This window comes from Pseudorasbora parva, chromosome 15, assembly GCF_024679245.1.
Source record: "Pseudorasbora parva isolate DD20220531a chromosome 15, ASM2467924v1, whole genome shotgun sequence".
Taxonomy (NCBI): Eukaryota; Metazoa; Chordata; class Actinopteri; order Cypriniformes; family Gobionidae; genus Pseudorasbora; species Pseudorasbora parva.
In genome coordinates, this window is record NC_090186.1 from 40089314 (window position 1) to 40213479 (window position 124166).

At 40.6% G+C, this 124166-nt stretch overlaps 13 protein-coding genes across 14 annotated transcripts; 1 reads left to right on the forward strand and 12 right to left on the reverse strand.

Annotated features, from left to right (window-relative positions):
* Positions 1–8646: 8646 nt before the first annotated feature.
* LOC137042025 (trace amine-associated receptor 4-like) lies at positions 8647–9669 on the reverse strand. Its single transcript, XM_067418711.1, has one exon. It carries the CDS (start codon positions 9667–9669, stop codon positions 8647–8649), a length of 1023 nt encoding a protein of 340 aa, XP_067274812.1.
* Positions 9670–16045: 6376 nt separating this feature from the next.
* On the reverse strand, positions 16046–17071 carry LOC137042026 (trace amine-associated receptor 4-like). The gene has a single exon (XM_067418712.1). The coding sequence runs from the start codon at positions 17069–17071 to the stop codon at positions 16046–16048; it is 1026 nt and encodes a 341-aa protein (XP_067274813.1).
* A 3984-nt stretch (positions 17072–21055) lies between these two features.
* On the reverse strand, positions 21056–22081 carry LOC137042027 (trace amine-associated receptor 4-like). Its single transcript, XM_067418713.1, has one exon. The coding sequence runs from the start codon at positions 22079–22081 to the stop codon at positions 21056–21058; it is 1026 nt and encodes a 341-aa protein (XP_067274814.1).
* Positions 22082–27049: 4968 nt separating this feature from the next.
* Positions 27050–28069, reverse strand: LOC137042028 (trace amine-associated receptor 4-like). The gene has a single exon (XM_067418714.1). The coding sequence runs from the start codon at positions 28067–28069 to the stop codon at positions 27050–27052; it is 1020 nt and encodes a 339-aa protein (XP_067274815.1).
* A 3151-nt stretch (positions 28070–31220) lies between these two features.
* On the reverse strand, positions 31221–32243 carry LOC137042030 (trace amine-associated receptor 4-like). Its single transcript, XM_067418715.1, has one exon. The coding sequence runs from the start codon at positions 32241–32243 to the stop codon at positions 31221–31223; it is 1023 nt and encodes a 340-aa protein (XP_067274816.1).
* A 4524-nt stretch (positions 32244–36767) lies between these two features.
* Positions 36768–37796, reverse strand: LOC137042031 (trace amine-associated receptor 4-like). Its single transcript, XM_067418716.1, has one exon. The coding sequence runs from the start codon at positions 37794–37796 to the stop codon at positions 36768–36770; it is 1029 nt and encodes a 342-aa protein (XP_067274817.1).
* Positions 37797–45725: 7929 nt separating this feature from the next.
* taar1b (trace amine associated receptor 1b) lies at positions 45726–46724 on the reverse strand. Its single transcript, XM_067418717.1, has one exon. The coding sequence runs from the start codon at positions 46722–46724 to the stop codon at positions 45726–45728; it is 999 nt and encodes a 332-aa protein (XP_067274818.1).
* A 3092-nt stretch (positions 46725–49816) lies between these two features.
* On the forward strand, positions 49817–51131 carry taar11 (trace amine-associated receptor 11). The gene is made up of 2 exons (XM_067418719.1): positions 49817–49921; positions 50138–51131. Exon 2 carries the CDS (start codon positions 50157–50159, stop codon positions 51129–51131), a length of 975 nt encoding a protein of 324 aa, XP_067274820.1. The 5' UTR covers positions 49817–49921; positions 50138–50156.
* A 4106-nt stretch (positions 51132–55237) lies between these two features.
* LOC137042034 (trace amine-associated receptor 1-like) lies at positions 55238–56811 on the reverse strand. 2 transcript variants are annotated; one of them, XM_067418720.1, is made up of 2 exons: positions 56792–56811; positions 55238–56225 (listed from the first exon to the last, which is right to left on the reverse strand). In XM_067418720.1, the coding sequence occupies exons 1-2, from the start codon at positions 56809–56811 to the stop codon at positions 55238–55240; spliced, it is 1008 nt and encodes a 335-aa protein (XP_067274821.1). The 2 variants fall into 2 exon arrangements, with proteins under 2 accessions (XP_067274821.1, XP_067274822.1); XM_067418721.1 differs by lacking the exon at positions 56792–56811 and having other exon boundaries at positions 55238–56251.
* A 36207-nt stretch (positions 56812–93018) lies between these two features.
* Positions 93019–94029, reverse strand: LOC137042035 (trace amine-associated receptor 1-like). The gene has a single exon (XM_067418722.1). It carries the CDS (start codon positions 94027–94029, stop codon positions 93019–93021), a length of 1011 nt encoding a protein of 336 aa, XP_067274823.1.
* An 8682-nt stretch (positions 94030–102711) lies between these two features.
* Positions 102712–103725, reverse strand: LOC137042036 (trace amine-associated receptor 1-like). The gene has a single exon (XM_067418723.1). The coding sequence runs from the start codon at positions 103720–103722 to the stop codon at positions 102712–102714; it is 1011 nt and encodes a 336-aa protein (XP_067274824.1). The 5' UTR covers positions 103723–103725.
* Positions 103726–111407: 7682 nt separating this feature from the next.
* On the reverse strand, positions 111408–112421 carry LOC137042037 (trace amine-associated receptor 1-like). The gene has a single exon (XM_067418724.1). The coding sequence runs from the start codon at positions 112416–112418 to the stop codon at positions 111408–111410; it is 1011 nt and encodes a 336-aa protein (XP_067274825.1). The 5' UTR covers positions 112419–112421.
* Positions 112422–116821: 4400 nt separating this feature from the next.
* taar10 (trace amine-associated receptor 10) lies at positions 116822–119259 on the reverse strand. The gene is made up of 3 exons (XM_067416983.1): positions 119230–119259; positions 117541–117865; positions 116822–117468 (listed from the first exon to the last, which is right to left on the reverse strand). Exons 1-3 carry the CDS (start codon positions 119257–119259, stop codon positions 116822–116824), a joined length of 1002 nt encoding a protein of 333 aa, XP_067273084.1.
* Positions 119260–124166: the final 4907 nt, after the last annotated feature.

Consider the following 124166-nt stretch of genomic DNA (forward strand, 5'->3'; position numbering starts at 1 on the left):
TAAAGGTCCCATGGCATGGATTTTTTATTATTATTTTGTGTTTCCTGAGGTGTACTTATATTGTTGGTATGGTTTTTACTTCAATAAATGTCATAATTTAGAAATAAAAGGCATTTTTTCTATACTGGTATTAGCCCTCTGGCTTGAATGCTCTGTTTCAAGGGGTGTGTCTGCTGTGAGACTTCATTGAAAACACCCACTGTTGTGATTGGCTGACATCTTTGCATTTGAAATGAGATTATGTGTCGGAGGGGGCGTGGTTTAGTGAGGAGCAAGCAGCAGCTGCCAGTCCAGAGAGAGACGGAGAGCTGTAGTGATGGGAAGTTCGGTTCTTTTCCGCGAACCGGTTCTTTCGGACAGTTCGTTTCAATGATCCGGTTAAAAAAAACGGATCACCGATTCTTTTACGTCTTTACGTAATGACGTCATTTCTATCATCCCGGTGGATGAAAATACATTGAAACCAAGCGGCAACCTCCCGCGATCTCTCTTGAAGCCAATACGGAAGTAATGTAAACTGCAATTCCTCAACTGGCCACTAGGGACAGGCTCCAGAAGGGAGCAGAATCTCATTGAGCGCCATGTTAAAATTCTCAACTTTAAAGCAGAAAAAAACATGTTTACAGCCTGGGACACATTGTGGTTTTGGCTTATAAGGCTAATGTTGATCTTCATGACAACTCTGAGGGGGGTGAATTTTTTTATAACTCATTCGTTTACGTTATATAAAGCCTTAAGGTTCTACATAATTAAGGGCGTGGTTACAAGTGGATAGCCATTTATCCGCCGTCTATAGTTATTGCGTCACCTCAGCTCCGCGCACATCCCGCCTTTTTGCCCATTTTCTGTTATCCGGGAGTGACACGCGCTGACTCGCTCACAAGATGGCAACGCCCAGCTCGGCCATACTTTAAGCTTCAGAACGGCTTATCAGAATCCTATGGGTGACGTCACGGACACTACGTCCATATTTTTTTACAGTCTATGATTGAAACATCCATTTAAAGTGTTTGTAATCAAAACTTAGTATAGTAATAATTATTATTGAAATCATCATCATCTTGGATACATTTTTTCATTTATGTTTTGCAACAGCACTTAATACAGTTCACCAAATCGAACTGAATCGATTGTTACAACATCTACGTCAAGATATTAGTTTTATTTCTAGTTTGAGAGACTGTCACTGTCGTGCAAACACTGATGTTTTACATGGATTAAATAAATGTACATTGACATAGGCCTACTTAAACAAATCCTTAGTTCAGCCGGGCTCATGTATTATCAGCATCAGCTGTCCCAGTCCGAGAGAAACAGTTCGGTTACGACGCTATCACACATGCTCAGTATCTCAGCTCACCGGTTCTCAGAATCGAACATGTCCGAAAGATCGAACGTGTCCGATAGAAACGGTTCTCGATTCTGTACTGGTGATCCGTTGCAACCGGTCGATCTGACTCGAGAACCGCTGTATCAGTGTGTGTGTGCAACTTTAGCTGTTGTTTGGTCCGCACCAGAGTGCTGTATTCACACCAGCCCAAAAGAGCCGCACCAATGGGGGAAACAAACTTGAGTTTGATTCAATCAAACCAAACAAGTCAGGTAATATAACCTTATATCTTTGATGCACTGGCTCATATGAAATAAAGAATAAATTACCTCACGAAGAAAGCCTCACACTGCTGTTTGAAATGCTTCCGATGCGCGTACTTCTGCTGTTGGGTTGTTGTTGTTTTTTTCCATAAGTGCAGACTGAGCTATTGGCTAAATATTTGAACACCTGCAAAATAATTCACAAGAACTGAGACTGTTAGTCACACTCATCCAGTAACTTAGCAATAGGCTGGTTTGAGGTTAAACATAGCGAGAATATGGTGCAATTTCAGTGAACAGGTCAAAACCAAACTCTGCCGCCTTACTGTGGTAGACTGCTGAAGTGTGAAGTTGTTAGATGAGAGGTGAGAGCACAATTATTTCTGTCAAACTGATGTTTATAAAGATTAAAGAATGCTTGCTTACATCTGGAATCAGTTTGCATTGTGCATAATGATGGTTTAATTAATTATAAATCAAGGAAAATCTACTTGCAAAGCCTCAAATACAGACGTTACATTATTGTGGCAAACATGTAAATAAAGGTCCCATGGCATGGATTTTTTATTATTATTTTGTGTTTCCTGAGGTGTACTTATATTGTTGGTATGGTTTTTACTTCAATAAATGTCATAATTTAGAAATAAAAGGCATTTTTTCTATACTGGTATTAGCCCTCTGGCTTGAATGCTCTGTTTCAAGGGGTGTGTCTGCTGTGAGACTTCATTGAAAACACCCACTGTTGTGATTGGCTGACATCTTTGCATTTGAAATGAGATTATGTGTCGGAGGGGGCGTGGTTTAGTGAGGAGCAAGCAGCAGCTGCCAGTCCAGAGAGAGACGGAGAGCTGTAGTGATGGGAAGTTCGGTTCTTTTCCGCGAACCGGTTCTTTCGGACAGTTCGTTTCAATGATCCGGTTAAAAAAAACGGATCACCGATTCTTTTACGTCTTTACGTAATGACGTCATTTCTATCATCCCGGTGGATGAAAATACATTGAAACCAAGCGGCAACCTCCCGCGATCTCTCTTGAAGCCAATACGGAAGTAATGTAAACTGCAATTCCTCAACTGGCCACTAGGGACAGGCTCCAGAAGGGAGCAGAATCTCATTGAGCGCCATGTTAAAATTCTCAACTTTAAAGCAGAAAAAAACATGTTTACAGCCTGGGACACATTGTGGTTTTGGCTTATAAGGCTAATGTTGATCTTCATGACAACTCTGAGGGGGGTGAATTTTTTTATAACTCATTCGTTTACGTTATATAAAGCCTTAAGGTTCTACATAATTAAGGGCGTGGTTACAAGTGGATAGCCATTTATCCGCCGTCTATAGTAATTGCGTCACCTCAGCTCCGCGCACATCCCGCCTTTTTGCCCATTTTCTGTTATCCGGGAGTGACACGCGCTGACTCGCTCACAAGATGGCAACGCCCAGCTCGGCCATACTTTAAGCTTCAGAACGGCTTATCAGAATCCTATGGGTGACGTCACGGACACTACGTCCATATTTTTTTACAGTCTATGATTGAAACATCCATTTAAAGTGTTTGTAATCAAAACTTAGTATAGTAATAATTATTATTGAAATCATCATCATCTTGGATACATTTTTTCATTTATGTTTTGCAACAGCACTTAATACAGTTCACCAAATCGAACTGAATCGATTGTTACAACATCTACGTCAAGATATTAGTTTTATTTCTAGTTTGAGAGACTGTCACTGTCGTGCAAACACTGATGTTTTACATGGATTAAATAAATGTACATTGACATAGGCCTACTTAAACAAATCCTTAGTTCAGCCGGGCTCATGTATTATCAGCATCAGCTGTCCCAGTCCGAGAGAAACAGTTCGGTTACGACGCTATCACACATGCTCAGTATCTCAGCTCACCGGTTCTCAGAATCGAACATGTCCGAAAGATCGAACGTGTCCGATAGAAACGGTTCTCGATTCTGTACTGGTGATCCGTTGCAACCGGTCGATCTGACTCGAAAACCGCTGTATCAGTGTGTGTGTGTGTGTGTGCTGAGCACAGGGTGCTGAGCTGCGAACTGCTGCAAGCTGAATAAGTCTATATCAAACCTACTGTTTTGATTACATTTTAAAATGTGTATCGACTTAAATTTAATTAAATAAGAAAAAAGCTGTTCCTGAAAATATCATGCATTATTGATAAAACAAATAAATGTTTAATTTGACCGTTTTACAATCCATTGTTTCCAAACTTTAAAATAATACAGTGATGAGACAGCTTTGTTATGATGTTTCCAAACGTGATTAGTTTTATACACTTAACCAGCATTTCGTTCCTCTGAACAAATAACACGCATGCGCAGCTCATCTGGATCAGTTGTGTCCAGTTGCTAACAGTGCAGTTCAGTTGTTGTTTCACATGCAAAGCAGGAAAGGCTGTGCACTACATCATCATCTGTATGTCATCTGTCTGTATTCGTCATCTGTCAGCCTTGGTTTCAGTCCAGGGGGGTTGTCAAAAATCAATGTTGATACAGCTGATAAACATGATGCTTCTGAAGACAGACATCAGACAGGTCAAAAGCAAATTAGGTCAACATTTTTAGAAATAAAGTTCATGAAACAATCCTGTCTAAAACTTTGTCACTTGATTTCGCACAAAAATAGCTTTCGTTTGTTAGTAATATGAGTCTTTGAATCTGGAATTCTACCCAATAACAATCAGACACAAAGAATAAGTAGCGCAATAAGATTACAACAGTTTGGCTTAACATAGTGTTCCATAGTAGTTATTAAACTTTGCACAAACCAAGAAGTGAAGAAGTTCAGCCATGACAGGAAATATGCTCACTGCAGAACACGTGGTGCATACCTGCGGTGAGTTTAACGTTTCCTGTCAACAGTCATAACCCACTTTTTGCGATTGGGTAGTTGACAAATGACCAGGAAAAAGTACTTTTTTTGGAAAACATAACTTTTTAAGAAAAAATACATATATTTGTGGAGTATAAAAACTGCAGTTTCAGAAAATAGTAGTGGTCACTCATTTTGTCAATGACTTCACATTTTTTTTCACTTTTTCACTCAACAGTACTATAAATGTGTCCTATGGTGAGACATTTAAAAAGTACTAAGACATTATATTAAATAACAAAAAAAACAAAAAAATACTTGAGACAGAATTGTTCACATTATTAAAACATTATTTTCTTAAAGTGATATTAATTTTAAATGAAAGTACTAATTAGAATCATTTTCACCATGAATAGATAAGGTTGATAAACTTTTCCCTACGAATGTCAATAAAACGTTTTCGCCAAACTTACAAAACTGTTTGAAATTGTACCTATCTAAGAGGAGATATTATTGTAACTCCCCTAATGCCTAACTTGACTCTTTTTTTAAAAGATATTTTAAAATAAGTATATTTTTTTGTTGTTTTTTGTTTGTCACACCATAGGACAAAACGTCACACCAAAGGACAAAGATAGTCATTGCATAAAAAGAGTAAGAATATTTAGCGTTTATTGTAACAAATTACAAAGGAGGACATTTGTTTTTATTTTTCAACAATATAACGGTGCACAACATAGCACACCGAAAGTAACTGGAATATGAATATAGTATAATATGAAAGTAACCAGTAAGGAAACACTGATGCATATATTATCTTTGAGAAATTCAGAACATTTCAAAACAATACTGTGACACTGTCAAACTGCAAAATTCATCAATTAAAGCAGGGGTCCCCAGACTCGGTCCTGGAGGGCCACTGTCCTGCAGAGTTTAGCTCCAACCCCAATCAAACACACCTGAACCAGCTAATTGGTCTGGAAACGCACCATAGACAGCTCAATCCGAGGGGCGGGATAAACGGTTGTCTTTCAAACTCCCTCTGCACACAATTGGATAGCGCTACAACCAACCAGAGTAATGAAGGTGAAGTGGAGCTAGTTGACAGATTAAACATTCGCCGTATCCGGTCGGCAAAACTCCGAACACATCTTCCCTTCTTAAGAAGGACTTCAGTGCCGTTGTTTGTTCTTTTCTCAGAGAAAAGCTCAACTCCAAGTCTTCCAGAGTCGCGGTCAAAGCTGATTTGAAAGACCGCCGTTCGCCAGCTTCTGTGTTTACTAGCACGCAACCGCAACTCGGCCATCATTATGTTAAGCCCCGCCCACCGACTCTATACACGTTGTGATTGGCCCGACCAGAGTTTGTTTTTTACAGCTCAGAAGTTTATTGAGAGTTGCTAGACGACACTCGCGGCGGATTAGATTTGCTGCCGCTAGGGTGTGTCTAGATTTCTAGGCTAAAACTCTGCAGGACCGCGGCCCTCCAGGACCGAGTTTGGCGACCCCTGAGTTAAACAGTAACAGTGACAGTTTTTAGGTACTTTTGAAAAAACAACTTCAATTCATTTTAAAATATTACCAGTCATGTATGATATTTCTATTATAAAACAATTCCAGGAACTATATTTTTATCAGATGCTTAACAACATATTCAATGAGGTCATCTTAGCACGTGGCAGCATTCACCAATCAAGAATTGAACATCAACCAGTCAAGCACGGTGCATTGACTCCGGTTCAGATATGACCTCTTTCTGTTCTAAAAAAAAAAAAAGTTAAGTAGCATTATAAGTAGTTGCACTGTATTTATGTACTTTATATATTTGTAATAGTTTTTACATTATACATTATAGTTGCTTTGGTAACACTTCAGAACACTTTATGTAGTCTCCAAAATAGGCAATAAACATTAAAATGGAGTCATTATTGAATTTTAAATCATCAAAACTGGTCAAAAAAGAATGAAAAGTATATAAACTTTATCTATTTGCCTTAATAGCTTCTTAAGGAGTTTTTGTCCTATTGTGTGACATCTGTGTCCTATATTCCTGCTGTTAAAAATACAAATTTGAATTAAAAAATTAAATTTAGGGGTGTCACACCAAAGGACAAAAAAACGTAACAACTTCAGTGGTCTGAAAACATAGTTAAATATTTAAACAATTCTGAGAGAAATACTTACCATGTGCACTGCTCATGGCCTTCATAGGGGTCTTCAGTCTCATGACCTTGAATGGGGTTTTTCAACTAAATGTAGTTGTCCATGATATTGCCCAAATTAATATCAGGTTTTTGCATAACACCAAAGGACATTTTTTTCTGTTACAAACCTTATTAAAATTCCTACACTCTTAGAAATATATGTATAGGAAAAGTGATGGCCACTTAGTGAAATAGACACTTGCACAATTATGCCAGGAGTGTTCATTAAGATTATTTTCTTTATTTATAAAATGTAATATTTAGGAAATAATGTTTTCTACCATCACACCATAGGACAATTTTGAGATTTGGCTCAAAGTTGTAAAAAAACTAAAAATAGCTTGGGAATTAAAACAACAAATTCATGTAAAACAAGAACACGTTTAACCATTTACAGTATTCTAAATGATGAAAATGTGAAATAAATTATGTTTTATCTTCTGTGACAGTGAAAAAGCCACGTCACATTAACTACAAGATTACTAATGCAATTATTCAGCATGTGTGATGTTATTTAATGCTAGCTAGCTATAATGTAAATGTCACATATAGATATTTAATAAATATATATATTAATAATGTAATTATGTGTTAAATTAAGTGTTAAATGTCCAAATATTTCAGTTATAAATACAACTAATTACTGATGTTCAATTATTCACTTAATAGACTATTATTATTATTATTATTATTATTCAATGAACAATTAATCAAGTGTAATAATTCACGTTCAATCGATCTTATTATGCACTAATGCGTTTTCTTATGCATTATATAGTAAACTATGCTTTTTTAAAATAAATATCATTCATACTAAGGATAATCATTAACTGACAATTTGGGGAGACCCAATTTCAAGGAGGACCTGGTTTGTCATGCATTCTGGTCTATCAGCATGCAATTTATTTTGTAGCTTCTATATGTGAAAACCTTCTAAAATAAAAAACAAATAAAAAACATATGGACATAGTTTCATGGAGGCAGATGATTTTTGAAGCCTAAGGTACCTGCTGAGGTACCTGGTTGCTGAAACCACGCCTGCCTAGCTCGACCATAGTGGCAATCCACCTGTCACTCAAGTGGCCACTCCCTTAATTATACAGAACTTTAAGGCTTAACATAATTTAAATGAATGAGTTATATACAAAAAATCATTTCAGTGAATTTTTTTTAACTGCATAGACCAAAACTACTTTTTGTACCAAGCTGTAAACATGTTTTTTCTACTGTAAAGTTGGGCATTTTAACATGGGTGAGATACTGATTTGACTCCCTTTTGGAGCCTGTCTCTAGTGGCCAGTCGATTAATTGCAGTTTAAGTCACTTATGTGTTACAGCTTTAAGAGAGACTGTGGGAGGTTGTCGCTTGGTTTTCACAGAAACATTCAAAGTATTATATATTTTATGATCCACCAGATGGAGACAAAGAATGTTTTACATTTATAATTTGTAAACTGGGCGATGTACTCTGATCAGCCACAACATTAAATCCACTGACAGGTGGTGCAAATAACTTTGATTATAGGCCTATTATTACAATGGCACCTGTTGAAGGGTAAGACATATTAGGTAGACATATAAGTGTACAGTTAGTTCTTAAATTTGATATGTTAGAAGCAGGAAAAATTAGTGTGAAAAATCACTTTGACAAAGGCCAAATAGATATGGTTAAATGACTGGGTCAGAGCATTTCCAAAACAGCCTGTCTTGTGGCGAGTTCATGGTATGCAGTGGTGAGTAAAATTGGTGTAAGGAAGGACAACCAGTGGATTCAGGGTCATGAGTGCCCAAGGCTCATTGATACATGTGGGGATTAAAGACTAGCTACCTACTGATTAAATACAGTCTAACATTTGGGGTGGTTAACATGGAGAGGAAAATGCATGGCAGATCGAGTAATTTCTTACAGTAGCACTGCCTTTGTTTATATTTAATAAACAAAGTTATAATTATTTATTCATGGTTGGAGTATCATCCGTCAAAGATGCATAAAAGTTTATATGATAATATTTATTCAGGTATCAAGGTGTTTCGAGTCACTGAAGCCGCAGATATAAGTGTATATGAGAATCTTAAAGGCCTTCTGAAAGCGAGGGTAGAAAAAACCATAGATCAATGGGTTACAAGTGGAGTTAAAGTATCCAAACCAAACCAAAGCATCAAAAACATCAACAGGAGTCATGAAATTAAGGAACGGATCAACAGCAGTGGCGGTAAAAAAAGGCAGCCAGCAGAGATAAAAAACGCCCATGACAATGGCCAGAGTTTTTGCTGCTTTTCCTTCTCTTTGAGCAGAGCTTTGGCTCTTCATCCCTCCTGCTGTCACTCTTTCTGACATAACCTTTGCATGTTTTCTTGCAACATGGAAGATTTTCACATACAGAGAGCTCATAATTGTCACAGGGAGGAAGAATGTGAGAAGTGAACAAATAAGACCCCACTGTTTGTTAAAAAAAAGAACACAACTTCCCACACAGTAAATCTGCATGATAAATGACTCCAAGCCAATTGTGTTCACCCCTGAAAACACGACAGAAAAGCTGTAGAGAAATGAAAACAGCCATGCGAAGGAAGTAAATACAGTCACAGTGTTATTCGTGACCCTCATTTTGTACCTTAAAGGATCACAAATAGCCCAGTACCTGTCAACAGATATTAAACTGAGATGTATTTTAGAAGAGATACTGAAAGCCATGTCAAAACTTGAATGCACTTTACACACAAAATCTCCCAGATACCAGCAGCCTTCAACAGATCGCACCATGCTGTACGGCATGACCAAAGAGCCCAGCAGACAATCACAAGCTGCCAAACAGCGAACAATCAGATTAGTTGGCGACTGTAGATGTTTGAAGTGAGAGATGGCTATGACGATCAGCAGGTTCCCAAAAACTGTTATGAGGATCATCAGCACCATTAAAACATACATTGCCACTTTAAGGACAGTAAGACGCTGAGCTCTTGGACAGGAGTCCAGCCGGAGTGGATAGCAGAGAAGCACATTCTCAGAGTTAAGGTCAGTTTCATTTGAGGTCATTACTAAGATAAAAATGTATATGCAGGATCAAAACACAATAATTCCTTTGTAAATGTAAAAAAATAAAATCACAAAGATATTGTTGAAACTCTGAAGGGAATCAACCACAGTCAGATGGAGACCAAAAAACAAAGAAAATATACAGTACATGCACATAAGAAACTACACATAGTTTATGGATTCAGTAGCTCAGTCTGAGCTATAAATACTCACTCAGGTTCCCAAACAGGTAACACCCTGACCCTCATAAATATATTTGAATATGCTAACAATGGTGCAGTAACTAAGGCCCCGTCACACGGAGACGTTTTTAGCTGTATACATATACATTTTGTACCGTATCAGTGTTTCGTCCACACGGATATGGCGTTTTGGAAGCGTGAAACCGATATTTTCTGAAACCGGGTCCCAGAGTGGATAAATATGAAAACGACATTCTTACATTTTCATGTGTACAGCCAATCCGTATATTTTGTGTAACGGTGATGTCATCACACTACGTCCGGCGCGGTGAAAGAGTTAAGGGATACAACTATGGGCACTGGGCCTGCGCACATCAATATTGTGTCCTTTAATTACCGTATTTGCATTATTGTAAGGGTATAGGTTTAGGGTTGGGGTTAAAGGCACAATATGTAATGTTTCAGCATTAAAAATATAAAAGATCACTATATCTATGTTATATATTTTTTAAAGTTGTGTGTTTACATTATCCCGACAGTTCCAATTAACTTCTAAATCCAGAGAAATTAATATTTTAATTCGAAGACACGGACCGTGTCTTTATTTCCGTTATGTCGCCAGTCTTTCACGTCATATCCACGTTTGCGTCTTGCTTCCTGCAGAACTTCGGCGGAACCATAGATATCTATGGGCGGAACCGCCAAACTCAAAGAGGAGCACTGACAGACCGTATAAGGGGAACCCCCGTATAAAAAAGTCTGTATGATAATGGATCATGACTACTCTTTGCCTGTACGTTTTGCCAGCTCAACAAAGCGCAAACGTAAGGGTGAAAAAAATGACCCCAGAAGATTTTGGGACAGTAGAAGAAGCAAGAGACGTGTAAACCTTGGAGAAGCCTTTGAAAGATGACGAAATCTTCGTGACAAGCTCGGACTGCAGAGAGATGCTGATCTCGATTGCGTTTTAATAAACAGGTCATTTAAGTAACCATTCAGCTAACATAATAATCATATAATCATAACATGCTGTATGTTTGCATATTGCATAGCGATCTTGACCACATTGAGACGCGTTTAGCTGAATACGTAATGTTATACATTTTGTATCGGCTTTTCAAACAGGCGGATTCTCTGTTTTTGGAGACTGAAAGAGCTATTTTTTTAAAAACTGATTCAAAAGTATTTCTATCCGTATATTTGGTGACACGATGATGTCATGTGTAAAACGCAGATGGACTAGCTATTATTGGTTTTATATGTAGCTGGAGAAAGTAACGTTAGCTTCATAAGGTAATATGCCACTATCTTGGTCCATTAATATAAGGTGACCGTCACTTTTATCATATGTTAATACTAGCTACATATAATATTGATTTAATAATGATCTACTTATTCATATATCTCTGAGTTCCAAAATAAATGTTTATTAGAATGATTGATGAACGAGGGGAGCGACACAGCGCGTGTTCCAATGAACAACGTATTGCAGGTGCTGGTTCTCTCATTTACTGTTTTATGTTGGTAATGATAAACTAAATTGAAATTTATTTCCTTATTGAACAGTTGATATACAGAATGTTCGACAATCGCGGATGCCATGTCAATATATCTATAATTTGAGTAACTCAAATTATGATGCGCGGTTAATATGTCAACATAGCCTACCAACTTATAGGTATGTTGGCATAGCGACCGCCCGCACAACATTCTGTCTCGCACATTAGCTAACGTTACTGATAAGTTTGTTAAGTAACGGTAGCTCGCTGCTATTTCATTAGATTGACATTACATAAAGTGAAAAGCCGTAACTAAACTTAACAATAATAGAGATGTAATATAACAATCAATTACCTTGTCAGTGAACATGTTTTCTGCTGGAGATGCCAGATTCGCTGGTTGACTGGCAATAATGACAACAACTCCCATGAGCCCACGCACTTTCCCGACGTCACCAAAGTACGTCAGTTGTTATTATTTTGAATGAGTGACCCCTAGTGGCCAAAAGTTGCATACTGCACGTTTAAGTAGCAAATTTATTGTTATTTTATCATGAGATTTTGCCTCACCTCCTGCCACTGCTACACCCCTTCTAGCCACAACTCTTCTTCTCCTTTTTAGTGTATTTCTGGGGCAGAATTACAGCGCCACATACTGGCCTGGGATGTATACAAAATTGATTTGAGTCGTTTTTATTGCTCTCATATGTACGCAGATATTTCTTGAAACCAAGAGAAAAAAAAAAGATCGGATTGGGAAAGCTCTGGCTTTGTGTGGGCGGGGCCTAATCGTGGTACATGATGTGCCCCGAGGTGGAGACAATTTGAATGATCGATCACATGAAATGCTACATTCATAAGTGGTTTGAAATCCTATTCAAATCGCATTTCTGGATATTTCAGTCTGACTGCACAGATCAGATTTCACAAGGTTTATGTGACTCTCTCACTGCATGTAAAATGTAAAATGTCAGCTGTTGTTATAGGAAACATGATGTAAGTCGCTGTTTGGCTTGGTAATGGGCGTGACCATTTTGATATGTTTGGTCTTGGCAGAATAGATCTGCTACGCTGCTATGGGACTTTCTACTGCCAATACATACACAACACAGTGTACAGGTGACATGATATTTGAACAATACAAGACAAGTGTACTGTACGTCAGAAAATGCAAAAGGCAAGATGACAGTTCAGCCCACACTCCCCAGTAGATCTACCTAAAAACTGAAGAGCCATGGGAACCATGTGTATGCTATCTGTGTGCCTGGCCCTTTAGTTTTGAGTATGAGAAATGGCTTTACTAGATTTGCCTACACATTATTCCCCCAAGCAGACCAACGTTAGGCATGTGGGCTGCCAGGCGGTGCATATATATAAGGTGAATAAAACATTGTCATAATTGTCATTGTCAAAACCCTCTATACTTGTATTGGACAACGGATGAATAAAGAGCATGACTCTAACATGTGTTCAGCTGAACCCAGCCCGAAACACACACGGGTGCCTTCGCCCTTCAAAACATTAGCCTTGGAAAAGTGTTGCGGGAAGTTGAGCAAGTGAGTCACGGTTAAATGGCTACACATTTTCTCATGTTCTCTATGCCTAGTTGTAGTAGTCGGAGTAATTTAACGTAAATGGCTTGATGCTGCTGCATTAACGTCATGCGTATTGCTGCTGCTTTATGCTTGTATTTTACTCCTACATCAAATGCAAGACTGTAAACACTCTTATAAAAAATAAATAAACATAGTTTGAAGTTTCGTAGATTAAAATAAAAGGTTTATGTTTAGATGTGAATGTCCAGCCTTGTTCTGGAATCCTGAAATTTCCCAGAATTCACTGAGGGTGCTTTAATTCAGATGCTGTGTAAGCAACATCTCCATAAGAATAACAATGTATTGTGAAACATTCCGATTTAATGATATTTGGAAAGAACTCAAAATATTTTGAATCGATATTTCCATTATATATTGTCTGAATTACATTGCTAATGCCTTACAATGGTTATGTCAATCAATGCAATTTGACACTTCCTAAACTCTGCAACCAACTGTCCCGACAGCAGCATAAACATTTGTTAATGAAAACATGTAACTGCGAGTGCACACCAAAACCCAGGATCAACAAATATGTCCACGATTTGCCACACCGCCCACCTCTGCAAAACACAGCATATGGATATACCTGATGCTTCCAGAGCGCAAACCCTAACAGTGGTGCTCTGGCTTTCATTTGAGAAATACATGGAAACTTCCTTGACACACTCTAGGTAAGTTGAAATTATAATATTCTACGTGACAGCAGTGAATCTACTGATAAGATGACGATTAATTATCTGATGTAATTGCTGTTCATGTAACACATTCTCACACCCAACTCGTCTCATAAGCCCCTTTCACACTGCGATTCCGGCAAATACACGGATAATGCGACCCGGCATTTGTTCCCGGGCCGCTAGATTTGGTCCATTCACACTGCCAGCGAAATACCGTAATATGTGCGCTTTCACACACAACCCGTAACGGTCCCGGGTTAGAGTTGACACGTGACATCCTGATGTGACGTACAACGGCAAGCGATCTCAGCTTCTGCGCGGATAGTAAGGAGCTCCGTGTTCTCGACTTGTGTCAAGTTTGCACACATTTCTGCTTGTTTAATTTTAGTTTCTTTTGTATACGATCACTCTCTGCGTTTAAAACACAGACTAGCTCTTCTGGCACTGCAGGGTTGTATTATTGAAAAAACAAGCTCTAGGAGTCGCACGATAACTACGTACACGCTGCGGCATTAGTTTTGGCTTTTCTTCACACAGCGGGTCCAATTCGGTAATCAATTCCGGGACGTGGTTGCTTTCACACAGAAGGCGACCCGGTGTCATGACAAATCCTGTCCCCCTGTGAAATCGTGTCCGCAAGGACCCCCAGAGCGATTCTATTGGCTGAAACATTTTTTAATAGGTAATCTGTTCAGAGCCTGATTACAATTCTTACACAATCGCGTTTTGATTTTTGCTGTTTAAATTGTGTTAAAATAGTCTTTAATGTCTTACAAAGCATATGTTTCATATATTAGTAGTATATAACTGAAGCTATAAGTGCTTATATAAGTATATAATTCAGAACATGTTTTTACTCCCATTATAGCAATCAATTACATATTTCAAATAAATGTTTTGCGTGTGTACTTAGTGTGGCAATGAATTCATAGTTTATTAGTTTATTATTTAGTTATTTTAAAACAATTGATTGTCCAGAACCATGTATAACAACTTTTGATCAGGCATTTAAAACCGCTACCAGCGGACACGATTTCACAGGGGGACAGGATTTGTCATGACACCGGCAATGTTCCGGGAATATTGCGGGTCTGACGTGCAGTGTAAAAGGGGCTATATAGGGTTATAATTTTACCATTATGCCATTTAGACACGTTTGAACACGTAACCCAACTCTATCTGTAAACCCACCCATTTGTGTATTATATGATATAGAACACAGGATATAAAAGGCAGATACGACTGAAGGCACAATTTATTAAAAAAGTACAAATATTCCACGTGTTCCGAGGCCAAATGATTGGATTGTATGAAGAAGATCCACAAAAGCGAACAGTGTCTCCATCCGCCGAAGATCATGCACACATTCAAAAACAGAGATTCTTCACTATCAAAGATCAGTTTTGATAAATACCTCTGACTGTACTTTTATTTGCCTGTTAAAGTTTTATATTGTTTAGAAGTGGGTAGGAGTGGGGTTAGTTGCTCCAACATATAAAAGCCTATAAATATTTATAAAATCATGTCATCTTTAACAAATGCAAAGCATTAAATGCGTCTTGATCTGGCGCATTGGGCAAATAATTGAAATCAATCAAGTATCCTGCACATCAAAAAATTATGCTAAAGGGTACCCTGTGCGTTAAAAATTGACCCAGAGGAGTCCTGACCAAGTGTCAATATGTGACGAGTTGGAAGTGAGAATGTGTTGATTCATCCTGTAGTTAATCTATATGCCCAAAATAATTCTGCCGAATACAGCTGCTTGTGAACTTTGTTTGTAAATAATATTGAACACTTTTTGCATTTTAATTTATGATAAAGTTCACATTGCATAATCAGCTCATTACGTGACACATTCTTATCTCACTCAAATTAAAAAAACATGTATGTGGCAAGCTGCAAGGCGAGGGACCGTAAGACCGGGCCGGTGGCGAGTGTTAATGAGCGCCAGATGTGCGCCACACCGGTCTAAAATAATATGTATTCAGTTCAAATAAAAATCTTATACAGTATTACAGTTACTAGATCTGAAATGGTAATTGTGCTTTTATTTTGCTTGCGCACCTGTGCATAACTTATGTGTGCCCCTACATATTAATGAACAGTCAGTTCTTGAATTTCACATTTTAGAAGCAGGAAAAATGGGCATGTGAAAATAAAATGACTTTGACAAAAGCCAAATAGATATGACTAAATGACTGGGTCAGAGTATCTACAAAACAGCCTGTCTTGTGGGGAGTTCAATTTTAAGACGATACTGTCTAACATTTGGGATGGTTAGACTAGAGAAAAATGCATACCCAATAAAATAATCTCTTACAATAGCATTGACACATTTACATTAATAAACAATCTTACAATTATTTATTCATGAATGGAGTAGCAGGAAAAAAATATTAAAGTTAATATGATAATATTTATTCAGGTATCAAGGTGTTTGAGTGACTGAAGCCGCAGATATAAGTGTATATGAGAACCTTAAAGGCCTTCTGAAAACGAGGGTAGAAAAAACCATAGATCAATGGGTTACAAGTGGAGTTAAAGTATCCAAACCAAACCAAAGCATCGAAAACATCAACAGGAGTCACAAAATTGAGGAAAGGATCAACAGCAGTGGCGGTAAAAAAAGGCAGCCAGCAGAGATAAAAAACGCCCATGACAATGGCCAGAGTTTTTGCTGCTTTTCCTTCTCTTTGAGCAGAGCTTTGGCTCTTCATCCCTCCTGCTGTCACTCTTTCTGACATAACCTTTACATGTTTTCTTGCAACATGGAAGATTTTCATATACAGAGAGCTCATGATCGTCCCAGGGAGGAAGAATGTGAGAAGTGAACAAATAAGACCCCACTGTTTGTTAAAAAAAAGAACACAACTTCCCACACAGTAAATCTGCATGATAAATGACTCCAAGCCAATTGTGTTCACCCCTGAAAACACGACAGAAAAGCTGTAGAGAAATGAAAACAGCCATGCGAAGGTAGTAAATACAGTCACAGTGTTATTCGTGACCCTCATTTTGTACCTTAAAGGATCACAAATAGCCCAGTACCTGTCAACAGATATTAAACTGAGATGTATTAAAGAAGAAATGCTGAAGGTCATGTCCAAACTTGAATGCACTTTACACACAACATCTCCCAGATACCAGCAGCCTTCAACAGATCGCACCATGCTGTACGGCATGACCAAAGAGCCCAGCAGACAATCACAAGCTGCCAGCGACTGAACGATCATGTGAGTTGGAGACTGAAGATGTTTGAAGTGAGAGATGGAGATGATGATCAGTAGATTCCCAAAAACTGTAATGAGGATCATCAGCACCATTAAAACATACATTGCCACTTTAAGGACAGTAAGACGCTGAGCTCTTGGACAGGAGTCCAGCCGGAGTGGATAGCAGAGAAGCACATTCTCAGAGTAAAGGTCAGTTTCATTTGAGGTCATTACTAAGATAAAAATTAATATGCAGGATCAAAACACAATATTTCGTTTGTAAATGTAAAAAATAAAATCACAAAGATAACATTGAAACTCTGAAGGGAATCAACCACAGTCAGATGGAGACCAAAAAACAAAGAAAATATACAGTACATGCACATAAGAAACTACATATAGTTTATGGATTCAGCAGCTCAGTCTGAGCTATAAATACTCACAGGTAACACCCTGACCCTCATAAACATATTTGAATAACAATGGTGCAGTAACTGTAGTAATCATTGTACATGAGGCGCCCCCAGGTGGTGATAAAATGACTATCTATCCATCTATCTATCCATATAAATGTAATTCTAAATGCTGTACTATTCAGTGGGACTAAATTTTGGACTATATGTGTTTGAACTAGACTAATTCAGGTTTTTGATTCTTACATATTTTGTTCATCATTATAATCTTCACAAATTAACCCAACTTTTATTAGTTTTGAAGCCTAAATACAAAAGTTAAACATTGGGTATGAACAAACTACACTATGGTCACATGACTTAAACGTCACCACCACTAAGCTTCCAACAACTCTTCCAAATCCAATCTTTTGTTTCTTTTTCTTTTTTTAATATTTTCCCTTAAATTTAGTTTTTAATAGTTTGCAAGAGTACTATTATAAACACATGGAGGCTGCGGAAGCTCCTGTTTAACTGCTGATGTTTAATGTTCTTGACAACCTCTGACAACACTTTACATCAAAAAAGAAAAAAAAGAAAAAAAGTGAACGCTTAAAAGAAAAAAGAAAAGAAAAAAATCACAAGACGGTATTACTGATGTATCTTGTCATAGAATAAAAAATATATTGAGCTTGCTTTCGACTCAATTTGATTAGCCTACATAGGCTAGTATATTTCCTCGAGGAAAACAATATTTTTTAACACTTAAACAATCAAAATATAATAATAACTTTACTTATGCAATAATAATAATTGCATAATTATATTTGTACAATTATTTTTTTATGTATATAAAACATTTACATTTTCTGAGGTAAATGTCACATTAGCCTACGTGACATTGTTTACAAGCTGTTGAGGTCTTTCTTCGTTTGAAACACTATTTGAGCAATTACATGTGTCGTGATACGGATTTCGCCATTTCGGTAAGTTGTACTCTATCTTTTAACATACCTTAAGAAGTACGTTCGTGTTTATATTACGCTGTTAAAGCGGATGAGATGATCAGTTCACGTGGGCTCCATCCTGCTGCTTCTCTAACGAGGCGTTTAATGATAAAGAATAGAGATATCATAAGATATCAGATGAGATATCAGATATCATTTCTTTTTTTTTAAATTTCGTAATAAAATAGACTTTGTTTTCTATCAAAACCCCTAACAAAGCACAACGATTGATTTAGTGAACTTAAAACTGAAAAGACTTCTTGGTATTTAAGAATCAATATTGGTTCGTAAAAAAATAAATTAAAAATAAAATCGAGAAATGTATATATTTTTCAAGCATTTAACCATTGACTTCAGGATGAAGAACTGGAAGTGTTAAAATTTTAACTCGTTTCTATGTTTTGGCCTAAAACACACACATTATCACAGGCAAACTCTTTAACTTTATGTTTATAATACCAGCACAGACACTATACATTTTTTTTTTTTAAATTGCTTCAATCAAGATTTATTTTTCTGTCAATGTAGTTTATCTGAGTTAGTAGGCCTACGCTACTGTACTATTAAATATGGTATGTTTATATATAGATTAGGCACATAGCCTGTAGTTGTGCTGTTTTTAAACTTTTGTCACAGGCGACCCAAGTTCAAACCCTGCTCAAGCCTCAATCATTTGTATCAACACAACTATAACAAGTTGAAAATGTTTTCTCAGTTCAGTTAACTTCATTAAATGTTTTATAGAGACTTTCCATAAACCAGCAGAATGCAAGTCTAGGAACTGATTGTGTATTTGGTGCACCATGGTTTATTTTAAATTTAGACTATCTATATGAATGGATAATGAAAGTAAATTTTTCTCTCAAAATGAAAAGTAAGCATTCAACATAATCTCTCTAACAATTATGTCATGAAACTAGGAATTTTAAAATAATGTTTAGTATAGTGTTCACGCTGAAGAACACTTGTTGTGATACATCAACTGCCCATAAACAGTATGTAATGTATAAACACTGATCAGCCATAACATTATTTTACATTTACATTTACATTTAATCATTTAGCAGACGCTTTTATCCAAAGCGACTTACAAAAAAGGGTAGAGCAATAGAAGCAACGAAACAAACAAGGCCAACAACCTGTAAGAGCTGTAAGAAATCTCAATTAATTAGCACAATACACAACTTTTTTTTTGATTATTATTAAAATGTAAATGTTTTACATTATGACAGGTGAAGTGAATAACACTGATTGTCTCTTCATCAAGGCACCTGTTAGTGGGTGGGATATATTAGAGACAAGTGAACATTTTGTCCTCAAAGTTGATGTATTAGAAGCAGGAAAATGGGCAAGTGTAATGATTTGAGCAAGTTTGACAAGGGCCAAATTGTGATGGCTAGACGACTGTGTCAGAGCATCTCCAAAACTACAGCCTATGGGATGTGGCCTCTTTCAGCAGCATAATGAACCCTGCCACAAAGCAAAAATGGTTTAGGAATGATTTGAGGTTTTGACGTGGCCTCTAAATTCCCCAAATCTCAATCCAATCGAGCATCTGTTGAATGTGCTGAACAAGCAGGTCCAATCCATGGAGGCTCCACCTCACAACTTACAGGACTTAAAGGATCTGCTGCTGACATTTTGGTGCCAGATACCACAGCACACCTTCAGTGGAGTACATGCCTCAATGGGTCAGGGCTGTTTTGGCAGCAAAAGGGGAACCAACACAATATTAGATCATAATGTTATGCCTGATCGATGTATATATAGTATATACTACATAAATACATAAATGCGCATTACGTAAAGAACATTTATTTTGATTTTAACCTCTCTCCAAATGGTATAAACAGAATACTATGAAACACATCAACAATTTGAAAGCCATCATAAATTAAAAATCATTGATGTATGTTTATCTGAAATAGGCCTAGACTACTGCACTACTTAATATGGTTTTTAAATATGACTAAATGTAGACTGACTTCATAAAGCCACATAAGCTGCTGGTTTAAAACATTTGACAAAGGAGACACAAGTTAAAATTCCACTCAAGCCAAATTCAGTCAAATACTCAGACATTTGTAAATTAACAATTTGTAGCAATTCCAAGATCTTCCATAAATGTCACTGATTCATACTGTACACACACACACACACACACACACACACACACACACACACACACACACACACACACACACACACACACACACACACACACACACACACACACACACACACACGCACACACACACACACACACCTTAGTCATGATGCAATGTTTGTGCTTTGTCCACACAAGTACCCAGGAGACTTATTATCATTTCTCACTTTTAATGACAGTGTGAGTCTCAGAGGTGAAAAGTCGTTGAAAGTCTTCCAGTTTTTTTATGAAACAGGTTCCAGAGTCACAGTTTACGTCAAATCAACTCATTATACTTATAGATACAGATAAACCTTTACTAATCAGTAGCTTATTAATCTTATTCATAACATGACAAACCAAGAATGTTTTTTTTTTAATTTACAAATTTTACATTTCAGAAACTATGGTTGAGGTATTGGTCGATGTTCAATGACCTTGATTTACATCGAAATCATTACAAAAGACTAGGCCCCTTCAACAGGCTTATGCCAGGCTAAAAATATATATTTTGTTCAAGAAAACTTGAACTATAGTGGGTGATAAAACTACAATAAAATCTTAATTACGAAAGATGAAAATCACAATATTATTATTAAACCTCTACGTGTTCAAAATGTAATTATGTATTTATAATTAAATGTCTGGTAAAGTTAATATCTTTTCCCATTCATTCAAATGTCAAGGTTCGTGACTCGCTGAAGCCGCAGATATAAGTGTATATGAGAATCTTAAAGGCCTTCTGAAAGCGAGGGTAGAAAAAACCATAGATCAATGGGTTACAAGTGGAGTTAAAGTATCCAAACCAAACCAAAGCATCAAAAACATCAACAGGAGTCACAAAATTGAGGAAAGGATCAACAGCAGTGGCGGTAAAAAAAGGCAGCCAGCAGAGATAAAAAACGCCCATGACAATGGCCAGAGTTTTTGCTGCTTTTCCTTCTCTTTGAGCAGAGCTTTGGCTCTTCATCCCTCCTGCTGTCACTCTTTCTGACATAACCTTTACATGTTTTTTCACAACATTGAAAATGCTCAAGTACAGAGAGCTCATGATAGTTCCTGGAATTAGGAACACAAAAAGTGCACAAATTAAGCCCCATTCTTTGTTAAAAAACAGAACACAGCCACCAAAACAAGAAATCTGCAATATAAGTTCTTCCAAACCAATGTTGTTTACCCCTGTAAAAACAACAGAAAAGCTGTACACAAACGAAAACAGCCATGTTAAGATAATAAATACAGTCACAGTGTTATTTGTGACCCTCATTTTGTACCTTAAAGGATCGCAAATGGCCCAGTACCTGTCAATAGCTATTAAACTGAGATGCAATATGGAAGAGATACTGAAAGTCATGTCCAAACTTGAATGCACTTTACACACAACATCTCCCAGATACCAGCAGCCTTCAACAGATCGCACCATGCTGTACGGCATGACCAAAGAGCCCAGCAGACAATCACAAGCTGCCAGCGACTGAACGATCATGTGAGTTGGAGACTGAAGATGTTTGAAGTGAGAGATGGAGATGATGATCAGTAGATTCCCAAAAACTGTAATGAGGATCATCAGCACCATGAAAACATACATCGCCACTTTAAGGACAGTAAGACGCTGAGCTCTTGGACAGGAGTCCAGCCGGAGTGGATAGCAGAGAAGCACATTCTCAGAGTAAAGGTCAGTTTCATTTGGAATCATCACGGCTGCACCAGATAACGACTGATATGCAGGATTAAAACACAATACTTGTTTTGTAAATTTAAAAATATACAAAAATATTAACCCAATTGAGCCCAGACTTATTTCATAAATAATGATACGGTAAAGACAAATATCCAAAGAAAGGTGAATATAAACACAGTACATACCCACACAAATGGGCTAATTTGTTAAACAGACTCAGTCTCAGCTCAGTCTTGTATATATACTCTCAGATTTGAGGTAACCCCCCTTCATCTGTCAATGTAACCCATAGATACAAAAACAACATGAACTCAGGAGAGATTATTCTGTAATGGAGATTGAGGTTGCCCCTTATCGGCTGAAATATATTACTAAAGATATATACAAATCATAAATTATATTTTCAACTCATTTTCACTTTAAATAGTTGATACTTATTTAAGCATGTCACGAAAATGCATAAGACAAGACAGGCTTCGGACAATGATTCCACTGGTTTCACTTCAAAGTTGCGCAACTCTCTTTGATTTAGCGCTGCTATTTCTGTTGTTGTGTATGTTAAACTTTAAAAGGAATATTTTACCCTAAAATGAAAAATAAGTCTTAATTTACTTACCCTGGTGTTGCTCTAAAGCCTACAAACCCGATTCCAAAAAAGTTGCGACACTGTACAAATTGTGGATAAAAACAGAAAGTTTCAAACTTTAATATTTTATTCAGAATATAACATAGATGACATGTCAAATATTTAAACTGAGAAAATGTTGATTTTTAATTGCATGGGAAAAAATTGGGGACAAGGCCATGTTTACCACTGTATGGCATCGCTTTTTTTTAATAGTCTGCAAAGTCTGGGGACTGAGGAGGCAAGTTGCTCAAGTTTAGGAATAGGAATGTTGTCCGTTCTTGTCTAATACAGACTTTATAGTTGCTCAACTGTCTTTGGTCTTCTTTGTCGCATCCTCCTCTTTATGATGCACCAAATGTTTTCTATGGGTGAAAGATCTGGACTGCAGGCTGGCCATTTCAGTACTTTTGATGCAGTATGCAAGGTCTTCCCTGAAAGAGACAACGTTTGGATGGGAGCATATGTTGTTCTAGAAATTGGATATACCTTTTAGCATTGATGTGCCTTTCCAGATGTGTAAGCTGCCCATGCCACACACACTCATGCAACCCCATACCATCAGAGATGCAGGCTTCTGAACTGAGTGCTGATAACAGCTTGGGTTGTCCTTGCCCTCTTTAGTCCGGATGACATGTTGTCCCAGTTTTCCAAAAGAACTTCACATTTTGATTCGTCTGGCCACAGAACAGTTTTCCACTTTGCCACAATCCATATTAAATGGCCCTTGACCCAGAGAAAATGCCTGTGGATCATGTTTAGATATGGCTTCTTTTTTGACCTATAGTTTTAGCCAGCAACGGCGAATGGCGCAGTGGATTGTTTTCAACGACATTTCTACATTTCTGTAAGTGTTTATGTAAGTATTCCTGAGCACATGTTGTGATTTCCATTACAGTAGCATTCCTGTATGTGATGCAGTGCCGTCTAAGGGCCTGAAGATCATGGGCATCCAGTAAGGTTTTCCGACCTTGTTTCATGTTCTTATTTTGTTATGTTTCTCAGTTTATCATGTTCTCTGTCAGGTTTGCTGGTTGTCATGTGATTCCCATGCCCTCTTGTGTCTTGTGTGATGCTGTCATTGGTTCATTGTTTGACCCCTCTCTTCTACTTAGACTGCAGTCACACCTTTTCTATTAAGGGACAATATTTGCCACGTAATTTAACTTTTTTCCAGTGCATTTTTAAAAATCTTTATAAATACCTTTGCAACATTAATAATGTTTTAAATAAGAAAATGTTCAATAGGGAAGTACACATTTTTATTTAATTTTATTTTATTTTATTTCACACATTCCTAACAGCCTAACTCCGCCCACTGGCAATATTTGAAAAATGCTGCAAAAGTGGGCAGAGCCAAGCGGAGACAGAGGGGACGAGATGAGGGCGGGGCTGAGCGGGGGGGCGTGCACCTGAGACCCGTAGTGACAACTTGTTTGACAGTTGTCAGACTCACAAAGATGGATAGTGACTGGAGTGAGGACAGTAGCTTTGCAACAGAGCGGTCATCTAAAGAAGAGGACTTTTCTCCACCACCTTCACCGAAGGGGAGGAGGGTGAAATGTCTGTGGACACAGAGCCTTATCAATCGAGCCGCTGGCTCAAACTACCTTAACTCCCGATGCGGACGATGCTTTCATTCATTAATTCATGCTAGCGAAGCAGCAGCGCAAGAGAGAATGAGATCACTAACTAATCTATGAACACTGAACAGTCATATCCTTATACTGAATGCCACTAAAAAAGCGCAGGACCAATACGTTCAAACCTAATAGCCTATTACAACAGATTTCCTCAAATAAAAGTTAGACTACATACGCCAGCAGTCTAGCACGTTACGGATTTGTTGTTCATTACCACGGCAACCATTTGCGTGTCTGAAACATAGGCCGTAAAAAAATATGGACGACTCGACATCATCCGTTTCCGCTTGCCATATTTGAAGCTTTCAGGCGGCTTGCACGGCGCTGACATCTTGGGACCGAGTCTGCGCAGTAGAGCGCAGGAAGTACAGCTGCGATATCAAAAGCCCGCCCACACTCTCGCAGATGCAGAACAATTAATTATGTTGGTGTGAAATAAACAGTTATGGAAATGCAGAAATTAAAGCTAAAGCTCCAATCTGCTCCCAAAAATCCAGAAAAAAGTCCGTTAGTGCCTCAGTGACAACTTCACTGAGAGAAGACGTCGATCTCAGCTGTCAATCATGACGTCACACCCCCCGTTTTTATAGCATCAGATAAAGAACTAAAACTAAACTTATTTTAAAAACGAACACTTGAAATGAAATCATCGTGATGATAAATGCCTACAATGACATAAACTAACTTTGGGGAACAAATATTTGAAGTGGTATTTTATTGTTATTTTGCCTCGCGTCCATTAGAAAACACAGAGGGGCGGTTATACTGGGACCGGTCACCGGGGGGCGATAGAGGCACCAAAGCTTCAGTATCTGAGAGGGAGACTGCAGGCTTGGTCTGAAAGCGTCTGAAGTATGAGAATTATCTGTAGACATGACGGGTGGCAAAAATATCAGAAGAAAAGCTTAACATGTACTTACAACTGCATTATTTATCTGTATTTTCTTCATTAGGATGTTGAAAGCAAGTGACGAGAAAGTTTCATTCAGAATGTTTCTACTTCATGTAACATGAGCGCTCATACTGGACTGAAGCCGTTCTCATCATGTGATCAAGGAAAAACATTTCTTAGGGCGTGGTGAGCTCGTGCCAGGGGCGTGGATAGTGAGCCGTTGGAAGCAAGGGGGTAATCTAGCGCTCGGAAAGCGTTCCACCCCTAGGGGCTGCCATTGCTAACCAAGCCATCACCTCCTGTTAGCATCCCATTGACTCCCATTCATTTTTGAGTCACTTTGACAGTGAATAACTTTACATCTGAGACGTTTAAAGACTCCATTTGTCCATTGTTTATTTCTAAAGAAACACGACAATGTATAAAAGGCTCCATTACCTTGTATCTTACACTATCGCCCCGCAGAAGCTGTTTTTGTAAAAATAGGCTAACGATTGCGTCATAACCAACGCGACCCTGTCGCACAGTTGAGAAATTACCGTATAGACCTGAGGAGACGCTCGCAGGCAATCTTTTACTGTCTATGAAACAGTCGGGGGGACGTGGAGACATAAAGTCTGATAAAGTCAAGGGAGAAGAATGGGGAGAAGCCCATAGTGAGCCAAAAGCAACGGGAGAAAATATTTAAACAACGTGATTCAGCTTTCACTTTCCACAACTACTAGAAGACCTACAGCTGTCAGACAGGAGGCTCACGTCACATCTACGTCGTCAAGCTCAGTCTGAGCCTGCGCAGTTCGCTCAGCCATCAGGAAGTGAGTGCCCCTAGGTTGACTTCATTATTTTGCCGTTGACGTCAATGGGAACGCTCGGTCCATTTCTTTTACTGTCTATGGCTGGAAGCACCACAACGTCCAATAGGAAAATTCAACTGCAGTAGCCACCGTTCAACCTTAAGAGGGCAGCACTAAGACATTTTTACACCATATATTATAGAATTAAAACACTTTATACCCAAATGTCAAAACATTTAATCCTTGCCTCCTTGCAAATGCATACTAGACGGTCTTCAGAATCAGCGAGCGGTTGTTAATAACCGTCCGGGTTGTCAAAGAAGTACTTCAAAAAATGTTCGGTGTAACTGCCACAGTTCAGCTCGTCTGCGATTAACTTTTTAACTAACAGATTCTGCAAAAAAAAAAAAAAAATCAAAAATCACTTATTTTGGAGAAAAAAAACACTTCTCTTCACGTTCTTCATGCTAGTAAGTGCTAAATCTAAAGGTACATTGTCGAGAACGGCATCACTATAGCGCGATGTGCTAAAAATCCCCCTCTGTGCATGAAAATCTGTACATGTGGCCATGGTAATAGCCTTGAAATAAACATGTTTGATATGGATCGACTGATATATATTTTTTTAACTTAATATTCATTTGTCACAGGTTTCATTAGCCTAGATAAATAGTATGCAGAATATAGTATAGCAGAAAGTGTTTTTTATTGAGTCTTGATCTTAATCAGGCAATGTAAATCAAAGCAAAAATGTTTAAAAAAAAATAAAACAAAGGGAGTTTTTTATGTAATCCCCTTTAAAATGCTATCAAGAGAGATGAATAATGCAATTAAAATCGTCAATCAATTTAAAATGTTAATTTCACAAAAAAAGCAGGCTAAGTAGTATGTTTTATTATAAATGTACAAAGTTCATAAGAAACATTTGCATTTTCATAACAAACATTTGCAAAATGGCGTATGAATTAAAAAGAATGACACAAAAATGTAACTTTATTGTAATGCCTGAAATAAATGTGAGTGATGTGTTCATTCAAAAGTTAAAGTGTTTAAATCCTTGACGCCACAGATATAAGTGTATATAAGAATCTTAAATGCATTCTGAAAAGAAGGGTAAAAAAATCCATAAATCAAAGGGTTACAAGTGGAGTTAAAATATGCAAACCATATTACAACATCATAAACATCAGGTGGGGTTACATAATTGTAAAAAGGGTCAACAGCAGTAACAGTAAAAAAAGGCAGCCAGCAGAAATAAAAAACACCCATGACAATGGCCAGAGTTTTTGCTGCCTTTCTCTCTCTGTGTGCAGAGCTTTGGCTCTTCATCCCTCCTGCTGTCACTCTTTCTGACATAACCTTTGCATGTTTTCTTGCAACATGGAAGATTTTCATATACAGAGAGCTCATGATCATCCCGGGAAGGACGAATGTGAGAATTAGACATATAATACCCCACCGTTTGTTAAAAAACAGAACACAACTTCCCACACAGTAAACCTGCAATATAAGCATCTCTAGTCCAACTGCATTTATCCCTGAAAACACGACATAAAAGCTGTAGAGAAATGAAAACAGCCAAGTGAAGGTTATACTTAAAGTCACAGTGTTATTTGTGACCCTCCTGTTGTACCTCAAAGGGTCACAAATGGCCCAGTACCTGTCAACCGATATTAAACTGAGGTGCAGTAAGGAAGAGATACAGAAGGTCATGTCCAAACTAAAATGCACTTTACACACAAAATCTCCCAGATACCAGCAGCCTTCAACAGATCGCACCATGCTGTACGGCATGACCAAAGAGCCCAGCAGACAATCACAAGCTGCCAGCGACTGAACGATCATGTGAGTTGGAGACTGAAGATGTTTGAAGTGAGAGATGGAGATGATGATCAGCAGGTTCCCAAAAATTGTTGTGAGGATCATCAGCACCATTAAAACATACATTGCCACTTTAAGGACAGTAAGACGATGCAATTTAGGACAGGAGTCCGGCAGGAGTGGAAAGCAGAGAAGCACATTCTCAGAGTCAGTTCTGTTTGAAGTCATCACGTCTGCTCCAGATGCTGTGAAGATTTTCTTTGTAACCATAAAAAGGCAGACATTTATAAAACAAAATAAAAACAGAATAATTGAATAAATTATAGTTTGGAGAAGACCAATATCCAAAGAAAGGTATAGTACATGTCCATCTAGTTTAACTCACTATATGGACTCAGAGCAGTTCAGTCTTGTTTATAAATACTCTCAGATATTAGGTTAACCCCCCTACTTTTGTCAGTGTAACCCATAGTTACAAAAACAACATCTCAGGAGATTAAAACAAGAAAAAACTTCAACTATGTGTCCTTATTTAATGATCAGGGTGTCAGTGGCGGAACTAGAGTTTTTTACGTGGGGTGTCCAAGGCTGTAGAGGGCCAAAGAAATGTGTGTAGCCCTAACCTGGCATTAAAAAGCATGAATAAATCCTATAATTCTTCTCCTCCTTCTTCTTCTTATTTTACGGCAGTTGGCATCCAGCTTATTGGTGCATTACCGTCAGCATCTGCTCCAGAGTGTGGATCAGATAATAGATTTACAATCTACTTTTCCTTGCCATAGTTCCCCATTAATATATTTACCCATTCTAACATACCCATGGGTACAAAGCCCTATGATTGCTGGCAGGAAAATTTCTACCAATCCAAATCATTGAATTCAGGTGTTCCAATGATTTCCATGGCCACAGGTGTATTAAATCAAGCACCTAGGCATGCAGACGCTTCTACAAACATTTGTGAAAGAATGGGTCGCTCTCAGGAGCTCAGTGAACTCACACGTGGTACCGTAATAGTTTGCCACCTGTGCAATAAGACCATTTGTTACATTTCCTCACTATTAAATATTCCATGGTCATAGTGAAATTAACTCTTAATGCTTCAGCATACCAAGACATGTTGGACTATTTCATGCTTCCAGCTTTGTCGGAACAGTTGGCCTCTTGCACAAAGCAAGGTCCATAAAGACATGGATAAGTGAGTTTGGTGCGGAAGAATTTGACTGGCCTGCACAGAGTCCTGGCCTCAACCTGATAGAACACCTTTAGGATATATCAGAGCGGCACCTGTGAGAAAGAGCTTCATGGAATGGGTTTCGATGGCCGAGCATCTGTAGAGATGTTCTTTGGAGTGACAAATCACACTTGTCTGGCTATCCGATGGCTGAATCTGGGTTTACTTGACTGTCAACTTTACTTGACTGACTGCATTGTGCCAAGTGTAAAGTTTGGTGGAGGGTGGATTATGGTGTGTGTTTGTTGTTTTTTACGGGTTGGGTTTGGCCCTTTAGTTCCAGTGAAAGGAACTTCAGCATCTGTGCCTGTGTCTGACCTCACAAATGAGCTTCTAAAAAAATGGTTTTGAACAAAATCCTATAAACATACTCCTGAACCTTGTGGAAAGACTTCCCAGAAGAGTTGAAGCTGTTATAGCTGTAAAGGGTGGGCCAACTCCATATTAAGCCCTACATATTAAGAATGGGATGTCATTAAAGTACATGTGCATGTTCAGGCAGGTGTCCCAAAACTTTTGGCAATATAGTGTATGTCTGTTTCAATCCATTCAATGACAATCTTATGATACTATTCATAAAATAATGTTTACTTTGTGTTATCAGCCACGCTGCTAGCGCACTTGACCAATACAGTGCTACCGTTGTCAGCAAAGCTTTAAGCCTTGTTTGTACTCAACGCGTCCGCATGATTGCAAGGGTGTGTGAGGCAAAAATTACGTCAACGCGGAGTGAGCGGTCGTCCGCATTGGGTCCACAAAACCTCATTTCGCCTGGCGGTGTGCAGCGCATTTTTTGTAACAGTGCGCGCGGCTCCACATCCGAAGATGAATGAGTTTTTGGAGAATCTAGCCGAGCATAACGTTTCATCACACCGGCACCCAGTTTGCACATACAAATTAGGTGCTTATATTTACTAAATGACCATACAAAAAAAGAAATAATTTAGCAGAATAAAGATCCATGTTTAATCAAATAAATAAATAAATCACAACACTAAAATGTTTAGTGAAATTAGGAAATATTTAAGAGATCGTTAATTTAGTTGCATACATATATTTTGTTCTTGTGTCACAAGCAATAATATCAAGCCAATGTTTACTGAGTTTTACACGATTCTTTAGTAGTGTGGTTTTTGGTAAAATATACTAAAATAAATATCATCACCTCTGTACATTAGCCATAGACAGTAAACGAAATGGACACAGCATTCCCATACACTTAAACGGCAGAAAATGAAGTCAATTAGATCACTCACTTCCTGATGGCTGAGCGAACTGCGCAGGCTCAGACTGAGCTTGACGACGTAGATGTGACGTGAGCAACCTGTCTGACAGCTGTAGGTCTTCTAGTAGTTGTGGAAAGTGAAATCTGAATCCCGTTGTTTAAATGTTTTGTCCCGTTGCTTTTGGCTCACTATCGGTTTCTCCCATTTCTTCTCCCTTGACTTTATCAGACTTTATGTCTCAACGTCCCCCCGACTGTCTGATAGACAGTAAAAGATAGCTTCTGAGCGTCTCCTCCTGTCTATACGGTAATTTCTCAACTGTGTGACAGAGTCGCGTTGGTAATGACGCAATCGTTAGCCTATTTTTACAAAAACAATTTTTACTTCTGCGGGGCGATACTGTAAGATACAAGGTAATGGAGCCTTTTATGCATTGTCGTGTTTCTTTAGAAATAAACAATGGACAAATGGAGTCTTTAAACGCCTCAGATGTAAAGTTATTCACTGTCAAAGTGACTCAAAAATGAATGGGAGTCAATGGGATGCCAACAGCAGGTGATGGTTTGGTTAGCAATGGCCGCCCCTAGGGGTGGAACGCTTTCCGAGTGCTAGATTACCCCCTTGACATTAGCCCACTTCTTTTCAATGCTTTTTCCTGATGGTTTACAGAAGAATTACTCCGAGTCGCCCTCTGTCGTTTCAACGACAGAACATAGTACAAAATAATTTCTGGAGTTTCTCTGAAAATGTCAATAAAAAAAAAAAAAAATTGCAACATTGATTTTAGCGTCACATGTGTCATGTCCAAGATTACTAAAATTATTTAGGTCACTGCTTCCAGTAAATACATAAAGTTCATGAGAAAAAATATTTATTGTAATGCTTTTCAATTAGTGTGCCATATTCAATATGTGTGCCGTATTCATGCAAAAGTTGAGGTATTTAAATCCATGATGCCACAGATATAATTGGATATAAGAATCTTAAAGGCCTTCTGAAAACAAGGGTAGAAAAAACCATAAATCAAAGGGTTACAAGTGGAGTTAAAATATGCAAACCAAACTAAAGCATCAAAAACATCAGCTGGGGTTAAATAATTTAAAAAAGGGTCAACAGCAGTAACAGTAAAATAAGGCAGCCAGCAGAAATAAAAAACGCCCATGACAATGGCCAGAGTTTTCGCTGCCTTTCTCTCTCTGTGTGCAGAGCTTTGGCTCTTCAGCCCTCCTGCTGTCACTCTTTCTGACATAACCTTTGCATGTTTTCTTGCAACATGGAAGATTTTCATATACAGAGAGCTCATGATCGTCCCGGGAAGAAAGAATGTGAGGATTGGACATATAATACCCCACTCTTTGTTAAAAAACAGAACACAACTTCCCACACAGTAAACGTGCAATATAAGCATCTCTAGTCCAACTGCATTTATCCCTGAAAACACGACATAAAAGCTGTAAAGAAATGAAAACAGCCAAGTGAAGGTTATACTTAAAGTCACAGTGTTATTTGTGACCCTCATTTTGTACCTGAAAGGATCACAAATGGCCCAGTACCTGTCAACCGATATTAAACTGAGGTGCAGTAAGGAAGAGATACAGAAGGTCATGTCCAAACTTGAATGCACTTTACACACAACATCTCCCAGATACCAGCAGCCTTCAACAGATCGCACCATGCTGTACGGCATGACCAAAGAGCCCAGCAGACAATCACTGGCAGCCAGAGAGCGAACGATCAGATGAGTTGGAGACTGAAGATGTTTGAAGTGAGAGATGGAGATGATGATCAGCAGGTTCCCAAAAACTGTTGTGAGGATCATCAGCACCATTAAAACATACATTGCCACTTTAACCACAGCAAGACGTTGTACTTTCGGACAGGAGTCCAGTCGGAGTGGATAGCAGAGAAGCACATTCTCAGTGTTAGTTTCATTTGATGTCATCATGTCTGCTCCAGATGCTGAGAGGATTTTCTTAATTGTAAAAAAGCAAAGTATAAGCAAAATTATTTTGAAAGGATGGTAAAGGCTAATATCAAAAGAAAGGTGAACATTTATATACATGCTCATCTATAGTTTAACTCCCTAAATGGACTGTCAGTCTTGTCCATATATACTCTCAGATTTAAGGTATTTCACCCCCACCCCCCGCCCACACACACACACACACACACACACACACACACACACACACACACACACACACACACACACACACACACACACACACACACACACACACACACACACACACATACACTTCTGTCAGTGTAACGCATAGTTACAACAACATCATCATCTCAGGAGATTAAAATGATAAAATGAGTCCTAATTTGAAGATCAATGGATGGGTTGGAGACGCATTACACCATCATCATAATTAATTGTTGGTACACAGCAAAATTAATTAATGTGGCCCCACTTTATATTAGGTGGCCTTAAGAACTATGTACTTACATCAAAAAATAAGTACAATGTACTTACTGTGTTCAAATTGTATTGCAAAACACGTTTGCTGATATTGAGGTGGGATACGGGTAGAGTTAGGGACAGGTGTGGTGATAAGGGTCAGTTTAAGGGTAGAGTTAGGGACAGGTGTGGTGATAAGGGTCAGTTTAAGGGTAGGGTTAGGGGGTAAGGGAAGTGCCAATTTGTAATTACAAATGTAACTACAGAAATTAATTACAGACATAATTACATGCAGGTATTATTTAAAATGTACAATGTAAAAACATGTATGTACACAATAAGTGCATTGCATCAAATGTTTAATTAAAATGTTACTACATAGTAGTTAAGGCCACCTAATATAAAGTGGGTCCATTAATGTTGTTCACATAAAATCAGGGTTGTTATATTAAACTAAAAACAAAAAAACTTGGTAACACTTTACAATTGTAACGTATGCGTTAACAGCAGCATCAATACATGTTAGTACATGTTTGATAATTAATACATTCATTAACATGTATGGCTAAACTAAGGCCCCATCCACATGTTGACGCGTTTAGCTGAATGAAACAGTGCCTGCCCTACGAGGCCAATCCAAAAAGCCACCACTACTGAATCATTGGATCACTTTCCCATCCGGTTCATTTTCATAAAATCAGTTCAGTTAGAGAACAGACACTACAATTAAAAACTGTAACTCAAATCCTTACTCTTGTCCATTTTCCCATCAACTTCACTTGCTGCTTGATATATATCCCACCCATTAACACGCGGGTTAATGAAGATATAATCATTGTTATTCACTTCACCTGTCAGTGTTCATAATGTTATGCCTGATGGATGTATATGCATAGTTCCTCTCGTTGAAGGAAGCTGGACCAGCTAATGGTGTGTTTTGGGTCACCTAGGAAGAGATCCCCGGCCTCAAAGCAGATAATTTTTATGGTCTACGAGGTGCACAGTTTGCCTTTGCCTCTGCCAATTAGGTTGAATTCTGGCATCTCCGAAAGCCCTGCTACTGGTGGTTTCCCTTCACAAGGTCCCTGTGCACAAATCCATAAGATTTTACAGTCTGGATCTTCCTCTAGCACTGGGATCACAATTGTGCAAGTGCTCATAAGTTGTGCCTGGCCCTGGACAGCTTCACACCAAGGTAGGCATTAGTCAGTGTGGGGCAGTGGGTATTTGTTCCCCATAATGTCATCTTCGACGCAGCACAAGTTCCATCAAAAGAGAACATCTCTGTTTAGGACTGTAACCCTTGTTAGCCGAAAAGGGAAAAAGATACTGCATCACTTTTCCACACCTCCTGAATTGGTTCAGCCAACCACAAGCTAACACTGTAGTGTTCCAGGTGCCTTTATAGCACACCATCACATGCTACATTATGATGCAGCACCAATCAAGATTGGTCTAGTTTCTCATGTGAAAGACACTATGACATTCCCCACAGTGTCATCTTAAAACCAAAACAGTTTGAATTATAAGGTATCTAGAATTATTAATTGTGCTGATTAAAAAACAAATTTAACTCATCCTGTTTCTTAAAAATGGATTAAAGGTTGGAATGTTAATTTCATTGTTGTAAAACAGTTTGGTCAGTACTTAATTTGAACAAGTAATGCATGTTAGTAGATACCATTATGTATGTTGTAAGTCAAATTTTGGCATAGTTGTTAAGGCCGCGACCCCTCGAGGGCAGAGAAGGCGGAGGAGGCCACCGAACGGTCGCGGGAAGACACAGGGATCTCCCGGACCGCGTGCACTCCTCATGCATCTCGGGTGTGAAATGGCATTGGGGGCGGGGCCCGCAGCTGTCGGGTGCCACCTCCAAAAACCAATCGACCAACCACGAGCACTCGTGACAGGGCGGAGTTCCACACCAGCCCGAGGTGAGATAACATGGCTGTCAACTCTAGGTCAGATTCTACAGTGCTACCACACCCGGAGGCGGAGCATAGCCGAATCGTCATCCTCAAAGGACTCTAGCCCACCTTGAGATGCGGCAGTCGACCTCTCGCTGCTATCTGGAGTGTGAACAAAACAAACTGGGCGTCAGCAGACGGTTCCACCGCTTCAGTCCTTCAGTCCTCTCGGAGATGGTAGATCGGGGTGTGGCAGAGTGGACTCTCTCTCTTTACAGAGATCATTGAGTCTTGACCACAACATCGCGATGGTCATGTTCCCGCAGAGGGAACACAGCACATCCACAAACACTGTCCGAACGTGCTGGGCCTAAACACGTCGAGCAGTGAATGCGTCCCAAAGACAGCAACAGATATCGACCGCACCCGGAAGTGCGCGGGCAAACCGTCTTGAAAAAGACATGCCACACAAAAGCTCTTTTTGTGAGGGGAAGCTCTGCAGAGTGCCGAAGCGCTCAGGGAAAACACACACAGCTGTTGCAGATCACTGCACAGATCAGCAGGCAGGCAATGCGAGATCGCTGGAACGCGCCGTTACACCAACACCCTGGAGAACCGCTCGTCTCGAAGACTGAAGAGAGGACTTCAGAATTCAGGCTTGCAGGAGTGAAAAGATGCTCTTGACTCTGAAGCAGAAACATAATGCGATCATGCCAGCTACCTCCTTATATACCCATGTGGGTAGGCGGAGTTACGCATGCAAATCTTGCATGTCCATGGCATTGGCACTGCCATTGGGCGTTTTCTAAGATCTCGAAGATGATTGGCTTCTAGGCGAAACCCCCATTGGTCAGTAACTGACGTTACGTCTCCGTTCCCTCCTCAAGGAACGAGGGTTACATACGTAACCGAGACGTTTCTGCATCTTTTCATTAAGGATTTTGAATGTTAAAATACACTGTAAAAAATGATGTTCACTAAGTTATGACAACATGTTTTTACATTGTTTTAACGTATCAAAATAAGTTAGGAATGTTAAACTTTTTTTGTAAGTTATGCAAAATGCAACTAATTTTTTTAAGTCAGTTTAACATAATCTAAGCTGAAATAACTTTAACATCCAAGTTGATTGTACTTAAAAATGTCAGGCTGTGACTTTTTTTTTTTATAGTGTAGAGGTCTCATGGATAAAATGGGTTTGTTAGGTAAGAATGATGGCAAACCAGGGCGGGGTGCAATAAACCTATTAAAGTCTTTAATAGATAAAGGAAATTGTCCAAAATGAATAATTAGAATACAAATCACAGGCATCAACAAGAGCCAGAACAGAAACTGTGAGGTGGCTGGAGATTAACAACACAAACTCCCACGAGGATGGTGGCCAGGGACCCGGAGATGCTTAAGGCCCGGCGAGAACAGTAGTGGCAGCAGAGAGGGTGAACGGCCATGAGCAGGCGCTGGCCAGGTACTCTGCAAACAGGCACAGCTGGATAATTCACAGTATGAAGGCAGTAAACTCACAGTAGAATAAGTGGTCACACAAGATAACAGACGTTTTGCACATGAGGTCGACAACAAGACAGGGTGAGAAGAGGGAATAAAAAGCAATTAAGGGAAGAAAGGGAACAGGTGAGGAGATGGGAGAAAAAAGGGAAAACTGCTGTGCGAGATAGTGAGCGGAGGAGAAGATGTGAGTGTTACCACAAGAGGGAGACAGAGAAAAGGGGAAGATGCCCAGGATCATGACAGTACCCCTCTCTCAACAAGTGACCCCAGGCGCTCCTCCGGGCCCCCGGGCGAGACCGGAGGAAATCAGTGATGAGTGAAGGATCCAGGACATCCCAGGTGGGATGACTGGCTTGATCATGACAGGGTTGGTTAGGTTTAACCTGTCTGTTGCATTTATAACTACTAGTTATAAGGAATATTAAAGAATAATATCACAGCTTTAATACATTTAAGAGGTGTTTTAATTAGAACACCTCCTTGATTCATTTATTTCAATGATTCTAAAATCATATTTTTATTTTATCGTATTTTCAATGTCATAAAATGAATTACTTCAGCATGCTTAGTGTATGAAAACATAAAAGAAAGAAAATCTTTATTGAGAAGCATAACATGATTTTCTGATAAAAAAAAATGACTGACATATTCATTCGAATGTCAAGATGCTTGATTCACTGAAGCCGTAAATACAGGATGATATGAGAATCATAAAGGCCTTCTGAAAACGAGAGTAGAAAAAACCATATATCAATGGGTTACAAGTGGAGTTAAAGTATCCAAACCAAACCAAAGCATCGAAGATACTGGCTGGAGTCACAAAATTAAGAGAGGAGTCAATGATTGTAGCAATAAAAATAGGCAGCCAACAGAGATAAAAAACGCCCATGACAATGGCCAGAGTTTTTGCTGCTTTTCCTTCTCTGTGTGCAGAGCTTTGGCTCTTCATCCCTCCTGCTGCCGCCACAGTCACTCTTTCTGACATAACCTTTGCATGTTTTCTTGCAACATGGAAGATTTTCATATACAGAGAGCTCATGATCGTCCCAGGGAGGAAGAATGTGAGGACTGGACATATAATACCCCACTGTTTGTTAAAAAACAGAACACAACTTCCCACACAGTAAATTTGCATGATAAACGACTCTAAGCCAATTTTGTTCACCCCTGAAAACACGACAGAAAAACTGTAGAGAAATGAAAACAGCCAAGTGAAGGTAGTACTTATAGTCACAGTGTTATTTGTGACCCTCATTTTGTACCTTAAAGGATCACAAATGGCCCAGTACCTGTCAACCGATATTAAACTGAGGTGCAGTAAGGAAGAGATACAGAAGGTCATGTCCAAACTTGAATGCACTTTACACACAACATCTCCCAGATACCAGCAGCCTTCAACAGATCGCACCATGCTGTACGGCATGACCAAAGAGCCCAGCAGACAATCACTGGCAGCCAGAGAGCGAACGATCAGATGAGTTGGAGACTGAAGATGTTTGAAGTGAGAGATGGAGATGATGATCAGCAGGTTCCCAAAAACTGTTGTGAGGATCATCATCGCCAGGAAAACATACATTGCCACTTTAATTACAGCAAGACGTTGTACTTTTGGACAGGAGTCCAGTCGGAGTGGATAGCAGAGAAATATGTTCTCAGTGACATTTTCTTTTGAAGTCATTACATTTGTCTCAGATGCAGAGTTGATTTTCTCAGTAATCATATAAAGGTTGACAAATATAAACATAAGTATAAAAAGAACAATTTCATGAATTACAGTTTGGTAAAGACTGATATATACAAAGAAAGATATACAAATATACAGCACATGCCCATCCAATTCAACTTTATAAATTGACTCAGATTAGCTCTGTCATGTCCATATATACTCTCACATTCAAAGTAACCCTCCTACTCCAGTCACCTGTCAACCTGTGGTTACGAAAACTTCATGAACTCTAGAGATTATTAAAAAAATGTATGTACTAATGAAAATAATACACCTATATTACATTATTATACAATAATTTAAAATTTAAATATTGTAGCTAGGCCAACACCAGTAATATACACTTTATTGCCAGAAGTATTGGGACACCCCTCTAAATCATTGAATTCCAATCACTTCCAGGTATACCTAGGCATGCAGACGCTTCTACGAACATTTGTGAAAGAATGGGTCGTTCTCAGGAGCTCAGTGAATTTAAGCGTGGTACCGTGATAGGTTGTCTCCAGTGCAATAAGAAGTGTAAAAATGTTCTCACTACTAAACATTCCACACTCAACTGTTAGTAGCATTATGAGAAAGTATAAGCAATTGGGAACAACAGCAACAGCCACGTAAAAGCACAGAGCGGGGTCAAAGCATGCTAAGGCGCACAGTGTGCAGAAGACGCAAACTTTCTACAGCTACAGACCTCCAAACTTTGTGTGGCCTTTAGATTATCTTAACAACAGTGCATAAAGGGCTTTGTTGAATAGATTTCCATGGCCGAGCAGCTGCATCTTTGTCTGGCAATCCGATAGACAAGTCTGGGTTTGGCGGTTGCCAGGAGAACTGTATTTGCCAGACTGCAATCTGCCAAGTGTAAAGTTTTGTGGAGGGGTGATTATGTGGTGGGGTTGTTTTTTAGGATTTGGGCTTGGCCCTTTAGTTTGGCAATCTGATGGATGAGTCTGGGTTTGGCAGATGCCAGGAGAATTGTACTTACTTGACTGCATTGTCTCAAGTGTAAAGTTTGGTGGAGGGGGGGGGATTATGGTATGTGTTGTTTTTTTGTTGCCAAAAAAACAAGAGACAAAAGTTTGTCGTCTCTGGGCTTTTAGAAGAATGCTCAAAAATTCAGATAAACACACTCCTAAACCTTGTGGAAAGCCTTCCCAGAAGAGTATAGCTGCAAAGGTTTGGCCAACTCGATATTAAACGCTATAGATTAAGAATGGGAAGGCAACAATGTTCAGCTGCATGTAAAGATGGCTCATCTTCATGTAAATGTCCCAAAATGTTTGGCAATATTTCAACTTTAAAACTATTAAAAAAAAACACTAACAGATGGCGACCAATGCGGACAGTCACTAGATTATAAGCCACTTCTCAGAAATTCTACGACACAATAAATACAGATTTAACATGTTTAATCAGTGAAAACAAGCACTGACCAATGCCAAAAGATGCCAACAGTGGCAAGACACTTGATCAGACTAAACCCAATAATATGTCTGTGGTCATGGTGACTGTACAGTGAGAATTGGCATTCACAGTATAAGACAAGGTTATTTTTATATACAACAAACTATATAAGGCTTATGTAATAACTTCTGCACTTGACTCTCTCTTATCCTTTAGAAGAGGTTGTAAAGCTTTGTTTAACACGTTTATTATAGTTATATTTAAAACCATTCCAGAGATTTTTGCACATGCAGTAAATGTCTATTTGGCCTTCAAATCCACAGCTGCCAGTTACACACACCTCATTAATGATGCTTTGTGCTTTAGACCCATGAGACTTGTTATCAGTCCTCCATTTCACGAGTGATCCTCAAAGGAGTCTGACCAATCAAAGGTGTTAATACCAGCTCTCACCTGCTTAACACATGAAGCTTATTAGCTGTATCCTGTCACAATATTACCACAGTCAACTTGTTTATCCATAATGCCCTACAGAACTGAAGTTTTATCATTAGGGAGATAGACAGGACAAACAAACTTTTCTTTGTTCTTCAGTCTAATCACAACATCAGAGAAATAAACATTCTAAGTAAAACAGTAACAACAACAGCAACATTTTTAAAATTGGACATGTATAAATGATAAATGGACCGGATAAACATTAAAATGAGACATGTACTAGAAAACATTTGTGTTTATTTATTTGCTTGTTTGCTTAATTTTTTTTTTTACTCTGCCAATATTTTCACTGGCAGCACATTTATTAGTTTTAACAACATACTGACCTGTCACAGGTGAAGTGAATATCCTTGATTATCTGGGTATAGATTATAGATCGTCTGGGTATAGAGCGTTACATTTATTAATGATAAAAGACAAAGAGCAGCGCCGTTTGATGCTGGAACAACTTTTGGAGGAGCCAGAGGATGTGCTGCACTTTGATGATAAAATACTCGTAAATAAGTTACAGACTTCAACAACACATGATTTTGCAGTTGGTTGAGGAATTTCGACCAAAATTACAGGGGCCAACGAGCCTTCTTTTAGCCTTAGCCTAACAAATTTTAACTTTTAAGACTGTCTAATATTGATGTTGTTTTACAGCCTTCTTTTATGAGAGCTGCACTTATGAGGGAGTTCTATAAGACGGAGCATTACCGTTCATTCATTCTTCAAGTGACTAACACCTTACGTTTAGTTTTCTTTTGCATAAGGCAATTTATAAAACATTTATTAACTTTTCAATGGAGCTTATCAAAATATCAACCTCCGCTGCACAGAAATTAAAAGCATGCTGTTGTTTCTCCATGTTGATTTTAGTTTACCTCAGAAGCAGTTTGTGTGCTGTTGGTTGCTTGATAACAGACTGAACTGTTTTTTTTTTTTTTTTTTTTTACCAAACTCAATGGAGCAGACATTTCCTAACTACAGATAAGATGAGATTTTGTAAGATAGGATAAGAAACCTAAATCAAGTTAATGTTTGCATCTGTAATACGGAATTATGAAAAATCCTAAATAACTTATCACATCTATCATATCTTAAGTAATTTGTGTAATACACAGCCTGGCCTCCAAATTCCCCAGATCTCAATCCAATTGAGCATTTCTAGGATGTGCTGGACCAACAAGTTCAATCCACGGCAGCTACAATCTGCAACCTACAGGACATCAAGGATCTTGGTACTGGAGCCAGAGACCAGAACACCTTTAGGGATCTGGTAGAGTCCATGCCTTGGTGGGACAATGCTGTTTTGGCAGCACATGGAGCACTAACCACATAATAGGAAGTCATAATGTTTTGGCTCATCGGTGTATGTATGTGTATATATTGAATGTATGTATAATTCAGTAATAAATATATAATCACTGCATGAAATGTCTAAAACCGTCTTTCGGATGAGACGTTAAACCGAGGTCCCGACTCTGTGGCCGTTAAAAATGTCCCAGGATGTCCTTCGATAAAGAGTAGAGGTGTGACCCCGGCATCCTGGCCAAATTTGCCCAATGGCCCCTGTCCATCATGGTCTCCTAATAATCCCCATATAATCTCTCTCCTCTCCACCAATCAGCTGGTGTGTGGTGAGCGTTCTGGCGCAATATGGCTGCCGTCGCATCATCCAGGTGGATGCTGCACATTGGTGGTGGTTGAGGAGATTCCCCCCTTCAATGTAAAGCACTTTGAGTGCCTAGAAAAGCACTATATAAATGTAAAAAATTATTATTATTATTATTATTATTATTATTATTATTATTATTATTATTATGAAATGATAAAGATTTGACTTTTGATTTGAGCTTTTGTGTGATTTGGCAGAAGCACAATCAAATAAAATTTACCCCGTGAAAAGTAATTTTCATAGAAGCAGGGAGAGCACAAGGCCCAAAATATATTTTTTTCAAATTTTCAAAAGCATAATCTTGGGAACCTAAAAATATTTTATTTTTATTTTTCAAAGCTATTCAAAAGAGCATTAAAGTATGATTTAACTCTAAAAGAAATACAGTTTAGAATCAAAAGACGATGAGACTGTTCTACGTGAACCCACTTGATCCACTGAAGGATTCTTGTTTCTAATAAGAGATTTTTGCACAACATTTCATGATAACATTTTACATTTTAAGATTTCAAGATAATTAAAATAATTCACATTAAATTACATTTGCATTTGCTTTATGTCTATTATCACATAAACATGCATGCATAGGGACTAAGCAAACCTCCCATCAACACAAACACACTCCTCTGTAGTGATTTAATGTTTTCTGTTTGTTCTTTCCCATGAAAAAACACAAGTTCCCATGAGACTTACTACAACCATTTCATTTTAATGACTCTCAAACATGCCTCCAAATCCAAATGTGTGTGTGTAAATTCCCATCATTAACACCGTCAGTCATTAGGATGAATTCAACAACATCCTCCTCAGCACTAATAACCCATCAGGTGCAGTATGACATCAGCCTATTTACCCAAAAATCACCCACTGATCTTTATTCCAGGCATAATATGAAATGCCACTCAAGAGACAAACAGCACACACCAGCGCTTTGATCCAAACTTTCAAATCCAACAGCAGATTAAATGAGTAGAATGAAAGTGTTTAATATCTACAGAGAATTATCTAAAGCACACACACACACACACACACACACACACACACACACACACACACACACACACACACACACACACACGCACGCACAAAAACAAAAACAAAATCTGCATCAAATGGCCTTGGACTCTAATAACAACATAAACAGCAATAAATAACACTTCATATATTATTTATTAATATACACATTTAGTATTAAATCATACAGGAGTGCATATTATAATCAGCATGCAGTAAAAGCAGGTGGTGCTATCACTAACTAAACATTGGCATGTCGATGCCAGGACTCTAATAAAACGTGTGAAGTTCGGGGCAGATTGGAAATTTTATGCCAGAGTTACAACAACTTCCTTTTTCATTGGATCATCGAAACATCGAATTTTGTCAGGTCACCACAGACATGCCCTTAAGCGAAAATGCAAGATCTTCACAATTTAACGTCGCCAAGGCCTTTGGAGTAGACTGACCAAATATGATGTTTATCAAATAAAATCTCTAGGGGGAGTTAAAGTAAGACATCAGAAAATGGAAAATGGCTAAAAAAATAAAAAATACTAAAAATATATGTTTTGAATGTCATTTCATACTTGTATGAATGGTGCTTATGTAACTCCTCCTGTTCAAACTGCCCACTCCAAGCAAGGACTTTATCCCAAGTCCACAGACATGAGAGTCGGACGCTCTAACAAGGAGACTAAAGGCTGCCACCTCTAGTATCAGTCGCTAGAGCATCTCTTGAGGTCAGAGGAGTGAGGTTTACTTGCACGGTTACTACTAGCTGGCCACTGTTACACTTAATAAACATTTTGAAGGTGGTGCTATTGAGCCATTTTGCCACACCTAATTCTGAAACCCAAATCAGATGTACATTTTCACCACTTCTGATGCTTGTGAAATGTTTCATGAGTTTTCAAGCATGTCTAGGCCCTCAAAAATGCAATTCATTTTGGAGAAGAATAATAGACCAAGCAATTTTCAAATAGGGTCCTAATGAATTAAAATCCGAATTGAGATGGCTGATACATTCAACCACTGGAGAGAAATGAGATACAGTTAGGCCTTTTACACTGCAGGTCTTGATGCACAATTTACCCTTTGACGCAAGTTTGATTGACAGACGATCTGACAATCACATCACCAAATCTGACTGTTTTGTCCAATATTCAAGTACGTCTTTATCAAACAAACACAATTATTCATTTCTCATCCACCCCCGATTGCTTGGACTATTATTTTTGTATTACATCATGGCCCGCACGATCGCTCGATATAAGCATGTGCGTGCGCGCCCTTCAAATTTCAAGTCAATAGAGAGATAGCGCAGAAAAAAACGGAATATGATGAGATTTCAACCCGATCACACATAAATGCGTATAAATAGTACGAGTGTGCAATGTCGTGGAATGTATACTCCAAAACTCATTTTGGTGTGCATATGATATGCTGTTTTTCACGTGCATATGATACGCACTTTATGGCATATATATGACGCGCTCTCTTGGGTAGGTTTAGGGTGGTGGGGTGGGGGGTTCGTATGTATAATACGGCATAAAGTGCGTATCATATGCACGCAAAAAACAGCGTATCATATGCACGCCAAAATGAGTTTTGGCGTATACATTCCACTACATTACACACTCGTACTATTTATACGCATTTTTCGTGAGATCCGGCTGGAGATTCATCGGCCTGCCGACGGGCTTATGTTTTTGTAGCCTGACTGGAAAACATATAGCCCCAGGACATTGGGCTTTGCTTTAGCATGCTAAAGGTATATTCTGTTAGACACGTTCACATAATCAAAATTATCCATAACAATGCAATGCTATTACATATACAAAACACGTTTTACTCAAATAAGTGTGTTGCACTATTTCTCCTGTCGGATCCAATATAGAAGAAGTAGCATTGTGTTTTAATATTAAATGTCTGCAAATCCAGAGATTGGTCTACAAACGATTCCACAGTGAAATTAAGTGAACACCATGTCATCCCAACGAGGCGGTGTTTCGTCGCGCGATGATGTAAAGATGCGCACACGATCGTTTCCTCGGCCTGGTGTCTATAAAAGTTTTTCTTTGACTAACAAGGATGTTTTCAGATCTAAAACTTAGAGGATATTCTTATATTACCATAAACTTTTATATATCCAAAGCTCAAGGGAAAGGTGAATTCTCAATTTATCACCCCTTTAAAGTGACCCGTCTCTAATTTTTGCATGGTGAAAAAGCCAAGACGTTCTGACCTGGAAAATCTGATCTTTAAAGGTCAGCATTGCTCTCGTAAGGTGGAGAAAAGAGAGGAGAGCCCTTGTTGCTTGTGATTAAAGTTTATGTCCACCTGAGTTGACAGCAAACGCCTCCGTCTCTTTTTCAATGACGCACAACTCACATTAAATGAATATCTGATTTGAGCACTTACATGCCAGATGGAAATGCATGTATCCAAATCATATCGGATTTATTCCCACGAGTGAGGCCGGAGTTCATATGTCATATCCGATCTCTGCCACACGAGAGGGAAAAATCGTAATTCAGTCACTTGAGCCATGCAGTGTAAATGGGGCAATAGTGAACCAATGAACCAAGGGTCTACATGATTTTTACTTAATCTCGGATCAGTTTTATAATGTAGACATTTTAATGGTTGGCTACATTTGTATATATCGAAACAGGCGGAATATAGTCTCTTATTGGCCTGATTAGACAAGCCCTCCAGAAAATGGACAAAACAAGTCCTGCAAATTAATAAAAGAACACATATTACACAGACATTTCATATTTAATGGAATTATGGGATTGCATTCAATATATTAAACCTTCAAAAAAATTGCAATTGGTTTTCAAAAAGTATCTTAATGCAAGTTTGTGCGTAGTTGTTTTTATACAGTATTTTCCAAAAGGTGTTGCCATTTGCGAAGCAAATTGTTTGGCCCAAATTATTAAGAGTAAGAGTATGCAAGTAGGCTGTGCTATTCCGAATTAAGCTTGGAGCATACTCTGCAAGATCAAAGAAATTTGTTCATTTTCTCGAGGTGGCAAGAACAAAGTTCGCTATGGCCAGTACATTCCATACTTCACGAGAAAAGCAGGTGCCGATCATCTGTGTTTCTCTACATTAACCACGCCCACTTTAAATGTTTGACCAATCACACAATAGTTCTCGGACACCCGCAAGAAAAAAGTTCTGCTCAGGCGATGTGTCGAGAACAAGCTGCGAGAACTCCCAAACCTGGGCTGCGAGAACAAAATTACATAATTTTGTTCTCGCAGCCCTGGGAGCGAGAACATTTTTCTATGTTGTATGTTGTAGCCTTTAGGCCTTAGTCACAGGTATAACTGTTTTCTGCTGCTATTGTTTTGAAATATTTTGCCAGTTACAATAATCCTTGCAGCTTTTCTAAACCAAGTATACATAAACGCATAAATAAAAGGATTTAAGGTGGAATTAACATAGCCAAACCAAACAAGCACATCCATCAGCATTGGGGGTGTTGTGTAGCCAATAAAAGGATTCAGGATGTTACAAAGGAAAAAGGGAGTCCAGCAAATCAAGAAAGCTCCGACCACGATAGCAATCGTTATAGTTGCCTTCTGTGTCCGATGTTGCACGCTTCCCGATGGATAACGTCTCCTTAGTTGGTTCAGTTGATGATTAATAGATCTTGCTTGGTTTTGAGCCACAATGTAGATTCTAGAATAGATCCCAATAATGATGAGGCCAGGGATGTAGAAGGAAACCAGGGAGGTGACCAGTGCTGGACCATGACTAAAGAAGACGTGGCACCCTCCCACACAGCGCACATGTGTTTCGTAGAACTCCTTGCCACCCTGGAGGTTGAGCTCGAAGAAGGTAATCACGTAAGCGAATATGGAAGGGATTATCCAGCTGGTAGAGATCATTAACAGCACCGTTGTAAAACGGATGCGGGAATGATATGTTAATGGGCTGCACACGGCGCAACAACGCTCAGCAGACACACTCACAAGGTGGAAAATCGAAACAGTGCTGAGAGTAATGTCAATGCACGTGTGCAACTTACACAAGAAATCACCATAGTACCAACAGCCCTGAATGGAACGGGCGGCACTCAGCGGCATTACAAACAGCCCGAGCAGACAGTCACACAGAGCGAGAGACAGAGTCAGTTGGTTTGTTGGTGTGTGGAGTTGCTTGAAATGCCCAATGGAGATGATGACCAGTAAATTCCCAATGACAGTCACAAAGGTGATCAAGATCACGGTGATGGACATTGGAATGTGGACACTGTACGGTCGTACATACTTCCCACAGGATCCATTCAAAGCCTCGTAACAAAGATCCATTTTAGTGTTTGATAGTCCATTGAGCTTGAGCCGGTGATGAATCTTTTACATGAAGCAAAACCTCATTTAAACAAGCATTCTTGTGGAATATGATGGGAGGCTTTTAGTCTGTTTAATTCAATTAGTTCTGTTGGCATTGTAGAAACGGTTATAAATAACTCCATAAATTAAACTGCTTTAAAAAACAAACAAGCAAACAAAATGTCCTACGGGATTTTTCCTAAGGGAGAAATTAGTCTTCTTGAATTTTCCTTTTAAGGAAATGTAAAAGATGCTAACTATAGTCTCTCTAAGCAGCAACTTTTCTCATAAAATGTTATTAATAGAGATACTTCCTACAGAAAGAACTGAATGTGTCTGTCCAGCTTCTGTTAGCAAATAAAGCGCATTTTAAATTATTCCACCTGCTTTATACACGTATGGGCCAAAGTCCAACCAATCTGTCTATATTTATCCATGATGTAGATTATGTAAGAGTAGCAATTGTGCCTAAGTTTTTGCATTTGTTTGCATATTACAATAGCAAACAGCTGCACATGAAGAAATCAATACAGAAGCTCCATTCCCATCTCCATGAAAACAAAGGACAGATAAGGAATTCAAATGTGTTTTGACAAAATGGCTAATGAATGAATGAATGAGGCATTTATAAAGCATTTTCATATGTACTACTACTGTACAACTAAAGCGTTTTTACACTAGTGACGGGTCTCTCCTCAACAATCGCAGTGTGCAGCATCCACATGGGTGATGCGACGGCAGCCACAGGAACACGGTGCAAGTGATAGGTGGAGAGAAGAGAGGGATAGAACTAATTCATGAAACACAGCTCCAAGTAGAACGTCATGTGTTGTCAGGACATTTATTTATATGGAGATGATAAGGCGATGTGTACAAAAACCTACACTTTGAAACCCGTTTTAAAAAAGTGCTTCTCAACATAAACCCAACCGTGATGCAAGCGTTGGGGATCAATTATATGCACGCCCCCAACATTTGCATCTGTCCAAACATGTTCATTGTCAGGCGGAACTGACGTCACAGAGCCGAATCATTGAGACTGCAGGTAAAGACATTTTACCTAAAAAGCAAAATAGCAAAAACAGCTGCTCTCATGACACATATGTCATGTTTAGGCTGTGCAGGGGATGTGAGGATTTTTCATATGACAACAGTTATGGTTGAGCTTTATTATAATCGGATACCACAAAAAAATTGGTCGTTTGTTCGGCCCATTTCAAGCAAGCTTCGCTCAGCGTCTTAAACTGAAGAAAGGGGACACTGTATTCCTGCAAGCAGTAAGTAGTGATTTATCCACTTATTGACTAACGTTAGCTAATTTCTGATTAAATTGAAAGAGAGACCGCATTGTCTAAATGACACAAAATGCTAGTACAGTAACAATAGGAAACTCCAAGTACCATACAAAACTAAATAGTGTTGTATAGACAAAGGTTAATATTATTTTGTATGTTACAAAATGCAACCGTAGATACGCTGCTTAACGTCACCTTTTCCACCATATAAGTTAAAACGACAGTCATTTGACAAGGCTATTCATTTTGTAAAAATATAAGCTGCATATTTACATTTTTGAGAACTGAAGTAGGCCTATGATGTTTTTGCATGCTTGTATTAAGAGTACATCACAGTCACTGCGTAGCCTAAATTGTGACTAACGTTATATAAACATGCAATATCGTTGACAAAAAAATTACATGTCTAAAATGTAGGCTGAATACATCGCAAATGGAGATTGCTGAAATGCAGCTTACTTGTTTATTGGTGTTTTCAGATCATCCGCGCATGAGAGAGAGAGCCGCTTCGCTGAACTGCTGTGAGCTGTGAGCTGATGAAATAAGCCAATCAGAGCAGAGCTCTACATTAATATTTATTACCCTTCCAAATAAGGCAAAAACAGGGAATTACACCCTACACTGTCAGAAAAAAAGGTACAGTGCTGTCACTGGGGTGGTACCCTAAGGTACAAAAGTACATCTTTGTAACTTACTCACCCCTAAATGGTACATATCAGTACTTTAAGAGGGCAAAGTAGTACCTTAAAGGTACATAGTAGTACTTTAAAGGTACATATTAGTACCTTTTCGGTTTTGAACCTTAGGGTACCACCCATAGACTGTAAAAAAATATGGACGTAGTGTCCGTGACGTCACCCATAGGATTCTGATAAGCCGTTCTGAAGCTTAAAGTATGGCCGAGCTGGGCGTTGCCATCTTGTGAGCGAGTCAGCGCGTGTCACTCCCGGATAACAGAAAATGGGCAAAAAGGCGGGATGTGCGCGGAGCTGAGGTGACGCAATAACTATAGACGGCGGATAAATGGCTATCCACTTGTAACCACGCCCTTAATTATGTAGTACCTTAAGGCTTTATATAACATAAACGAATGAGTTATAAAAAAATTCACCCCCCTCAGAGTTGTCATGAAGATCAACATTAGCCTTATAAGCCAAAACCACAATGTGTCCCAGGCTGTAAACATGTTTTTTTCTGCTTTAAAGTTGAGAATTTTAACATGGCGCTCAATGAGATTCTGCTCCCTTCTGGAGCCTTCTAGTGGCCAGTTGAGGAATTGCAGTTTACATTTTTTCCGTATTGGCTTCAAGAGAGATCGCGGGAGGTTGCCGCTTGGTACCACCCCAGTGACAGCAATGTACCTTTTTTTCTAAGTGTGTAAGTTCTGTGTAGGGACAATTTATAGGGTTGTAAATGGACCTGGAAAACTGTATCTGGACAATTTTTGCCCTTAAATAAGCCACATACCCTCTATGTAGATATCAGAGAACAATTTAACATGTTGTTTCAAATCATTATAGGGCATCTTTAATATAATTACATATTTCCATATTCCTAAATAACTGGGAAAAAAGAGAAAAAAATATCACGGCAAATTTTGAATAGCCACCAATAGTAAAACAGGCTTTTTCCTCCAGATGGTGCAGTTACATTATCTACCAGCACAGGCTAGCTAGACAACCAGCCAAACTGACCAGTAGGAACAATTTGAGACAATCTTGAGACCCAAAGGCCAATCAGCAGAAATCCCTGGTAATCACATGACTAGATTAATCCTTTTTTATTGGTTCAGAGAAACACTCTCTCTGTGTAAACGTATTCAAAAAGGAAGAAAATACAGGTGTTCCATCATCTGCTCAGAACGCAGGAAGTCTTTCTGTGGTAAGATTACACACCCACAAACAACACACACACACACACACACACACACACACACACACACACACACACACACACACACACACACACACACACACACACACACACGACATTCATCAAATTCGTATTGCATGTAAAAAATAAAAATAAAAATGTAACGGATAAATAACAATTTCTGTTTACAATAGCAAAGAGGCCTAATCAAGTTTCTCCTTCTAGGTGTTAAAGGGCCTGTACAATGACTCAACTGTGGACAGCAGAGTCTTTCGGCCTCTGTTTTGAATCCCTGAACGACTCATGTGTAAAGACTGTCTATTCTCCTGTCATTCGTGTTCCTTTCTACCTCCTCTTTGCTATAACAATTATTGTGATTGTGTTCGGCAACCTGTGGGTCATCTGCACCATCTCATGTTTCCCGCAGCTCCACACACCCACCAACTATCTGATCGTCTCAATGGCCGCAGCCGACCTGCTCCTGGGCAGCTTTGTCATGCCCCCCAGTATGGTGCGCTCATTGGAGACGTGCTGGTACTTTGGAGACTTCTTTTGCAAGTTTCACTCCGGCACTGATTTTACACTGTGTAATGCATCTGTTTTACACCTCACTTTCATTTCAATTGATCGCTATTATGCAATTTGTCAACCACTGCAATATCACAGCAGAATTACCACACGTGTGAGTGTAGCCATGATCCTGGTCAGCTGGTGTTTCTCTGCCTTTTTTGGCTTTGGCATCATATTCTCAGAGCTAAAGATTGAAGTAAAAAGAACAGAGGAGCTGCATGTTGCCTGCAAGGGAGGGTGTTTAGCACTGCATGGAAGAGAAATCGGAGCAACATATTCAATTGTGTTTTACTTCCTCCCCATGTTTATAATTGTCAGTATTTACAGCAGGATTTTTGTTATAGCACAGAAACATGTTCGTGTTATTAATAACTGCTCTTCAACATCATCAGTTAGTAAAAAGGATCTGAAAGCCACTAAGACACTTGCTATTGTCATTGGAGTTTTTATGTCTTGCTGGACACCTTATTTCATGTGTAACATCATAGATCCTGTTGTTAACCACACAATACCAACACTATTATATGAGGTCCTGATGTGGGTGGCTTATTTGAATGCGGTATTTAACCCTTTGATTTATGCTTTCTTTTACAGCTGGTTCAGAGAAAAATCCAAACTTTTATACAAAAAACTATATAAATTATGCTAAAGAGCCTTTTATGAAATTTAGAAGCATGTCGTTAAATTTTTTAAATTCTAAATGTTTAATGCTTCTTTCATTAACCTGTCCTTTTCATTGCATGTGAACATAAAACATATGAATATATAACAATTTTGATAATTACTTTTCTGTTTTTATTGCTGCAAACATCCTACTGCCTTTCTTTATTAATGTTTTTTTTGTTGAATAATCTATGAAATGTAATGCTTCTTTAGCATCAAATCTGATTAAATATGTTAAAATAATGCAATACATAAAATTTCATTCCAAAAAAATCCACTGAGGCCTTTTGACTGATATAGCCTACAATCTTGTCCTTTTGTTCTTTATCACATGTTAGTTATAAACCCATCTGTGGTATTTGACACTTTCATTTTCATTGAGAGCACAGAATACTAAATCTCAGTAAAAAAAGATTAAAATTTAAATCCTCTCAAATCCTGAATCATATACCAGCCAGGGCTATCACTGTGTGTAAATGAACTCAGTACATAAAATGCTGATTATTTAAATCCCCCTTTATACAATGATTTTATTTAATAAAACTCATCTTTGATCATTAAAATGACATATTTAACATTTTGTGAAAATAATTTCTTCATGCCTTAAAATACACTATATTGGCAAAATAATAAGGGCCCCTCCAAATCATTGAATTCAGGTGTTCCAATCACTTCAATGGCCAAACATGTATTAAATCAAGCACGTAGGCATGCAGACGCTTCTACAAACATTTGTGAAAGAATGGGTCGCTCTCAGGAGCTCAGTGAACTCAAGTTTGGTACCGTGATAGGTTGCCACCTATGCAATAAGACCATTCATGAAATTTCCTCAGTACTAAATATTCGAAGCTCAACTGTTAGGGCTATTATAACAAAGTGGAAGCAATTGGGAAGAACAGCAATTCAGATGTAGTGGTGTGTAAAGCACGTCGCCACTGGACTTTAGAATCTTCCCAGAATCTCTGAAGTGACCAATCACGCTTCTCTGTCTGGCAATCCGATAGACAAGTCTGGGTTTGTCGCTTGCCAGGAGAACTGTACTTGCCAGACTGCATTCTGCCAAGTGTAAAGTTTGGTGGAGGGGTGATTATGTGGTGGGGTTGTTTTTTAGGGTTTGGCTTTGGCCCTTTAGTTCCAGTGAAAGGAACTCTTAAAGGAAATGTATAGCCCCGTTTCCACCAAAATTACCCGGAACAATTTGTACCAGGAACTTTTTTACAGGAACTTTTCTCCCCCCCAGACCTGCAGCTGTCTGCGTTTCGATCGCGATAAAGTTCCGAGAAGATTAGGCAAATTAGTTCGGTGATGTAGGACTGCACGCGACTGTTCCTCCAAGCCAGTGACGGACAAGGGCTGTCACTTTTCGATATGCATTCGAAGATGACGTGAAATATCCGTAATTGAACTATAAATAAACTATCCGGTTTTTAAAGTGCCATGTAGCGCAATTTTTTTTTTTACTGCCGGTGCGTTTACATGGAGCACTGTAATCAGTTTAAAAGTCCAATCTGAAGGAAAATGCTCCATATAAACACCTGATCAATCGTAATAAAAATGCCCAAACTGAATGAAATTGTAATCCTTTTGAGATGGGTGGATAAACCTTTTCATGAATCGATCAAACGAAACATTTCACCATGTAAATGACCTGACCGGATTACTTTTGAGTGTGCGTCCTTATGTGATGTTACACAGCGCGCGCCTTCACCACTGAAGAGCACACGTCGCGCTCATGCACCAAGCATGACAAGAGAGGAAATTACATTTTTCTGAGGGATAAACTTTTTATTTCATAAGACGTTCTGAAGATGTTGACATAATGACACTGTCCCTACGCCATGTAAGCAAGCAATCATTAACTACTTCAACTGCGCCTGACATTAGAATTGATTTTTTCTGAGATGAGCAATAATTTTGTCACATAAGCAGTTTGTCTGCCACATCAAAAATGTCAACGCTGTTTTCTCCAGCAGCTATGTGTTAACTGAAGCCATAGCAACTCTTAGCGGCCACCAGGACTAATACAGTATTATATTATAAGCTATTTATTTGTTTAAATAATCATCTGAGAAAAAAAAATAATCTTCTGTCAGGCGCAGTTAAAGTAAAAACTGCCTGTGGCAATATACGCTGTGTCATTACTCCAACATTATCTTCATAACTTACGAAATAAAAAGTTAACCCCTCAGAAAAATTAACTTTCCTCTCTTGTCAACATGAGCGCGGCGTATAAGACTGATTATTACTGAACGTAGACCGAACCTCGCAAAAGACTTTTAAAAATGCCGAGTTGAAATAAAATGCTGCGTCAGCTCAACCAATCAGCACGTTCAGCGCCCAAGTCCTGCCCTCGAAAGTTCCTGAACTTTGAAAAAGTACTACCTCGCGAGCAGGGCCGTTTGGAGGGGGAAATATTTACCCGGAACTTCATTTAGACCCTGGTTCCTGCGGTCTAAACACACGAAGTACCACCCAAAGTTCCTGGTTCCTGGGTAAAGTTCCTGTGGTGGAAACGGGGCTTATGTGTGATTGTGGCTAAAACTGGTACTGCAATCACTTTTAAATTACTGTAGAGGTATATCTCCCCCTACCCTCTGATTTGAGGTTGCAGATTGCCTGCAGGATCAGCAGGAACGTTTGTAGCTGCAGCTGTGGTACTAAGGCAGATCTGGCAACCCGGATGCCAACTCACTACTGACTTCGTGATCGGTAGATAGGTGGAGGGCGGAGCTTCAGGCCAAAACACAACATGTCAACATTAACATCAGTTGAGGGCTGCAACAACAACTTTTAGATGACAATATCCTGGCCGGACTACTGTTGTCAGTGATATAAGTATTTGAAATTAAAATGATTTCTTTATGTAGTGACATATCAGGGAAATTTTATGATTAACTGAAAAAAGATAAAGACTACAATCAAGGTATTTCAGGGAATTTAGAAACAATGTCTGATATATAGAAAAACTCTTCAATGCAAAGGAATGCAAGAAGTACTGCACAGGGTGTAAAGTCTCGGTGCTCTTTGGTTATGTGGGAAAATTACGTCTAAAAGCAAAAGTAGTCCAAGGCACTCGATGGGTGTATTGAGAAAGTTAAAAAGCCTTTATTTGTTCATGGCTTAAGCAATTAAAAATTGGTGACAGATACACCTATGCGTTGCGGCTTTACATGCCTTCGTCAGGGTCAAGGTCTGACGAAGGCATGTAAAGACGCAATGCGTAGGTGTATCTGTCACCAATTTTTAAATAAAGGCTTTTTAACTTTCTCAATACACCCATCGAGTGCCTTGGACTACTTTTGCATATAGAAAAACTTTCTTTGGAATGGACTTAGTGCTATGTAACTTTCCAGACCCTTTTCTTTTTCGTTTTCAAACAGCAACATTACACTCTAAAGAAAGGTGAATAGGAGATAATAGGGCCTTTAAGACTGAGCTTGTAAGTGTAGTATACACACACTGTATACACACACACACTGGCTAAAAATGACACGAATGACAAGAACGAACTCGCTTAAGGCTTTTTATTAAAACATGAGTTTGCTTATGTATATTCATTTCAGTTTGTGTGACTGTGAGGGATTGGATTAAGCACTAGGTCTCTGGTTTTTATCTGTCTTTATGTTTTTGTGTTAGATTCCAGGTAGTGTCTAAAATACTGTTAAACAAAATACATTTGAGAAAAAAAACTATGTATAAGATATTAAGACTTCTTAGAGAATTAATTGAAAATAAGTGTGTTTTGTCTTGTTTCAGTGGTATTTTTTCATTTCCATGTGAAATGATTCCATCTCAAAAACAAGTCTAAAAATCTTCAAAGTGTAGTTTCTTCATAAAGCTTTTTTTACTGAATAAAAATTCAAACAACACCCATTTTGAACTCAGTTTTTTTGCTGTGTTGGTGAGTTATGAATCAGGGGGTGATCAGGGAACATGGTAGATGGACTTTATTTCTGTATTGTTGAGGCAAAGTTCTGAGGCTCATCAGGTATCAAAATACAGCAATTTGACAGCTAAGACACTTGATGAACAAATACATAATGTCATGTTGTTTCATTAGGTTCCAATAAACACAGTTGGCTTGGATTTTATTTACAATAAAATTGTTCTTGAAGAATTGCTCTGAAATATTTTTCCAGACAAAATGACTCTGAATGCATGTCTGAACCAGCTGTAAAAGAAAGCGTAGACTATAGGATTACATGTGGAATTATAGTAGCCGACCCACAGGAACAAATCAAACAGCAGTGGAGGTACAGAATACCCAATAAAGGGGTCGATAAGATTACAAAGAAAAAAAGGTGTCCAGAAAGTCAGGAACGCCCCCATGACGATGGCTAAAGTCTTTGTGGCTTTTCCTTCTTTTTTTAATTCAGAATTAATGCTCTGAATGGCCTGCACCTGCCTTTTAGCCACATGTAAGATTTTCAGATATATGCAGAGCATGACAAAAGCGGGACCGTAAAAGCAGGCCAATGACATTACAGTAGCTGCCTCTCTGCTCTGAAACACCATGCATCTTCCATCACAGTCAAAGTTCTCATAGTAAAAATCTTCAATGCCTAGAATATTAAGCTCGATAAAGATCATGCCAAACCCCAGAGCAGCTGAAACAGTCCAGCAGATAATAATCATAACTAGTGTGGCCAGTGATGTCATTTTACTGTGATATTGAAAGGGGTGACATATGGCATAATATCTGTCTAAAGAAATGATACAGAGGTTTAAAATTGATGCGGTGCACAAAGTCACATCAAGACTGCTGTGTATTTTACAGAACAAATCTCCCAGATACCAGCATGTCTCGATGGAGCGCAGCATGCTGGGAGGCATCACAACTCCTCCGACAAGCAGATCGGCCACGGCCAGCGACAGGATGAGGTAGTTTGTTGGTGTGTGAAGCTGCTTGAAATGAATGACCGTTATGATCACCAACATGTTTCCTATGATTGTGACAATCGAAGAGACGCTAAAAAGGATGAAGAGTAATATTCGATTTTCCAAAGGATAGACGAACTTCTGACAAGATGTGTTACTAAACTCATAACAAAGAAAAGGCTTTTCCAGGATTCCATTTTGGCTGATGTTGATTCTCACATCCATTTACACAATTCACTGGAGGTTCTCTGTTTGAAACAAAGGAGTGAAGTCAATTAAAAATCTTTAAAAATGCCGCTACGCTCATGCATCTTTATGAATGAAATACATGTTGATTTTAAATGCAATATTTAAATATATAGGAGAATAAATCTTCACTGAAATCTTTTGAATAATACTCTCTCTAATCATGTTCATCTACATGGAAATTTCTGTTTCAATGTTTTCATCCATGTTCTTACCTTTCGTTCTATGATGAACCAAAAATATAGAGAGCGTACATTTATACTGTAACACAAGAGTTTCAGAACAGCCTACCTCCTGTTGAATCACACAACATTTGAGTTTCCAAGGTAACAATCTTCCCAAATGTCTACAACAAATCAGCAGAAAGTGCAACAAGGCCCTGTCATCTTAAGAATGGCTGAATTTGGAAATACATAAGACTATAGGGACAAATAATGATTTAACAACTAACGATTTAAAGGCTAATATTTAGTGTTCTCTGACAGGTAGCAATGAATTTGATGAGGCTGGACATTTCAAAACAAAAGTGTCAACAACATCATTTCCTAGATCTTATTTATGTGATGGGTTGAAGATGTTTGATAAATCTTGTCATTAAATGATTAATGTTAAAGGTTTAGTTTACCGAAAAATGAAAACTTTGTCATTAACCTCATGTCGTTCGAAACCCATAAGACCTTTGCTCATCTTCGGAACACAAATGAAGATATTTTTGTTGAACTCCGATGACTCAGAAAGGCCTCTATTTGCAACAAGGAGATTTCCTCTCTCAAGACCCATAAAAGGTACTAAAGACGTCTTTACAAAGTCCATCTCACTACATGGTTTTACAATAATTTTATGAAGAGACGAAAATAGTTTTTGTGCACAAAAAAACTAAATAACGACTTTTTAATCAAACAGGATATTATCTGACTTTGATAAGTCAGATATTTTAAATCAGCCTATCATCCAAAAATCACTTTCATTTGTCTGAAAATTCATCTAAGATGGGAGCATAACATCCATTGGCAGTTCCTGAGGATCTTTTGTGCATTATGAGATGCTTGCTCCTTCAAACTGAGCCCTCAGGAAATGGATGTTTATTCTCGCCACCTCATGCACTGCAGGACATATCAGTTTCCAGCAATTTCGCAGTGTCCACCTGAAGCAGATTATCTCAGCACATGGTTATGCCTTCCCAATATATCTGCATGGGCCCTGTAACTGTAGAAAAGGGGTACAGACTCCAGTTCAATTACCCTCCCCTGAAGTTCAACAGGGTGGTCTGGACTGCAGTGGTCCCAGGGCAGGTTCGGGTAATAGAACAGTTCACTCCCTGTTGGTAGGGAGGCCATAGAATATGTTCCTCTGCCAGACAGGGAGTCCAGGTACTACAGCCGGTATTTCATAGTTCCCAGGAAGAATGGGTGGTTGTGTCCAATTTTAGATCTGAGGTACTTGAATCGTTCTCTGAGGAGATTCAGATACAAGATGCTCACAATTCTAGACATCGTGAGTCAGATCCAGTTAAAGGACTGGTTCATCACGATAGATCTAAAAAACACATACTTCCCTGTATCCATACTTTCATGTGAGCAAAAAAAATGGATGACCACACAATGAATCCAAAAAAGACTGAAGTCTAGGAAAATACAAAATTTATTTTGTCAATTGTATGGTGCAATAAAGTGCAAAGTAGCATGGCCATATATTTCAGCAGATTGCTCACTGTTCAAAATGCAACAAATATTAATCCTCTTTCTAGAGAGACAAGCTATTCAAAGCCATCACCTTAATCCGCTATCCATACTTTCATGTCACGGGAAGTTCCTGAGGTTCACATTACATCAGGGTTAGAACCCACTAGGTTTCGGTGGGGAGCCCGCCTTTGGCCATGGGACGCTACAGTAGAACAGAAGTGTTCTGGCTTGATAAAACTGTCAATATCGAGAGGCAGCAAATTCTGAGGGGCTCAAAATGCCCCTCAGAATGAGCTACCACCTGTATTGCATTACAGTGAACTCCAACTATAGTAACTCTCTCCCACATATTCTGCTAGTGTGAAAACACCCTACTGGCCTCACTAAATAATCTTTCAATAACAATTGAGTTTTTTCCAAAAAGGTCTCACTTTCATGTAACTGCAATACAGGCCTGTGAGAAAACAACTAAGATTGGCCTACCTAACGCATCCTCTAAAAACAATTGAGTGTTTGAAAAAACTCTCTCCAGTTCACATTAAATCCAGGCTAGAACCCGCTAGGTATTGGTGGGGAGCCAGCCTTTGGACATGGGACGCCACAGTAGAACAGATGTGTTCTGGCTTGATAAAATGGTCTATATGGTGAGGCAGCAAATTCTGAGGGGCTCAAAATGCCCCTCAGAATGAGCTACCACCTGTATTGCATTACAGTGTACTCCAACTAAAGCAACTCTCTCCCACATATTCTGCGAGTGTGAAAACACCCTACTGGCCTCACTAAACAATCTTTCAATAAGATTTGAGTTTTTTCCAAAAAGGTCTCACTTTCATGTAACTGCAATACAGGCCTGTGAGAAAAAAACTAAGATTGGCCTACCTAACGCATCCTCTAATAACAATTGAGTGTTTGAAAAAACTCTTTCCAGATCACATTACATCCAGGCTAGAACCCGCTAGGTTTCGGTGGGGAGCCAGCCTTTGGCCATTGGACGCCACAGTAGAACAGATGTGTTCTGGCTTGATAAAATGGTCTATATGGTGAGGCAGCAAAATCTGAGGGGCTCAAAATGCCCCTCAGAATGAGCTACCACCTGTATTGCATTACAGTGTACTCCAACTAAAGCAACTCTCTCCCACATATTCTGCTAGTGTGAAAACACCCTACTGGCCTCACTAAATAATCTTTCAATAAGAATTGAGTTTTTTTCCAAAAAGGTCTCACTTTCATGTAACTGATATACAGGCCTGTTAGTAAACAACTAAGAGTGGCCTACCTAAAGCATCCTCTAATAACAATTTAGTGTTTGAAAAAACTCTCTCCAGTTCACATTACATCCAGGCTAGAACCCTCTAGGTATCGGTGGGGAGCCAGCCTTTGGACATGGGACGCCACAGTAGAACAGATGTGTCCTGGCTTGATAAAATGGTCTATATTGAGAGGCAGCAAATTCTGAGGGGCTCAAAATGCCCCTCAGAATGAGCTACCACCTGTATTGCATTACAGTGTACTCCAACTAAAGCAACTCTCTCCCACATATTCTGCTAGTGTGAAAACACCCTACTGGCCTCACTAAACAATCTTTCAATAAGATTTGAGTTTTTTCCAAAAAGGTCTCACTTTCATGTAACTGCAATACAGGCCTGTGAGAAAACAACTAAGATTGGCCTACCTAACGCATCCTCTAATAACCATTGAGTGTTTGAAAAAAACACTCTCCAGTTCACATTACATCCAGGCTAGAACCTGCTAGGTTTTGGTGGGGAGCCAGCCTTTGGCCATGGGACGCCACAGTAGAACAGATGTGTTCTGGCTTGATAAAATGGTCTATATGGTGAGGCAGCAAAATCTGAGGGGCTCAAAATGCCCCTCAGAATGAGCTACCACCTGTATTGCATTACAGTGTACTCCAACTAAAGCAACTCTCTCCCACATATTCTGCTAGTGTGAAAACACCCTACTGGCCTCACTAAATAATCTTTCAATAAGAATTGAGTTTTTGTCCAAAAAGGTCTCACTTTCATGTAACTGATATACAGGCCTGTTAGTAAACAACTAAGAGTGGCCTACCTAAAGCATCCTCTAATAACAATTTAGTGTTTGAAAAAACTCTCTCCAGTTCACATTACATCCAGGCTAGAACCCTCTAGGTATCGGTGGGGAGCCAGCCTTTGGACATGGGACGCCACAATAGAACAGATGTGTCCTGGCTTGATAAAATGGTCTATATTGAGAGGCAGCAAATTCTGAGGGGCTCAAAATGCCCCTCAGAATGAGCTACCACCTGTATTGCATTACAGTGTACTCCAACTAAAGCAACTCTCTCCCACATATTCTGCTAGTGTGAAAACACCCTACTGGCCTCACTAAACAATCTTTCAATAAGATTTGAGTTTTTTCCAAAAAGGTCTCACTTTCATGTAACTGCAATACAGGCCTGTGAGAGAACAACTAAGATTGGCCTACCTAACGCATCCTCTAATAACAATTGAGTGTTTGAAAAAAATACTCTCCAGTTCACATTACATGCAGGCTAGAACCCGCTAGGTTTCGGTGGGGAGCCCACCTTTGGACATGGGACGCTACTGTAGAAGAGCTGTGTTCTGGTTTGATAAAATGGTCTATATGGTGAGGCAGCAAATTCTGAGGGGCTCAAAATGCCCCTCAGAATGAGCTACCACCTGTATTGCATTACAGTGTACTCCAACTAAAGCAACTCTCTCCCACATATTCTGCTAGTATGAAAACACCCTACTGGCCTCACTAAATAATCTTTCAATAAGAATTGAGTTTTTTTCCAAAAAGGTCTCACTTTCATGTAACTGCAATACAGGCCTGTTTGTAAACAGCTAAGAGTGGCCTACCTAAAGCATCCTCTAAAAACAATTGAGTATTTGAAAAAACTCTCTCCAGTTCACATTACATCCAGGCTAGAACCCGCTAGGTTTCTGTGGGGAGCCAGCCTTTGGCCATGGGATGCTACAGTAGAACAGATGTGTTATGGTTTGATAAAATGGTCTATATTTAGAGGCAGCAAATTCTGAGGGGCTCTAAATGCCCCTCAGAATGAGCTACCACCTGTATTGCATTACAGTGTACTCCAACTAAAGCAACTCTCTCACACATATTCTGCTAGTGTGAAAACACCCTACTGGCCTCACTAAACAATCTTTCAATAAGATTTGAGTTTTTTCCAAAAAGGTCTCACTTTCATGTAACTGCAATACAGGCCTGTGAGAAAACAACTAAGATTGGCCTACCTAACGCATCCTCTAATAACAATTGAGTGTTTGAAAAAATACTCTCCAGTTCACATTACATGCAGGCTAGAACCTGCTAGGTTTCAGGGGGAGCAGGCCTTTGGCCATGGGACGCCACAGTAGAACAGATGCTTTCTGGCTTGATAAAATGGTCTATATTGAGAGGCAGCAAATTCTGAGGGGCTCAAAATGCCCCTCAGAATGAGCTACCACCTGTATTGCATTACAGTGTACTCCAACTAAAGCAACTCTCTCCCACATATTCTGCTAGTGTGGAAACACCCTACTGGCCTCACTAAACAATCTTTCAATAAGATTTGAGTTTTTTCCAAAAAGGTCTCACTTTCATGTAACTGCAATACAGGCCTGTGAGAAAACAACTAAGATTGGCCTACCTAACGCATCCTCTAATAACAATTGAGTGTTTGAAAAAACTCTTTCCAGTTCACATTACATCCAGGCTAGAACCCACTAGGTTTCGGTGGGGAGCCCACCTTTGGACATGGGACGCTACTGTAGAACAGATGTGTTCTGGCTTGATAAAATGGTCTATATGGTGAGGCAGCAAATTCTGAGGGGCTCAAAATGCCCCTCAGAATGAGCTACCACCTGTATTGCATTACAGTGTACTCCAACTAAAGCAACTCTCTCCCACATATTCTGCTAGTGTGAAAACACCCTACTGGTCTCACTAAACAATCATTCAATAAGATTTGAGTTTTTTCCAAAAAGGTCTCACTTTCATGTAACTGCAATACAGGCCTGTGAGAAAACAACTAAGATTGGCCTACCTAACGCATCCTCTAATAACAATTGAGTGTTTGAAAAAAACACTCTCCAGTTCTCTTTACATCCAGGCTAGAACCCGCTAGGTTTTGGTGGGGAGCCAGCCTTTGGCCATGGGACGCTACAGTACAACAGATGTGTTCTGGCTTGATAAAATGGTCTATATGGTGAGGCAGCAAATTCTGAGGGGCTCAAAATGCCCCTCAGAATGAGCTACCACCTGTATTGCATTACAGTGTACTCCAACTAAAGCAACTCTCTCCCACAAATTCTGCTAGTGTGAAAACACCCTACTGGCCTCACTAAACAATCTTTCAATAAGATTTGAGTTTTTTCCAAAAAGGTCTCACTTTCATGTAACTGCAATACAGGCCTGTGAGAAAACAACTAAGATTGGCCTACCTAACGCATCCTCTAAAAACAATTGAGTGTTTGAAAAAACTCTCTCCAGTTCACATTACATCCAGGCTACAACCTGCTAGGTTTCGGTGGGGAGCCAGCCTTTGGCCATGGGACGCTACTGTAGAAGAGATGTGTTCTAGCTTGATAAAATGGTCTATATTGAGAGGCAGCAAAATCTGAGGGGCTCAAAAGGCCCCTAAGAATGAGCTACCACCTGTATTGCATTACAGTGTACTCCAACTAAAGCAACTCTCTCACACATATTCTGCTAGTGTGAAAACACCCTACTGGCCTCACTAAATAATCTTTCAATAAGATTTGAGTTTTTTTCCAAAAAGGTCTCACTTTCATGTAACTGATATACAGGCCTGTTAGTAAACAACTAAGAGTGGCCTACCTAAAGCATCCTCTAATAACAATTTAGTGTTTGAAAAAACTCTCTCCAGTTCACATTACATCCAGGCTAGAACCCTCTAGGTATCGGTGGGGAGCCAGCCTTTGGACATGGGATGCCACAGTAGAACAGATGTGTCCTGGCTTGATAAAATGGTCTATATTGAGAGGCAGCAAATTCTGAGGGGCTCAAAATGCCCCTCAGAATGAGCTACCACCTGTATTGCATTACAGTGTACTCCAACTAAAGCAACTCTCTCCCACATATTCTGCTAGTGTGAAAACACCCTACTGGCCTCACTAAACAATCATTCAATAAGATTTGAGTTTTTTCCAAAAAGGTCTCACTTTCATGTAACTGCAATACAGGCCTGTGAGAAAACAACTAAGATTGGCCTACCTAACGCATCCTCTAATAACAATTGAGTGTTTGAAAAAAACACTCTCCAGTTCTCATTACATCCAGGCTAGAACCCGCTAGGTTTTGGTGGGGAGCCAGCCTTTGGCCATGGGACGCAACAGTAGAACAGATGTGTTCTGGCTTGATAAAATGGTCTATATGGTGAGGCAGCAAATTCTGAGGGGCTCAAAATTCCCCTCAGAATGAGCTACCACCTGTATTGCATTACAGTGTACTCCAACTAAAGCAACTCTCTCCCACATATTCTGCTAGTGTGAAAACACCCTACTGGCCTCACTAAACAATCATTCAATAAGATTTGAGTTTTTTCCAAAAAGGTCTCACTTTCATGTAACTGCAATACAGGCCTGTGAGAAAACAACTAAGATTGGCCTACCTAACGCATCCTCTAATAACAATTGAGTGTTTGAAAAAATACTCTCCAGTTCACATTACATGCAGGCTAGAACCCGCTAGGTTTCGGTGGGGAGCCCACCTTTGGACATGGGACGCTACTGTAGAAGAGCTGTGTTCTGGTTTGATAAAATGGTCTATATGGTGAGGCAGCAAATTCTGAGGGGCTCAAAATGCCCCTCAGAATGAGCTACCACCTGTATTGCATTACAGTGTACTCCAACTAAAGCAACTCTCTCCCACATATTCTGCTAGTATGAAAACACCCTACTGGCCTCACTAAATAATCTTTCAATAAGAATTGAGTTTTTTTCCAAAAAGGTCTCACTTTCATGTAACTGCAATACAGGCCTGTTTGTAAACAGCTAAGAGTGGCCTACCTAAAGCATCCTCTAAAAACAATTGAGTATTTGAAAAAACTCTCTCCAGTTCACATTACATCCAGGCTAGAACCCGCTAGGTTTCTGTGGGGAGCCAGCCTTTGGCCATGGGATGCTACAGTAGAACAGATGTGTTATGGTTTGATAAAATGGTCTATATGGAGAGGCAGCAAATTCTGAGGGGCTCAAAATGCCCCTCAGAATGATCTACCACCTGTATTGCATTACAGTGTACTCCAACTAAAGCAACTCTCTCCCACATATTCTGCTAGTGTGAAAACACCATACTGGCCTCACTAAACAATCTTTCAATAAGATTTGAGTTTTTTCCAAAAAGGTCTCACTTTCATGTAACTGCAATACAGGCCTGTGAGAAAACAACTAAGATTGGCCTACCTAACGCATCCTCTAAAAACAATTGAGTGTTTGAAAAAACTCTCTCCAGTTCACATTACATCCAGGCTACAACCTGCTAGGTTTCGGTGGGGAGCCAGCCTTTGGCCATGGGACGCTACTGTAGAAGAGATGTGTTCTAGCTTGATAAAATGGTCTATATTGAGAGGCAGCAAATTCTGAGGGGCTCAAAATGCCCCTCAGAATGAGCTACCACCTGTATTGCATTACAGTGTACTCCAACTAAAGCAACTCTCTCCCACATATTCTGCTAGTGTGGAAACACCCTACTGGCCTCACTAAACAATCTTTCAATAAGATTTGAGTTTTTTCCAAAAAGGTCTCACTTTCATGTAACTGCAATACAGGCCTGTGAGAAAACAACTAAGATTGGCCTACCTAACGCATCCTCTAATAACAATTGAGTGTTTGAAAAAACTCTTTCCAGTTCACATTACATCCAGGCTAGAACCCACTAGGTTTCGGTGGGGAGCCCACCTTTGGACATGGGACGCTACTGTAGAAGAGATGTGTTCTGGCTTGATAAAATGGTCTATATGGTGAGGCAGCAAATTCTGAGGGGCTCAAAATGCCCCTCAGAATGAGCTACCACCTGTATTGCATTACAGTGTACTCCAACTAAAGCAACTCTCTCCCACATATTCTGCTAGTGTGAAAACACCCTACTGGCCTCACTAAACAATCTTTCAAAAAGATTTGAGTTTTTTCCAAAAAGGTCTCACTTTCATGTAACTGCAATACAGGCCTGCGAGAAAACAACTAAGATTGGCCTACCTAACACATCCTCTAATAACGATTGAGTGTTTGAAAAAACTCTTTCCAGTTCACATTACATCCAGGCTAGAACCCACTAAGTTTCGGTGGGGAGCCGGTCTTTGGCCATGGGACGCCACAGTAGAAGAGATGTGTTCTGGCTTGATAAAATGGTCTATATTGAGAGGCAGCAAATTCTGAGGGGCTCAAAATGCCCCTCAGAATGAGCTACCACCTGTATTGCATTACAGTGTACTCCAACTAAAGCAACTCTCTCCCACATATTCTGCTAGTGTGAAAACACCCTACTGGCCTCACTAAACAATCTTTCAATAAGATTTGAGTTTTTTCCAAAAAGGTTTCACTTTCATGTAACTGCAATACAGGCCTGTGAGAAAACAACTAAGATTGGCCTACCTAACGCATCCTCTAAAAACAATTGAGTGTTTGAAAAAACTCTAACCAGTTCACATTACATCCAGGCTAGAACCTGCTAGGTTTCGGGGGGGAGCAGGCCTTTGGCCATGGGACGCCACAGTAGAACAGATGCGTTCTGGCTTGATAAAATGGTCTATGTCGAGAGGCAGCAAATTCTGAGGGGCTCAAAATGCCCCTCAGAATGAGCTACCACCTGTATTGCATTACAGTATACTCCAACTAAAGCAACTCTCTCCCACATATTCTGCTAGTGTCAAAACACCCTACTGGCCTCACTAAACAATCTTTCAAAAAGATTTGAGTTTTTTCCAAAAAGGTCTCACTTTCATGTAACTGCAATACAGGCCTGCGAGAAAACAACTAAGATTGGCCTACCTAACACATCCTCTAATAACGATTGAGTGTTTGAAAAAACTCTTTCCAGTTCACATTACATCCAGGCTAGAACCCACTAGGTTTCGGTGGGGAGCCGGCCTTTGGCCATGGGACGCCACAGTAGAAGAGATATGTTCTGGCTTGATAAAATGGTCTATATTGAGAGGCAGCAAATTCTGAGGGGCTCAAAATGCCCCTCAGAATGAGCTACCACCTGTATTGCATTACAGTGTACTCCAACTATAGCAACTCTCTCCCACATATTCTGCTAGTGTGAAAACACCCTACTGGCCTTACTAAATAATCTTTCAATAACAATTGAGTTTTTTCCAAAAATGTCTCACTTTCATCTTACTGCAATACAGGCCTGTGAGTAAACAACTAAAAGTGGCCTACCTAAAGAATCCTCTAATAACAATTGAGTGTTTGAAAAAACACTCTCCAGGTCACATCACATCCAGGCTAGAACCCGCTAGGTTTCTGGGGGTAGCAGGCCTTTGCCCATGGGACACAACAGTTGAACAGATGTGTTCTGGCTTGATAAAATGGTCTATATCGAGAGGCAGCAAATTCTGAGGGGCTCAAAATGCCCCTCAGAATGAGCTACCACCTGTATTGCATTACAGTGTACTCCAACTAAAGCAACTCTCTCCCACATATTCTGCTAGTGTGAAAACACCCTACTGGCCTCACTAAACAATCTTTCAATAAGATTTGAGTTTTTTCCAAAAAGGTCTCACTTTCATGTAACTGCAATACAGGCCTGTGAGAAAACAACTAAGATTGGCCTACCTAACGCATCCTCTAAAAACAATTGAGTGTTTGAAAAAACTCTCTCCAGTTCACATTACATCCAGGCTAGAACCCGCTAGGTTTCGGTGGGGAGCCAGCCTTTGGCCATGGGACACAACAGTAGAACAGATGTGTTCTGGCTTGATAAAATGGTCTATATTGAGAGGCAGCAAATTCTGAGGGGCTCAAAATGCCCCTCAGAATGAGCTACCACCTGTATTGCATTAGAGTGTACTCCAACTATAGCAACTCTCTCCCACATATTCTGCTAGTGTGAAAACACCCTACTGGCCTTACTAAATATCTTTCAATAACAATTGAGTTTTTTCCAAAAAGGTCTCACTTTCATGTTACTGCAATACAGGCCTTTGAGTAAACAACTAAAAGTGGCCTACCTAAAGAATCCTCTAATAACAATTGAGTGTTTTAAAAAAACACTCTCCAGGTCACATCACATCCAGGCTAGAGCCCGCTAGGTTTCTGGGGGTAGCAGGGCTTTGGCCATGGGACGCAACAGTAGAACAGATGTGTTCTGGCTTGATAAAATGGTCTATATCGAGAGGCAGCAAATTCTGAGGGGCTCAAAATGCCCCTCAGAATGAGCTACCACCTGTATTGCATTACAGTGTACTCCAACTAAAGCAACTCTCTCCCACATATTCTGCTAGTGTCAAAACACCCTACTGGCCTCACTAAACAATCTTTCAAAAAGATTTGAGTTTTTTCCAAAAAGGTCTCACTTTCATGTAACTGCAATACAGGCCTGTGAGAAAACAACTAAGATTGGCCTACCTAACGCATCCTCTAAAATCAATTGAGTGTTTGAAAAAACTCTAACCAGTTCACATTACATCCAGGCTAGAACCTGCTAGGTTTCGGGGGGGAGCAGGCCTTTGGCCATGGGACACCACAGTAGAACAGATGTGTTCTGGCTTGATAAAATGGTCTATATTGAGAGGCAGCAAATTCTGAGGGGCTCAAAATGCCCCTCAGAATGCGCTACCACTTGTATTGCATTAGAGTGTACTCCAACTATAGCAATTCTCTTCCACATATTCTGCTAGTGTGAAAACACCCTACTGGCCTTAGTAAATTATCTTTCAATAACAATTGAGTTTTTTCCAAAAAGGTATCACTTTCATGTAACTGCAATACAGGCCTGCGAGAAAACAACTAAGATTGGCCTACCTAACACATCCTCTAATAACGATTGAGTGTTTGAAAAAACTCTTTCCAGTTCACATTACATCCAGGCTAGAACACACTAGGTTTCGGTGGGGAGCCGGCCTTTGGCCATGGGACGCCACAGTAGAAGAGATGTGTTCTGGCTTGATAAAATGGTCTATATTGAGAGGCAGCAAATTCTGAGGGGCTCAAAATGGCCCTCAGAATGAGCTACCACCTGTATTGCATTACAGTGTACTCCAACTAAAGCAACTCTCTCCCACATATTCTGCTAGTGTGAAAACACCCTACTGGCCTCACTAAACAATCTTTCAATAAGATTTGAGTTTTTTCCAAAAAGGTTTCACTTTCATGTAACTGCAATACAGGCCTGTGAGAAAACAACTAAGATTGGCCTACATAACGCATCCTCTAAAAACAATTGAGTGTTTGAAAAAACTCTAACCAGTTCACATTACATCCAGGCTAGAACCTGCTAGGTTTCGGGGGGGAGCAGGCCTTTGGCCATGGGACGTCACAGTAGAACAGATGCGTTCTGGCTTGATAAAATGGTCTATATCGAGAGGCAGCAAATTCTGAGGGGCTCAAAATGCCCCTCAGAATGAGCTACCACCTGTATTGCATTACAGTGTACTCCAACTAAAGCAACTCTCTCCCACATATTCTGCTAGTGTCAAAACACCCTACTGGCCTCACTAAACAATCTTTCAAAAAGATTTGAGTTTTTTCCAAAAAAGGTCTCACTTTCATGTAACTGCAATACAGGCCTGCGAGAAAACAACTAAGATTGGCCTACCTAACACATCCTCTAATAACGATTGAGTGTTTGATAAAACTCTTTCCATTTCACATTACATCCAGGCTAGAACCCACTAGGTTTCGGTGGGGAGCCGGCCTTTGGCCATGGGACGCCACAGTAGAAGAGATGTGTTCTGGCTTGATAAAATGGTCTATATTGAGAGGCAGCAAATTCTGAGGGGCTCAAAATGCCCCTCAGAATGAGCTACCACCTGTATTGCATTACAGTGTACTCCAACTAAAGCAACTCTCTCCCACATATTCTGCTAGTGTCAAAACACCCTACTGGCCTCACTAAACAATCTTTCAAAAAGATTTGAGTTTTTTCCAAAAAAGGTCTCACTTTCATGTAACTGCAATACAGGCCTGCGAGAAAACAACTAAGATTGGCCTACCTAACACATCCTCTAATAACGATTGAGTGTTTGATAAAACTCTTTCCATTTCACATTACATCCAGGCTAGAACCCACTAGGTTTCGGTGGGGAGCCGGCCTTTGGCCATGGGACGCCACAGTAGAAGAGATGTGTTCTGGCTTGATAAAATGGTCTATATTGAGAGGCAGCAAATTCTGAGGGGCTCAAAATGCCCCTCAGAATGAGCTACCACCTGTATTGCATTACAGTGTACTCCAACTAAAGCAACTCTCTCCCACATATTCTGCTAGTGTCAAAACACCCTACTGGCCTCACTAAACAATCTTTCAATAAGATTTGAGTTTTTTCCAAAAAGGTTTCACTTTCATGTAACTGCAATACAGGCCTGTGAGAAAACAACTAAGATTGGCCTACCTAACGCATCCTCTAAAAACAATTGAGTGTTTGAAAAAACTATAACCAGTTCACATTACATCCAGGCTAGAACCTGCTAGGTTTCGGGGGGGAGCAGGCCTTTGGCCATGGGACGCCACAGTAGAACAGATGCGTTCTGGCTTGATAAAATGGTCTATATTGAGAGGCAGCAAATTCTGAGGGGCTCAAAATGCCCCTCAGAATGCGCTACCACTTGTATTGCATTAGAGTGTACTCCAACTATAGCAACTCTCTCCCACATATTCTGCTAGTGTGAAAACACCCTACTGGCCTTACTAAATAATCTTTCAATAACAATTGAGTTTTTTCCAAAAATGTCTCACTTTCATGTTACTGCAATACAGGCCTGTGAGTAAACAACTAAAAGTGGCCTACCTAAAGAATCCTCTAATAACAATTGAGTGTTTGAAAAAACACTCTCCAGGTCACATCACATCCAGGCTAGAACCCGCTAGGTTTCTGGGGGTAGCAGGGCTTTGGCCATGGGACGCAACAGTAGAACAGATGTGTTCTGGCTTGATAAAATGGTCTATATGAAGAGGCAGCAAATTCTGAGGGGCTCAAAATGCCCCTCAGAATGAGCTACCACCTGTATTGCATTACAGTATACTCCAACTAAAGCAACTCTCTCCCACATATTCTGCTAGTGTCAAAACACCCTACTGGCCTCACTAAACAATCTTTCAAAAAGATTTGAGTTTTTTCCAAAAAGGTCTCACTTTCATGTAACTGCAATACAGGCCTGCGAGAAAACAACTAAGATTGGCCTACCTAACACATCCTCTAATAACGATTGAGTGTTTGAAAAAACTCTTTCCAGTTCACATTACATCCAGGCTAGAACCCACTAAGTTTCGGTGGGGAGCCGGTCTTTGGCCATGGGACGCCACAGTAGAAGAGATGTGTTCTGGCTTGATAAAATGGTCTATATTGAGAGGCAGCAAATTCTGAGGGGCTCAAAATGGCCCTCAGAATGAGCTACCACCTGTATTGCATTACAGTGTACTCCAACTAAAGCAACTCTCTCCCACATATTCTGCTAGTGTGAAAACACCCTACTGGCCTCACTAAACAATCTTTCAATAAGATTTGAGTTTTTTCCAAAAAGGTCTCACTTTCATGTAACTGCAATACAGGCCTGTGAGAAAACAACTAAGATTGGCCTACCTAACGCATCCTCTAATAACAATTGAGTGTTTGAAAAAACTCTTTCCAGTTCACATTACATCCAGGCTAGAACCCACTAGGTTTCGGTGGGGAGCCCACCTTTGGACATGGGACGCTACTGTAGAAGAGATGTGTTCTGGCTTGATAAAATGGTCTATATGGTGAGGCAGCAAATTCTGAGGGGCTCAAAATGCCCCTCAGAATGAGCTACCACCTGTATTGCATTACAGTGTACTCCAACTAAAGCAACTCTCTCCCACATATTCTGCTAGTGTGAAAACACCCTACTGGCCTCACTAAACAATCTTTCAATAAGATTTGAGTTTTTTCCAAAAAGGTCTCACTTTCATGTAACTGCAATACAGGCCTGTGAGAAAACAACTAAGATTGGCCTACCTAACGCATCCTCTAAAAACAATTGAGTGTTTGAAAAAACTCTCTCCAGTTCACATTACATCCAGGCTAGAACCCGCTAGGTTTCGGTGGGGAGCCAGCCTTTGGCCATGGGACACAACAGTAGAACAGATGTGTTCTGGCTTGATAAAATGGTCTATATCGAGAGGCAGCAAATTCTGAGGGGCTCAAAATGCCCCTCAGAATGAGCTACCACCTGTATTGCATTACAGTGTACTCCAACTAAAGCAACTCTCTCCCACATATTCTGCTAGTGTCAAAACACCCTACTGGCCTCACTAAACAATCTTTCAAAAAGATTTGAGTTTTTTCCAAAAAGGTCTCACTTTCATGTAACTGCAATACAGGCCTGCGAGAAAACAACTAAGATTGGCCTACCTAACACATCCTCTAATAACGATTGAGTGTTTGAAAAAACTCTTTCCAGTTCACATTACATCCAGGCTAGAACCCACTAAGTTTCGGTGGGGAGCCGGTCTTTGGCCATGGGACGCCACAGTAGAAGAGATGTGTTCTGGCTTGATAAAATGGTCTATATTGAGAGGCAGCAAATTCTGAGGGGCTCAAAATGCCCCTCAGAATGAGCTACCACCTGTATTGCATTACAGTGTACTCCAACTAAAGCAACTCTCTCCCACATATTCTGCTAGTGTGAAAACACCCTACTGGCCTCACTAAACAATCTTTCAATAAGATTTGAGTTTTTTCCAAAAAGGTTTCACTTTCATGTAACTGCAATACAGGCCTGTGAGAAAACAACTAAGATTGGCCTACCTAACGCATCCTCTAAAAACAATTGAGTGTTTGAAAAAACTCTAACCAGTTCACATTACATCCAGGCTAGAACCTGCTAGGTTTCGGGGGGGAGCAGGCCTTTGGCCATGGGACGCCACAGTAGAACAGATGCGTTCTGGCTTGATAAAATGGTCTATGTCGAGAGGCAGCAAATTCTGAGGGGCTCAAAATGCCCCTCAGAATGAGCTACCACCTGTATTGCATTACAGTATACTCCAACTAAAGCAACTCTCTCCCACATATTCTGCTAGTGTCAAAACACCCTACTGGCCTCACTAAACAATCTTTCAAAAAGATTTGAGTTTTTTCCAAAAAGGTCTCACTTTCATGTAACTGCAATACAGGCCTGCGAGAAAACAACTAAGATTGGCCTACCTAACACATCCTCTAATAACGATTGAGTGTTTGAAAAAACTCTTTCCAGTTCACATTACATCCAGGCTAGAACCCACTAGGTTTCGGTGGGGAGCCGGCCTTTGGCCATGGGACGCCACAGTAGAAGAGATATGTTCTGGCTTGATAAAATGGTCTATATTGAGAGGCAGCAAATTCTGAGGGGCTCAAAATGCCCCTCAGAATGAGCTACCACCTGTATTGCATTACAGTGTACTCCAACTATAGCAACTCTCTCCCACATATTCTGCTAGTGTGAAAACACCCTACTGGCCTTACTAAATAATCTTTCAATAACAATTGAGTTTTTTCCAAAAATGTCTCACTTTCATCTTACTGCAATACAGGCCTGTGAGTAAACAACTAAAAGTGGCCTACCTAAAGAATCCTCTAATAACAATTGAGTGTTTGAAAAAACACTCTCCAGGTCACATCACATCCAGGCTAGAACCCGCTAGGTTTCTGGGGGTAGCAGGCCTTTGCCCATGGGACACAACAGTTGAACAGATGTGTTCTGGCTTGATAAAATGGTCTATATCGAGAGGCAGCAAATTCTGAGGGGCTCAAAATGCCCCTCAGAATGAGCTACCACCTGTATTGCATTACAGTGTACTCCAACTAAAGCAACTCTCTCCCACATATTCTGCTAGTGTGAAAACACCCTACTGGCCTCACTAAACAATCTTTCAATAAGATTTGAGTTTTTTCCAAAAAGGTCTCACTTTCATGTAACTGCAATACAGGCCTGTGAGAAAACAACTAAGATTGGCCTACCTAACGCATCCTCTAAAAACAATTGAGTGTTTGAAAAAACTCTCTCCAGTTCACATTACATCCAGGCTAGAACCCGCTAGGTTTCGGTGGGGAGCCAGCCTTTGGCCATGGGACACAACAGTAGAACAGATGTGTTCTGGCTTGATAAAATGGTCTATATTGAGAGGCAGCAAATTCTGAGGGGCTCAAAATGCCCCTCAGAATGAGCTACCACCTGTATTGCATTAGAGTGTACTCCAACTATAGCAACTCTCTCCCACATATTCTGCTAGTGTGAAAACACCCTACTGGCCTTACTAAATATCTTTCAATAACAATTGAGTTTTTTCCAAAAAGGTCTCACTTTCATGTTACTGCAATACAGGCCTTTGAGTAAACAACTAAAAGTGGCCTACCTAAAGAATCCTCTAATAACAATTGAGTGTTTTAAAAAAACACTCTCCAGGTCACATCACATCCAGGCTAGAGCCCGCTAGGTTTCTGGGGGTAGCAGGGCTTTGGCCATGGGACGCAACAGTAGAACAGATGTGTTCTGGCTTGATAAAATGGTCTATATCGAGAGGCAGCAAATTCTGAGGGGCTCAAAATGCCCCTCAGAATGAGCTACCACCTGTATTGCATTACAGTGTACTCCAACTAAAGCAACTCTCTCCCACATATTCTGCTAGTGTCAAAACACCCTACTGGCCTCACTAAACAATCTTTCAAAAAGATTTGAGTTTTTTCCAAAAAGGTCTCACTTTCATGTAACTGCAATACAGGCCTGTGAGAAAACAACTAAGATTGGCCTACCTAACGCATCCTCTAAAATCAATTGAGTGTTTGAAAAAACTCTAACCAGTTCACATTACATCCAGGCTAGAACCTGCTAGGTTTCGGGGGGGAGCAGGCCTTTGGCCATGGGACACCACAGTAGAACAGATGTGTTCTGGCTTGATAAAATGGTCTATATTGAGAGGCAGCAAATTCTGAGGGGCTCAAAATGCCCCTCAGAATGCGCTACCACTTGTATTGCATTAGAGTGTACTCCAACTATAGCAATTCTCTTCCACATATTCTGCTAGTGTGAAAACACCCTACTGGCCTTAGTAAATTATCTTTCAATAACAATTGAGTTTTTTCCAAAAAGGTATCACTTTCATGTAACTGCAATACAGGCCTGCGAGAAAACAACTAAGATTGGCCTACCTAACACATCCTCTAATAACGATTGAGTGTTTGAAAAAACTCTTTCCAGTTCACATTACATCCAGGCTAGAACACACTAGGTTTCGGTGGGGAGCCGGCCTTTGGCCATGGGACGCCACAGTAGAAGAGATGTGTTCTGGCTTGATAAAATGGTCTATATTGAGAGGCAGCAAATTCTGAGGGGCTCAAAATGGCCCTCAGAATGAGCTACCACCTGTATTGCATTACAGTGTACTCCAACTAAAGCAACTCTCTCCCACATATTCTGCTAGTGTGAAAACACCCTACTGGCCTCACTAAACAATCTTTCAATAAGATTTGAGTTTTTTCCAAAAAGGTTTCACTTTCATGTAACTGCAATACAGGCCTGTGAGAAAACAACTAAGATTGGCCTACATAACGCATCCTCTAAAAACAATTGAGTGTTTGAAAAAACTCTAACCAGTTCACATTACATCCAGGCTAGAACCTGCTAGGTTTCGGGGGGGAGCAGGCCTTTGGCCATGGGACGTCACAGTAGAACAGATGCGTTCTGGCTTGATAAAATGGTCTATATCGAGAGGCAGCAAATTCTGAGGGGCTCAAAATGCCCCTCAGAATGAGCTACCACCTGTATTGCATTACAGTGTACTCCAACTAAAGCAACTCTCTCCCACATATTCTGCTAGTGTCAAAACACCCTACTGGCCTCACTAAACAATCTTTCAAAAAGATTTGAGTTTTTTCCAAAAAAGGTCTCACTTTCATGTAACTGCAATACAGGCCTGCGAGAAAACAACTAAGATTGGCCTACCTAACACATCCTCTAATAACGATTGAGTGTTTGATAAAACTCTTTCCATTTCACATTACATCCAGGCTAGAACCCACTAGGTTTCGGTGGGGAGCCGGCCTTTGGCCATGGGACGCCACAGTAGAAGAGATGTGTTCTGGCTTGATAAAATGGTCTATATTGAGAGGCAGCAAATTCTGAGGGGCTCAAAATGCCCCTCAGAATGAGCTACCACCTGTATTGCATTACAGTGTACTCCAACTAAAGCAACTCTCTCCCACATATTCTGCTAGTGTCAAAACACCCTACTGGCCTCACTAAACAATCTTTCAAAAAGATTTGAGTTTTTTCCAAAAAAGGTCTCACTTTCATGTAACTGCAATACAGGCCTGCGAGAAAACAACTAAGATTGGCCTACCTAACACATCCTCTAATAACGATTGAGTGTTTGATAAAACTCTTTCCATTTCACATTACATCCAGGCTAGAACCCACTAGGTTTCGGTGGGGAGCCGGCCTTTGGCCATGGGACGCCACAGTAGAAGAGATGTGTTCTGGCTTGATAAAATGGTCTATATTGAGAGGCAGCAAATTCTGAGGGGCTCAAAATGCCCCTCAGAATGAGCTACCACCTGTATTGCATTACAGTGTACTCCAACTAAAGCAACTCTCTCCCACATATTCTGCTAGTGTCAAAACACCCTACTGGCCTCACTAAACAATCTTTCAATAAGATTTGAGTTTTTTCCAAAAAGGTTTCACTTTCATGTAACTGCAATACAGGCCTGTGAGAAAACAACTAAGATTGGCCTACCTAACGCATCCTCTAAAAACAATTGAGTGTTTGAAAAAACTATAACCAGTTCACATTACATCCAGGCTAGAACCTGCTAGGTTTCGGGGGGGAGCAGGCCTTTGGCCATGGGACGCCACAGTAGAACAGATGCGTTCTGGCTTGATAAAATGGTCTATATTGAGAGGCAGCAAATTCTGAGGGGCTCAAAATGCCCCTCAGAATGCGCTACCACTTGTATTGCATTAGAGTGTACTCCAACTATAGCAACTCTCTCCCACATATTCTGCTAGTGTGAAAACACCCTACTGGCCTTACTAAATAATCTTTCAATAACAATTGAGTTTTTTCCAAAAATGTCTCACTTTCATGTTACTGCAATACAGGCCTGTGAGTAAACAACTAAAAGTGGCCTACCTAAAGAATCCTCTAATAACAATTGAGTGTTTGAAAAAACACTCTCCAGGTCACATCACATCCAGGCTAGAACCCGCTAGGTTTCTGGGGGTAGCAGGGCTTTGGCCATGGGACGCAACAGTAGAACAGATGTGTTCTGGCTTGATAAAATGGTCTATATGAAGAGGCAGCAAATTCTGAGGGGCTCAAAATGCCCCTCAGAATGAGCTACCACCTGTATTGCATTACAGTATACTCCAACTAAAGCAACTCTCTCCCACATATTCTGCTAGTGTCAAAACACCCTACTGGCCTCACTAAACAATCTTTCAAAAAGATTTGAGTTTTTTCCAAAAAGGTCTCACTTTCATGTAACTGCAATACAGGCCTGCGAGAAAACAACTAAGATTGGCCTACCTAACACATCCTCTAATAACGATTGAGTGTTTGAAAAAACTCTTTCCAGTTCACATTACATCCAGGCTAGAACCCACTAAGTTTCGGTGGGGAGCCGGTCTTTGGCCATGGGACGCCACAGTAGAAGAGATGTGTTCTGGCTTGATAAAATGGTCTATATTGAGAGGCAGCAAATTCTGAGGGGCTCAAAATGGCCCTCAGAATGAGCTACCACCTGTATTGCATTACAGTGTACTCCAACTAAAGCAACTCTCTCCCACATATTCTGCTAGTGTGAAAACACCCTACTGGCCTCACTAAACAATCTTTCAATAAGATTTGAGTTTTTTCCAAAAAGGTCTCACTTTCATGTAACTGCAATACAGGCCTGTGAGAAAACAACTAAGATTGGCCTACCTAACGCATCCTCTAAAAACAATTGAGTGTTTGAAAAAACTCTCTCCAGTTCACATTACATCCAGGCTAGAACCCGCTAGGTTTCGGTGGGGAGCGAGCCTTTGGCCATGGGACACAACAGTAGAACAGATGTGTTCTGGCTTGATAAAATGGTCTATATTGAGAGGCAGCAAATTCTGAGGGGCTCAAAATGCCCCTCAGAATGAGCTACCACCTGTATTGCATTACAGTGTACTCCAACTAAAGCAACTCTCTCCCACATATTCTGCTAGTGTGAAAACACCCTACTGGCCTCACTAAACAATCTTTCAATAAGATTTGAGTTTTTTCCAAAAAGGTCTCACTTTCATGTAACTGCAATACAGGCCTGTGAGAAAACAACTAAGATTGGCCTACCTAACGCATCCTCTAAAAACAATTGAGTGTTTGAAAAAACTCTAACCAGTTCACATTACATTCAGGCTAGAACCTGCTAGGTTTCGGGGGGGAGCAGGCCTTTGGCCATGGGACACCACAGTAGAACAGATGTGTTTTGGCTTGATAAAATGGTCTATATTGAGAGGCAGCAAATTCTGAGGGGCTCAAAATGCCCCTCAGAATGCGCTACCACTTGTATTGCATTAGAGTGTACTCCAACTATAGCAACTCTCTTCCACATATTCTGCTAGTGTGAAAACACCCTACTGGCCTTAGTAAATTATCTTTCAATAACAATTGAGTTTTTTCCAAAAAGGTTTCACTTTCATGTTACTGCAATACAGGCCTGTGAGTAAACAACTAAAAGTGGCCTACCTAAAGAATCCTCTAATAACAATTGAGTGTTTGAAAAAACACTCTCCAGGTCACATCACATCCAGGCTAGAACCCGCTAGGTTTCTGGGGGTAGCAGGCCTTTGGCCATGGGACACAACAGTAGAACAGATGTGTTCTGGCTTGATAAAATGGTCTATATCGAGAGGCAGCAAATTCTGAGGGGCTCAAAATGCCCCTCAGAATGAGCTACCACCTGTATTGCATTACAGTGTACTCCAACTAAAGCAACTCTCTCCCACATCTTCTGCTAGTGTCAAAACACCCTACTGGCCTCACTAAACAATCTTTCAAAAAGATTTGAGTTTTTTCCAAAAAGGTCTCACTTTCATGTAACTGCAATACAGGCCTGCGAGAAAACAACTAAGATTGGCCTACCTAACACATCCTCTAATAACGATTGAGTGTTTGAAAAAACTCTTTCCAGTTCACATTACATCCAGGCTAGAACCCACTAGGTTTCGGTGGGGAGCCGGCCTTTGGCCATGGGACGCCACAGTAGAAGAGATGTGTTCTGGCTTGATAAAATGGTCTATATTGAGAGGCAGCAAATTCTGAGGGGCTCAAAATGCCCCTCAGAATGAGCTACCACCTGTATTGCATTACAGTGTACTCCAACTAAAGCAACTCTCTCCCACATATTCTGCTAGTGTGAAAACACCCTACTGGCCTCACTAAACAATCTTTCAATAAGATTTGAGTTTTTTCCAAAAAGGTTTCACTTTCATGTAACTGCAATACAGGCCTGTGAGAAAACAACTAAGATTGGCCTACCTAACGCATCCTCTAAAAACAATTGAGTGTTTGAAAAAACTCTAACCAGTTCACATTACATCCAGGCTAGAACCTGCTAGGTTTCGGGGGGGAGCAGGCCTTTGGCCATGGGACGCCACAGTAGAACAGATGCGTTCTGGCTTGATAAAATGGTCTATATGAAGAGGCAGCAAATTCTGAGGGGCTCAAAATGCCCCTCAGAATGAGCTACCACCTGTATTGCATTACAGTATACTCCAACTAAAGCAACTCTCTCCCACATATTCTGCTAGTGTGAAAACACCCTACTGGCCTTACTAAATAATCTTTCAATAACAATTGAGTTTTTTCCAAAAATGTCTCTTTTTCATGTTACTGCAATACAGGCCTGTGAGTAAACAACTAAAAGTGGCCTACCTAAAGAATCCTCTAATAACAATTGAGTGTTTGAAAAAACACTCTCCAGGTCACATCACATCCAGGCTAGAACCCGCTAGGTTTCTGGGGGTAGCAGGCCTTTGGCCATGGGACGCCACAGTAGAACAGATGTGTTCTGGCTTGATAAAATGGTCTATATTGAGAGGCAGCAAATTCTGAGGGGCTCAAAATGCCCCTCAGAATGCGCTACCACTTGTATTGCATTAGAGTGTACTCCAACTATAGCAACTCTCTCCCACATATTCTGCTAGTGTGAAAACACCCTACTGGCCTCACTAAACAATCATTCAATAAGATTTGAGTTTTTTCCAAAAAGGTATCACTTTCATGTAACTGCAATACAGGCCTGTGAGAAAACAACTAAGATTGGCCTACCTAACGCATCCTCTAATAACAATTGAGTGTTTGAAAAAACACTCTCCAGTTCACATTACATCCAGGCTAGAACCCGCTAGGTTTCAGTGGGGAGCCCACCTTTGGACATGGGAGGCTACTGTAGAATAGATGTGTTCTGGCTTGATAAAATGGTCTATATGGAGAGGCAGCGAATTCTGAGGGGCTCAAAATGCCCCTCAGAATGAGCTACCACCTGTATTGCATTACAGTGTACTCCAACTAAAGCAACTCTCTCCCACATATTCTGCTAGTGTGAAAACACCCTACTGGCCTCACTAAACAATCTTTCAATAAGATTTGAGTTTTTTCCAAAAAGGTCTCACTTTCATGTAACTGCAATACAGGCCTGTGAGAAAACAACTAAGATTGGCCTACCTAACGCATCCTCTAAAAACAATTGAGTGTTTGAAAAAACTCTCTCCAGTTCACATTACATCCAGGCTAGAACCCGCTAGGTTTCGGTGGGGAGCCAGCCTTTGGCCATGGGACACAACAGTAGAACAGATGTGTTCTGGCTTGATAAAATGGTCTATATTGAGAGGCAGCAAATTCTGAGGGGCTCAAAATGCCCCTCAGAATGAGCTACCACCTGTATTGCATTACAGTGTACTCCAACTAAAGCAACTCTCTCCCACATATTCTGCTAGTGTGAAAACACCCTACTGGCCTCACTAAACAATCTTTCAATAAGATTTGAGTTTTTTCCAAAAAGGTCTCACTTTCATGTAACTGCAATACAGGCCTGTGAGAAAACAACTACGATTGGCCTACCTAACGCATCCTCTAAAAACAATTGAGTGTCTGAAAAAACTCTAACCAGTTCACATTACATCCAGGCTAGAACCTGCTAGGTTTCGGGGGGGAGCAGGCCTTTGGCCATGGGACGCCACAGTAGAACAGATGCGTTCTGGCTTGATAAAATGGTCTATATTGAGAGGCAGCAAATTCCGAGGGGCTCAAAATGCCCCTCAGAATGCGCTACCACTTGTATTGCATTAGAGTGTACTCCAACTATAGCAACTCTCTCCCACATATTCTGCTAGTGTGAAAACACCCTACTGGCCTCACTAAACAATCTTTCAATAAGATTTGAGTTTTTTCCAAAAAGGTGTCACTTTCATGTAACTGCAATACAGGCCTGTGAGAAAATAACTAAGATTGGCCTACCTAACGCATCCTCTAATAACAATTGAGTGTTTGAAAAAACTCTCTCCAGTTCACATTACATCCAGGCTAGAACCCGCTAGGTTTCGGTGGGGAGCCAGCCTTTGGCCATGGGACACAACAGTAGAACAAATGTGTTCTGGCTTGATAAAATGGTCTATATTGAGAGGCAGCAAATTCTGAGGGGCTCAAAATGCCCCTCAGAATGAGCTACCACCTGTATTGCATTATAGTGTACTCCAACTAAAGCAACTCTCTCCCACATATTCTGCTAGTGTGAAAACACCCTACTGTCCTCACTAAACAATCTTTCAAAAAGATTTGAGTTTTTTCCAAAAAGGTCTCACTTTCATGTAACTGCAATACAGGCCTGTGAGAAAACAACTAAGATTGGCCTACCTAACACATCCTCTAATAACAATTGAGTGTTTGAAAAAACTCTTTCCAGTTCACATTACATCCAGGCTAGAACCCACTAGGTTTCAGTGGGGAGCCAGCCTTTGGCCATGGGACACAACAGTAGAACAAATGTGTTCTGGCTTGATAAAATGGTCTTTATTGAGAGGCAGCAAATTCTGAGGGGCTCAAAATGCCCCTCAGAATGAGCTACCACCTGTATTGCATTACAGTGTACTCCAACTAAAGCAACTCTCTCCCACATATTCTGCTAGTGTGAAAACACCCTACTGGCCTCACTAAACAATCTTTCAATAAGATTTGAGTTTTTTCCAAAAAGGTCTCACTTTCATGTAACTGCAATACAGGCCTGTGAGAAAACAACTAAGATTGGCCTACCTAACGCATCCTCTAAAATCAATTGAGTGTTTGAAAAAACTCTAACCAGTTCACATTACATCCAGGCTAGAACCTGCTAGGTTTCGGGGGGGAGCAGGCCTTTGGCCATGGGACACCACAGTAGAACAGATGTGTTCTGGCTTAATAAAATGGTCTATATTGAGAGGCAGCAAATTCTGAGGGGCTCAAAATGCCCCTCAGAATGCGCTACCACTTGTATTGCATTAGAGTGTACTCCAACTATAGCAACTCTCTTCCACATATTCTGCTAGTGTGAAAACACCCTACTGGCCTTAGTAAATTATCTTTCAATAACAATTGAGTTTTTTCCAAAAAGGTATCACTTTCATGTTACTGCAATACAGGCCTGTGAGTAAACAACTAAAAGTGGCCTACCTGAAGAATCCTCTAATAACAATTGAGTGTTTGAAAAAACACTCTCCAGGTCACATCACATCCAGGCTAGAACCCGCTAGGTTTCTGGGGGTAGCAGGCCTTTGGCCATGGGACACAACAGTAGAACAGATGTGTTCTGGCTTGATAAAATGGTCTATATCGAGAGGCAGCAAATTCTGAGGGGCTCAAAATGCCCCTCAGAATGAGCTACCACCTGTATTGCATTACAGTGTACTCCAACTAAAGCAACTCTCTCCCACATCTTCTGCTAGTGTCAAAACACCCTACTGGCCTCACTAAACAATCTTTCAAAAAGATTTGAGTTTTTTCCAAAAAGGTCTCACTTTCATGTAACTGCAATACAGGCCTGCGAGAAAACAACTAAGATTGGCCTACCTAACACATCCTCTAATAACGATTGAGTGTTTGAAAAAACTCTTTCCAGTTCACATTACATCCAGGCTAGAACCCACTAGGTTTCGGTGGGGAGCCGGCCTTTGGCCATGGGACGCCACAGTAGAAGAGATGTGTTCTGGCTTGATAAAATGGTCTATATTGAGAGGCAGCAAATTCTGAGGGGCTCAAAATGCCCCTCAGAATGAGCTACCACCTGTATTGCATTACAGTGTACTCCAACTAAAGCAACTCTCTCCCACATATTCTGCTAGTGTGAAAACACCCTACTGGCCTCACTAAACAATCTTTCAATAAGATTTGAGTTTTTTCCAAAAAGGTTTCACTTTCATGTAACTGCAATACAGGCCTGTGAGAAAACAACTAAGATTGGCCTACCTAACGCATCCTCTAAAAACAATTGAGTGTTTGAAAAAACTCTAACCAGTTCACATTACATCCAGGCTAGAACCTGCTAGGTTTCGGGGGGGAGCAGGCCTTTGGCCATGGGACGCCACAGTAGAACAGATGCGTTCTGGCTTGATAAAATGGTCTATATGAAGAGGCAGCAAATTCTGAGGGGCTCAAAATGCCCCTCAGAATGAGCTACCACCTGTATTGCATTACAGTATACTCCAACTAAAGCAACTCTCTCCCACATATTCTGCTAGTGTGAAAACACCCTACTGGCCTTACTAAATAATCTTTCAATAACAATTGAGTTTTTTCCAAAAATGTCTCACTTTCATGTTACTGCAATACAGGCCTGTGAGTAAACAACTAAGATTGGCCTACCTAAAGAATCCTCTAATAACAATTGAGTGTTTGAAAAAACTCTAACCAGTTCACATTACATCCAGGCTAGAACCTGCTAGGTTTCGGGGGGGAGCAGGCCTTTGGCCATGGGACGCCACAGTAGAACAGATGCGTTCTGGCTTGATAAAATGGTCTATATCGAGAGGCAGCAAATTCTGAGGGGCTCAAAATGCCCCTCAGAATGAGCTACCACCTGTATTGCATTACAGTATACTCCAACTAAAGCAACTCTCTCCCACATATTCTGCTAGTGTCAAAACACCCTACTGGCCTCACTAAACAATCTTTCAAAAAGATTTGAGTTTTTTCCAAAAAGGTCTCACTTTCATGTAACTGCAATACAGGCCTGCGAGAAAACAACTAAGATTGGCCTACCTAACACATCCTCTAATAACGATTGAGTGTTTGAAAAAACTCTTTCCAGTTCACATTACATCCAGGCTAGAACCCACTAGGTTTCGGTGGGGAGCCGGCCTTTGGCCATGGGACGCCACAGTAGAAGAGATATGTTCTGGCTTGATAAAATGGTCTATATTGAGAGGCAGCAAATTCTGAGGGGCTCAAAATGCCCCTCAGAATGAGCTACCACCTGTATTGCATTACAGTGTACTCCAACTATAGCAACTCTCTCCCACATATTCTGCTAGTGTGAAAACACCCTACTGGCCTTACTAAATAATCTTTCAATAACAATTGAGTTTTTTCCAAAAATGTCTCACTTTCATCTTACTGCAATACAGGCCTGTGAGTAAACAACTAAAAGTGGCCTACCTAAAGAATCCTCTAATAACAATTGAGTGTTTGAAAAAACACTCTCCAGGTCATATCACATCCAGGCTAGAACCCGCTAGGTTTCTGGGGGTAGCAGGCCTTTGCCCATGGGACACAACAGTTGAACAGATGTGTTCTGGCTTGATAAAATGGTCTATATCGAGAGGCAGCAAATTCTGAGGGGCTCAAAATGCCCCTCAGAATGAGCTACCACCTGTATTGCATTACAGTGTACTCCAACTAAAGCAACTCTCTCCCACATATTCTGCTAGTGTGAAAACACCCTACTGGCCTCACTAAACAATCTTTCAATAAGATTTGAGTTTTTTCCAAAAAGGTCTCACTTTCATGTAACTGCAATACAGGCCTGTGAGAAAACAACTAAGATTGGCCTACCTAACGCATCCTCTAAAAACAATTGAGTGTTTGAAAAAACTCTCTCCAGTTCAAATTACATCCAGGCTAGAACCCGCTAGGTTTCGGTGGGGAGCCAGCCTTTGGCCATGGGACACAACAGTAGAACAGATGTGTTCTGGCTTGATAAAATGGTCTATATTGAGAGGCAGCAAATTCTGAGGGGCTCAAAATGCCCCTCAGAATGAGCTACCACCTGTATTGCATTAGAGTGTACTCCAACTATAGCAACTCTCTCCCACATATTCTGCTAGTGTGAAAACACCCTACTGGCCTTACTAAATATCTTTCAATAACAATTGAGTTTTTTCCAAAAAGGTCTCACTTTCATGTTACTGCAATACAGGCCTTTGAGTAAACAACTAAAAGTGGCCTACCTAAAGAATCCTCTAATAACAATTGAGTGTTTTAAAAAAACACTCTCCAGGTCACATCACATCCAGGCTAGAGCCCGCTAGGTTTCTGGGGGTAGCAGGGCTTTGGCCATGGGACGCAACAGTAGAACAGATGTGTTCTGGCTTGATAAAATGGTCTATATCGAGAGGCAGCAAATTCTGAGGGGCTCAAAATGCCCCTCAGAATGAGCTACCACCTGTATTGCATTACAGTGTACTCCAACTAAAGCAACTCTCTCCCACATATTCTGCTAGTGTCAAAACACCCTACTGGCCTCACTAAACAATCTTTCAAAAAGATTTGAGTTTTTTCCAAAAAGGTCTCACTTTCATGTAACTGCAATACAGGCCTGTGAGAAAACAACTAAGATTGGCCTACCTAACGCATCCTCTAAAATCAATTGAGTGTTTGAAAAAACTCTAACCAGTTCACATTACATCCAGGCTAGAACCTGCTAGGTTTCGGGGGGGAGCAGGCCTTTGGCCATGGGACACCACAGTAGAACAGATGTGTTCTGGCTTGATAAAATGGTCTATATTGAGAGGCAGCAAATTCTGAGGGGCTCAAAATGCCCCTCAGAATGCGCTACCACTTGTATTGCATTAGAGTGTACTCCAACTATAGCAATTCTCTTCCACATATTCTGCTAGTGTGAAAACACCCTACTGGCCTTAGTAAATTATCTTTCAATAACAATTGAGTTTTTTCCAAAAAGGTATCACTTTCATGTAACTGCAATACAGGCCTGCGAGAAAACAACTAAGATTGGCCTACCTAACACATCCTCTAATAACGATTGAGTGTTTGAAAAAACTCTTTCCAGTTCACATTACATCCAGGCTAGAACCCACTAGGTTTCGGTGGGGAGCCGGCCTTTGGCCATGGGACGCCACAGTAGAAGAGATGTGTTCTGGCTTGATAAAATGGTCTATATTGAGAGGCAGCAAATTCTGAGGGGCTCAAAATGCCCCTCAGAATGAGCTACCACCTGTATTGCATTACAGTGTACTCCAACTAAAGCAACTCTCTCCCACATATTCTGCTAGTGTGAAAACACCCTACTGGCCTCACTAAACAATCTTTCAATAAGATTTGAGTTTTTTCCAAAAAGGTTTCACTTTCATGTAACTGCAATACAGGCCTGTGAGAAAACAACTAAGATTGGCCTACCTAACGCATCCTCTAAAAACAATTGAGTGTTTGAAAAAACTCTAACCAGTTCACATTACATCCAGGCTAGAACCTGCTAGGTTTCGGGGGGGAGCAGGCCTTTGGCCATGGGACGTCACAGTAGAACAGATGCGTTCTGGCTTGATAAAATGGTCTATATCGAGAGGCAGCAAATTCTGAGGGGCTCAAAATGCCCCTCAGAATGAGCTACCACCTGTATTGCATTACAGTGTACTCCAACTAAAGCAACTCTCTCCCACATATTCTGCTAGTGTCAAAACACCCTACTGGCCTCACTAAACAATCTTTCAAAAAGATTTGAGTTTTTTCCAAAAAAGGTCTCACTTTCATGTAACTGCAATACAGGCCTGCGAGAAAACAACTAAGATTGGCCTACCTAACACATCCTCTAATAACGATTGAGTGTTTGATAAAACTCTTTCCATTTCACATTACATCCAGGCTAGAACCCACTAGGTTTCGGTGGGGAGCCGGCCTTTGGCCATGGGACGCCACAGTAGAAGAGATATGTTCTGGCTTGATAAAATGGTCTATATTGAGAGGCAGCAAATTCTGAGGGGCTCAAAATGCCCCTCAGAATGAGCTACCACCTGTATTGCATTACAGTGTACTCCAACTAAAGCAACTCTCTCCCACATATTCTGCTAGTGTCAAAACACCCTACTGGCCTCACTAAACAATCTTTCAATAAGATTTGAGTTTTTTCCAAAAAGGTTTCACTTTCATGTAACTGCAATACAGGCCTGTGAGAAAACAACTAAGATTGGCCTACCTAACGCATCCTCTAAAAACAATTGAGTGTTTGAAAAAACTATAACCAGTTCACATTACATCCAGGCTAGAACCTGCTAGGTTTCGGGGGGGAGCAGGCCTTTGGCCATGGGACGCCACAGTAGAACAGATGCGTTCTGGCTTGATAAAATGGTCTATATTGAGAGGCAGCAAATTCTGAGGGGCTCAAAATGCCCCTCAGAATGCGCTACCACTTGTATTGCATTAGAGTGTACTCCAACTATAGCAACTCTCTCCCACATATTCTGCTAGTGTGAAAACACCCTACTGGCCTTACTAAATAATCTTTCAATAACAATTGAGTTTTTTCCAAAAATGTCTCACTTTCATGTAACTGCAATACAGGCCTGTGAGTAAACAACTAAAAGTGGCCTACCTAAAGAATCCTCTAATAACAATTGAGTGTTTGAAAAAACACTCTCCAGGTCACATCACATCCAGGCTAGAACCCGCTAGGTTTCTGGGGGTAGCAGGGCTTTGGCCATGGGACGCAACAGTAGAACAGATGTGTTCTGGCTTGATAAAATGGTCTATATCGAGAGGCAGCAAATTCTGAGGGGCTCAAAATGCCCCTCAGAATGAGCTACCACCTGTATTGCATTACAGTGTACTCCAACTAAAGCAACTCTCTCCCACATATTCTGCTAGTGTCAAAACACCCTACTGGCCTCACTAAACAATCTTTCAAAAAGATTTGAGTTTTTTCCAAAAAGGTCTCACTCTCATGTAATGCAATACAGGCCTGTGAGAAAACAACTAAGATTGGCCTACCTAACGCATCCTCTAATATCAATTGAGTGTTTGAAAAAACACTCTCCAGTTCACATTACATCCAGGCTAGAACCCTTTAGGCTTCGGTGGGGAGCCAGCCTTTGTCCATGGGACGCTACAGTAGAACAGATGCGTTCTAGCTTGATAAAATTGTCTATATCGAGAGGCAGCAAATTCTGAGGTGCTCAAAATGCCCCTCAGAATGAGCTACCACCTGTATTGCATTACAGTGTACTCCAACTATAGCAACTCTCTCCCACATATTCTGCTAGTGTGAAAACACCCTACTGGCCTCACTAAATAATCTTTCAATAACAATTGAGTTTTTTTCCAAAAAGGTCTCACTTTCATGTAACTGCTATACAGGCCTGTGAGTAAACAACTAAGAGTGGCCTACCTAATGCATTCTCTAATAACAATTGAGTGTTTGAAAAAACACTCACCAGTTCAAATTACATCAGGGCTAGAACCCGCGGCCCAGTCTGAGAAATGGCAGTTTGGCAACTGAGATGACGTTCTGGCCAATATTTGGTGCTTGGGGCTGAGATTAAATTCAAAAAAGAGTGTGTTGACGCCTTCCTATAGAACCCTGTTCATGGGAGTCATAAGGGACTAGACCGAGATGCGGGCACAATTATCCCCCGCTTATGATATGCATGTCCATTCAGACGATGGTCTCCAGAGCAAAACTAGGCCACAGCCTCACTTGAAGCAGTTCAAGAGACTGCTCGGGCTCATGGTAGCAGCATCCAACATAATACCTTTTTACCTGCTATACATGAGACCCCTACAGTGGTGGCTGAATACCAAGGGTTTTTCCTTGAGGGGAAATCTGTTCCGTATGCTCAGGGTAACGTGCAGATGTCTTCGTTCTCTCGCCATATGGAAAAGACCTTGTTTTTTGTCCCAGGGGCCAGTGTTTTGAGCATCGTGTTTCCAAAAATCTGTTGCCAGAAAAAGATCTGTGTGGCCCAGTGGGTATTAGTTCCTCAAAGTGTCGAAATACGCAGTGCGAGTTCCCTTTAAAGAGAACATCTCAGGTTCCCATCACTATGACCCTTGTTCCCTGAGTTTTTTATCTGTATATCTGTTCTATTCATGTCTGTTTTAGGTTGTTTTTTTTCAGTGTGTTAATTTTGTCCTGTCATCCTCCATTTTCTTAAGCCTAGTTCACACTGCCCGATTTTTGCCCCGATTTTGAGTCGCCGACAGGTTTTGTGAAATTGCCGACAAATGCCGAGATCATAGGCAAATCAGTGCTCGTGCACATGAGTGACAATCACGCAGTGTGAATAATCAAAGACGCGATCAGAAAGAATCGCCGACGAGTCGCCGACACCGGTGAGATATTTGGCATGCTAAATATCTGGACCTGTCGGCGATTGAAACTCCTGCTGTGTGAACTATGTTCTGACTGAAAATTACATCGGCTATGACCGACAGCCAATGAAAGAGTGAGATACAGGGCAGTGGGAGGTTCAGGGAGGAGTTATAGAGCAGAATATAAGTATTTTAATAGATATATTTACAATTCTATCAAACAGAAACAAAGGCCAAACATTTGCACATCCAGCCACAGCAGCAGAGCATTACAAAATAGTTTATTTACCTCAAACTCTCATTGCAGAACACAATCCTGGCTCCCTCTGTCTCTCCAACAATTTCTTCCGCCATAATCTTTTTCTTTTTCTCCAAAAATCAGCGCACATACAATTTGAAGCAAACTTTGTGCAGTTTATTATTTTTAATAATAATTCCAAGTCTCGTGTGAGAACTCCGGTCTGACGCACGTGTGATCTCGCGTTGTTTACTTGTCACATCGCACGTGTAGTTGGGAAACGTAGTTTGCGCACCGGAGAGAGAGAGTTGTCGGCGATTCTTCCTCTTGTTCAGTCATGCAGTGTCTGTCTTCAAACCATCGTGCAGTATGAGCACAGCAGTGACTGAATGATACCCCAGATAGTCATGCAGTGTGAATAGAGCAGTGACCCGACGAGTTTGAAAATCGTGCAGTCTGAACTAGGCTTTACCTGTTAGTTACATCCTAACCTATCCTAGGTTACAAATGGTTGGATTAGTTGTGACAGGTGTTTCACGTTTCTTTGATTGGTTTGTTCTGTCTATTTAACCCATTCGTGTCTTTCAGTTCATTTCAGTTCTACATTGTGTTATATTAGTTGTTTTGTTCCTGTTCTTGAGAGTCTTGAGTGTGTTGTAACATTTTGAGTTTGTTTCAAAATGAAGACTGCTTCACTTAGATGCTGTATCATTTCTGACCTTTAAAATTGGATTTACCAGCGGTAAGATAGATTCTGATTATGCTGTGACCCATACTGTGCCTTTCTATGAGGATTAACCCCTTCTCCATGCCGTCTTCTATCTGGACTTGGCTGGCTGTGACCTGACTGACTATCTCATGAAGATCCTGACCGAGAGAGACTGTTCCAGTGTAAGAAGTTCCCAAGTTTGTATCTGTGAGAGAGGTTCCCGAGTCCATTCCTGTGAGAGAGTTTCCAAAGTCTGTTGCTGTGAGAGAGTTTCCAGAGTCTGTTCCTGTAAGAGACGTCCCAGAGTATGTTCCTGTGAGAGAGGTTCTCGAGTCCATTCTTGTGAGAGAGTTTCCCGAGTCCATTCCTGTGAGAGAGTTTCTAGAGTCCATTCATGTGCAAGATGTTCTTGAGTCCATTTTTGTGAGAGAGTTTCCAGAGTCAGTTCCTGTGAGAGAGGTTCCCAAGTCCATTCCTGTGCGAGATTTTCCTGAGTCCATTCTTGTGAGAGAGTTTCCAGAGTCCATTCCTGTGAGAGACGTTCCAGAGCATGTTCCTGTGAGAGAATTTCCAGAGTCTGTTGCTGTAAGAGAGGTTCCAGAGTCCATTCCTGTGAGAGCGTTTCCAGAGTCCGTTGCTGTAAGAGAGTTTCCTGAGTCCATTCCTGTGAGAGAGGTTCCAGAGGCCATTCCTGTGCGAGATGTTCCTGAGTCAATTCCTGTGAGAGAGTTTCCAGAGTCCGTTGCTGTAAGAGAGTTTCCTGAGTCTATTCTTGTGAGAAAGTTTCGAGAGTCCATTCCTGTGAGAGAGGTTCCAGAGTCCATTCCTGTGAGAGAGGTTCCAGAGTCCATTCCTGTGAGAGAGGTTCCTGAGTCCATTCCTGTGCGAGATGTTCCTGAGTCCATTCCTGTGCGAGATGTTCCTGAGTCCATTCCTGTGCGAGATGTTCCTGAGTCCATTCCTGTGCAAGATGTTCCTGAGTCCATTCCTGTGAGAGATGTTCCTGAGTCTATTCTTGTGAGAAAGTTTCCAGAGACCGTTCCTGTGAGAGAGGTTCCCGAGTCAATTCTTGTGAGATAGTTTCTAGAGTCCGTTCCTCTGAGAGAGTTTCTAGAGTCCGTTCCTCTGAGAGAGTTTCTAGAGTCCGTTCCTCTGAGAGAGTTTCTAGAGTCCGTTCCTCTGAGAGAGTTTCTAGAGTCCGTTCCTCTGAGAGAGTTTCTAGAGTCCGTTCCTCTGAGAGAGTTTCTAGAGTCCGTTCCTCTGAGAGAGTTTCTAGAGTCCGTTCCTCTCAGAGAGTTTCTAGAGTCCGTTCCTCTCAGAGAGTTTCTAGAGTCCGTTCCTCTGAGAGAGTTTCTAGAGTCCGTTCCTCTCAGAGAGTTTCTAGAGTCCGTTCCTCTGAGAGAGTTTCTAGAGTCCGTTCCTCTGAGAGAGTTTCTAGAGTCCGTTCCTCTGAGAGAGTTTCTAGAGTCCGTTCCTCTGAGAGAGTTTCTAGAGTCCGTTCCTCTGAGAGAGTTTCTAGAGTCCGTTCCTCTGAGAGAGTTTCTAGAGTCCGTTCCTCTGAGAGAGATCCAGAGTCCGTTCCTCTGAGAGAGATCCAGAGTCCGTTCCTCTGAGAGAGATCCAGAGTCCGTTCCTCTGAGAGAGATCCAGAGTCCGTTGCTGGGAGAGCAGATCCAGAGTCCGTTGCTGGGAGAGCAGATCCAGAGTCCGTTGCTGGGAGAGCGTTTCCAGAGTCCGTTGCTGGGAGAGCGTTTCCAGAGTCCGTTGCTGGGAGAGCGTTTCCAGAGTCCGTTGCTGGGAGAGCGTTTCCAGAGTCCGTTGCTGGGAGAGCGTTTCCAGAGTCCGTTGCTGGGAGAGCGTTTCCAGAGTCCGTTGCTGGGAGAGCGTTTCCAGAGTCCGTTGCTGGGAGAGCGTTTCCAGAGTCCGTTGCTGGGAGAGCGTTTCCAGAGTCCGTTGCTGGGAGAGCGTTTCCAGAGTCCGTTGCTGGGAGAGCGTTTCCAGAGTCCGTTGCTGGGAGAGCGTTTCCAGAGTCCGTTGCTGGGAGAGCGTTTCCAGAGTCCGTTGCTGGGAGAGAATTTCTAGAGTCATGTGAAGTTTGGAGCAGGTCGGACATTGTATGCCCATGTTACAACAAATTCGCTTTCTTGGCGAAAAATCAAACTTTGTCAGACTGCCACGGTAAAGTAATGTCTGGAAATGGCAAAAACTGCAAAGAATTTGGAGACAAAATTTAAAATATCTCACTTGTTGTTGGTTTTCAGATTTTGTTCCCTTTTTTGTAAATATTGATCTGTTACATGTGTCTACTGAATTTCATACTTGTATGTGAGACGTATCGTGAACAGCATTTATTTGAAATTTTTGTAAATGGCGCTTTCGAGCCATTTTGTTGCACCTAATTATGAAAGACATAAATTTTCACCACTTCTGATGCATGTGTAAAGTTTCATGTGTTTTTGAGCCCTCAAAAAGGCTATTGATAGGATGTTCAATTCCAATAGGGTCCTCACACCACAACATTATTTAGAGAAAGCTGCTGACTGAATGAACCACATGTGGGAGTCACATTTCTGGCCTAAACATGACTTTCAACAAACTACTAAGGCAACTCAACCAGGCCTCACCCCTTTATTCCATATGCCTTGGATGAGAATTGATTAAATGAAGAATATTGTGACTACAATCAAGGTGCTTCAGGAAGTTCAGAAAAAGTGCTTTCTGATTTAGAGAATAAATTTGGAATGGACTTTGTGCTTTTAAACTTTTCAGGCCCTTTTTCCATTTTGAAACAGCAACATCACACTCTAAAGAAAGTTGTATGTAAATAATATGTATTAAAAATATATATATATGTAAAAAAAATATGACAGGTCCTTTAAGACTGAGCCTGTTGTAAGTGTGTTTAGTTTAAGTTAAGTGTATATTCACTCTCTATACACATGCACTGGCTGCAAATGATGCAAAAAGAACAAACTTTTTATAACATGAGTTTGTTTATATATATTCACTTAGGTTTGTGTGACAGGGATAGATTAAGCACTGATCATCCAATTTTTGCAGTTTTTCCACAGGTGGTCTCTGCTCTGCCAAAAAAAAAAAAATTCTAATTCTTAAACATTTTTATGTTAAGTTTCTAGGTAAAGAATAAAATTCTTTAACAATGACAAAAAAACAATGTATAACATATTAAAACTTGAATGACTCTTGAAAATAATTGTGCTTTTTCTTGTTTCAGTGGCAAATGGACTTTATTTCTGAATTGCTGGGGCAAAATTCGGATGCCCATCAGGTATCAAAATACAGCAATATGACAAGACACTTCATTAACAAATACCGAATGTCATGTTTCATAAGGTTCCAATGAACACATTTGGCTTTGATTACTGTGATATTATATTTACAATAAAATTGTTCTTGAAGAATTGCTCTGAAATATTCTTACAGACAGAATGACTCTGAATGCATGTCTGAACCAGCTGTAAAAGAAAGCGTAGACTATAGGATTACATGTGGAATTATAGTAGCCGACCCACAGGAACAAATCAAACAGCAGTGGAGGTATAGAATAACCAATGAAGGGATCAATAAGATTACAAAGAAAAAAAGGTATCCAGAAAGTCAGAAACACCCCCATGACGATGGCTAAAGTCTTTGTGGCTTTTCCTTCTTTTTTTAATTCAGAATTAATGCTCTGAATGGCCTGCACCTGCCTTTTAGCCACATGTAAGATTTTCAGATATATGCAGAGCATGACAAAAGCGGGACCGTAAAAGCAGGTCAATGACATTACAGTAGCTGCCTCTCTGCTATGAAGCAACATACATATTCCATCACAGTCAAAGTTCTCATAATAAAAATCTTCAATGCCTAGAATATTAAGCTTCATGAAGACCATGCCAAACCCCAGAGCAGCTGAAACAGTCCAGCAGATAATAATCATAACTAGTGTGGCCAGTGATGTCATTTTACTGTGATATTGAAAGGGGTGACATATGGCATAATATCTGTCTAAAGAAATGATACAGAGGTTTAAAATCGATGCGGTGCACAAAGTCACATCAAGACTGCTGTGTATTTTACAGAACAAATCTCCCAGATACCAGCATGTCTCGATGGAGCGCAGCATGCTGGGAGGCATCACAACTCCTCCGACAAGCAGATCGGCCACGGCCAGCGACAGGATGAGGTAGTTTGTTGGTGTGTGAAGCTGCTTGAAATGAATGACCGTTATGATCACCAAGATGTTTCCTATGATTGTGACAATCGAAGAGACGCTAAAAAGGATGTAGAGTAATATTCGAGTTTCCAAAGGATAGACGAACTTCTTACAAGATGAGTTACTAAACTCATAACAAAGAAAAGGCTTTTCCAGGATTCCATTTTGGCTGATGTTGATTTGCACGTCCATTTACACAATTCACTGTAGGTTCTCTGTTTGAAACAAAGGAGTAAAGTCAATTCAATTATTTAAAAATGCAGTTATGTTTATTCATCTTTATGAATAAAATACATGCTAAAAACTGTTAAATCCATGTAATCCATGTTCTTACCTCTCGTTCTACGAAAAAACCAAAGCTACAGAGAGTGGCGCTCACATTTATACTGTAACACAAGAGTTTCAGAACAGCCTCCCGTCTGTTGAATCACACAACGTTTGAGTTTCCAAGGTAGCAATCTTCCCAAATGTCTACAAAAAATCAATAGAAAGTGCAACAAGGTACTTTCATCTCAACAATGGCTGAATTTGGAAAAACATATGACTATAGGGACAAATTAAGTATAGAATGATTTAATAACTAACAATTTAAAGGCCAATGGTTATTGTTCTCTGATAAGTAGCACTGAATCAGTCTGATGAGGCTGAACATTTCAAAACAAAATATATATATATTATTATTATTATTGTTATTGTTATTATTATTATTATTATTAATGTTAGCCAAAATGGGAATTTAACTTCAACCTTTAAAAATGGCTTCTCAGAGAACTCCAGTGCTGTATTGTGAATAAGAAGACTAATACATATTTATCATGGAGAAAATGGTAAAGTATTTATTTTTTTAAATACTTTAAACTTTTTATGACTCACTACTGAAAGAATTGAAAATAATCAAAGATATTTGATATTTGAAATTGAACAAAGACATTTGCTGTACTGTTTTCAACACCCTCTCTCTTATCAGAAGGGCCATTTGGAAATCCTAAAGACAGAGATTCTGAAGGCCTGTAGGCCAAATGTGTGCCACATCTGTAGTACATTGGGGGAAGTTTGACCTGATTAAATGTCTCACATTAGGGTTTCAGTCACATGGTCAAGGAATAGATAAAAAGAAGATTCTAACTGTTGCTCTGTCTTTTATTCTATGGCATCTCTGATCTTGGGGTCCTTCTCTTTGGCTATTCTCTTTTCTCTCTTCTTCTCTTTGTCTGTCTGTCTGTCTGTCTCTCTCTCTCTCGCTCTCTCTCTCTCTCTCTCTCTCTCTCTCTCTCTCTCTCTCTCTCTCTCTCTCTCTCTCTCTCTCTCTTTCTTTCTTTCTTTCTATCTCTTAGGTAACATTCTATACATGCTGGATACGATTAATGGTATATGTTTTTATCATCTCATACATCAATTTTAAGAGTTTTGTGTTTTTAAGATCTTGTCATTAAATTCTTTCAATTATAAATTATTTGCTAACTAGTTTTGATTTGGTATTGACTTTGAAGTGTTACCTATTGAAATACAATATAGTCACATTAAAACAATGCTCTCCCACATATTTTGCTATTGTAACTGCGCTTATTTCCGTCAGTGGTATAAGTAGCAGTGAGTGGTTATAGACGAGAAATGTACAGTTTTCTATCAGGGCCTTCCGAGTTTGGTCCTGCTGGCACGTTCTCTGTGGGCTTAGCTAGAGCTCCCCAGACCATCTCACTGGCTCATCCATACCATCAGACTCGGCTACGCAATTCAGTTCGCTCACCGGCCATCCAAGTTCAAGGGCATCCTCTTCACCTCAGTGCGGAGCAGTGATGCCCATGTCTTGCGGTCAGAGATCGATGTTTTGTTGGAGAAGGACGCGATCGAACCAGTTCTTCCAGCCGATATAAAGTCAGGGTTCTACAGCCCCTACTTCATTGTGCCCAAGAAAGGTAGTGGGTTCCGGCCAATCTCGGACCTGCGTGTCCTGAATCGGGCCCTACACAAGCTTCGGTTCAAGATGTTAATGCAGGAATGTTAATCCCTGAGATTGGTTTGCAGCGATCGACCTGAAGGACGTGCACTTTCATGTCTCAATTCTTCTTCGACACAGACTGTAACTGTCAAAGGACATGTTTTTTGTTGAGATGGGTATTTTATGTTTTTGTTATAAATTAATTTCTCTTTGAGTTTATTAATTTAATTAAAACAACAACAACAAATATATTTATAATGTATGCCCTTTGAAATGTTTGAAGTTGTGGGTCCTTTGGGTGGGATTTATGAGACATAATGTGTCACATGATCCGGTTTGAGTTGATAGTGGGTCTGCGTCATTTTGGAAAGGTCGAGCATTAACACGGAAAAAATTACATATGGCCTGAAGAGAGTTGTATTGCCTGCATGGTCTGAGAGACGCACATGGTAATTTAACTTTATATAATTCGTAATGACTATGATTTGCATTGCTTTATGTGCGCAATGTGATGTGTTAATGATGTTTAATAGTTGTAGATCTGTTGTGACATTCATTTCTATATTGGAAGACACTGGACGAGAGAAATGCATATTTTGAATATGTTTTTTATTTCTTGTAGTTTTCACGGTGTCTACTGAAGAGAGAGAGAGATAGAGAAGACATCTGTATGAAGCGTAGCCATTGTTTTTATTAGGCCAGTGCAGCTATACAGATTGTTCCTACGTTTTGCGTTCAAGGGGAGGGCATTTCAGTACAGAGTCCTGCCCTTCGGGTTGTCCTTGTCGCCTCGCGTCTTTACGAAGGTTGCAGAGGCAGCCATTGTTCTACTGGGCCATTTCAACAAGCCACTCCAGGGCAAGCATGTGTTGGTCCGTTGTGTACATCAACCAACAAGGTGGTCTATGCTCCCATCACATGCTTCAACTAGCCCGCCATCTCCTCTGTATTCACATCCCAGGTGCGCTGAAGCAGACAGCGTACAAGCTCTCTCCTCAGTCGATAACTCCAGGGGAGTGGCGACTCCATCCTCGGAGTGTCCAGCTGATATGAGACTTCTTCGGAGCCGCACAGGTAGACCTGTTTGCCTCTACGGACTCGACCCATTGCCGTTTGTATTATTCCCTGTCCGAGGGGATTCCCTGCACTCCCTCTATGAGGCACCTCTATCCTCTACGCGTTGAAGTGGAACCTGTTCGTTGAGTGGTGCCCTTCCTGCCGCGAACACCCCGGAGGTGTTCGGTTACATTTGTGCTCTCCATTCTGCAAGATGGGCTGGAGCAAATGCTCTCTCCCTCCAACCTCAAGGTGTATTTTGCTGCATTAGTGGCGTATCATGATGCAGTTGAGGGTAAGTCCCTTGGTAAGCACAACCTAATTGTCAGGTTCCTCAGAGGTGCAAGAAGGCTGAATCCTCCTCATCCAAACTCTCTTGGGACTTAGCACTGGTGCTCAGAGTACACCAGAGCCCTCCCTTTGAGCCTTTGCAGTCTGTTGAGTTAAAAATCCTGTCCATTAAGACTACTCTTCACTGCATTGACCTCGATCAAGGGGGTAGGGGACCTGCACATACTTTTGGTCAACGACTCGTGCCTAGAGTTGGCTAACTCTCACGTCATCCTGAGACCCCGGCCCGGATATGTGCCTAAGGTTCCCACAACCTGCAAGTGCTACCTTTGGAGGAGGCAGACCCAGCCCTAGCTTTGCTCTGTCCCATCCGCGCACTTCACTCTTACGTTCACTGAACTCAAAGCGTTAGAATCTCAGAACAGCTCTTCATCTATTATGGAGGCCAGCAGAAGGGAAAGATTGTCTCCAAGCAGAGGTTAGCCCACTGTATAATGGATGCTATCATCTTAGTGTACCAATCTCAAGACGTGTCTTGTCCTTTCGAGTTGGGAGGACACTCAACTAAAAGTGTAGCTTCCTCCTGGGCACTGACTCAAGGCCCCTCGCTGACTGCGGGCTGGGCGACACCTAACACAGTTGCTAGATTCTATAGCCTCCGCATAGAGTATGCGGTAACTTCCTGCATACTCACCCCCAGTGGTCGGCATCTACCTCTGGGTGCAGGTCTGTTGGGATGAGAGGCATGGAAGGTTTCAAAAAGGTTAGGATCAAGGATGTCGTTTCTAGGTACCCATAAGCATTCCTCTGGAGCATAGCCCTCCCAGTCCACCAGGTATTCCAGAAGACCACCACGACGCAGAGAGTCCAAAATCTCCTTCACCTCGTACGCGGTGCCTTCTTCTACGATGAGTGGGAGGGGGGTCTTCTTGGCTACGCCAGGCTCTGTGGTGGGAGAAACATAAGGATAGTGAGGTTTGAGCAGGGACACATGGAATGTGGGGTGGATTCTAAGCTCAGGTGGGAGGTGAAGCTGGTAGGTGACCGGATTAATCTGCTTCTCAATGGTATAGGGGCCAATGAACCTAGGACTGAGCTTCCTGCATTGCAGACGCAGCCTGATATCCCTTGTAGACAGCCAGACCTTCTGCCTGGGCTGGAAGGTGGGCGTGGCGGAACGGCGAAGGTCTAATGTCAGCTTACATCTGCGCAGGGCTCGCTGGAGTTGGTGGTGTGCCTCGTCCCAGACCCTCTTTCTCTCCCGGAACCAGTAATCAACCGCTGGGACGTCTGATGGTTCCCCCGACCAGGGGAATAATGAGGGTTGGTACCCGAGTACGGACTGGAATGGCGTGAGTCCGGTGGTGGCTTGACGAAGAGAGTTCTAGGCTTACTCTGCCTATCCTAGGAACTGGTTCCAGGAGTTCTGGTCACCGTGGCAGAAGGTATGGAGGAACCTGCCGATCTCCTGGATCTTCCTCTCCGTCTGCCTGTTGGTCTGTTGGTGATAGCCAGAGGAGAGGCTCACGGTCACACCTAGGAGTGATAAGAAGGCTTTCCATACCCAGGAGATGAACTGTGGCCCACAGTCCGATACGATATCCTCTGGAATTCCGTAGTATCTGAAAATTACATTGAACATTATTTCAGTAGTCTCCATGGCCGTAAGCAGGCCTTTCAGAGGAATTAGACGGCAAGTCTTGGAGAATCTATCTACAACAACTAGGATGCATGTACAGCCATCAGACACAGGTAGATCTGTTATGAAATCCTACCCTAGGTGTGACCATGGCCGGTTGGGAACGGGCAGAGGAAGGAGCTTACCGGCAGGAAGGTGCCGGGGACTTTTGGAGATGGCACACTCCCGACACCCTCTCACGTACCTTCTCATGTCCACCGCCATGTTGGGCCACCAGAAGCGGTCGCATAGCAGCGAGAGGGTTTCATTGACACCTGGGTGGCCAGTGCCCAATGACGTGTGAGCGGAGTGAATCAGTGGAGTGCGTCATGTCCGTGAGATGTACTGTGACCCTGGGGGACAACCCGGCGGAATGTTGGTGGAGACATTGGAGGAGGGCAGGGTCTCTGGACCATGGGATGGGGTTGACGAATATCTTTTTGGGCAAGATCAGTTCCGACCACTCAGGAAGTTCCTCTGTAGTATGGATGTGCGACAGGGCATCTACTTTTATATTCTTAGACCCAGGATCCAGGCATCTCTCAGGTACTCGAGGTTCTTGTGGTCAGTCAAGACTATGAATGGATGTTGGGATCCTCAAACCAATGCCTCCACTCTTCCAGGGCGAGCTTGATGGCCAGCACCTCTCTATTCCCGATGTCATAGTTTACTCCTGCCGGATTGAACTTCCGGGAGAAGAAGGCGCATGGGTGGAGTCGACTCAGCTGTTAGGGTTAGGGTTAGTCCCATGCTGGGGTAGGGTTAGTCCCAAGGTGGAGTCCCATGCTGTTGGGACAACACCACTCCCGCTCGGGTGGTGGAAGCATCAACCTCGACAATGAAGGGCTTGGTGGGATCAGAATGGACCAGGAGGGGAGTGGTGGTGAAGGCTTCTTTGAGGTCTTTGATGGTTGAGGGAGTGGGCCAGATCCTGATGGCATCCACCTTCCTCTCGTCCATCTGGATGCCACTGCGATCTATGTTGTATCCAAGGAACTGCACTGAGGGCTGATAGAATGAGCACTTCTCTGCTTTAAAGTAGAGCTGGAATTCCCTCAGGCATTGCAGGACCTCCGCAACGTGGTGGCGATGGTCAGCTAGGCTCCAGGAGTAGATCAAGATGTCAGCAATTAGACTAGGATGGACTTATGGAGAAACTCCCAGAGCACCTCATGTATGAAATCCTGGAATACATATGGCATGATCAGATACTCGTAGTGGCCGGTAGGTGTCACAAAGGCGGTCTTCCATTCGTCCCCCTCACGTATTCGGATGAGGTTCTACGTGCTGCGGAGGTCCAACTTGGTGAAGTCAGTGTCACCACGTAGATGTGCCAGGGGGGTCGGGACGAGAGGGAGGGGGTAACAGAACTTGATGATGATTTTATTGTCCTTCTTGGAATCTGTTCAACAAGCAGAATTCCCACTTGGAGTTGAACGGGACCAGCAATGGAGCAAACCTGCCTCCGACAGGAATCCGTTGCAGTCCTCCACCGAACCAGAGAAGGGCACTGGCTTGGCCATGGGACTGGCCTACAGGGGTGCTGAAGAAGAGGGACTGATGGATGCGGAAGTGATCGCTGGTGCTGGTGATGGTGAAGTGGAGGCTAACTCTCGCTGAACAGCATCCACCAGTGCTTGGAAGGGGTCAGAGTGGCTCATACTGGTGCTCGACGTTGTAGTCCGGTCTTCTGTTATGGTATAGAGCTACGGAGACTGAGATGGTAAGTGAATCAGGTTTATTGAGCAACCAGTATATTATGGCAACTTGACTGAAGTGGATAGGTGCAGGTGACCGGTCCTTGGTGATGATTCTCAGGGTGCAGTGGCAGACAGACGATGGAGACTTCGAGTAGAGGAACGCTGGAGAACACAGAACACACACACACTGGACTTAGGAGAATGAAGGAGACTTGATGAAGACACTGGAGACGGGTAACTTGCTTCGTGGGAGTCCTTAGGTAAGCAGCAGGGAAATAGTACCTATTGCAAACAAGACCGGACAGTGACTGAGTGCGTGTGTGTGGCTTTTGTGCTCGTTGTGATTGCTGTGATGATTGGCTGCAGGTAATGGTGATTAGAACTCTGGTGAGGGTGTGCACTGTAATACCATGACATGGGAGCCTGGCGTGTCTGTGACAGTATGAGTCTTTTTTAGTATTGTGTAATGTAATCTTGTTTTTAAAAAAAATCATTCACGAAAGGGCATTGCAAACAGGGTATTGGAATGAGCATTTGAACAGGTGTACTTAATAAAGTCGCCATGAGTGTACAAATGCTGCCTTCATGTGCTATCAGAAATTGTCCCACTTCTGAACAAAAATCATGGAGGACACCAAGTTTATTCTTGCCTGTTTATTGGGGAAATCTTATTAAAGCCAAAATTATGTTTAGCATCCAATTCATTGACCACTCTATCTAGAATTTGTCAAATACAGGCCATTTTCACTGTGAATAAAACATAAAATAAGCTTTAAATGATGATTCATATATGAAAATAGTAATGACAAGACAAAGCGATATAGCTGTTGTGGAAAAAAATGTATAATAGCAGTCACAGCAGCAACCGTTCTCCCCTCTGCCATGTTAAAAGTTTATGGCAAGCCCAACTCGGGTCTTAAAATTATCCCCAAGTTTCCCAGTGGTAAATAGGACTTGAAAGGCAGTTAATGTTCAGATTATAACTAGGAAACTCGTATTTATGATAATAATTACAAAGCATGTGAAGGCAGCATTAGGCAAGCAAAACACTTCATAGCTGAATTTGGGTTTTAGAGAATTTTATCAGATGTTGTTGACTTAAATGGCACTTCATTCATGCACTGATTTAATATGTTTATTTGCATGTGATGTCTGTGTTTTTGTAGTAGCTAACTGATTCAGATAGTTCTCAATCCATAAGCACTGTGATACACAGTGATTCAACTCATCAGCTCAAAGGTTGAGTGCTGCTCTATTAACTTAACTGTGTGTGTCAGATTAGTGAATAAGGGCCTGGATGGACTGAGAAGCACTAAATGAAAGGAATTAGGCAAATCAGATAAATGCTAAATGTATTTTACAATTCAAATTATTGTTTAATTATAATGTCTTTGTGAAAGTTGTATCATTTTTTTTTTAAATAGTCTTAAGGCCCATTCACACCAAGAACAATAACGTTACAGAAAACAATAATTAGCATCCACACCAATGCATGACATCGTTCTGTGCTGCAGTTTTATCATCTGCTGTTTTAAATGCTTGCGCTCTTAAAGCAGGATGGATTCTGATTGGCTCTCAAGGTTTTTACTTTTTATAAGATGGACATTTTTTCCAAGGTGATTCCAACAATATTGTTTCTCTATGCAGTTATGGCCTTAGTTGTGTGAAATCTGCTATTTTTTATTTTTAAGGATTAGAACTAAATCTTTATCCTTATAATTATAATTATCACCCTTGGTGTGAATTGGCCCTTAAAAAAGTCACAGTGGAGTTATATAGAAATTCCCATGTAAATGAAAAGTGAAGAAATAAACCTTTTAATTGATGGTGTTCATGCATAGTCTATCTGTCTCCTCAAATAAAAGATAGAGGCTGATATTAGATACAGTGCTTTGCCACTTTTGACAGCCACAGAATATTCATATCTTAAATGAATAAAAAAGGACATTTGTAAAGAGATCTTAGGATCAAATTATTTTTCCATCTTATCTCATGTTTTGCAGGTTTCTGTTGAATGTGTGTTTATGGAGGGTAGAAGTTTTCTATCAATGACCTTACACAGTTTTGGATTTTACAGGATTCTTAATATACAGATGGTATGCACTTCTAAAAGTATGAGTGTTCAGTTAAGAAACTGCATAGAAATTAAAATAAATTGCAATATATACCAACCAGAAATGAAATTATCATTTTAAATTAATTTTCCATTATTACAACAGCATTGTTCTTGAAGAATTAGTCTGAAATATTGCTTTGGATAAAATGACTCTGAATGCATGTCTGAACCAGCTGTAAAAGAAGGCGTACACTATAGGATTACATGTGGAATTATAATATCCCACCCAAAAGAACAAATCAAACAGCAGTGGAGGTACAGAATAACCAATGAAGGGATCGATAAGATTACAAAGAAAAAAAGGTGTCCAGAAAGTCAGAAACACACCTATGACGATGGCTAAAGTCTTTGTGGCTTTTCCTTCTTTTTTTAATTCAGGATTAATGCTCTGAATGGCCTGCACCTGCCTTTGAGCCACATGTAAGATTTTCAGATATATGCAGAGCATGACAAAAGTGGGAATGTAAAAACAGATTAATGAGAATATAGTAGCTCCAGCTTTACTCTGAAACAATGTGCAACTTCCGTCACATTTAATGTTCTCATAGTAAAAATCTTCAATGCCAAGGATATTCAGCTCCATAAAGATCATGCCAAACCCCAGAGAAGCTGAAACAGTCCAGCAGATAATAATCATAACTAGTGTGGTCAGTGATGTCATTTTACTGTGATATTGAAAGGGGTGACATATGGCATAATATCTGTCTAAAGAAATGATACAGAGGTTTAAAATCGATGTGGTGCACAAAGTCACATCAAGACTGCTGTGTATTTTACAGAACAAATCTCCCAGATACCAGCATGTCTCGATGGAGCGCAGCATGCTGGGAGGCATCACAACTCCTCCGACAAGCAGATCGGCCACGGCCAGCGACAGGATGAGGTAGTTTGTTGGTGTGTGAAGCTGCTTGAAATGAATGACCGTTATGATCACCAACATGTTTCCTATGATTGTGACAATCGAAGAGACGCTAAAAAGGATGTAGAGTAATATTCGAGTTTCCAAAGGATAGACAAACTTCTTACAAGATGTGTTACTAAACTCATAACATAGAAAAGGCTTTTCCAGGATTCCATTTTGGCTGATGTTGATTCTCACGTCCATTTACACAATTCAGCTCCTCTGTTTGAAAAGGGAGAACTTAATTTCAGCCTGCAACATAAGTACAATTTCAATAATTAATGATCATTACATATAATTGAGAACATAAACTATATGCAGCATTGTTTTGCATCTTGAAACATAGTTTAAATCACTTTGATGAGAATCTGTAAAAAAACAGATTTTCATGTAAATGAACATTTAAACATGTGCATTAGTATAATTCATAAGATTTCAGTGCACAGTTTCAATGTACTTACCTTTCCATTTATGAACCAAAACTACATCATGAAGCAGATATGGCACATTTATAGCACAAGAGTTTGTGATTTGACAGACCTCCCCCTGTCCTCCCCCTGTTTGACAGACCTCCCCCTGTTTCCAAGGTATCATAATCTTCTTAACAGTCTACCAGTCAAAAGATCAACAAGGCCTTGAAACCGCATTTATTTAAATAGATAACTTGTAATGTTAGAAAAGTGGTTTGAACAACAAAAAAAAAAGTAATTGGAGAGAAAATAGTATGGGGAATGATTGGGAAGATCCTTTAGAGATGCACTGTGGTGCGGCAGGACTTTGAACTGCTCCTGTATTCTAGGTGTGTGCATTCACTCATAGAAAACAATGCGTTCAAAATTTAAAGACGCTACATTTGTTGTCCGCTTGTATACATTGTTTTTTTGTTTTTTATTTAATGACCAATCGTTTCGCTAGATAAGACCCTATTCCTCAGTTGGGATTGTGCAGAGCCCTTAGAAGCCCTTTGAAACTGCATTTATTTGGGCCTTCAACTGTAGGCAAGCATTGATGTCAAAAATGTGGGGGGGGGGGGAAATCCTGGATTTTTTTCCTCAACAAAAAAAACCTAAAAAACTAAATTGGACTGAAGAAAGGAAGACATGAACATCTGGGATGAGATGAGGATGAGTAAATGATCAGGAAATTTTCATTTTGAATTGAACTAATCTTTTAAGAGCACATCAAATGACTGATGTCAGTGCTGGCCAATGCAATGATCTTAATTAAATTAAGCTTCAGCATTACCCCATGCCTTGTTGCTTGTTGATTGATCCTTGTACGGTGGTGTGCAGAGTTCAAGTAATTTCCTTTTTTGAAACCTTGTTGTTTTGTTGATGGATCAATCTTGATTTTTGAATTGCCTGAATGATCTACCAACACACTATACAGATAGTCCCTTGGTGAAACCTATTGGCGTAAGAATCCATCCTCCACTGTATTTATTGAAAAATCTTATATTTCGTTTTTCCAAAGTGTATGTCCTGCAGTTCTCATAATATATTAAATGGTGTGTTGAGTCAAAGATGTGCCACTCATGCCAGGCTTGCCACTTGGTATAAAAAAAATTATTGGTTTCCTACATTGCTTGATGGGTCTTTACTTTCTTCACTGGGGTTATTTACGGCAGGCAAGTATTGCCACATAAATATGTTTTATTTTTATTTTATCTTCATTATTTTTTGAGTAGTTACATGTGTTGAAGTAAGCCAGATATGTGCAGATTGAGCAATACGCTGTGTTTAATATATCATGATAGTTGAGTCAAGTTGAGTATTTGTGCGAAATCTGACTAAATAAGACTTCCCCAGCAAAGTGAGTAAATATATTAACTAATAACTAACCCGTCAAATTGGCTAGAGATTTGACAGCGTTCCCTTTCGAAAGGGAACTCACACTGCGTCAGCTGACGCTACGGGGAACGCCTTCAGCATGACAGGTGTCTGAACTATTATCGAATCACGGCAATCCTATTGACCAGCGACAGCCTATGATGTCATCAAGGTGAGACCAGGAAGTATATAAGGGTGCCTTGCAAACATGACACCAGCTTCTTTGCCTTCAGTGACTGTTTTGTCTGAATGCTTCAAGCAAAAGGTAATCCAATTCACTTGTTTTCTGCCTGGGGTTAAGAGCATGAACAGTCAAGCTCTTATGGAGTTGCTTGTTTGTTTATGGGAACAATGTGAGCGATTTTTCAATAAGAAATCATTCCACTCTCATCTGGCTCCCTTCCTGATGGAAGAGGGTTTTTACATCTGATACTAGTGATGTGATCCCATGCACGCCAAGGCTGAGCACAGATGCACGTCATGGTTTCCTCAGATGTGGTTCGCTGATCGTCATGAGAGGGCAGTTTCCTCTTGCGGTTCCCCATCTATCAGAAGTACTTGAGATGACTTGTGAGAAGAGAAATTAGTTTCTCAGCCATCCTGACGTGTATGCCGAGCCGATGAATGTTATGGAACGCACTGCAAGCAGGCTGTGGCTGCCATGTGGGCGTGTTAGAGGAGAAATCGGTCATGTTAGACTGAACGATTGAATTCTCCCTGGCCATAAATCCATCGGCTCAGTTGAGCTTTCCATTCCTTCCTGATCTCCTTATAGAGATCGAGAGGGCATGAAAGATCCTATATTCAGTGTATTCACTGTCATCAGTGGGTTGTAAATGCTGATGTTGGGAGGATGGGTCGATATGGGTATGCGTTCTCACGGATTGTCACGGATTGTCGTTAAAGAGTATTCTCCGATCTGGGTAGGTGGGGACACTGAGAGCTCCAACCCTGCCATCTGAGCTTTCACTTAGATGGCAGGCCATACACAGTAGTGGGTTAGCCTGGTGCTACTTTATACACCATGTTTAGAGCTAGCTTCGCTAGTAGTGTAATGATACACAGACAGTAGATGCAAATGACAAACGCTTTTTATGTAGTTTGGCAAAAGCCTAGAAGAACACAGGGTCAGACGGTCACAAGACGATGACGACGAACGCAGGGACCTTGGTGGACAGCATGGTGAAGGTGCTCCAATCCCGTGAGTGATCCAGTGAAGTGCTCAAATCCCGGTGCTGAGTGGATACAACCAGACGACAGCACACGACAAAGAACGGGCAAACTCCAGAGACCAGAAACAGCGGGGAATAGCACGAACACACACACACAGGAACCACAATGATCTGACAGCATGAGACACCATTTACTGAACATATAAAGACACACACTGATGATAACCAGCCCACAGACAGTTCACAAGACGAGAGAGACACAGCGGATTAATGAACCGTGATAAGTAAAGAATAGCCGCTTTTGTGTTGACAGCTGTGTGAAACAGTTACTACCTCCTCTCTGTGTGATGAAGCCACTAGTTAAACGGTTAGATTACCCAAAAATTAAATTTCTTTCATTAATGACTCACCCCAATGTCGTTCCACACCCGCAAGACCTCCGTTCATCCCCGGAACACAGTTTAAGATATTTTAAATTTAGTCTGAGGCCTTTCTGTCCTTTGAATGTAAGTGTATGCCCACTTGCTGTCCACGTCCAGAAGGGAATGAAAACATTATCAAAGTAGTCCATATGTGACATCAGTTGGTTAGTTAGACTCTTTTGAAGCGTCGACAATACATTTTGGTCCAAAAAATTTTATTTTTTTAAAATACAACTTTATTCAGCATTGTCTTCTTTTCCGTGTTCCCCAAATAAAGAATCAAACAGTCATGATTCAAGATTCGGATCGCGTGTCAAACTGGCAAACTGCTGAAATCACGTGACATTGGTGATATTAATCACGAATCAATCTGCTGATTCGCGACCGTTTGATTCTTTATTTGAGGTTTGAAAACAAACACGGAAGAGAAGACAATGCTGAATAAAGTCGTATTTTTTATTTTATTTTTTTTGACCAAAATGTATCGTCAAGACTTCAAAAGAGTCTAACTAACCAAATGATGTCACATCTGGATTACTATGAGGATGTTTTCATTCCCTTCTGGACATGGACAGCAAGTGGGCATACACTTACATTCAAAGGACAGAAAGCCCTCGGACTAAATCTAAAATATCTTAAACTGTGTACCGAGGATGAACAGAGGTCCTAAGGGTGTGGAACGACATTGGGGTGAGTCATTAATGAAAGAAATTTCATTTTTGGGTTTGAATATTGCAGGGCTTTTTCCTATTTTGCATCCCTAGTCAGCCTCCTCTTATTTTAGAGTTGTCCAGCCAAGGCCCACCCTCTTTCTCTGTGTTCTGGGGTTTGTTTAGTAATGCAGGTTGGTGTGAAGCAGAATGGATGGCGACTTTGCCAGTGGTCGTGGGGCAGGGTTAGGCGTCTCTTTGCTTATGTACAGTTAGACTAGCTTTTCTAAACCCCGCCTCCCAGAGCTCATTGTGGCCGCCACTGTCCGGCGGCCCCTGGCGTGATCCTGGAGTTAATGGCCGGTTGGTGGTATGTGTTGATTACTTTATCTCTTCACTTCTGCTCCACCTTTTAGGGCTCGGGTTGAGCTGTACTTCACAACCTTCTGGTCTGTGAGGGTTTGGTCGGATGTTCCCCTGAAGCCAAGCATTGCCATGGCTGAGGCTCTCGCCTGGATGGCAGGCCGCTGGATAAGCAGACGGCCACCCTGAAGGCGGGCAGAGCCGTGCACAGGGGGGTGGCCCGGTGGCTAGAGCCACTGCCCCTTTGCCCTCATCGGCTAAGGTGCCCCTCTTGCCCTCTTCCCTCCCTCACCTTCAGAGGATTCCCATAAAAGCATTCTGTTCCGCTAAAAGTCCACTAATTCTGCTAATCCGTTCCGTGTTTTCCTGCTCGCTCCACAGCATCGCTCAAAGTCTGCGGCGGTGTCCGCTCTCTGTGGAGACGGCAGTTAAAGAATGTCGAAGAATATTACAAACTACAATCCACATACAAACAGTGGTTGATCCGCGAATTAGTAGTTTGTTTGTTTCAACAGTGCAAACATGCATTCAAAGCTCCAGCATGCTAGCGGGTAAATCGCCATACTGTTTGGCTATACTGAATATTGCTGACAGTTTGTCACTCTTTAACTCCTGTAAAATAGATTTCCGATTATAATCAATTTTACGAGTTAATACTATTATCTATAACATGTCATACTTATGATATTTTATTTAAACCATATTAATCGTATACACAATTTTAAAAAAGGTAATAAAGACTATTATAAATATAAATAAGTTGTATCAGGGTACAAGCACACCCTAAGAAAAATGTGCTAATTTTTCAAAAACGTTAATGCTTTCAAAAAATCTCTAGCAATGTTTGCAGTATTTTCTGTTTATTTTGATTAATAAAATAATCAACCATTGTTCAGTAAATATTAAAATGTTAATATAAAAATATTTTTGAAATACCGAAACTAATTTTTAAGTAAATAATCTGAAAACACTGAGATCCCATAATAATTTAATAAAGTTTTATCGTTGTAACAACTAAATATATTTGTATTACATGATTATTATCATATTTTTATTATAAATAGGATGTTACTTCTAAGATGGACACCCAACTTAAGATATTTACCAGCTGAATCTAACCATGTCATGTCAACAAATGGAAGTCAGTCAGCTGTTTATCATCATGTTAAATATGCCTTTTACCCCAAATACCATAAACAATACCTTATACTCAAAATATATTCAATAATTTTAGTGACTCTCATTTGCTACTTAAATCTCCAACAAAAATGTAAAATAGAAAAGAGATCAAATTAGCCTAGAATCATTTTTTTTGGAAGAATAATTAGAACAACATAAATGTAATTAGCTCTAAAGCCTAACAAATGTATTTACAGTATGATTGTAAAAGGTTTGTTATTCATTCTCTACATTAAGATGATACTCAATCCCCTTAATGCCCCTTTTTTGGTTTGGGCCACTGCCCCTCAAAATGTCTGTGCACGGCCCTGAAGGCGGGTGATGTAAGTTGTACTCCCCTCGCTTCGGAGGATTCACAGTGTTCTTTGCTGAGTACACTGCTATTGGCAATATGTTTTAGGTTCATGCTTATAGGCACTGCCAGTGAGACTGTGCTGTCACACAGAGGGCTCTGTGGGCCTCTGGGATGGACCGGCCCCAGGAGGGGCTCATGAAAGCCAGCTGTGAGCAGCCAGCTTGGGCAGTCCAGGCAGTTGACTTCAGGAAAGGATGTAGGCCTCAGCAGGCCTCCTTGCAAGAGAGTCCTGATGTTGTGGCCCATGTGTGCAGGGGAGGGTTCTCCCAACGATGTCGGCTGCAGCAGAAACCTCGTCAATTAGTAGGCCCTTTATGGCCTCCCTGGGGATGAGTCCCCAGGTGGTTACTAGATGCCCAGTTTTTCGTCAGTCAGCAGACAGGCTACTGTCAGCCCGGGGTCGCAGCTGCCGGTTTTTCCAACCAGCCAGAGAGAAGTAAGCTGCTAGCAGGTAGTAGGCCCCTCCAGGCCTCCCTGTAAGTCTACAGCTACGCTGACAGTTGGTGTCGACTACTATCAGGTTGCAGGCCTTGCCAGGCCTCCCTAAGCCTTGATATCAGGCAGTAGGTGCCTCCAGGCCTCCCTGAGGGCCTGCTGGAGGGCAACTGGCCTTTCCTGGCCTCCCCTGAGGGTGTGTTCTTGGGCAATCAGTCATTGGAAGGCTAGCACAAACTGTTAGTAGGTAGTAGGCCTCACCAGGCCTCCCTGAGGGCGAGTTCCCGGTTCCAGTCTCTGTGGCAGTAAGCATGGATTGCTAGCAGGTAGTAGGCCTTGATATTGGATGCTCGTGACTAGCATGTTCTGCTGTCAGGCAGTAGGCCTCACCAGGCCTCCTTGAGGATGACTTCCCCAGTCTCAGTCCCTGTGACAGTTAGTGCTTTCCCAGTCTCTGTCTGTTCAAGCAACCAAGAATGCAAGGACAGGAAAGAAAGAAAAAATTTAAATATAATTTCAACTATACTGAACTTAAATGTTTTATTTAGAAAAAAAACACACAATCATCCATTTTTTTCTTTAATATAATACATTTGTAACTAGTTTTTGGATGAATATATATTTAATCTTGCAAAACGCAATTAGTGTTCTTCATAAATCAATGTTGAATTTAATGTTGGGTATACACAAATTGCATCAAATGACTCGCCGTTGTTTATTTGCATGCCACGTGTTGTCTGGGTTGTAGCAGTAAATTCATTAAAACATATAGCAGAACAGGTTCTCAGAGCTTTCCTATAAGAAATCTCTCTTATCTAGCATAAGCTCAGTAGTTGAGAGCTGAGCTAACTAGACTGGATGTCAGATAAATGAGGGGCCTGTAATAGATTTGAGAACCACTGTATTCAAGAAATGAATCATGTAAACTCCCACACAACTGAGCAAAGAAGAGTACATTGAAACTCAAATTATTTAACTGACATATCTTAGTGAAATACAGAATATTGTTTTGAAAAATAGTCGTAAATAGTTACAGTAGAAAGACTACAGTGTATTAAAGTGTACTAACAGTGTACTAAAGTGTATTACAAATATAGTAAAAGTAAAAGTCTTTTGCACATTAAAAAAAAAAATCCTGAAATACGTGTTTCATTTTGAATGGACAGTCACTGAGAAATATATGTAAGGGTTGTTTTTAAAAAATCTTTTCTCATGAAAGTGACCTTCTAGCATTGCCCATGCATTTTTACACACTTTATTACAATTTAATTCATAAGGATCAATGAGAGGGCCAAAGATAAACACTGGTGGACTCAGAAGGTCCCTGAATGCCAAGACATACAGCACTCATATATTCAGGCACATACAAGAGTTTTAAAAATCAGGTTTGTTTTGCAGTCCTCTGAGTAAGAAGCTTTGGTTAAAATGCAGTCTGTACCATTCAAATAAAAATGAAATACATTTTTATATAAAGTGTTTCATTATTACAACAGCATTGTTCTTGAAGAATTCGTCTGAAATACTCTTTTGGATAGAATGACTCTGAATGCATGTCTGAACCAGCTGTAAAACAAGGCGTAGACTATAGGATTACATGTGGAATTATAGTAGCCGACCCACAGGAACAAATCAAACAGCAGTGGAGGTACAGAATACCCAATTAAGGGATCAATAAGATTACAAAGAAAAAAAGGTGTCCAGAAAGTCAGGAACGCCCCCATGATGATGGCTAAAGTCTTTGTGGCTTTTCCTTCTTTTTTTGATTCAGAATTAATGCTCTGAATGGCCTGCACCTGCCTTTGAGCTGCGTGTAAGATTTTCAGGTACACACAGAGCATGACAAAAGCGGGACCGTAAAAACAGATTAATGAGAATACAGTAGCTCCAGCTTTGCTCTGAAACACAAAGCAGCCTCCATCACAATCAATGTGCTCATAGTAAAAATCTTCAATGCCAAGGATATTCAGCTCCATAAAGATCATGCCAAACCCCAGAGCAGCTGAAACAGTCCAGCAGATAATAATCATAACTAGTGTGGCCAGTGATGTCATTTTACTGTGATATTGAAAGGGGTGACATATGGCATAATATCTGTCTAAAGAAATGATACAGAGGTTTAAAATTGATGCGGTGCACAAAGTCACATCAAGACTGCTGTGTATTTTACAGAACAAATCTCCCAGATACCAGCATGTCTCGATGGAGCGCAGCATGCTGGGAGGCATCACAACTCCTCCGACAAGCAGATCGGCCACGGCCAGCGACAGGATGAGGTAGTTTGTTGGTGTGTGAAGCTGCTTGAAATGAATGACCGTTATGATCACCAACATGTTTCCTATGATTGTGACAATCGAAGAAACGCTAAAAAGGATATAGAGTAATATTCGAGTTTCCAAAGGATAGACGAACTTCTGACAAGATGAGTTACTAAACTCATAACAAAGAAAAGGCTTTTCCAGGATTCCATTTTGGCTGATGTTGATTTGCACGTCCATTTACACAATTCAGATTCACCAATCTATAATAAAGAAAAAGGTTAGCTGCTGACACTAGCAAACAATTACACTTATTGTGCAGGTATTTCAAATATTACTATTGTCCTACTGTAATCATAATGACAGTATAGGCTCTTAAATTTGTTTAATTGCTCACAAATAACTAATGAAAAATAAAATCAGTTTAGGCAAATTCAAAAACAAGAGAAAATCTAAACTCGAAAAATCTAAATACATAAATTTTGATGAAATAATTTCCCCAGATTACATTATTTTTTAATCTGCAAAGTTTACTAGCATGGCTTTACCATCCAGACCCTTAACTCTTTGTTTTCCAAGAGGCAATGGCACACTTGTGTCAGAGAGCCCGGATATATTGTAAAGCAAACTCCCATTAGTACCTCCCTTTTGTCACCAGTTGGGTTGCCTTATCTCTATGAAAGACAAAAGCTGTCAAAATAATACAGAGCTTTCTTAAATTAGCATTACACCTGTTGTCTGTGATGCAGAAAGCATGCGTAGTAAACATTTAATTTTAACAATAAATACAAATTACATTAAATTATTACATTAAATTAGGGAAACTTGGCCAGAGCGCAATTCCAAAAAAGCACTGATGGTAGTGGAAAGTTCTGGCCGTTATCTAATGACGACGCGCAAATTCAACGACGCGAACACAGACCACTCTGGTTTAAGACTACTTTAGGACTCATTTAAATACTCTCCTCAAATAAATTTTGCGTGTGTCCATGCCTTTTATCACTGCACGTCTTTAGTAAATCCTGACAGTAGTTTTTTTCAGCAAGCTGTTAGTAAATCTGACCCTTAAAGGGATAGTTCACCCAAAAATGAAAATACTGTCATCTTTTTTTACTGTCATCGGTATTCTTAAGGTGTTATTCTTTATTTTGACCTCTAGATCATTACCATGTTAAAAAGCTTTAGAGGAAACCTTCACTAAGCTTTATTTAACCTTCACTAGACATGACCTAAGGATCCCCTAAAGGGTAGCCTAGAAATCTAGAAACCCTAGCGGCAGCAAATCTAATCTGCCGCGAGTGTCGTCTAGCAACTCTCAATACACTTCTGAGCTGTAAACGCCAAACTCGGGTCAGGCCAATCACATCGTGTACGAGCTGAGTTGCGCTTGCGTGCTACTAGTAAACACAGAAACTGGCGAACGGCGGTCTTTTGAATCAGCTTTGACTGCGACTCTGGAAGACTTATGTTAAGCTTTTCTCTGAGAAAAGAACAAAGAACGGCACTAAAGTCCTTCTTAAAAAGGGAAGATGTGTTCTAAGTTTTGCTGACCGGATACGGTGAAAGTTTAATCTGTCGACTAGCTCTGCTTCACCTTCGTTGCTCTGGTTGGATGTAGCGCTATCCAATTACATGCACGTCGTGCAGAGGGAGTTTGAAAGACAACCGTTTATCCGTCCCTCGGATTGAGCCCTGTCAATGGTGAGTTTCCAGACCAAACATCTTGTTGTGGGTCTGGCTTGTTAGGCTACCTAAAGGGACCTTAGCCAAAATAAAAATAAAATATGGACAAATTGTACATTTTACTATGAATAAAACAAGAGTGTGAATGTGCATGCTTTGGCCATAAGTCCATCGGGTGAAGGTGGTTCAAGGTGGTTGCAGGAAGGCCCGGCCCCCCTCCGCACCTCTCTACCTCAGTGGAATGCTACTCCTTCCCTGGTTTCCTCCTCCACTATACTGTGGCAGGTGGCAACGCCCCTGTCGTGTGTGAGGAGGTCGACACCCTACTGGCAATTGGTGTGGTCAAGATCATCCCTCCAGCCGAGATGGAGTCTGGCTTTCCTAGCCCGTACTTCATGGTACCTAGTAAGCGATGGGGTCACGACCATTCCTGGGCCTGTGTATCTTAAGTTGAACCCTTCCTAGGCTTCCATTTTCGAATGTGTCCGTCCACTGAAGTGGTCTGCAGCGCTGACCTGAAGGACTTGTACTCTTATTTCTTCATTCCTCCCTGACCCAGACCATCCCTTTGGTCTGCCTTCAAGGACAGGCATAGACCTTGTGCTCCGGCACCTGACATGTTTGGGCCTTCAGATTATTTGAAGAAAAGAGCTACTCTTCCCTGATCTCTGTCTCTTCTACCCTGACGGTTTAGGTGGCTGCTATATTGGCTCACCATGACTTTGTGAACTCTAAAACAGTAGGACAGCACGACCTGATCTGCAGGTCTTTATGCCCTCTTGTGGCCTAACAAGGGTGTTAACTACCCTGCTGAGTGCTCCCTTTGAGCCCTCGCAGTCCTTTTAAGTTGTAAGTTCCTTTCAATGAAAGTGATGCTCTTGATTGCCTGACTCCTGTCAAGGGGGTATGAGACCTGCAGGCATTGTCGGTGACGAGAATTCGAGCTGGCTCTGTGCTGTGTGCTGTGCTGGCCAAGCTCATGTGTTAACCTGAGACCCTAGTTTGGATACGTGCCCAAGGTTCCCAACTCTCTAGGTGCTGAACCTGCAAGTGCTGCCTTGGAGGAGGCAGACCCAGCCTTGGCACTGCAATGGCCTTGCGCCTATGTAGATCAGCCTCAGTGTTCAGTACCTCAGACCAGTTCTTGTCTGTTATGGAGTGCAGCTACCATCTAGTTTTAACAACATGACTGACTATTGCTATCAATGATATCCTTTGGTTGGTTTCGCCATAAGGTGAAAAAGGTCTCATTTTGACGTCCCCAAGACTGTTTTACTATAAATGTATGCTGTGATGCTTAAACTGCACATACCTTTAAAACCTGATGTTTCACAGAAAAACAAGCAGACAAATTAGGAATGACATGAGAGTGAGTAAATAACGGCATAATTGTAATTATCGAAATTGATGAATCGTGTGAGTGTTCTTGTATATATGGTTTACGGGGGGGGGGAAGTATCATGGCATGGGTATTACACAACACAATATTATGAAAGGGCATACTTATAGCACTAATTGTATTTATTGTTCCATCTGCGTGCTCATGCTACACACTGTATACCCCTTGGATAGGATTAGTGGTGTGGATAAGTGTGTATTACACACCATATAGTGTGCATCATATGCACTCGGAAATGCTTATCATATACATGCAAAAACATATTTTTGCATATATATTGCACAATAAATACTATTTGTGCTATAGATAGGCACTTTCTTGATATCGGGCTGGTACAATTTAAATTTCCAAACTCCTCCGACACTTGGTTTTGAGGGTATTCTACAATTGTAATCCATATAACAGGCAAAGGGTCAAAACCACAGAGCAATCAATCCAGATAATAACAGAGTGCAAGACAGCCAAATCCAGGGAGACAAGCAGATGAACTAGATGATGACCTGGAAAACCATAAATAAGGCTCATAAATGCAGTGTAACACATACAAGACTTTGCAAAAAAATGAGTGAATAAACATGGCTTAAATAGGCCAGAGTAAATGAGATAATAACATATATTTGGGTGTAATTAGTACATGATTAGCCCAGGCAATGGGTTATGGGAAATGTAGTTCACTGTGAGCTAAAGCAGATGATGGAGTGCCCTCTGGTGGAGATCATGGTTTATGAGGACAGTTCCTGTGTCAAATGGTGTAAACATATTAAAGGTATTTTTGAAATTCCAAAAATGCAGAAACATATTAGTGATGAGTAGGGTAGGTTTAGTCAAGTCAAGTCACCTTTATTTATATAGCGCTATTTACAATGAAGATGGTTTCAAAGCAGCTTCACCGTGATAACAGGATTTTGCCCACAGATATTGCAAAAGAATTTAATAAAAGTAATATATTTAAATATTTAGTGTCCCCAACTGAGCAAGCCAAAGCCTTAGGCAACAAAGGTGGCGGAGTATATAGAATATATAGTTTGACTGTACAAAAATCATTAGATCCGTGGTGAGTATCCATAAACCGCATGTGTGTGCGTGCGTGTGTGTGTGTGTGTATGTGTGCGTGTGTATACATGTGATTTATTTGACATCAGAATATTCCAAATTACTAAACGGAACATTATGTATGCATGTAATGGATAGTTCTGAATAAAGCATAATGATATATGATGCACATAGTTCATATTTGTCATGTAATGTTGTAAAGCATTATATAGTCTACATTTAACCAGCACAGTTTGTAGTGGCTCAGTAAGGACAAAAAACCTGTAATGCAGTACCTAAATGCTGATCTCACATTGCTTTTTTATTATTATTGTTTTAAAGCTTCCAAATATTTGGCTTCTCAGGTTATGAATAATGCATGTTTGATCTGGTCATTTAGCATAATGGTTACTGTACAGAGGTGAAATTATTTATAGTTACATTGTGTGGACACATAAAACATATCCAGGATATTTTCTGTTTATTTATTTATAATTTATTTATATATTATTTACAAAAATAGACATTTCTAATGACGTTTTCCCATCAAGTCAAGATGGGAAGAATTAACTTGAAAAATTTTGGCCAAAAGAATAATTCTTAAAGCTTTTCTAAACCAACTATAAAAGAATGCATACACAAAAGGGTTACACAGAGAATTCAAATATCCAATCCACAACAAAACATCAAATACAGCCGGTGGTATTGTGTGATCAAGAAACGGATCTATTAGATTACAAAAGAAAAAGGGTGAGATGCTCAATAAAAATACCCCCATGATGATAGCCAGGGTTTTTGTGGCCTTGCCCTCACTTTTGTTCATAGATATGCTGGTGTTCTTGCCCATATGTGCTGAATGCTGTATCGATTTTGATTGTTTTCGTGCAACAAGGAGAATTTTTACATATATGCAGACAGAAATTATTGCAGGCAGGCCAAAAGCAAGAAATGAGGAAATGGTGCTGGCTGTGCGGGTTTGGACGATAATACATGCTCCTTTACAAGCTATACTATCGAAATAAAGCTCTTCTGCACCCAAAATGTTCAGTTCTAGAAATACCATAGCAAATCCAACAAAGGCTGCCAGACCCCAGCAGAGGGAAATCATAATGAGGGTAATGGGTGGTGTGATTTTATTCCGGTACTGAAGCGGGTGACATACAGCATAATAGCGATCGATAGAGATGAACGATATGTGCAAGAGAGATGTGATGCATAACATAATATCAACACTGCTGTGTATTTTACAGAACATGTCTCCCAAGTACCAACAAGTCTCAACAGAGCGCAGAATGCTGGGTGGCATCACAAAGCCTCCGATTAGCAGGTCGGCCACGGCCAGCGACAGGATGAGGTAGTTTGTTGCCGTGTGCAGCTGCTTGAAATGAATGATGGCAATGATGACCAGCAGGTTTCCACATACTGTGGTAAGCGCTATGGCACTGAAGAACAAATAAAGCAAAATCTGAATCTCAGATGGGTAGACAAATTTAACACATGAGTTGTTGAACGACTCATAGCAGAGATCAGGTTCACGGTCAATCCTAGTTTCAGGTCCATATCCAGACATGGTCTGTTAAAGAAACAAACAAAACAAAAAACATACATTTATTTATGAGAAAATAATGAACTGTTCTTCTAATTACCACCCCATTAATAAAATACCACTAATAATTATTACGTTAGATTTCATAGCTATAACCACACAAAAACATGTGGTTTGCAGCTTTATAACAGAATTAGTCATTCATGACACAGACCTTACCTGTCCATGAAAGAGTAAACATGCAGAAAGCACATATTTATATCTCTCACCCCTCCTGCATTGCATCACTACATCACTACTGATCACTACTGTCGCTACATCATTCACCTGTCAACAACAGAAAGTTTTTTTCCATGGGATTTCCCTCTATGTGGATACTGGGATAAATAAAACAATGAAAGCTGTCTGTTAACCTGTCAGTGTCCCAATTTGTTATTACCTTTTTTAGCTATAACATATTTTTGTAATCATAATAAAATTGGTATCATTCAAAAGCATAGGTGTCCAAACTCGGTCCTGGAGAGCACTGTCCTGCAGAGTTTAGCTCCAACTTGCCTCAACATATCTGCCTAGATGTTTCTAGCAGTTTGTCTGATTATTATTTTTTTCAGTTGTTTAACATTTCTATCCTCAAACAGCTGTCAAATATGAAATGTTTAGTTTAGCTACTCAACTTTCACCTTTTACTGATTCTGAAGCGTTGGGTGACTTGCGCAGCGAAATGCGAGTGCACACTCAGCAGCTTCTGTGGACATAAAGCCAATCTCAGATATTTTGACATTGCCGAGCAGTGACAGACCACAGGCAGTTTAGATGAGAAGATATCTTTGCAGCACTAAGTGAAGTTTTATTAACTAATTTCGGGAGGAGCACTAACAGATAATTAAACAACGGAGCCGTCAGCTAATTAAACCTAATTAACAAGGGGAGCACGTCAGATAATTAAACCTAATTAACAAGGGGAGCACGTCAGATAATTAAACCTAATTAAACACAGGTGGAGCATGGTAGGCTAATCAATCTGATCAACGATAGGAGGTGTACTTATACTACAGATTTACCTCCTCTCGTTGACCATTTTTATTTTAGCATCCCTCGACCACCCCATCTCCTCACTTCAATTTAATAAACTCTCATTAGATGCCATCACAATCCATAAAACATTACAGTCTAGTTATAGAGTATCTTTATCACGGGGGGGGGGAGATACTCTGGGTTTCGGGCAAAAATCCGAGTCCGGAGCCCTCCCCTGGACAGCACGCCAAATACGCATAATCTTTACTCTATTTAATTTGATGTAAGTGGGAACTCGTGAAAGTAGTGTTAATACTCTATTAGTCCGTTATTTCACATGTATTATATACATCTCTGAAAAATACAGACGTCCGGACCTCGTAGACCTCATAGCTGGCTACAGCCATCATGTCGGCAGCAGTTTACCTTAACACTTCAGTTGCCTATTCGGAGCTCTTCAGTCTGGTTCAGCTAGTTTCACCACAGAACCTTTAGGCTACTGTACACTTGTATTAAATTCACTACTGCGCGCTTGCGAAATTATCACTTCAATGTAGCGCCAAAAAGTGCTAAATGGCTTTGTCAGCGGTGTGTGTGTGTGTAAGACGATGCAGCTGCTCTCGTGCTGCGACTGTTGGATTCTTTTATTTATTAATTTATCTGAGGTGCTGGAACGTTTTCCGGACCTATCCGTCCCACTTTAACCCCTGGGTGTATACCAATGTAGCCAATGCTTACAAAGTCCAAGCATATCCTCATTTTGGGTTTGAGTGACCATATCTGACTTATGCTTTATCCCCAGACTCTCTCATTATTAAGTCTGCCAGGTCCGTGGTGAAACCAGTTAGAATAAAATGCTATCTCTGAGCTACAGGACTGTTTTCACTACACAGACAGGGAATTGTCAATTATCAAATTATCAGGCCCTTGATGAGTATACAACCACAGTTACATACATTTTTGTGTAGACCAGGTTACATCCTGGATGACACACAAGGTTCTCTGCTGATTAAAGACAGGGATGCAGCCTATAGGTCTGGTGAAAGAGGGGCCTACAGCACAGCAAAGAGGGCACTTGGAAGGGGCATCAATCTGCCAAATTGGGCTATAAAAGGCAGATTGAAGCACATTTTATCACTTCCACAGACTCACGGCTGGAATGGGAGGGAAAAAGGGCAATATCAGACTACAAGGAAACATCTGCATCTATGAGAGTTATTTCCATTCTATCAAAAGAATTAAACCTGTTCAATGCCCATTTTTTATAGCAAGAACAAGGTCAACAACTCTGCCTGGGTAAAGTCAACCCCAGGAAGGCATCTGGTCCAGACGGAGTATTGGGCCGGGTGTTAAAAGACTGTGAGGCTGAGCTGGCAGAGGTCTTTCCCACCCTCTTCAATCTGCCGCTGTATAAGTCATGGGTCCCAACATGTTTTAAGACAGCCACAATCTTTCCTGTCCCCAAACAATGCCCGGATGATTATAGGCCTGTGGCACTTACATCTATCCCTGCAAAGTGCCTGGAGCGGCTGTTCATGAAGCACTCAAAAAAGTAATAAACAATAGTGCATTTAGGAATAGCTCAGCAAGCTGATAATGTACAAAGTCATTTGGCGTAGGCCCTGTCCATAGTGCATAATCCGAGGGTATCGGATCTGCAATTCCTTCCTGAAGACCAGGGCAGGGGCGCAGCCGACCGCCAAAAGTGGGTGGAGTATGAATACACTGGGACGGGGCCGCCAACCCCCAAAAGTTGGTAACTGATTTTACCCACCGGTCTAGAATCCTGGGATTCCTGAAAAATAGAGAATGAAGTCACTATATGGTAGAATTAAGATGTGAAAAGATATGGCATGCCTATAGCTTAGAAAAGTTTTTAGAAAAGAAAAACAAATTAAGTCCTAGCATAGGCCCCTTTTAACCATGCCATGAAGACCATAAGACCACGAGACAAGGCCACATTAGGTTACATGGTCACAGTAGACCACACAGAACTGTTAAAATGTTTCCTAAACCATAATCCCACACTTAGATGAGACATACAGACAATGGCCGCTAAGCCACACAGAACAAGGCCATATAGGCCGCAGCCTTGAGGGCCAAACATGGAACAAGGCAACATTGTACCACGAGCCATGAGACTGACACAGAGACTAGGCCCACTGGGCCACACAAGGCTGCTAAGCCACACTGAACGAGATCAAGAATTAGAGGGAAGCAATTAGGAGAGAACAAATATCAGAAAAATAAATAACACGGGTAGGATTGAATGTATTAGTATCTGAGGAGAATTCGCCTGGATGCATGAACCGTAAAAAGCAACTAGAAACACTGCTTCTAGCAAGCTATTGATGTAATGGGCGGACGTTTATCGATCTGTTAACTAGGGGATTTAGCTAAGCCTTTAAGGAGTAATGAATGGAAGTTTTGGAGAAGAGACTTGGAAAATAGGATTATAGATTTTTGCATAGAATTGAATGCCAACGAGGAGTCGGCAGATGGAAGAGAATTTTTTATTCTTTTAAAAAAAGCTGACCATGCGGATGTGTAAGCTTTGAAAGTTCAGGGAGTGACATCTTTAGACATATATTTTCTAGCCGATGTAACCAGTGTTACGTGTAGATGTCACACTGAAGAAGATTCCAAAACTTCCAAAAACTCAAAGGATCTTTATTTACAATCAACTTAACTCTACATGAAACCCGTAACACTTAACAAAACGTAGTGAACATCGAGAAACATCTATGGTGCTAACAACATTAAATATGCTAACAACAAGACCGGACAAAGACATGGTGAAAAACTTAAATACAAACACTGATGACATACTAACGAGGGGGGACAGGTGACACAGATGACAAGACACAGCTGACAATGCTAAACTAATGAGGGAACAGAAAAGTGGTGGAAAACATAACAAAGGAACATGTGACCCAGAAAAATCCCTAACATAAGACAGAACTGTGACATATTGCCCCCCTACCGGTAGGCGCGTCCTCGCGCCGTCAAAAGCCAACTGGGGAGGCCTTGGGGCGGGAGCACCGTGGCCTGACTGGCTGGGAGGCCTCCAGGGTGGAGCCGAGGGCGGCCATGGCGGGTCAGGAGCCAGGGGCAGCCATGGCGGGTCAGGAGCCAAGGGCAGCCCTGGAAGGGTCAGGAGCCTCAGGACCATCAGGAGTCTCTGGCGCAGATCTGGAGTCCTGGGCGGAGCTGGAGCCCTGGACTGAACTGGGGAGTGGAACGGGCTCGTGAGGCAGCGGAGCGGGCTCGTGAGGCAGCAGAGCGGGCTCGTGAGGGAGCGGAACGGGCTCTTGAGGGAGCGGAGCAGGTTCTGTCCTGAAATCTATGAGCCAGTCCTCTTCTGGCTCTGGTGCGGTGACGGCCATTGGGACTGGAGGCGCGGGCTTGCTGCTGGCCCTTCTCGGCCTCCGTTGCTTCCTGGCCTGCGGGAGCTCATTGGACGCACCTGGCTGCTGTCGAATTGGCCCGGCCGCGGATGATGATGATGGGTTCGGACGAGGCACACACTCTTCGATTTCGTACGGGAACCATTCAGAAACAACACTACTAGATTGATAGTTTCAACTAAGGAATACATACATGGAGCATCCATAAATCGGATGGTGTCCTCATCCAAACCCATCAAAAACACTGCGTTAAGCGGGGAATCGGGCCAATTCACCAGATACTCCAGCTCGGAAAATTCCTCCACGTACCTTTCCAGCGGCCGTCCGTCCTGCCGGAGGCCCCACAACTGGTCTTCTGTAGCAGAGGACAACGAGTATTTGCCCAGAGTATTAAAGGCCAGGTGCAGTAGATCTTCTCTGGATATGGCTGATGGGAATACCGGCTATGATAATGTCCTCCGAAAGGCCAGCTTGCCCACGTCAAGCCGTGGCACTGAATGCGCAAGCTGCACCATGTTGGACGAGGAGAAGGCGGAACAACTTCATCGTCAGTATCTGAATACTCACAGACGGCAGGCATGTCAGTGGACATGGCGGTTTAGCAGGTGAGCGAGACATAATCGCTGCTTCAGTATCTGCGAACTCAAACATGTGTAAGTATAGAGCTTTTATACATTGAGCATTAGAATATAAATGGATTGGAGTGAAGTGAAGTGAAGTGAAGTGAAGTGAAGTGAAGTGAAGTGAAGTGAAGTGAAGTGAAGGCAATAAGTGACGTAGTAGTTGAGTTTTCCCAACAGAACTTATGCTAAAGCTTTCATTTTCTTTGGATTCACTTACCCCCTTGTTCAGTGTGCAGTATATATTCTGACTGGTACTTTTGTGTTCCATGAGTTGTTAATTATTAAAACTAGAGTTCAACTTCGCTGAAATTATTTATTGTGCATTTGTATTTATCTTTGCTATTTTCAGTTGTATTTTATGTATAAATGTATTGTTTTACATTTGTCCCGGTATTTGTTGTGTAAGAAAGGCCCTTTCTCAACAAAAGTGAAATGAATAAACCTCAGGCTAATGGAAATGCCAATTCAAGCCTGTACAATAGAGGGCGCATCGCAAACAAACCCTTTCTGTGCAGTTATTCTGGACTGCAGAAGAACAGTATACTGGAGAAGAAAGCTCAACAGGCTACATCCCAATTCACATATCTGCCTTAAAATATTTAACATTAGAATTAACGTGTTGCTTTATTAGCGACTTGAAAAAAATATCTGAATACTTCTAATTATGTAGTTTTGCATTAGCCATATTACTGGTGTTTACATTATAAATATAAATATGTTTCATAGGACAGTGTTGCATTAGAACAGTAGTGAACAACTACCATATGCTCAAAAAAAATATTCCTCCATTGAGTCATGCCTCTAGAGAAATTCTGTGGAAATAACTAGGTTAGTTTTATGTTTTCTTCATCTAAAAAACTTTGCAAGCAGAGGGACTTATTAAACATGTTTGCATTATGTTATGTTGGCACATTCACAGCTGTCCTCATTAAACTACAAAACAATCACACTTTATTCTGATTGATCCCTACAGGAGTGAAAACATTCACCTGCAGCTCAGAGCGGCTGGTGTTGCATCATTGTGATTGTTCTAATTAGATAATACAGTCAACAAACAACCAAGATGTCTAGTGAAGCTGAGAAAAGGCCATTTATAGAGTGAAAACTAACTAAATTAACATATGAATAAAAAATTCAATAGCAAATGAAATAGTCTTTTAATAAGGTATTCCTGTTGTATAAAGCATTTGTGTGTAGAATTGAACATAATTGTCCGGGCAAGAATTAGGCCCTTATGCCACAGGGTTACATTCATAAACAAGATTTTTAAAATATGTCTTTTGT

Coding starts and splice junctions, on each gene's coding strand:
- taar11 (XM_067418719.1), top strand. CDS start 50,157: ATGACTCAACTGTGGACAGCAGAGTCTTTCGGCCTCTGTTTTGAATCC.
- LOC137042027 (XM_067418713.1), bottom strand. CDS start 22,081: ATGATTCCAAATGAAACTGACCTTTACTCTGAGAATGTGCTTCTCTGC.
- LOC137042036 (XM_067418723.1), bottom strand. CDS start 103,722: ATGGACGTGAGAATCAACATCAGCCAAAATGGAATCCTGGAAAAGCCT.
- LOC137042030 (XM_067418715.1), bottom strand. CDS start 32,243: ATGATGACATCAAATGAAACTAACACTGAGAATGTGCTTCTCTGCTAT.
- LOC137042035 (XM_067418722.1), bottom strand. CDS start 94,029: ATGGACGTGCAAATCAACATCAGCCAAAATGGAATCCTGGAAAAGCCT.
- LOC137042031 (XM_067418716.1), bottom strand. CDS start 37,796: ATGACTTCAAAAGAAAATGTCACTGAGAACATATTTCTCTGCTATCCA.
- LOC137042037 (XM_067418724.1), bottom strand. CDS start 112,418: ATGGACGTGCAAATCAACATCAGCCAAAATGGAATCCTGGAAAAGCCT.
- LOC137042034 (XM_067418721.1), bottom strand. CDS start 56,248: ATGGATGTGAGAATCAACATCAGCCAAAATGGAATCCTGGAAAAGCCT.
- taar10 (XM_067416983.1), bottom strand. CDS start 119,259: ATGGCTGTAGCCAGCTATGAGGTCTACGAG. Junction 117,866..119,229: donor CCAGCTATGAGGTCTACGAG/GTCCGGACGTCT, acceptor TTTCTTTAACAG/ACCATGTCTGGATATGGACC. Junction 117,469..117,540: donor GTACTTGGGAGACATGTTCT/GTAAAATACACA, acceptor TCATCTCTATCG/ATCGCTATTATGCTGTATGT.
- LOC137042026 (XM_067418712.1), bottom strand. CDS start 17,071: ATGACCTCAAATGAAACTGACCTTTACTCTGAGAATGTGCTTCTCTGC.
- taar1b (XM_067418717.1), bottom strand. CDS start 46,724: ATGGATCTTTGTTACGAGGCTTTGAATGGATCCTGTGGGAAGTATGTA.
- LOC137042028 (XM_067418714.1), bottom strand. CDS start 28,069: ATGACTTCAAACAGAACTGACTCTGAGAATGTGCTTCTCTGCTTTCCA.
- LOC137042025 (XM_067418711.1), bottom strand. CDS start 9,669: ATGACCTCAAATGAAACTGACCTTAACTCTGAGAATGTGCTTCTCTGC.